The following is a 144,179-nucleotide window of genomic DNA, read 5'->3' on the forward strand; positions in this document are numbered from 1 at the left end:
CCTGTGCGGGAAGGTCAATAGGCATAATCTCCGCTTTTGGGGATCTGAAAATCCTCATGCCGTATTGGAACATGTAAGGGATTCGCCGAAGGTAAACGTTTTCTGTGCAATAACCAACCGTCACGTGTTTGGCCCATTCTTTTTCGCGGAGAAAACCGTAACAGGCATAGTGTACGCTGACATGTTGTCTGAATGGTTGATGCCACAGTTAGAAGAGAAAGTGCCCGATTTCGTATTCCAACAGGACGGTGCCCCTCCGCATTGGCACAACAGTGTACGCGAGTACCTCAACGAACACCTTCCCAGACGTTGGATTGGCCGTGCTGGAGTGACTGATCTTCCATTCCTCCTGTGGCCCCCCAGGTCCCCCGACCTCACACCATGCGACTTTTCTCTCTGGGGGTATGTGAAAGACACTGTGTTCCGACCTCCATTACCGCTGACCTTGGACGACTTAAAACAGCGCATATGTGCTGCATTCGATGCCATTACGTCGGATGTGCTGCAACGGATGTGGAATGAACTGGACTATCGCTTGGACGTCTGCCGTGTCACACGGGGCGCCCATATCGAACATCTCTGAAGGTGAGACAAAACTTTGATAATTTATCTGTCGATACGTAGCTGTAGTTTGGTTACAATAAACATACATTCGTCTAAAATTAATTTTCTTATTGGCCTATTCATTTTGACTAACCCTGTATATTAACGTTGAGTATATCTTAGGATGTTATCAGCCCCCCACCCACCCTCGAGCTCATCCCACAACATGCCTGCATCTGTCATAAATCATTACAGAAGTTCTTGTGGGTTTTTTCGGGCTATATGGCCATGTTCTAGAGACATTTCTCCTGATGTTTCGCCTGCATCTCTGAGAGGAAACAACCAGGCACATCTTAACACCTCTCAACAAAAGATTTTCCCAGGTTCAGCCAGGCCTTCAAATGCTAATGAAGGTGGTCAGTTGAAACATTCACACCCAGCTCCAGCAGAGAAGAGTCCTTTGTCCCACCCTGGTCATTCCACAGATATATAAACCCATTTTCCTAGTTCCAACAGACCTCACTACCTCTGAGGATGCTTGCCATAGATGCAGGCGAAACGTCAGGAGAGAATGTCTCTAGGCCATGGCCCAATAGCCCGAAAAAACCCACAAGAACTTAGTGATTCCAGCCATGAAAGCCTTCGACAAAAGGCTTTCATGGCTGGAATCACCTCTCAACAAAAGATTCCCCCAGGTTCAGCCAGGCCTTCAAATGCTAATGAAGGTGGTCAGTTGAAACATTCACACCCAGCTCCAGCAGAGAAGAGCTCTTTGTCCCACCCTGGTCATTCCACAGATATATAAACCCATTTTCCTAGTTCCAACAGACCTCACTACCTCTGAGGATGCTTGCCATAGATGCAGGCGAAACGTCAGGGAAATGCCTCTAGACCATGGCCATATAGCCCGAAAAAAACCCACAAGAACTTAGTGATTCCAGCCATGAAAGCCTTCGACAATACATCATTACAGAAGTGTTTCTTAAGTGTCAGGAAATTTATGTATTTATTTATTACCATATTTATATACCACCAATTCTCAGCCTGAGAGCGACTCAGGGCGGTTTGCAAACGGCGCAATTTGATGCCCACAATAACATAAAAACAATTAAAACATTTGACCTCAGCAAAATTCAATAAATAATAAAGCCGATAAAAATATAGATCCTCCATCCACGTCACTTTATTAAAATCATTATTTTAATAAACATTCCAGCTTGTCAATATCTCACCACGCTTGAAGAGAGATATTGACTCTTAAGCTGGAATGTGTCCAGAGGAGGACAACTAAAATGATTAAGGTTCTGGAGAACAAGCCCTATGAGGAGCGGCTTAAGGAGCTGGGCATGTTTAGCCTGAAGAAGAGAAGGCTGAGAGGAGATATGATGAGGGCCATGACTGTGAGAGCCGTTCAGCAGTGGAACTCTCTGCCCCGGAGTGTGGTGGAGGCTCCTTCTTTGGAAGCTTTTAAGCAGAGGCTGGATGGCCATCTGTCAGGGGTGATTTGAATGCAATATTCCTGCTTCTTGGCAGAATGGGGTTGGACTGGATGGCCCAGGAGGTCTCTTCCAACTCTAGGATTCTAGGATTCTATGATTCTAAAGGCTGGCTTTTAAAGTTTCGGACTTCCGCAACAGAGAGTAATGCGATTGGCGCAAAAAGCCCAGAATGCCCAAAGGTTTTTTGTCCCAAAGGTTTTCTTTTTTAAAAGAGTAAATTGAGTGGGCGGGAGGGGATTGCACTTGCTCGTGTGGTAAGTCTGAAAATGGATGATTTCGGGAGAAAAAGGCAAGAAAGAAGAACGTGTGATGGGATCTGAGAAACAATACTGTTTGCTTTGTAATGCAACGGGACATAACACCACAATGATATGATGCTCCACACCTCCCCAAAGCTGGAATGTGTCCAGAGGAGAGCGACTAAAATGATAAAAGGTCTGGAGAACAAGCCCTATGAGGAGCGGCTTAAGGAGCTGGGCATGTTTAGCCTGAAGAAGAGAAGGCTGAGAGGGGATATGATAGCCATGTATAAATATGTGAGAGGAAGTCATAGAGAGGAGGGAGCAAGCTTCCTTTCTGCTTCCCTGGAGACGAGGACGCAATGGAGCAATGGCTTCAAACTACAAGAGAGGAGATTCCACCTGAACATGAGGAAGAACTTCCTGACGGTGAGAGCCGTTCAGCAGTGGAACTCTCTGCCCCGGAGGGAGTGTGGTGGAGGCTCCTTCTTTGGAAGCTTTGAAAGAGAGGCTGGGTGGCCATCTGTCAGGGGTGATTTGAATGCAACATTCCTGCTTCTTGGCAGAATGGGGTTGGACTGGATGATGGCCCATGAGGTCTCTTCCAAGTCTTTGATTCTATGACTCTATGATAACATCGAGTCATAGACCACGGAACAACAGACTGGTTCAAGATTGGGAAAGGCGTCCGGCAAGGCTGCATCCTCTCACCCAACCTTTTTAACTTGTATGCAGAACACATCATGCGAGGATGTGCGGGGATGGATGAATGCAAAGCTGGGGTGAAAATGGCTGGAAGAAACATTAACAACCTCAGATATGCAGATGACACCACTCTGATGGCCGAAAGCGAGGAGGAGCTGAGGAGCCTTCTAATCAAGGTGAAAGAAGAAAGCGCAAAAGCCGGGTTGCAGCTAAACGTCAAAAAAACCAAGATTATGGCAACAAGAATGATTGACAACTGGGAAACAGAGGGAGAAACCGTGGAGGCCGTGACAGGGTTTGTATTTCTAGGCGCAAAGATGAGTGCAGATGCAGACTGTGGCCAGGAAATCAGAAGACGCTTCCTTCTTGGGAGGAGAGCAATGTCCAGTCTCGATAAAATAGTCAAGAGTAGAGACATCAGACTGGCAACCAAGATCCATTGCCTAGTCCAAGCCATGGTCTTCCCTGTAGTAACCTCCGGATGTGAGAGCTGGACCTTTGGGAAGGCTGAGCGAAGGAAGAGAGATGCTTTTGAGCTGTGGTGCTGGAGGAAAGTGCTGAGAGTGCTTTGGACTGCGAGAAGATCCAACCAGTCCATCCTCCAGGAAAGAAAGCCTGGCTGCTCACTGGAGGGAAAGATACTAGAGACAAAGTGGAAGTCCTTTGGCCACATCAGGAGGAGACAGGAAAGCCTAGAGAAGACAATTATGCTGGGGAATGTGGAAGGCAAAAGGAAGAGGGGCCGACCAAGGGCAAGATGGATGGATGGCATCCTTGACGTGACTGGACTGACCTTGAGGGAGCTGGGGGTGGTAACGGCTGACAGGGAGCTCTGGCGTGGGCTGGTCCATGAGGTCACAAAGAGTCGGAGACGACTGAACGAATGAACAACAACATGATAACATCCTTGACCTTAAATATATTTGTCCATATTTAGCAGACATTGATGCAAGTAGTGGGATAATGGTGTGGCCTCTTTGGGGAGGGCTTGGATTGTATCTGACAGAATGGGGTTGGACTGGATGACCTTTGGAGGTCTCTTCTAGCTCTTTGATCAGGTAGCTCCCTACCCTATTGACCATGAGTCTCTCCCCACAGGTGGCCGACGATGGCTATGGAGTCTCCTACATCATTGCAGGGGAGAACCTCATCACTTTCCACGTCTCCAGCAAGTTCTCCAGCCCTGAAACGGTGAGTGTGTCAGAGAGTAGGATCTATATAGCAATATTAAATAACCACTCACAAGCTGGTTTTGCTTTGAAATGAATATATTGCTTGTATCTCTGCAGCAAAGAAAGACACTACTGCCTTTTTCCCACCACCACTTCCTTTTAGACACCTTTCCTGCCCATCTCCTCTCTCTTCTCAGTTTCCTTATGAGAGCTTGTTGCTTCACAAGTTCCAATACAAAGCTTCCAGCGCCCTCTGCCAGATTCAAAATGTCCCAGAGAGAGAATTGAGTAAGCCAGGATGATTCAGTCAGGATGTCACGGAGGGAATTTGCGATGTCTTCATGCCGTCAGAAATTGACTCCTGACAGAGTGTCCGCAAGAGAGCCAGCCATGGCTGGACTGGGCTGGCGACAGAAGGGTGGGCTCTTGACCAACCCAGGCCAAAGGAAGGGCCATTTTGGCCCACTCAGGAACAGGTGTCCATTGCAAGCCCACAGAACATGGTAGAGGCGTCTCACCCACCTGGTTTTAACTGTCAGGTATTTCTTCAACCTGAAGCAGAGTTTGTCAGCTCAAACCTCCAAGCAAAATATTGAAGGACTCTCTGTAGTATGTGAGCAATACTTGCAATACACAGCAAACGCGGGAGCATCTTTCCACAAGAATGCTTTATCTTGCAGTTTCCCTGTGTGGTCAGCTGTGAGTATGTACATATAGAATCATAGAATCATAGAATCCTAGAATCCTAGAGTTGGAAGAGACCTCCTGGGTCATCATCCAGTCCAACCCCATTCTGCCAAGAAGCAGGAATATTGCATTCAAATCACCCCCGACAGATGGCCATCCAGCCGTTTAAAAGCTTCCAAAGGAGGAGCCTCCACCACACTCCCTTCGGGGCAGAGAGTTCCACTGTTGAACGGCTCTCACAGTCAGGAAGTTCTTCCTCATGTTCAGATGGAATCTCCTCTCTTGTAGTTTGAAGCCATGGTTCCATTGCGTCCTAGTCTCCAGGGAAGCAGAAAACAAGCTTGCTCCCTCCTCCTCCCTGTGGCTTCCTCTCACATATTTATACTTGGCTATCATATCTCCTCTCAGCCTATGGTACTTCTGCGCCTGCGCAGCACAGCTCCGGCATCTTCTGTTAAATTTTAAAAGGAATGGTGGTTGGCCCCGCCCACTCTCCCCTCGAGAGCATATATAGCTCGTGGGCTGGCTAACCGCCTCCAGTTCTCTTCATCCGCGCTAGACAGCAGCTCAAAATCTCTTATTAAACCAACTTTGATCTGCTTAATTGAGTGGATGAAATTGAACTCTCACAAATTAAATTAAAGGATTTAGTAAACAAAATAAAGGACCTGAGGATGTCGCATACATACAGCTTCAAGCGCTGTAACGCCTGTCAGGGGAATTATCCGGACAACGATGCATATTTTCTATTAGGCTTGGGCAGTTTCGTTCGTTAATTTCGTAATTTGTTATTAATTCGTATTTAAATTTAAATATTGAACCATGCAGGACTACTGTGAGGAGTAATTAAAAATCGAAACAATTTTTCCAATTTATTTCATATTGTTTCGTAATTGTTTCGTAATTGGTTCAAAATTGTTTCGAAATTGTTTCGTAATTGTTTCGTAATTATTTCCGTATGTCTGGTGCAAGTTTTATAGTTGTTTGTTTTATCAGTGATAAAAAATAAATTATCACACCAACAGTCAACAACAGAGGGAGAGGGAAGCTTCAGAAGTTCCCCCTGTCCCATTGGGAGGGTTTTTTAGCATATTGCGCAATCGCGTCCGCCATTAACGAATCGATTCGTAATTTTATGAAATTTTGTATATTTTAAACTTTTTTAAAGGAAAATTTCGGAATTCTTTAAAAAACGAAACGCAAGGGTCCCCTAAAAACGAAACGAGTTTAGAACCAAATTTTTCCGTGGTTACACAAGCCTATTCTCTATGCATCGTCTGCTTGGATGAAGGACATTTACTACAAGCTTGCTCTATTTGTCAGTCCTTCACCCCACAAACTAGAAAAAACAGGGAGATTTGTTTAAAAGCAGCCCTGTATGAACAGACACTTCTCCCTCCTGTGCCAAAGCGGCAAAATGGCAACTCAAATCAAACAATGGAGTCAAACTTACCTGTATTAACAAATCTCCCAAAGACGCTCAAGAAAACCAAAAATTGTTGAGTAAAGGGGCAATTTCCCCTCTTGATCCTTCTAAGTTTCATGAATGCTTCCTTGGAGACTAGGACACAGAACAATGGCTTCAAACTACAAGAGAGGAGATTCCATCTGAACATGAGGAAGAACTTCCTGACTGGGAGAGCCGTTCAGCAGTGGAACTCTCTGCCCCAGAGGGAGTGTGGTGGAGGCTCCTTCTTTGGAAGCTTTTAAGCAGAGGCTGGATGGCCATCTGTCAGGGGTGATTTGAATGCAATATTCCTGCTTCTTGGCAGAATGGGGTTGGACTGGATGGCCCATGAGGTCTCTTCCAACTCTTTGATTCTATGATTCTATGAATGTTTTTTCTCACATTATTTTTTGGTATCCAAATGGGGAGGAGGTCAGCATCCTATCTTGGACCTAAGGGGAGTAAACATGTATATCTATTCAAGAAAGTTCCATATGGTTTCTCTTTCTTTGATTCTCCCTTTACTCAATAAAGATGTTTGGTTTGCAACCATCGATTTGAAGGATGCTTATTTTCATATTAGTGTTCACAGCTCTCTCCAGAATCCTCCAATTCACCATACATCATTGTATCACCTGAACCCAACTTACTCCATTGGGGTTCTTATATACACTTGCATAATGCCCTCAATCACAATATTATTACAGTTCCTTTCTCTTTCTCTTTCCTCCTCAAACCCCTTTCCCCCTTTTTGCAGAACTCCAAGCGTTTCGGGAGGAACATCCACCGGGCCATGCTGGACATTGCAGCCTTGTTCGAGGTGTCTGCCAAGAAAATGGCAAATTGAGCTTGTGGGCAGTGGCTGGACTCATGGGCCGGAGACAAGCCGGAAGGGACTCTCCCCAGCAGCAGAATGGGCCGACTCCTCTGAGAGGGGTTTGGGGGTCCTGGATGAGCCCCCAGCAGCAACGGCGACACATTCGGGCCCTTCCTTCCTTCTTAGAGGAGCCCCATTGAGGACTCAAGGGACGGACTGTGGGGCTGGAAAGAGGGAGGGCTACAGAATGGGGCAACGGTATGCCTCACCCATAAAGAAGTATCACTTTTGGAAGGGACTGGTGTGCATTCTTGTTTGGGATCTGCTTTTTGGTGGCAGGAAGAAGGGAAAAGAAAGAAAGAAAGGAAGGAAGGAAGGAAGGAAGGAGCTCTTGGGGGAAAATAGACCTTGACATATGCGAGTTGTAGTTACTGGGATGTATAGTTCACCTACAATCAAAGAGCATTCTGAACTCCACCAAGGATGGAATTGAACCAAATATGGCACACAGAACTCCCACAACGAACAGAAAATATATCTCAGTGATTGGTTGGGGGAGGGGGAATACTGTTTGCTTACCATTGAAAATTACCTAGGGCCGCCTCTGCGCATGAGGTCTCTTCCAACTCAAGGATTTTATGAATGAATGAATGAGGTGGTGTTTGTTCTGGCTCCTACTCAGGGGCGGCTCATCCATTACGCGAAGTAAGCGGTTGCAGAACACTTTTTTTGCCAGGGGCACAGAGGTGCCTCTGTAAATGCCCCTCGAACGCTACTTGAGGAGCGCCCCCTCAGCTCACAATCGGGGTGGAGCCTTGGCTTTCTTGCCTCGCTGCCGGGCGATCCTCTTCCCTCTTCTCTCATTCCTGCTCCACCCGGCCACCAGGTGCGCGAGCAGAGCCGGCGCTCAATTGTTCTCCGCGTTTGTTCCCTTCCCCATGACTGGCTCCCTTTCCTGATTCCCCCGGCCTTCTCTCCTCTCCCCAATCCGCGGGTGGGCCAAGGGGCGGAGCCACCACGCCTGGCCCGCTTCAGGTCCGGAGGCGTGTTTGAAGACCCCAGCATGCGCACCAGAAGTTGCCTCTTCTCCTGACTTTCTCTTCAGCCATTGGGACCAAGAGAGAGAGAGAGAGAGAGAGAGAGAGAGCCCCTCCGGCTGGAGGTATCTCCCACCTCCGCTCCCTCCTTTGTTTTTGTGCCTACCTTCAGGAAAGGTGGGCATCTCCACCTCTCTCTCTCTCTCTCTCTCTCTTCAGCCATTGGGACCAAGAGAGAGAGAGAGAGAGCCCCTCCGGCTGGAGGTATCTCCCACCTCCGCTCCCTCCTTTGTTTTTTATGCCTACCTTCAGGAAAGGTGGGCATCTCCACCTCTCTCTCTCTCTCTCTCTCTCTCTCTCTCTTGGTCCCAATGGCTGAAGAGAAAGTCAGGAGAAGAGGTGACTTTTGGTGCACACGCCGGGGTCTTCAGGCACGCCTCCAGACCCAAAGCGGCCCAGGCAAGGGAGCAAGTGCTGCAAGTGTAGTTACTGGGATATATAGTTCACCTACAATCAAAGAGCATTCTGAACTCCACCAATGATGGAATTGAACCAAATATGGCACACAGAACTCCCACAACGAAAGAAAATATATATCAATGATTGGTTGGGGGGTGGGGCGCCAAAATACTGTTTGCTTACCGTTGAAAATTATCTAGGGTCGCCTATGCTCCTACTTGCAGCTTTGGCCCCGCCCACCACTGGCAATGTTTGCCCCAAAGGAATGCAAAGTGATATGAAGCAAGATGATGGATGTACAACACACACACATGTTTGCACTTAAGTGCCGCCACATTGCAATAGCTAACTATGGACTGAAACCCCATCAATGAAGTTTCCTGAAGACTTCCACCAGTGGAAAGGATGGGAAATGATCCATTTGTTGGGGGGATTTTGCCCAAGAAGACCCCCAAATCCCCAAGTGCAATGCCCTCTCCTTCCCCTCCCCAAAAAAGATGAAATGGATCACATGTGCTATGTGCTCAGAAGCCACTTTATTTTGGATCCCACAAGACTGGGACACGATGTGGAAAGGGAGGGTAACGTGTTGGATGGGAGACGGAGCAGGAAGTGGGGAAGGCAGACATGCAAGAGGGCAAGGGTCACGCCAGGTCACCAGGGCACGGCCTTTGTGGGAACAGCCCTAGACTTTGCAGAGGAAGGGGTTGCGGTCAAAGCAGGACTCGTTGTCCCACTGCAGGAACCCTGTGGAAAGAGAAGAAAGATGGGAAGATGAGTCACTTTGGGGGGTCCCTTGTTCAGCAAATGGCCATCTGTTGGGGGTGCTTTGATTGCGTGGACCAGGTTGTGGTGCAGCTGGTTGGGAAGCACAACAAATGTCCCACTTTTACAGAAAACAGACAATAATAGAATTCAGCATATAATTGTATACACTTGTTGTTATACTGTTCAATTTCACTGTAATCACAAACAATATTGTGTGCGTGGTTGGGAGTCAACTGCATTAAAATCACTACTGACTGAAAGGTCATGAGTTCAAAGCCAGCCCGGGTCGGCGTAAGCTCCTGACCATTTGTCTAGCTTGCTGTCGACCTCTGCGGCCTGAAAGACAGTTGCATCTGTCAAGTTGGAAATTTAGGTACCACTTTTTGCCCAAGAAGACCCCCAAATCCCCAAGTGCAATGCCCTCTCCTCCCTCCAAAAAAAGAAAAGAAAAGAAGATGAGTCATGAGTTCAAAGCCAGGCCGGGTCGGAATAAGCTCCTGACCATTTGTCTAGCTCGCTGTCGACCTCTGCAGCTTGAAAGACAGTTGCATCTATCAAGTAGGAAATTTGGGTACTGCTTATGTGAGGAAGCTAATTTAACTAATTTACGACACCATATAACTCATCTGTGTCCCAAGTGGATGGTGAAGTAACTGCTCCCCCGGTGGCCTGAATTCAAAAAGCATACTACTCTCATGAAGCTGGAAAGTTATATAGCCTCTGTGTTTGTCCACATATGTTGTGTGTCTACGGCATTGAATGTTTGCCATATATAGGTGCATTGTGATCCCCCAAGTCCCCTGTGGGGGTGAGAAGGGTGGAATAGAAATAGTCAATAAATAAATTAATAAATCTTCCTGCCAAAATAGAAGGAGGTTGGACTGGATGGCCTTTGGGGTTCCCTTTTGGAAGACCTCAAAGGACCAAAGCTGGCATCCCTCTCTATCCAGAGGAATGTTTTTGTGCCGTTATGTGTACATGGGATTTTAGAGGGGCCTCATGCAATGCCCCGCAAAGCCTCATGCTTCTCTACCAAACCCGCCCTTCACTTCCCTCTCTGAACCATTTCTCTTCCTGCCATCAAGGATATTTCACTTAGCAGGACTCTTGATATAAACATATCCCAAGGAGTGCTCAGTTCCACTCAAATCCAGCCATTAATTCTTCTTACAGAAAGTTGGGAAACTTACTCTGGCATATATTGCATACAATAGCACAATGCCATATCTATATGGAAGGGTAATATGTGGTAGCTTACTTGATGGTGCATTACTTTGGGTAGAGAAAGAGCCCATCTTTAAAAATTGCCTAATTTTGGTGGAGCTGGACAGAGAGGAATTCTTCCAAAAAGTAGGGAGGGAATCTCTCATATGTCTCAATTTCTGACAGCATGAAGACATCACAAATTCCCTCCGTGATAGCCTGACTGAATCACCCTGGCTGACTCAATTCTCTCTCAGTTCTTGTGGGTTTTTTCGCCTCTCTCTTTGACATTTTGAAGCCAGCAGAGCGCACTGCAGACCTTGTTTTGGAACTTGTGAAGCAACAAGCTCTAATAAGGAAACTGAGAAGAGGGGGAGATGGGCAGGAAAGGTGTATAAAAGGAAGTGGTGGTGGGAAAAAGTCAGTAGTGTCTTTCTTTGCTGCAGAGGAACAAGCAATAGATCAATTCCAAAGCAAGAACGACTTGTGAGTGGTTATTTAATATTGCTATACAGATCCTACAGTCTTACACTCTTGCAATGAAAAGGTAGTGGCTTTAGATCATTTTATTGTGTGAAAGGAACAATGCTTGGCCTTCTGGATCTGGAGAAGCCCTATGAGGAGCGGCTTAAGGAGCTGGGCATGTTTAGCCTGAAGAAGAGAAGGCTGAGAGGAGATATGATGAAGGCCATGTATAAATATGTGAGAGGAAGCCACAGGGAGGAGGAGGGAGCAAGCTTCCTTTCTGCTTCCCTGGAGACTAGGACTCAATGGAACAATGGCTTCAAACTACAAGAGAGGAGATTCCACCTGAACATGAGGAAGAACTTCCTGACTGTGAGAGCCGTTCAGCAGTGGAACTCTCTGCCCCGGAGTGTGGTGGAGGCTCATTCTTTGGAAGCTTTTAAACAGAGGCTGGATGGCCATCTGTCAGGGGTGATTTGAATGCAATATTCCTGCTTCTTGGCAGAATGGGGCTGGACTGGATGATGGCCCAGGAGGTCTCTTCCAACTCTAGGATTCTAGGATTCTAGGATTCTAGGATTCTATGATTCTAAACACATTAGTCTCCAAAGCTGTGTTCCAGCACAATTAACTTGCGGAACTCTCTGCCATATGATATGACAGCTGCCAACTTAGAGATATTCAAAGGGAACTGTAATACTATTAGCAGTTTTCATATAATACATCTTCCAAATCATTAGCTGCCGGCTAAAGACTTGGGAAAACTACAGCTTCCAGGATCCCATAGCATTGAGTCAGGGCAGTTAAAGTGGTATCAAAGCCTCCAGCCGAGAGCAAGCTTCCTTTCTGCTGCCCTGGAGACTAGGACACAAAGGAGCCATTGCTTCAAACTACAGGAAAGGAGATTCCACCTGAACCTGAGGAAGAACTTCCTGACTGTGAGAGCTGTTCAGCAGTGGTACTCTCTGCCGCAGGGTGTGATGGAGGCTCCTTCTTTGGAGGCTTTTAAACAGAGGCTGTATGGCCATCTGTCAGGGGTGCTTTGAATGCAATTTCCCCGCTTCTTGGCAGAATGGGGTTGGACTGGATGATGGCCCAGGAGGTCTCTTCCAACTCTTTGATTCTATGAAAGTGCATTAATTCTATAGTGTAGATGCACCTTCTCTATTACTACGTAACACAATTTTTGTTCCTGATTTATAAATGTCATATCTTAATTTGCACTACCATAAAAACATGAGAAAAGTATATTAAGCTGCCAAAACTTTGTCTTTGCGGGAGGGACATCATCCTTCTATAGAACATTTTGCGATAGTCTTCCAATAAATATCTCATCATTGAGTCTCAACCAATTTAACACAGTTTGTGCCACAAAAATGAAGTTCCTGGAGGATAACAACTACTTTCAAAGTAAGACTGCACAATTAATAATACTTTGGAATCAGGAACAGAAAATATTTCAATTTTTGTTACATAGTGTTGTTGTTGTTGTGCCCTGCATTTGTCTCTTGACTGAGATGCAAGGCCACTCACAACATTGAGAAATGGTGCAAGCCAACATCTTCAAGGCAGAAATATTAAAACAGAGTTAAACATACTAATGACTTCCAAAAATGAAAGGCACTCTTAATGTGATTTCCCCTGGAACTCACCGGAAGACTCCTCCAGGAGCGCGCAGTGCTCCCCTTTCAGGGCGAAGTAGCTCTTGTTCTTCTCCCAAGCAGCGTAGTCCAACTGGCTCCCATCAGCCCAGGTCCAGACCCGGCTCTGAGGGAAGCAAAGGGGACCCTTTTAGCAAGACTACCGCCATCATCCTCACGCTGAATGTTAATGATCTCAGGTGCTAAGGAGGGTCTGCCCTAGTTTGTCTTTGAATGGGAGGTCACCAGAGTAAATGTGGATCCTGGGCATCTCCAGGGAGGGAAACAAAGAAACCCAGGTGAGCCGCATCTGCCAATCAAAGCTGGCTATCGTGGCTCTGAGTTCGAATCCACCTTCTGCTTTCTCTGCAGAAGTCCCATTTCACAGTCTATTAAGGCTAGCACTATTTCTCCATGAGCCAGCAAATGTAACTGAGGCCGGATGGCCCTCTATCAGGAGGGATTGGATTGCATCTCCTTGCCTGGAATGAATAAGGTTGGGGGTCCCTTCCAACTCGAAGAGGCTTTGATTCTATAGCCCTATTTCTCCATGAACTACAACGCTTAAAGCCCGTAGTGTGAGACATTATTCAAGCCGGGAAACTCACAATTAGGCTCTATTAAATAGATCATTGAATGATATTAAAAGTAAACGAGTCTCAATGTCCAGCTGCCTGATCTTTGTGGCGGTTTTAAAGAACTGACCGTTAGCTCTGGTGGGGGCTATTTATGTGGTCGGAGGGGGGCGTGGCTTAGCTAACGGTTTTTTAGGGTCTCGAGAATGTCCGATGCTGCCTGCGCGCGCGCGCAGAATTACCATAGGTGCAAATCCACAGGTGGTCACTCGGGAAACCATGTTTACAGGTAAGCAACCTACACTTCTCCATGAACTAGTGAATGCCTATGAAGCTGAATGGCCCTCTGTTGGGAAGGATCAGATTGTGCTTTTCCTTCATGTCAGAAGGGGGTTGGGTTGGATGATCCTTGGGAGTTCCTTCCAACTCTAGCTCCAGTTTTCCATGAACCAGTAAATGTCTATGATGCTGGATAGCCTTCTGTTGGGAGGGATCAGATTTTATATTCCTGCCTGGCATGAGTAGGGTTGGACTGGATGGCCCTTGAGGGTCCCTTCCAACTTAAGGAGTCTGATTCTATAGCCCTGTTTCTCCATGAACATGCAAATGCTGATGTGATTAAATGGCCGCATGCAGGGAGGGCTTAGATTGTGTCTTCCTGCATGGAGGAATGGGATTGGACTGGATCGCCTTTACTACACAGTGACATTTGTGGATCTATCAAAGTGAGTTTATTTGGTGCAAACATTCTTACATGGAGTGATAACGGAAGAGATATACATAAAACAACCACCAGGTTTTATAGACAAGAAGCGATCTCATCTTGTTTGTAAACTTTAAAAAGGACTGTATGGGCCTAAACAAGCTGCCAAAGCTTGGAATGACAAACTTGATGCAATGAGGGATCAGATTGTGCCTTTCCTTTATGTCAGAAGGAGGTTAGTCTGGATGGCTCTTGGGGGTCCCTTCCAACTCTAGCCCTATTTCTCCATGAACCTGTGAATGTCTATGAGGCTGGATGGTCCTCTGTCAGGAGGGATCGAATGGTGCTTTTCCTTCATGGCAGAAGGGCATTGGACTGGATGGCCCTTGGGGGCCTCTTCCCACTCCACAATTCCCCCCTCACTCCTCACAGCCTCACCCTGCTGGGGATGGAGAGCCCAATCCAAACATCCTCATCATCCCACCGCTGGGCCTGCCTCAGATACGTGGCCACGGCCTCATGCTCGTTCTCGTCCAGGATGGAGGCCAGGTTCCCCCCATTACGCTTGCACTGTACCTGCACCAGGGAAAGAGAGTGAGATAGAGAGAGAGATGGGTCAGGGGTGTGGTGTATTTTCTGGGCTGTGCAGCCAATGTGTTCTAACGAAGAGAAGCCCAACTCAAGGAAAATAGCAGAGGTCTCTGGTTGGGTACGACACCACCATTAGATCTGGGCAATTACAACTGTTCTTTGTGTTGAAGTTTTAGAATATTCTAACCTGTCTTGAAGATAAAATGCTGGGTTACTTTAAGTGTTGTAAGTGCTGAGTCACAATTTAAGTGATTAAGCAGGAGGAGGAGGAAACCCTGAAGTGAGGTTTGCATCAGGTGTGTAAGATCATGAAAGCTTGACTGGAACATTGCATCATGCAAGTGTATCTAAGAACAGCAACAGAATAAGTTGGTGTTGGGTGACGTGATGATGTATGGAGACTTGGAGGATTCTGGAGAGAGCCGAGAATACTGTAAATAGCTGCAAGAAAAGGCAAAGCCTTTCCGTGGAAAGAAGCTCCTGCAATTGCTGTTTATTGCAAGCATTGTACACATACTATAGAGAGTACTTTAATGTTGCTTGGAACTTTGAGCTGACAAACTCTGCTTCAGGCTGAAGAAATATCTGATACTTTGCCGCTAAGAAAGCTGGGGAGGAGCTGATGGGGGGAAAGGTGCAGCTCCCCTTGCTTGCCGAAGGCACCCCAGAGCCCATCCATTCCACCCCTTCCGCTGCCCCTCACCTGGGCCCTCTGCCAGTTCAGCTCCTGGGGGAAGTAGCCGTAGCAGTGGCTGTCGTAGGAGAGCCAGTTCTTGGGGCAGTCGGCCGCTTGGACGCCTGGAAGGACAGAGAAAGTGTCATGGACGAATATGAGGTTTGCTTTGAATGGAATTGTATGAAAGATGTATGGTTGAGACCTATAGAGGCTAGAGATACCATCCTAAGATTCAAAGCTGGAAAACTACAAAAGGAAAATTCATGAACTGTAATTAAAAGTTGCTGAACTGCTGACACTGATGACCAGAGGAAAATGAATCATAGAGTCATAGTTGGAAGACACCTCATGGGCCATCCAGCCCAGCCCCATTCTGCCAAGAAGCAGGAATATTGCATTAATTCCAAAACTCCTGTCTTCCCTTTTTCTTTTTTACCCAACCTTTACACCTTTCCCCCTTGTATGTTTATTTATTTATTTATTTATTACTTGCACTTATTAACCGCCGCTCTCAGCCCTAGGGCGATTCGTGGCGGTGTACAACAACATAGAAAAAGACAATTTACAATAAATCAAGACAGTAACCAACATTCTACTACTACAAACATCTACTTATACTAAAAATCCGCTTCGTCATATCATGGGGACATAATCATTCTCATAGTCGTAGTCCATTCCGGTCGTCATTTCCAATAACATAGCACTCAGTTGAAGGCCATCTCGAAAAGCCATGTTTTCAGGCCCTTATGAAAGGCCAAAAGGGAGGGCGCCTGTCTAACTTCAGCAGGGAGGGAGTTCCACAGCCGGGGGGCCACCACCGAGAAGGCCCGCTCTCTCGTCCCCGCCAGGCGTGCCTGTGAGGCAGGCGGGACCGAGAGAAGGGCCTCCCCAGATGATCTCAAGGTCCTCGTGGGCTCGTAGGCCAAGATGCGGTCTGCAAGGTATTTTGGGCCGGAACCGTTTAGGGCTTTGTAGGATAACACCAGCACCTGTGTTAATTTTTTTTAAGAAATGTGTGTTAATTTTTTTTAAGAAATGTCCTACATCTCAGCCTAATGTTGAACCTTGATGTTGAGTGATTTCAGCTCCACTAAAACCATGAATTCAGAAGCCCGGCATGTCTCGCTTCCTAATAGGCCAGCTCAGATATAGACGGGTAGAAGGCAAAAGCAGAGGTTAATTCTCAATGGCCAGAGAGGATGTCAGCAGGGAGAAAGCGCTCCAAAGTACTGACAGAAGTTGTACCTCATCTGAGTAAACAAGTTGAATTGAAAGAACTAGGAAAAATTTCACATTACTTTCCAGCTCTAACCCTATTTCTCCATGAACCACAATTACAGAGCATTTTTACTTCATTTGACCTGCTGACCTGCTCCTGAGTGGCTAAAAACTACCCAGCTAGGATCCATGTCCTGATTGGATCAGGACTCTGTTGGGCATCTTTGCTGCTTTGCTCATTGTATGGTGAGAAATTCAACAAACTGTCATTGGAGCATTTGAAGTCTCAGTATGTTAATTGGCCTGCCTCCAAGAGAGTCATGATCCCTCTACTGGCTGTTAGGAATTGTGGGAGTTGAAGTCCAAAACACCTGGAGGGCCCAAGTTGGCCCAAGAGTCTCAACCTAGAACTGCACAATTAAACAGGAAATTACACTTTTAAACCAGGAACAGAAGGTCCATCAAATGTCATTCCATAGTGTTCTATATCTGACACAAGGGAGTGTTTTCCAAGGCAGGGCTCTCACCCTGAGGCTATCCATCTAAAACACAGACATGTGCCTTTCATCTCAAGAACAGAGAAGCATCCCGAGCTCTGAGGATTACCTGGGAAGGAATCCCACTGGAGCATTGCAGCGCACCCAAATCCCCGGGAGTCACTGTGGACCGTGCTCTGACCTACAAGAAGCACTGCCTGAACATCAAGCAAAAAGTGGGTGCTAGAAACAATATCATACGAAAGCTGACTGGCACAACCTGGGGATCACAACCAGACACAGTGAAGACATCTGCCCTTGCACTATGCTACTCTGCTGCTGAGTGCACATGCCCAGTGTGGAACACATCTCACCACGCTCAAACAGTGGATGTGGCTCTTAATGAGACATGCTGCATTATCAGGGGGTGCCTGCGCCCTACACCACTGGAGAAACTACACTGCTTAGCCGGTATTGCACCACCTGACATCCGCCGGGAAGTAGCAGCCAATAGTGAAAGGACCAAGGCAGAGACATCTCAAGCTCATCCCCTGTTTGGGTATCAGGTAGCACGCCAACAACTTAAATCTAGAAATAGTTTTCTAAGATCTACAGAGACACTCGCTGGAACACCTCAGCAAGCGAGAGTCCAAAAGTGGCAGGCTCAAACCCATGGCTGATACCTAATGAGAGACTCCCCCCTGGGCACACAGAAGACGGGGCGACTTGGAAGGCGTGAGCAGACTGCGCTCTGGCACCATGAGATGCAGAGGCAACCTCAAGAAATGGGGCCACAAAGTGGAATCCTCGACATGCGAGTGTGGAGAGGAGCAAACCTTTGACCACCTGCTGCAATGCACGCTGAGCCCTGCCACATGATGCACAAGGGAGGACCTCCTTGCGGCAACACCAGAGGCACTCCACAGGAACAGATACTGGTCAAAGGACATCTAATCAACTACCAAGCGTGCAAATTTTGTTTTGTGTCTGTTTGTTTTTGCTGTGTTAGAAATGCAATGCAATTGTCTGGCTGCCCCTGACACAATAAATAAATATAAATACCCTGGCATGACATGACAGAGTTCCTGTTCTTGGCAGTGGGGGGCTTGAAGGGAATAGGGGGACTCACCTCCGCTGAGCAGGCAGCCCAAGAGGCCGAGGCTGAAGAAGGAGAAGGCAGCGGTCGAAGGCATCCTCGGGTTCTGCAGATCTGGAGAAAGAGACACAGCCTTGGTTTTGGAGGCATTTGCATTTGCATCCGAATGCAAATGCAAACCGAAACAGATTTTAATTAATTAAATGTGATTTAATGTTTTAAATGTATGTCAATATTGGATTTTATTATGTACTAGCCGTCCCCTGCCATGCATTGTTGTGGCCCAGTCTGTGTATATGTGTTTTGTGTGTGTGTGTATTTGTGTATATGTATTTGTGTATATGTGTGTGTGAGAGAGAGCATTGTTATGTATTTTTGTTTTTTGGCTTTTTAAGTCTGTTCTGCTGTGTTTTTCAGTGTTTTTTATGAGTGATGGCCACTCGTTGGCCTAATAAGTGTCTTGTGTCCAAATTTGGTGTCAATTCGTCCAGTGTGTTGTTGTAGGTTTTTTTGTGCTATATGGCCATAGTCTAGAGGCATTTTCTCCTGACGTTTCACCTGCATTTATGGCAAGCATCCTCAGAGGTAGTGAGGTCTGTTGGGACTAGGAAAATGGGTTTATATATCTGTGGAATGATGTCCAGGGTGGGACAAAGGACTCTTAGGTTCTTGTGTGTTTTTTTTGGGCTATATGGCCATGTTCTAGAGGCATTTTCTCCTGACATTTCGCCTGCATCTATGGCAAGCATCCCCAGAGGGAGTGAGGTCTGTTGGAACTAGGAAAAAGGGTCTATATATCTGTGGAATGACCAGGGTGGGACAAAGGACTATTGTCTGCTGGAGCTAGGGGTGAATGTTTCAACTGACCACCTTGATTAGCATTTGATGGCCTGGCAGTGCCTGGAGCAATCTTTTGTTGAGAGGTGATTAGATGTCCTTGTAGTTTTTTTCAGGCTATATGGCCATGTTCTAAAGGCATTCTCTCCTGACGTTTCGCCTGCATCTATGGCAAGCATCCTCAGAGGTAGCGAGGTCTGTTGGAAATAGGAAAAAGGGTTTATATATCTGTGGAAAGATGACCAGGGTGGGACAAAGGACTCTTGTCTGCTGGAGCCAGGTGTGAATGTTTCAACGGACCACCTTGATTAGCATATAATGGCCTGGCAGTGCCTGGGGCAATCCTTTTGTTGAGAGGTGATTAGATGTCCCTGTTTGTTTCCTCTCTGTTGTTGTGCTGTTGTAATTTCAGAGTTTTTTTTAATACTGGTAGCCAGATTTTGTTCATTTTCACTGAGATTGCTCGCCATAGATGCAGGTGAAACGTCAGGAGAAAATGCCTCTAGAACATGGCCATATAGCCCGGAAAAAAGCCTACAACAACCCAGTGATTCCGGCCATGAAAGCCTTTGACAATAATTCGTCCAGTGGTTTTTGAGTTATGTTAATCCCACAAACAAAATTTACATTTTTATTTCTATAGATTTTATTATGTGTACATTGGAGATATCGAATTGTTGCCGGTTGGAAGCCACACCGAGACCCCCCACCCTGGGGTTTGAGAATATCATAAATAAATAAATAAATCAACAACATCTCAGTCCTTCCTATTCTCAGGTAGCCCAAGGCCAGGTAGGCAACCCTAGAATGCGCCATCGGAGTGTATTAGTATAACAGAATCCTAGAGATGGGTGAGACCCCCAAAGGTCATCTAATCCAGCCTCCTCCCTCCAGGCAGGAAGGCACCATCCAATCCCTCCTGACAGTATTGAGTATCACAACTGGAGAAGTATAGCAGCAGGTTGGTAGAGTGATCCAAATGGTTGAGTCATGAACTCCTCTGAGGAGTGGAAGTCTTTAAGCAGAACCTGGAAGGCCATCTGTCGAGAGTGTTTTGATTGCACCCTCCTGCCTGTCAGAAAGGGATTGGACTGAATGGCCTTTGGGGGTGAAATATACACCTAGGAGTCCAACGCAATCTCTTTCTCTGAAGCTGGATGGCCATCTGTCAAGAGTGTTTTGATTGCACCCTCCTGCATGGCGGAAAGGGGTTGGATTGGATATCTTTTGGGGGTCCCTTCCAACTTGAGTGAAATATATGCCTAGGAGTGCAACGCAATCTCCTTCTCTGAAGCTGGATGGCCATCTGTTGAGAGTGTTTTGATTGCACCCTCCTGTCTGGCGGAAAGTGGTTGGACTGGATGGCCTTTGGGGGCGAAATATACGCCTAGGAGTGCAACGCAATCTCCTTCTCTGAAGCTGAATGGCCATCTGTCGAGAGTGTTTTGATTGCACCTTCCTGCCCAGCAGAAAGGGGTTGGACTGGATGGCCTTTGGGGGTCCCTTCCAACTCGAGTGAAATATATGCCTAGGAGTCCAACGCAATCTCCTTCTCTGAAACTGATGGCCATCTGTCAAGAGTGTATTGATTGCACCTTCCTTCCTGGCAGAAAGGGGTTGGACTGGATGGCCTTTGGGGCTCCCTCCCAACTCAAGTAAAATATATGTGAAGGAGTGCAATGCAATCTTCTCTGAAGCTGGATGGACATCTGTCAAGAGTGTTTTGATGGCACCCTCCTGCCTGGCGGAAAGGAGTTGGACTGGATGGCCTTTGGGGGTCCCTTCCAACTCGAGTGAAATATACGCTTAGGAGTCCAACGCAATTTCCTTCTCCGAAGCTGGATGGACATCTGTCAAGAGTGTTTTGATGGCACCCTCCTGCCTGGCGAAAAGGGGTTGGACTGGATGGCCTTTGGGGGTCCCTTCCAACTCGAGTGAAATATATGCCTATGAGTCTAACACTATATCCTTCTCTGAAGCTGAATGGCCATCTGTCGAGAGTGTTTTGATTGCACCTTCCTGCCTGGCAGAAGGGGGTTGGATTGGATGGCCTTTGGGGGTCCCTTCCAACTCGAGTGAAATATATGGCTAGGAGTGCAACGCAATCTCCTTCTCTGGAGCTGGATGGACATCTGTCAAGGTGGTTTATCAAGTGCTCTGCTATGGCTGACTTCTCTGGTTGAATTAGTCTGCACTGCCTTGATTGCATAGGGAAGCCAATGAAGAAGCACAACTCCCAAACCATCTACAAGCCCACCAAGGAAACCCAACCAATGCTCCGTTCAGCAAAGGACAGCAGGGATCTTGGAAGCACTGCAAGAGTCTATTGCATAATGTGTAGATGTGGGCAAGAAGTCTCTATAGGGACCCCCAAACACAGCAGCATTGCCCAGGCACGAATCAAGGAATAATAATAATAATAACAATAATAATAATAATAACAATAATAATAATAATAATACTTTATATATATTCTGCCCTCCTCACCCCGAAGGGGACTCCAGCTGGATCACAGTACACATACGCGGCAAACATTCAATGCCACTTTGTATAGACAATACACAGACAGACAGAACAGAAGGAGGTGCCATAGAAGGTTGGGCTCGACTGCAGGGGGTGCTCTTGCTCTTTCCTCAATGATGAAGAGCCATCAAGACTTCCTCCTTCCTTTGGGTCACCCAGCATTTTCTGATCTTCTTCCTTTATGGCGTTGTAAAACACCTCCCCCACATCCGCCAGGAAGAAGCAGCCAATAGCGAAAGGACCAAGGCAGAGACATCTCCAGCTCATCCCTTGTTTGGGTATCAGCCAGCACGTCAACGACTTAAATCAAGACATAGTTTTCTAAGATCTACAGAGACACTCGCTGGAACACCCCAGCAAGTGAGAGTCCAAAAGTGGCAGGCTCAAACCCAGAACTTCAATCCATGGGTGATACCAGATGAGAGACTCTCCCCTGGGCACACAGAAGCAGAGCCAACCTTCAGAAATGGGGCTACAAAGTGGAATCCACAACATGCGAGTACGGAGAGGAGCAAACCACTGACCACCTGCTGCAATGCAACCTGAGCCCTTCTTCCACATGATGCACAAGGGGAGGACCTCCTTTTGGCAACACCAGAGGCACTCCAAGGGGCCAGGTACTGCTCAAAGGACATTTAATCAACTACCAAGCTTGCAAATTTTGTATTTTGTCTGTTTGTTTGCTTTGTTCTGTTAGAAATGTAATATAATTGACTGGTTGCCCTGACATGACAAATAAATAACCAGTACCTAATTTGTCTAATCACAACTAAAGCTGTTTTCGAATTGCTTAGGTAAACAATGAGCTAGGCTGACAGTTGGCAGCTCACGCCAACCCGGGGTTTCGAACTTGCAACCTTTTGGTTGACAAATCTTATAATTGCTGATTATTTACCAGCTGTGTTAAACCTCCAGCATAACATGAATGGCACTGCAGACTAATCCAACTAGAGAAGTCAGCCATAGGAACCAACCTGGACACAGGATACTATTATTGGAGGACACAGGCATGCTGGACCACTCTCACAACCACCATGTCAGGCGACACAAAGAAGTCATTGAAATCCACAAGAAGCATGTGGACAATGTCAACAGAAAGGAAGAAACCATGAAAATGACCCAAGCCTGGTGAAAAACGCCGGAACCAAGACAGTAAAAAAAGGAAAACCACTCAGAAAAATGGGAATTCCAGACAGCAAACAATCAAGTGCCAGTTAACACTGCCTAACACAGAGGATACCTGCAGGCAGCAACAGCCAGGCTTTGAACCAACCTGGACACAGCATATTGTTTGAGAAGATAGACATGCTGGACCGCTCTCACCACCACCATGTCAGACTACACAGGGAAGCCATTGAAATCCACAAGAAGCATGTGGACAATTTCAACAGAAAGGAGGAAACCATGAAAATGAACAAAATCTGTCTACCAGTATTAAAAAAAAACCTCTAAAATTACAACAGCACAACAACAGAGAGGAAACAAATAAGGACATCTAATCACCTCTCAACAAAAGATTGCCCCAGGCACTGCCAGGCCATCAAATGCTAATCAAGGTGATCGGTTGAAACATTTACACCTAGCTCCAGCAGACAAGAGTCCTTTGTCCCACCCTGGTCACTCCACAGATATATAAACCTATTTTCCTAGTTCCAACAGGCCTCACTACCTCTGGGGATGCTTGCCATAGATGCAGGTGAAATGTCAGGAGAGAATGCTTCTAGAACATGGCCATATAGCCTGGAAAAACCTACAACAACCCAGTGATTCCGGCCATGAAAGCCTTCAACAATACATATCCAATGCTGTTCAAGCTTGCTAATTGCAACATTCAAGTGCCAGTTAACACTGCCTAACAGAGGATACCTGCAGGCAGCAACAGCCAGGCTTTGAAGCTGCAAGGATATCCAATGCTGTTCAAGCTTGCTAATTGCAACATTCACACTTGCTTCAAACAGATCAGCGTTCTTCCTTTCTCCCACCTTGGACATTATTCCACAGGTATATACAGACCCCACGGCGTCATTTCTCACAGACCTCACAACCTTTGAGGATGCTTGCCAAAGATGCAGGCGTAACGTCAGGAGAGAATGCTGCTGGAACATGGGAAGAGCCAGGAAAAGGTCACAGCAACCCAGCGATCCCCTAAGTAAGTATCCCATATTGCCCAGTCTGCAGGTGTGCCTGTTTAGCCAAGGATGCAGGTGAGAAGCTTACCTGTCTGTGTTTCTCTGGGATGCGGCTCTGGGTTTGCTGGGCAAAATGTCAGGAGAGAATGCTGCTGGAACATGGGAAGAGCCAGGAAAAGGTCACAGCAACCCAGCTATCCCCAAAGTAAGTTTCCCATATTGCCCAGTCCGCAGGTGAGCCCGTTTAGCCAAGGATGCAGGTGAGAAGCTTACCTGTCTGTGTTTCTCAGGGATGCAGCTCTGGGTTTGCTGGGCAAAATGTCATAGAATCATAGAATCATAGAATCATAGAATCATAGAATCATAGAATCATAGAATCGAAGAGTTGGAAGAGACCTCCTGGGCCATCATCCAGTCCAACCCCATTCTGCCAAGAAGCAGGAATATTGCATTCAAAGCACCCCTGACAGATGGCCATCCAGCCTCTGTTCAAAAGCCTCCAAAGAAGGAGCCTCCACCACACTCCCTCCGGGGCAGAGAGTTCCACTGCTGAACGGTCAGGAGAGAATGCTGCTGGAACATGGGCAGACAGCCTGGAAAACCTCACAGCAACCCAGCTATCCCCAAAGTAAGTTTCCCATATTGCCCAGTCTGCAGGTGAGCCCGTTTAGCCAAGGATGCAGGTGAGAAGCTTACCTGTCTGTGTTTTGCAGAGATGTGGCTTTCGGTTTGCTGGACACTGTTTGCCTTGTGCGGCATTTATAGGCATGCTCCCTCCCCAGAGTGTGGGGCAGATCCTGGATTAGGAAGAGGGAGGGGCCTTTGGAGCAAGCCAGGTGGCCAATGGGGCCCCTTCTTCTTCTTCTTCTGCCCCCCCCCCCCTCCTTCCCAGCAAACAAGGATTAAGGGGGTTTTGGAGCAGATCAAAGGCAAGGCTTGGGGATCAAAGGAGAGGAAAGGGTCCACATCTGGGACATGGGCCACAGCAGCAGCCTTGCAAACACATTCTGCACCCTCCCTGCCCTGCTCTCTGATACCTCCCCCCCCCCAAAAAAAAAGAAAAAAGAAAGAAAAAGGGGGGCAGAACCCATTATTCCTAAAACAACAACCCCGGTCCCATTAGGGCAACACAGTTCGCAACCCTTATGTAAACTCTTGCGCATGACTTACATTGAAAGCACAGAGAAAATTATGGATACGAAAGTGATGATGATGGGCACAAAGAAGTGTGGAACATCGCAAGGGGTGATAATAAATAGACATGTGGAATAAAATTAATCTATTTTTCCATTGTGCATTGGAGTCTAGTGTCTAGGTCCAGGGAAGTCCTGCTCCCCATGCTCTATTCTGCTCCCCATGCTCTACAACACACAACAACAGAGAGGAAACAAACAAGGACATCTAATCTCCTCTCAACAAAAGATTGCTCCAGGCATTGCCAGGCCATTATATGCTAATCAAGGTGGTCAGTTGAAACATTCCCACCTAGCTCCAGCAGACAAGAGTCCTTTGTCCCACCCTGGTCATTCCACAGATATATAAACCCATTTTCCTAGTTCCAACACACCTCACTTCCTCTGAGGATGCTTGCCATAGATGCAGGCCAAACGTCAGGAGAGAATGCCTCTAGAACATGGCCATGTAGCCCAAAAAAACCTACAACAACCCAGTGATTCCGGCCATGAAAGCCTCCGACAATACAAGGCTCACAATGTTTTCTGCGTTTGCAATTGCAAAGCTTATTGAACTTACTATTTGTTTGGTTTCTCTGCAAAGTCATAAACGTTTTATGGCTGACAGGACAGGCGTACTTTTCCACTTGGGAGGGTGCAATAATCGGTCGTCCCTCCGTCAAGGGGTCCGACTGCAATATGTTTTATGGGGAAGACGGCCTTGGCACAAAGCGTTTGGGCCGAGAGGAGAGCAGATGCTCAGCCGACCAGATGCGCCTTTGATCTAATCGTCCCATCGCAAGAAGACTTCGTGATCATCACGAAGAGAGATATTGACTCTAAGCTGGAATGTGTCCAGAGGAGGGCGACTAAAATGATCAAGGGTCTGGAGAACAAGCCCTATGAGGAGCGGCTTAGGGAACTGGGCATGTTTAGCCTGAAGAAGAGAAGGCTGAGAGGAGACATGATAGCCAGGTATAAATATGTGAGAGGAAGCCACAGGGAGGAGGAGGGAGCAAGCTTGTTTTCTGCTTCCCTGGAGACTAGGACGCAAGGGAACAATGGCTTCAAACTACAAGAGAGGAGATTCCACCTGAACATGAGAAAGAGCTTCCTGACTATGAGAGCCGTTCAGCAGTGGAACTCTCTGCCCCAGAGGGAGTGTGGTGGAGGTTCCTTCTTTGGAGGCTTTTAAACAGAGGCTGGATGGCCATCTGTCAGGGGTGATTTGAATGCAATATTCCTGCTTCTTGGCAGAATGGGGTTGGACTGGATGGCCCATGAGGTCTCTTCCAACTCTAGGATTCTATGATTCTAAGAACTTCCTGACTGTGAGAGCTGTTCAGGAGTGGAACTCTCTGCCCCGGAGGGAGTGTGGTGGAGGCTCCTTCTTTGGAAGCTTTTAAACAGAGGCTGGATGGCCATCTGTCAGGGGTGATTTGAATGCAATATTCCTGCTTCTTGGCAGAATGGGGTTGGGCTGGATGGCCCATGAGGTCTCTTACAACTCTAGGATTCTATGATTCTAAGAACTTCCTGACTGTGAGAGCTGTTCAGCAGTGGAACTCTCTGCCCCGGAGTGTGGTGGAGGCTCCTTCTTTGGAAGCTTTTAAACAGAGGCTGGATGGCCATCTGTCAGGGGTGCTTTGAATGCAATATTCCTGCTTCTTGGCAGAATGGGGTTGGGCTGGATGGCCCATGAGGTCTCTTCCAACTCTAGGATTCTATGATTCTACGATTCTATCACACTCCACGATCAAAGCTTTATGATGGCGGTTTGGATCAAAGGCAACAACAGAGTCATAGAAATAGGCCACAACCCCCCCCCCCCCACTCCAACCCCATTGGGATTCGGGGTGCATCTATACTGTGGGAGTCATGCAGTCTGGCACCACTTCAATGCCCATGGCTCAGGGATAAGGCGTAATGCCCGTCAGGTTCACTTTACTATTCATTTTCATTTCCTATCTTTGACTTCCCATTAATTTGCTGCTGTAGTTTTGCAAGGTATTTCGCCTTCTCTGCCAAGAGTGCCTTCCCAAACTACAGCTCCCAGGGTTCCATAGCATTGAGCCAAGGCAGTGAAAGTGGTGCCAAACTGCATTAATTCCACAGTGTGGATGCACCCTAAGCAACTGCTTAGCTGAAACAGTATTTGCAGTACTAGGATGTTAATGATAGCATTATGATGTCTATTTGTAATGTCTCTCCACAAGGAGACCCCAAGCGGCTTACATTAAAAGCATCTCAATACCATTTGAAATCTACCAATGTGCAAACATTAAACCAGAATCAAATACCAATATTATTGCATTGTACTGTTATGGTAGAAATCATAGAATCATAGAATCAAAGAGTTGGAAGAGACCTCCTGGGCCTTCATCCAGTCCAACCCCATTCTGCCAAGAAGCAGGAATATTGCATTCAAAGCACCCCTGACAGATGGCCATCCAGCCTCTGCTTCAAAGCTTCCAAAGAAGGAAGGAGCCTCCACCACACTCCTCAAGGGGCAGAGAGTTCCACTGCTGAACATAGAATCCTAGAATCCTAGAGTGGGAAGAGACCTCCTGGGCCTTCATCCAGTCCAACCCCATTCTGCCAAGAAGCAGGAATATTGCATTCAAAGCACCCCTGACAGATAGCCATCCAGCCTCTGCTTCAAAGCTTCCAAAGAAGGAAGGAGCCTCCACCACACTCCTCAAGGGGCAGAGAGTTCCACTGCTGAACATAGAATCCTAGAATCCTAGAGTGGGAAGAGACCTCCTGGGCCTTCATCCAGTCCAACCCCATTCTGCCAAGAAGCAGGAATATTGCATTCAAAGCACCCCTGACAGATGGCCATCCAGCCTCTGCTTCAAAGCTTCCAAAGAAGGAAGGAGCCTCCACCACACTCCTCAAGGGGCAGAGAGTTCCACTGCTGAACATAGAATCCTAGAATCCTAGAGTGGGAAGAGACCTCCTGGGCCTTCATCCAGTCCAACCCCATTCTGCCAAGAAGCAGGAATATTGCATTCAAAGCACCCCTGACAGATGGCCATCCAGCCTCTGCTTCAAAGCTTCCAAAGAAGGAAGGAGCCTCCACCACACTCCTCAAGGGGCAGAGAGTTCCACTGCTGAACATAGAATCCTAGAATCCTAGAGTGGGAAGAGACCTCCTGGGCCTTCATCCAGTCCAACCCCATTCTGCCAAGAAGCAGGAATATTGCATTCAAAGCACCCCTGACAGATGGCCATTCAGCTTCTGTTTCAAAGCTTCCAAAGAAGGAGCCTCCACCACACTCCCTCCGGGGCAGAGAGTTCCACTGCTGAACGGCTCTCACAGTCAGGAAATTCTTCCTCATGTTCAGATGGAATCTCCTCTCTTGTAGTTTGAAGCCATTGTTCCACGTCCTAATCTCCATGGAAGCGGAAAACAAGCTTGCTCCCTCCTCCTCCCTGTGGCTTCCTCTCACATATTTATACATGGCTCTCATCATGGCCAACTAGATCTGGCCTCAGCTCCAACCTTTCTTGTCAGTGAAGACAGCAGATACCTTGCCTCCCCTATGGCATATTTAACATACTTAGAGGTTCCTATTCATCGGAGGGCTTTCACCCTGGCCTGATGCCACGCTCTCCCATCAGCTGTACTCGAAGGAAGGCCGCTACCGGAAGATCCCTTTCCCAGAGAGACTCTGCCCCTGTGACTCGGGTCATGTAGAAACAATAGAACATGTGCTCCTTCAGTGTCCGTTCTACAGGGATACCCGTGCCAGGCTTATCTTACCCCTGATAGACAAGCACCCAGGCCATTCAGGGCCATTCTATACCTCCCTGCTACTTGCGGATACTAATTCAGCTACAACCTACAATGTCGCAAAGTTTTGTGCAGCAGCATACACAATCCGCCAGGGAATGACTAGTTCCAAAAGTCAACTGTGTGTCCAGTAATCGTCTTCCCTGAATCTACAATTTGGTGATGGATCTGGACATTGTATGTTTTTACCCTGTTTCCCCTTCTGCTCCCTCACCCATATTGTGTTTTTAGTAGTTGTATTTATATTTTTAATGTACCAAACATGCCAGGTTTGTAAGGAAACGTGACACTATTTCCTGTGCTGGTCAATGACCGAAATAAATGTTTTGATGGCTATCATCATATCTCCTCTCAGCCTTCTCTTCTTCAGGCTAAACATGCCCAGTTCCCTAAGCCGCTCCTCATAGGGCTTGTTCTCCAGATGCTTGATCATTTGAGTCGCCCTCTTCCTCTGGACACATTCCAGCTTAGAGTCAATATCCCTCTTGAATTGTGGTGCCCAGAATTGGACACAATATTCCAGGTGTGGTCTAACCAAAGCAGAATAGAGAATGGGGAACATTACTTCCTTAGATCTAGACACTATGCTCCTCTTGATGCAGGCCAAAATCCCATTGGCTTTTTTTGCCGCAACATCACATTCCTGGCTCATGTTTAACTTGTTGTCCACGAGGACTCCAAGATCTTTTCCACACGTCCTGCTCTCGAGCCAGGCATTGTCCCCCATTCTGTCTCTTTGCATTTCATTTTTTCTGCCAAAGTGGAGTATCTTGCATTTGTCCCTGTTGAACTTCATTTTGTTAGTTTTGGCCATTCATCTCTCTAATCTGTCAAGATTGTTTTGATGCATTAAGATGGATGTTTAGAGGAAGTAGATCTATGTGTGTTACAGTATAAGCACCAGTCGTGAAATTGCAAGGTCCCTGCCAAATAGTTTCCAAATAATCACTACAATTGAGGATGAACAACCCAGAACTCCCTGCCTTCAAGCAGCAGGGAGTTCCGCAGTTCTCCTTTGCCCGCTTGAGCCAGTTTCCATGGAATCTGGCCACAGCAGCAGCTTAAACTAAAATATTCTCCTTCTGTTTTGCTTTCTTTCCCCCTTCCTAACATTGTAACATTGTAACAAATTCCCCCAATAAAGTATCAAATTAATTGCAACTTTTCCCTCTCTGTGGTGTTACTTTGTGTCCTTCACTACCTCCAAACTATTCCTTGCATGAACTTTCCCTCTCCCCGGCTGCAGATCGCTGCCAGCCTGCCCGGGAACCGCGGTCCTCTGAACCGCGGATACGGAAACCCATTGGGTCACCGTATCCGCAAGTCAATGGGTTGCTCAAAAATTGGTGCCATTCTTCTCTGGTTCTAAGACTAATGGCTATCTCACTTTCACTCCGCTAACTCCTCTGCCCCGGGAATAACCCTTTTTGCCCCCAAAAACTCAACATGGAGCCCAGCTGGCTCCCCACTGCCGTCGCATTGCTGCTGCCATTTCCTTGATGCCCGAAGTTCCCGTTGACCTGGGGAACCTGTTGTGGTCATCCCTTGGGACCTCCAGGAAGCTGACGGACCATCCCGGTCCTTGACGAAATGGGAGCTATAGTTTTCTCCATTTTCCAATGTGGATCTTGACCTCCAGCGCTGGCAATCACTTCCCAAAGACCCTATGGACTCTAGGAAACCTTCCCCATTTTGCTCTCATGGATTCAGCAACTTTCCTTGAACTTTGATCAACTTTTAGAACTTTTGGAAACTTTTTAAAACATTTTTCTCCCCAAACCTCATGAATTTCCTTAGTGATTTTAGACCTTAAATGAACTCTGGTGGGTCTGATTGTTCTCTGCCTCCTGGCAAAGATCCCCAAATTCTTGCTCAACATCACAATTCCCGGGATCCCATCACTTTGAGTTATGGCAGTTAAAGAGGTACCAAACCACATTAATTCTGCAATGTAGATGCACCCCTACATTATGGGGAGAAGGAAAGAAGGAAAGGGAAGGAAGGAAGGAAAGAAGGAGCGAAGTAAGGAGGGAAAGACGGAAAGAAAGAGGGAGGGAAGGAGGGAGGGAAGGGGCGAAAGAAAGAGAAAGAGGGAGTGAAAGAAAGAAGGAAAGAGCAAAGGAAGGAAGGAAGGAAAGAGGAAGAGAAGGAAAAAAAGGAGAGAAAGCTGAAGGAAAAGGGAAAGAAGGAGAGACATAGAGAAGGGAGGAAGGAAGGAAGGAAGGAGATAAGGAAAGTAGGAAAGGGAAGGAAGGAAGGAAAGAAGGAGCGAAGTAAGGAGGGAAAGACGGAAAGAAAGAGGGAGGGAAGGAGGGAGGGAAGGGGCGAAAGAAAGAGAAAGAGGGAGTGAAAGAAAGAAGGAAAGAGCAAAGGAAGGAAGGAAGGAAAGAGGAAGAGAAGGAAAAAAAGGAGAGAAAGCTGAAGGAAAAGGGAAAGAAGGAGAGACATAGAGAAGGGAGGAAGGAAGGAAGGAGAGAAGGAAAGTAGGAAAGGGAAGGAAGGAAGGAAAGAAGGAGCGAAGTAAGGAGGGAAAGACGGAAAGAAAGAGGGAGGGAAGGAGGGAGGGAAGGGGCGAAAGAAAGAGAAAGAGGGAGTGAAAGAAAGAAGGAAAGAGCAAAGGAAGGAAGGAAGGAAAGAGGAAGAGAAGGAAAAAAAGGAGAGAAAGCTGAAGGAAAAGGGAAAGAAGGAGAGACATAGAGAAGGGAGGAAGGAAGGAAGGAGAGAAGGAAAGTAGGAAAGGGAAGGAAGGAAGGAAAGAAGGAGCGAAGTAAGGAGGGAAAGACGGAAAGAAAGAGGGAGGGAAGGAGGGAGGGAAGGGGCGAAAGAAAGAGAAAGAGGGAGTGAAAGAAAGAAGGAAAGAGCAAAGGAAGGAAGGAAGGAAAGAGGAAGAGAAGGAAAAAAAGGAGAGAAAGCTGAAGGAAAAGGGAAAGAAGGAGAGACATAGAGAAGGGAGGAAGGAAGGAAGGAGAGAAGGAAAGTAGGAAAGGGAAGGAAGGAAGGAAAGAAGGAGCGAAGTAAGGAGGGAAAGACGGAAAGAAAGAGGGAGGGAAGGAGGGAGGGAAGGGGCGAAAGAAAGAGAAAGAGGGAGTGAAAGAAAGAAGGAAAGAGCAAAGGAAGGAAGGAAGGAAAGAGGAAGAGAAGGAAAAAAAGGAGAGAAAGCTGAAGGAAAAGGGAAAGAAGGAGAGACATAGAGAAGGGAGGAAGGAAGGAAGGAGAGAAGGAAAGTAGGAAAGGGAAGGAAGGAAGGAAAGAAGGAGCGAAGTAAGGAGGGAAAGACGGAAAGAAAGAGGGAGGGAAGGAGGGAGGGAAGGGGCGAAAGAAAGAGAAAGAGGGAGTGAAAGAAAGAAGGAAAGAGCAAAGGAAGGAAGGAAGGAAAGAGGAAGAGAAGGAAAAAAAGGAGAGAAAGCTGAAGGAAAAGGGAAAGAAGGAGAGACATAGAGAAGGGAGGAAGGAAGGAAGGAAGGAGAGAAGGAAAGTAGGAAAGGGAAGGAAGGAAGGAAAGAAGGAGCGAAGTAAGGAGGGAAAGACGGAAAGAAAGAGGGAGGGAAGGAGGGAGGGAAGGGGCGAAAGAAAGAGAAAGAGGGAGTGAAAGAAAGAAGGAAAGAGCAAAGGAAGGAAGGAAGGAAAGAGGAAGAGAAGGAAAAAAAGGAGAGAAAGCTGAAGGAAAAGGGAAAGAAGGAGAGACATAGAGAAGGGAGGAAGGAAGGAAGGAGAGAAGGAAAGTAGGAAAGGGAAGGAAGGAAGGAAAGAAGGAGCGAAGTAAGGAGGGAAAGACGGAAAGAAAGAGGGAGAGAAGGAGGGAGGGAAGGGGCGAAAGAAAGAGAAAGAGGGAGTGAAAGAAAGAAGGAAAGAGCAAAGGAAGGAAGGAAGGAAAGAGGAAGAGAAGGAAAAAAAGGAGAGAAAGCTGAAGGAAAAGGGAAAGAAGGAAAGACGTAGAGAAGGGAGGAAGGAAGGAAGGAAGGAGAGAAGGAAAGTAGGAAAGGGAAGGAAGGAAGGAAAGAAGGAGCGAAGTAAGGAGGGAAAGACGGAAAGAAAGAGGGAGGGAAGGAGGGAGGGAAGGGGCGAAAGAAAGAGAAAGAGGGAGTGAAAGAAAGAAGGAAAGAGCAAAGGAAGGAAGGAAGGAAAGAGGAAGAGAAGGAAAAAAAGGAGAGAAAGCTGAAGGAAAAGGGAAAGAAGGAGAGACATAGAGAAGGGAGGAAGGAAGGAAGGAAGGAGAGAAGGAAAGTAGGAAAGGGAAGGAAGGAAGGAAAGAAGGAGCGAAGTAAGGAGGGAAAGACGGAAAGAAAGAGGGAGGGAAGGAGGGAGGGAAGGGGCGAAAGAAAGAGAAAGAGGGAGTGAAAGAAAGAAGGAAAGAGCAAAGGAAGGAAGGAAGGAAAGAGGAAGAGAAGGAAAAAAAGGAGAGAAAGCTGAAGGAAAAGGGAAAGAAGGAGAGACATAGAGAAGGGAGGAAGGAAGGAAGGAGAGAAGGAAAGTAGGAAAGGGAAGGAAGGAAGGAAAGAAGGAGCGAAGTAAGGAGGGAAAGACGGAAAGAAAGAGGGAGAGAAGGAGGGAGGGAAGGGGCGAAAGAAAGAGAAAGAGGGAGTGAAAGAAAGAAGGAAAGAGCAAAGGAAGGAAGGAAGGAAAGAGGAAGAGAAGGAAAAAAAGGAGAGAAAGCTGAAGGAAAAGGGAAAGAAGGAAAGACGTAGAGAAGGGAGGAAGGAAGGAAGGAGAGAAGGAAAGTAGGAAAGGGAAGGAAGGAAGGAAAGAAGGAGCGAAGTAAGGAGGGAAAGACGGAAAGAAAGAGGGAGGGAAGGAGGGAGGGAAGGGGCGAAAGAAAGAGAAAGAGGGAGTGAAAGAAAGAAGGAAAGAGCAAAGGAAGGAAGGAAGGAAAGAGGAAGAGAAGGAAAAAAAGGAGAGAAAGCTGAAGGAAAAGGGAAAGAAGGAGAGACATAGAGAAGGGAGGAAGGAAGGAAGGAAGGAGAGAAGGAAAGTAGGAAAGGGAAGGAAGGAAGGAAAGAAGGAGCGAAGTAAGGAGGGAAAGACGGAAAGAAAGAGGGAGGGAAGGAGGGAGGGAAGGGGCGAAAGAAAGAGAAAGAGGGAGTGAAAGAAAGAAGGAAAGAGCAAAGGAAGGAAGGAAGGAAAGAGGAAGAGAAGGAAAAAAAGGAGAGAAAGCTGAAGGAAAAGGGAAAGAAGGAGAGACATAGAGAAGGGAGGAAGGAAGGAAGGAGAGAAGGAAAGTAGGAAAGGGAAGGAAGGAAGGAAAGAAGGAGCGAAGTAAGGAGGGAAAGACGGAAAGAAAGAGGGAGAGAAGGAGGGAGGGAAGGGGCGAAAGAAAGAGAAAGAGGGAGTGAAAGAAAGAAGGAAAGAGCAAAGGAAGGAAGGAAGGAAAGAGGAAGAGAAGGAAAAAAAGGAGAGAAAGCTGAAGGAAAAGGGAAAGAAGGAAAGACGTAGAGAAGGGAGGAAGGAAGGAAGGAGAGAAGGAAAGTAGGAAAGGGAAGGAAGGAAGGAAAGAAGGAGCGAAGTAAGGAGGGAAAGACGGAAAGAAAGAGGGAGGGAAGGAGGGAGGGAAGGGGCGAAAGAAAGAGAAAGAGGGAGTGAAAGAAAGAAGGAAAGAGCAAAGGAAGGAAGGAAGGAAAGAGGAAGAGAAGGAAAAAAAGGAGAGAAAGCTGAAGGAAAAGGGAAAGAAGGAGAGACATAGAGAAGGGAGGAAGGAAGGAAGGAAGGAAGGAAGGAAGGAAGGAAGGAAGGAAGGAAGGAAGGAAGGAAGGAAGGAAGGAAGGAGAGAAGGAAAGTAGGAAAGGGAAGGAAAGAAGGAAAAAAGGAGCGAAGGAAGGAGGGAAAGAAGGAAAGAAAGAGGGAGGGAAGGTTGCCCACAGCAACATGTGGCGGGTAAAGCTAATGATGATGATGATGATGATGATGATGATGATGATGATAATGAGCCTTTCCCTTCCTGACTGTGAGTGCATCTTAGTCCAAAGCAAGCTGCACAAAAGGAAAAACAGATCCGTCTGGGCGTTATCTCTTGGAGATCCCTTGGGATAAAGAGATGATGGCCGGCTCTGCCTTGAAGTTCAAAAGAGCCGCTGACCAGGCGCCCCAAGGGAGGTGGACAGAGGCCTCCACACTAAGCCCTTCCTTGGCTTTGGCATCTTTCCATCTCCAGGGACAGTGTCTCGGGCCTCGAGTGACCCCCTTGGCTGTCCTTCAGGGTCCAGAGGGTGCGTCCGGAGTGACCCAGAGGGACCATTTCAACGGGCATCATGCGCCTTCTAAGGCCATTGACCTATTTCAGGTGGAAGGGCTCTTATGGCTCACAATGGAGTCATAGAATCCTAAAGTTGGAAGGGACCCCCAAAGGCCATCTAGTCCAACCCCCCTTCTTTCTGCCAAGACACAATCCAATCCCTCCCTACAGATGGCCATCCAGCCTCTGCTTGAAAACCTCCAGAGGAGATTCTGTTGGACTCCCAAGTAATGTATACCCACAAGAGTTAGAACGGTACTCCAAAGGCCATTCAGTCCAACCCCCTTCTTTCTGCCAGGCAGGAAGACACAATCCAATCCCTCCCCACAGATGGCCATTCAGCCTCTGCTTGAAAGCCTCCAGAGAAGGAGAGTCTGTAGGACTCCCAAGTAATGTATGTCCCACAAGAGTTAGAACGGTACCCCAAAGGCCATCCAGTCCAACCCCCTTCTTTCTGCCAGGCAGGAAGACACAATCCAATCCCTCTCCACAGATGGCCATCCAGCTTCTGCTTCAAAACCTCCAGAGAAGGAGAGTCTGTAGGACTCCCAAGTAATGTATATCCCATAAGAGTTGGAACAGCCCCCAAAGGCCATGCAGTCCAACCCCCTTCTTTCTGCCAAGACATGACAACACAATCCAAACCCTCCTGACAGATGGCCATCCAGCCTCTGCTTGAAAAACCCCAGAGAAGGAGATTCTGTTGGACTCCCAAATAATGTATATCCCACAAGAGTTCAAATGGTACCCCAAAGGCCATCCAGTCCAACCCCCTTCTTTCTGCCAGTCAGGAAGACACAATCCAATCCCTCCAAACAGATGACCACTCAGTCATAGATATGACAGATAGATATAAAATAGAACGTAGTGCATCAATCATTAAGTCATAGATTTGAAAGGGACCCCCAAAGGCCACCCAGTCCAACCCCCTTCTTTCTGCCAAGACACAATCCAATCCCTCCCAACAGATGGCCATCCAGCCTCTGCTTGAAAACTTCCAGAGAAGGATATTCTGTTGGAAATAATGTATATCCCACAAGAGTTGGAACGGCCCCCAAAGGCCATCCAGTCCAACCCCCTTCTTTCTGCCAGGCACGAAGACACAATCCAATCCCTCCGAACAGATGTTCACTCAGTCATAGATATGACAGATAGATACACTATGTTCTATGATATATCTATCATTAAATCATAGATTTGGAAGGGACCCCCAAAGGCCACCAAGTCCAACACCCCTTCTGCCATAAAGGAAACACAATCCAATCACTCCCAACAGATGCCCATCCAGACCCTGCTTTAAAAAACCTTTGGGGAAGGAAGCGATGCCGCCAACTCCAAGGCCATAGTTTTTGCAGGAGGGACATCATTCTGCAGCACTGAAATGATCCAGGGTCTGGAGAACAAGCCCTATGAGGAGCGGCTTAAAGAGCTGGATATGTTTAACCTGCAGAAGAGAAGGCGGAGAGGAGACATGAGGAGGGCCATGGATAAATATGTGAGGGGAAGTCCTAGGGAGGAGGGAGCAAGCTTCCTTTCCGCTGCCCTAAGCAACCCAATGGCATCCCAGGTCTGATCAATGATACGAACCCCAGGCATCAGGAGCCCAAACCTCACAATCCGACCTGGCTTGCAGTGTCAATTGTGGCTGGTATTTATCTTTCATCGTGCATGCAATAAAGCCAGGCCATTTGGAGCAGGTGAGCTCAAGCCCTCTCAGGTGCATCTCCCCAACGACAGGTAATAAACCCCAGCAAGAGGCACAGGTATGCAAACCCCTTTGGCAAATCCTGGAATAACAGCCAGGACATTGTCCGAAGCAGGATCTTCCTGGACACCCCGTCCCCATCCAGGGTTTGCCGGAATCAATGCTCCTCTTTGTGCAAAGCTGTCTGGCCGTCTTCGGGGTTCCTCCGTCTGATCCTGGCGCTATCGCTCCATCTTATTCCAGAACAAAGGCCCCCTTTCAGGGCCCCGCCTGGCAGGTGGGGCAGAGCCCAAAGGTCAAGGCTGCACGTCGGATCATGTCTCAACCCCAGGTGCAAGGCCCCAGGTAGGAAACATCCCTGAATTGCACCATAAAGAACATCGAGGGCAAACTTTGGCCTTCCAAGGCAAAAGCTGCACATCACAAGTGCTGAAAATGGTCTTGAAAGGCAGCAGATTACAACCACTGTCTTCATAGACCTGTCAGCAGCTTATGACACTGTAAATCATCACCATCTCCTGAGAAAAACCTATAATATCACAAAGGATGACCCCCTCACCTGCCTCATAGGAATCCTGCTACAAAACAGGAGCTTTTTTGTTGAGTTCCAGGGCCAGAGAAGAAGATGGCTATCTTCATAGACCTGTCAGCGGCTTATGAGACTGTGAACCACCGCTGCCTCCTCCTGAGAAAAATGTATAGTATCACAAAGGACGACCACCTCACCCGCCTCATAGGAAACCTGATACAAAACAGGAGCTTTTTTGTTGAGTTCCAGGGCCAGAGAAGCAGATGGCGGAAACAGAAGAACGGCCTGCCTCAGGGGAGCGTGCTCACTCCATCCATGTTCAACATCTACACAAATGACCAGCCACTGCCAGAAGAGACAGAGAACTTCATCTATGCTGATGATCGTGCCATCACCACCCAAGTAGGGAGCTTTGAGATGGTAGAACAGAAGCTCTCCAAAGCTCTAGGTGCTCTTACTGCCTATTCCAGGGAAAACTAGCTGATTCCTAATCCATCTAAAATGCAGACATGTGCCTTTCACCTTAAGAACAGACAAACATCCCGAGCTCTGAGGATGACTTGGGAAGGAAGGAATCCCACTGGAGCATTGCAGCGCACCCAAATACCTGGGAGGAGTCACTCTGGACCGTGCTCTGACCTACAAGAAGCACTGCCTGAATATCAAGCAAAAAGTGGGTGCTAGAAACAATAGCATACGAAAGCTGACTGGCACAACCTGGGGATCACAACCAGACACAGTGAAGACATCTGCCCTTGTGCTGTGCTACTCTGCTGCTGAGTACGCATGCCCAGTGTGGAACACATCTCACCACGCTAAAACAGTAGATGTGGCTCTTAATGAGATATGCCGCATTATCACAGGGTGTCTGCGCCCTACACCACTGGAGAAATTACACTGCTGCCGGTATTGCACCACCTGACATCCGCCGGGAAGTATCAGCCAACAGTGAAAGGACCAAGGCAGAGACATCTCCAGCTCATCCCTTGTTTGGGTATCAGCCAGTACGTCAATGACTTAAATCAAGAAATAGTTTTCTAAGATCTACAGAGACACTCGCTGGAACACCTCAGCAAGCCAGAGTCCAAAAGTGGCAGGCTCAAACCCAGAACCTCAACCAATGGCTGATACCCAATGAGAGACTCCCCCCTGGGCACATAGAAGACGGGGCGTCTTGGAAGGTTCTGAACAGACTGCGCTCTGGCACCACGAGATGCAGAGCCAACCTTCAGAAAGTGGAATCCACGACATGCGAGTGCGGAGAGGAGCAAACCACTGACCACCTGCTGCAATGCAATCCGAGTCCTGACATATACACAATGGAGGTCGTTCTTATAGCAACATCAGAGGCACTCCACTACACCTTTTTCTGGCAGGGACTGCCCGAAGAAGATCAAAGAATGTATGGAGTTGGCTTTGCTATCAGAAACGATCTGGTGAAACATCTGTCCGAAGCACCCACTGGCATCAACAAACGACTCTCAACCCTCCGAACTGATCTTGCCAAAAACCAACAGGCAACCATCCTAAGTGCCTATGCACCAACATTAGATGCTGATGAAGACATCAAGGCAAACTTCTACCATCCTATCGAGGATACCTAAGGAGGACAAAATCATCCTCCTGGGGGACTTCAATGCAAGAGTCGGGCGAGACTTCGACCTGTGGCCAGGGACCGTTGGAAAAGACGAGGTTGGAAACAGCAACCCAAATGGCATCCTGCTTCTCGCCATAGAATGTATGGAACACAACATAACAGACATGTGTGCGCACCTTTATGTCACCTTACGGGGACATCATGGATTTCACTCATAGGGCTTTCTTGGGTGAGGAAAATAACCCAGGTCCTTCCTCCAAAATAGAGCCCTGGGATTTGTTGCATATCTCAGAAGGTGTTCCTTGGAGACACCTGTTCGACCCCACAACCATTGTCTTGTGGGGTTCCTCAGGGCTCAATATTGTCTCCCATGTTGTTTAACATCTACATGAAGCCGCTGGGCGAGATCATCCAGAGTTTCGAGGTGCGGTGTCATCTGTATGCGGATGATGTCCAAATCTGTCACTCCTTCTCACCTGTCACCAAGGAGGCTGTCCAAACAGCGTGGTCGCTGTGTCGGACTGGATGAGAGCTAACAAATTGAAACTGAATCCAGACAAGACAGAGGTCCTCCTGGTCAGTCGTAAGGCCAAACAGGGCATAGGGTTACTGCCTGTGCTGGATGGGGTCACACTCCCCCTGAAGACGCAGGTTTTCAGTTTGGGAGTGATCCTGGACTCATCGCTGAGCCTGGAACCCCAGGTTTCGGCGGTGGCCAGGGGAGCATTCGCACAATTAAAACTTGTGCGCCAGCTGCGCCTGTACCTTGGGAAGTCTGACTTGGCCATGGTAGTCCATGCTCTGGTTACATCCCAAATAGTCTACTGCAACGCGCTCTACGTGGGGCTGCCTTTGAAGAGTGCCCAGAAGCTTCAAATGGTCCAAAGGATGGCAGCCAGGTTATGAACAGGAGCGGCGCTCAGGGAGCATACAACCAGAGGCAGCCCTAGGTAATTTTCAACGGTAAGCAAACAGTATTTTGGCGCCCCCCAACCCCCAACCAATCATTGATATATATTTTCTGTTCATCGTGGGAGTTCTGTGTGCCATATTTGGTTCAATTCCATCATTGGTGGAGTTCAGAATCCTCTTTGATTGTAGGTGAAGTATACATCCCAGTAATAGTTCACCTTGCCGCACTTGCTCCCTTGCTTGGCCCGCTTTGGTTCCGGAGGCGTGCCTGAAGACCCCGGCGTGTGCACCAAAAGTCACCTCTTCTCCTGACTTTCTCCTCAGCCATTGGGACCAAGAGAGAGAGAGAGAGAGAGAGAGAGAGGTGGAGATGCCCACCTTTCCTGAAGGTAGGCGCAAAAACAAAGGAGGGAGCGGAGGTGGGAGATACCTCCAGCCAGAGGGGCTCTCTCTCTCTCTCTCTCTCTCTTGGTCCCAATGGCTGAAGAGAAAGTCAGGAGAAGAGGCGACTTTTGGTGCGCACACTGGGGTCTTCAGACACGCCTCCGGACCCGAAGCAGGCCAGGCGTGGCGGCTCCACCCCTTGGCCCACCCACAGATTGGGGAGAGGAGGCGGGTGGAGTGCCGAGGGATCGGGAAAGGGAGCCGGTCATGGGGAAGGGATCGAACGCGGAGAACGATTGAGCGCCGGTTCTGCTTGCGCACCCGGTGGCCGGGTGGAGCAGGAACAAGAGGGGCTAGGCGAGGCTCAAGGACCCGGCCCCTTTGGGAAGAGGATCGCCCGGCAGCGAGGGAAGAAAGCCGAGGCTCCCCCCGGACTGCTAGGGCTGTTGTGAGCTGAGGGGGGCTCCTCGAATGGCGGTCGAGGGGCATTTACAGAGGCACCTCTGCACCCCTGGCAAAAAAAAGTGTTCTGCGACCGCTTACTTCGCGTAATGGACGAGCCGCCCCTGCATACAACGCCTCTGTTGTGCCAACTCCACTGGCTGCCGGTGTGCTACTGGGTACAATTTAAAGTGCTGGCTTTAGCCTATAAAGCCCTAAATGGTTCTGGCTCAACTTACCTATCAGAACGCACCTTCTCTTATGAACCTGCTAGGACTTTAAGATCATCTGGGAAGGCCCTGCTCTCGATTCCACCTTCCTCGCAAGCACGCCTGGCAGACAGGGTCTTCTCAGTGGTGGCCCCTCGGCTATGGAACACCCTTCCTCGGGACATTAGATCGGCCCCTTCCCTTTTAACATTCTGAAAAAAAGTCAAAACTTCGCCTTTTGAGCAAGCGCTTGAAAATGCAAGGGAAACGACTGGACGACGAGATGGGACAATGTTTGTATTAAGAGACGCAAATGATGTCTGCTTTTAGTAATCTTGTTATGGTTTTATATTATGTGTTAATGTTTTTAAAATGTTTTATGGTGTTTTGGGGCATCGAATTGTTGCCATTGTAAACTGCCCTGAGTCGCCTGAAGGCTGAGAAGGGCGGTATACCAATATAGTAAATAATAAATAGTAAATAATAAATCTCCCACCCGAATCTTAACCAGGATCGGCCCTGCTTTGCCTCCAAGGTCAGCTCGGATCTGGGGGCACCTTTAGGTGTGTGTGCATGCCTGTTTGTGCGGCTCTGTTTTCTCCCTCTCGCGGAGAAGACGGTTCGGTGTGAGTGATCCCCTGCAAAAGGAATCTGCAAACCCAGACTTCAAGATACGGCAAAGCCTCTGGCCTTAGATTCTCCAAGACAAGGGAGGCATTTTAATCCTCTGCGCTTGTCTAGACGCCAGCTAAGCCGATGCCAATTGTGTGCATCTAAGACACACACACCCCTCGCCCCCGCCTCTAATTACACCAGGGAGCAGGATCTCTTTCTTTCGCAATAACCAGACTGCGATGGAATTCTCCCAGGCGGTGATCAGTTGTACTGATGGATGGAGTCATCGAACCCTACGGTGGAAAGGGTCCCCCAAAGGCCATCTAGTCTCCTCCCTTTTGCCCTTCAGGAAACCACAACTGAAGCGACCCCAAAAGGCCTCCAAAGTTTTGCAATAAAACTAGTCTAAACGTCGCATTTTAAATAAATATGGGTCAATCGTATTATTATTATATGCAGGAATGCCACATTTTAAATAAATATGGGCCAATCGTATTATTATTATTTGTTTTCTTCTGGAAGACAATCAAACTGGATCATATGGAGGGATCTCAGGATGTAATGAACACTTGGTGTGGCCTGCCCCCTCCTGGCTGTTTGAGGCATTGACACGAATCCAGGAGAACAATTGGGGTCCCCACAAGAGTACTATTAGGGGCACACGAAACCCCTTGGGTTAGTAGGTGTCTTGTGGCCAAATTTGGCGGCAATTCGTCCAGCAGATTTTGATTTATGATGTCACTCTAAATGAACAGTATGTGTGTGTGTGTGTAATGTATATAGATCAGGCATGGGAGGGCTTTCGAGCAATTTTAACATAAACTTAACAGTATTTCAGTGGAAGAATATGCCAATATGCCAATGACAACGTCGTCTGTGCGCATTCAGAAGAAGACCTACAAGTCACTCTAAACACCTTCGCAGAAGCATACGAGAAGCTCAGCCTGTCATTGAACATCGAGAAAACCAAAGTGCTCTTCCAGCAGTCACCAGCCAATCCCTCTCCAATGCCAGAAATACAGCTTAATGGCGTAACATTAGAATATGTTGACCATTTCCGCTCCCTTGGTAGCCACCTCCCCACAAAAGTCAACATTGACGCCGAAATACAACACCACCTGAGCTCTGCAAGTGTAGCATTCTTCCGAATGAAGCACAGAGTGTTTGAGGACTGGGACATCCGGGGAAAATTTGTGAACATCCTGCAGCTCCTCCATGATGACAACAGTCTTGGACAGAAATGACTCCCAGTGACCCATTTAAGGTGGAATCGGGTGTCAAACAGGGATGTGTTATTATTGCCCCAACTCTATTCTCCATCTTCATCGCTATGATACTTCATCTTGTTGATGGGAAGCTTCCCACCCGAGTGGAAATCATCCATTGGACAGATGGCAAGCTATTCAACCTCAGCAGACTGAAAGCCAAAACCAAGGTTACAACAACATCTGTTATAGAACTCCAGTATGCTGATGACAATGTCGTCTGTGCGCATTCAGAAGAAGACCTACAAGCCACTCTAAACATCTTTGCAGAAGCAGACGAGAAGCTCGGCCTCTCATTGAACATCGAAAAAACCAAGGTGCTGTTCCAGCAGTCACCAGCCAATCCCTCTCCAATGCCAGAGATAGAGCTGAATGGTGTAACTTTAGAAAACGTGGACAATTTCCGCTCCGTTGGCAGCCACCTCTCCACCAAAGTCAACATCAACACTGAAAGACAACATTGCCTGAGCTCTGCGAGTGCAGCATTTTTCCAAATGAAGCAGAGAGTGTTTGAGGACCGGGACATCCGTAGGGAGACCAAGGGGCTTGTCTATAAAGCTATTCCCCTCCCAACCCTGCTCTATGCCTGCGAAACGTGGACTGTCTACAGACATCACATGCAACTCCTGGAACGATTCCATCAGCGCTGCCTCCTGCAAATCTCTTGGGAAGACAAGTGAACAAATGTCAGCATGCTGAAAGAAGCAAAGACCTCCAGCATTGAAGCGATGGTCCTCCGTCATCAACTCCGCTGGGCCGGCCACGTTGTCCGGATGTCCGACCACCGTCTCCCAAAGCAGTTGCTCTACTCCGAACTCAAGAACAATTCCATCAGCGCTGCCTCCAAAAAATCCTGCCTAGAAAAGGGTTGGGAGAACAATGGCTTTATAAACAAGCCCCTTGGTCTCCCTACAGATGTCCTGATCCTCAAACACTTCAATCAGAAAAATGTTGCACTCGCAGAGCTCAGGCGGTGTTGTATTTCAGCATCAATGTTGACTTTTGTGGAGAGGTGGCTGCCGAGTGTTGTAGTGCAGCAAGCATCTGAAGATTTGCCAGAGGATGAGGGTGATAATAGGTTTCAAAATGAGGAGTCTGTGATTGGAGAGAATTGCAGGCCTTGGATAAGAGAGAACTGCTGGCAGATACGGCCAAAGCAGATGATTTTTTGTATTTTTACACTGGTTCCCAGGCAACAGCGGAAAATGAAAGTCCTTGGACTAATGGGGAGTTTTCCCGAGAAACTGGATTACGCCTGAGTGGAGGGAGTAAAATACAAATTAGGTATTCTCACAGAAACCGTGAGAAGACCTTGAGGTCCAGGTGTGTTCGGCATGATGTCATGGGTGCTTTGGCAGACTTAATTTAAGGAGTCTCTCAGAGGAGACAATGTTGCTAGAGGATGGTTTTCCTGTCTCAAATCTCAAGTTCATGATTCAAGTTTCTGGTTCATATCTTTGTTCCTGGAAGGGTTTGCCTTGGATGAAGCTCCTTTTTTCTGGTTTTATGGATTTATGTTTGACTATCTGCTGTGGCTTCTGTCAGGATTAATTTAGTTATGTATGTGTTATAAATGTGCTTCTATGTATTTCCAAGATGGATTCCACTGTGTATTAGAAATGCTGTGCAGAATGATTATTCCATGAGGCTGTGATTATGTAACCTTGAGAGAAGTAAGATAAGGTTTGCTCTTGCTGGGAACAGAAGGGAGTAGCCAGTCTCAGCAAGAAGAAGATAAGCAGATGTGAAGAGACTTTAGTTTTGACTACTTCCTGAAGTGTAGCTCGCTGTAGTAAGACGTGTCTATTGAATGTGCTTAGTAAAACTTAGTTTCTTTTCTAACTCAAAGTCTGCAGAGTCCTTATTTTGCAACACAGTGTCTGCTGATCTAGCAATCCTTCTGCTGTGCACCGCCAAACTCTGACAGATTCTGGTTCTCTTGATTTTATGTCCTTTGCCATTTTTGAATTATAGCTATTTTGTATTTTCTATTCTACGGACCCTTTTGGAATTGCCCTTTTCTCCTTTTGTTGCTTTCATAAACAACAAATACTATTACTGGACTCTGGTGTGGTGCTGGGCGAGAAGGTGTTTCAGTGTTGGAGTGCAACACCCGGCAGACCGACTTTTGGGGACCCCTCCTTTCTGCATCATTAACATTTTGCAAATTACGTTCGGGAGCAAAAACTTTTTTGGAGTGTAGGGAGCTTTGAAAATTGAGGTATTCAGAGGCTATTTAACTTTTTCTGGCCACTAGGGGAGTTGTCGCTTTCATCGTCCATCTGCGACACTGATGAAGCACTTCCGCATTCCCCGCATGCTTCCCCAGTGGAATGCTTTGCTGGAGTCTTCTTTATGGCCTCATAAATCAGTTAATTTAGCCTCCCCACACTTTAAGGTGGTACCTAATTTTCCTACTTGACAGATGCAACTGTCATTTGGCTTGCAAAGGTCGACAACAGGCTACACACAATTGGTTGGAAACCCACTCCAACCCGGGCTGGCTTCGAACTCATGACCTTTTGGTCAGAGTGATCTTAATGCAGTTGACACTCAGCCAGCTGCGCCACAATCCCGGTGCAGGTATGTGTTTGATTTGATGGTGCATGAGACTCGAGTCAATGCATTCCTTCTGGGCGGGGGCGCGTGGAGCAAGGAAGGGATCAGCCTTGGAAAGAAGAATGCTCTGCAGCCTTTTTATTATGGAATATATTACACAGAGACACGACATCGCTGGCCCTAACATGCTCCAGAGAAAGGTTACAGCCTCGGAGGCAGAAGGGGGTGCGAGGGGGGCAACGAGGGGCACACCGCTCCGCTCTGCAGCGCTTGCCTGGGCCACCCACCCCTCGGCCCACCCCTCCCTCTCTCCCTCCCCATTCATTCCTCCTGCTAATAAAGGGGAAAGGAAGGGACCCTAAGGTCCGGAGGCTGGCCAGAGGGCCTGGGCATGACCTCTCGACCCTGAGTGACCGTTGCCCCTGGTCAAGGGCCCCCGGAGAGGCAGGCAACGCTCACTCGCTCTGCAACTGCAAAGGGGGGGGGGCTTCTCCTATCTTTCCCTCCAATGGCTACAAAGCATCACCCAAAAGGAAGGGGAAGCGTCTCCGGCCGAACTGAGAAATGGTGTGATGACCGTTTTATTGGGAGGGAGGGCACAGGAGGGGCCGGCACATTCGCCCGAATATAGACCTTGAGAAACGTAATTTGGGGGGGAGGGGGGATTTGGACCCAAGAAAACTATCAGCAGCCGGCCCCCTAAGGAAGCTTACTACTAAGTCCATTCGCTGCCAGAGAAAAAGGTCAAAGGGCATGATGGGGTTCATGGGTGACCCCTCCCTCACCCCTAGGGACCCCTCCCCACAAAGTCTCTGAGTCCAACGCGGAGGGAGGGAGGGGGCAGGAGGGGGTCCGCTGCCCAAATTGGAGCCCCTTTCTGGAAGGGGACGCAGGGTTTTCTTCCCCTAGTGCAAGTCTTTGGCCGCCCGGTGGGTTGGTCAGTCAGGTCCGGCGGTGGCCGCTGCGCCCGTTGGCTGCGGGGAGGGGGACGGTGGGAATCCGCTGGCCACTGCCCACCCGGAGGCCCTCCTCAGTACAGCCGCTTCTCGTAACTGCAGGACAGCGGAAATATTAGGGGGGGGGGGCAGAGAGAGAAAATAGGGTCAGGGGTCAGTATCCCCTCGCTCGGCCGGTCAGCTTCGAGACCCTGGGAGGATTTTGCAAAGAGGTTATCACACAATGATTTCTGCTCCTAGGATATCAATGTCGCTTCCTAATGGGTTCTATCATAAAATACATGGGAAAGAGCAGCCCCCACCCTCACATCCACCCACTCACCCACCCACCCACGACCCTCTCATCTTTTAGGAAAGACCTGAAAACCTTCCTGTGTGGGCTAACAGAAGCCTACTGTTGTGGCTGAGATGTTCTCTGACGATGAGGATGATGGGATTCAGATTCCTGGCTCTTTTTCTGTGCCTCAGATCTCTGGGCCTGCTTCTAGGTCTTTTTCTGAGGCTCCCACAGACAGTGCAGAGTCAACACAGCGGTTCTCAGAAGAAAAGAATTTTAACGAAGGAGATTGCGAACAAGTGGGGAGGCTTTTGTCTCCTTCCCACGCTGATACTGAAAGTGCAGAAAGCCTTGATAGTGAGCTGACCCAGCAGGCTCATCTTGATTTGCGGGTCAGGCGGAGTTCTCGCCTGGCCAGCAGACGAGAAGCCAGCTCGGGCCAAGGTCATTGCAATGCTTTCATGTTGGTGAGAGCATAATGTTTTCATGTTAGAAAGTAGGGCTGGGCGGTTTCATTTCGTTAATTTGTAATTCGTTAATAGTTCGTTAATTTTTTCAATTACAAAACGATAACGAACCATTCTGGAGCAATTATTAAAAAAAACGAATTTTCAAAAACGTTTTGTAAATGCTTCGTATTTCGATATTGTATTCGTTTCGTTATTGTTCTGAGGTCGTTTCGTTATTATTTCCGCATGTCTGGGCCAGTTTTATGGTTTAATTAGTGAAAAAAAATTATAATATCACACCAACAGTCAACAACAGAGGGAGAGGGAAGCTTCAGAAGGTTTTGGAGGTTTTTTAGCGTATTTCGCGGTCGCGTCCGCCATTAACGAATCGATTCGTTATTGTTTCGGAAATCGATTCGTTAATTTTTTACCATTTACGAAATTTCGTAAATATCGAACTTTTTAAAAGGAAAATTTTGTAATTATTTTAAATATCGAAACAAAAAAAAACTCCAAATACAAATCGATTTTAGAAACAAATTTTTCCGTTGTTACCCAGGCCTAGTATTTAGGCTTCTTGTAAACTAAGGGAAAGTGTCAGTTCAACGTAGCTTATTAGCCTGGAAGCTCCATGGAATAATCTCAGCTGGAAAGCAGCACGCTTGGGATTTCTTGCATTGTGATTCTTGGGGCAATTGTTTCATTGCTTGTATCATGGACTCTGGTTTGAACTTTGCCTATAAGGTTGTGCCTCTTGTTTGTACCTGAAGATCTTTGGAACTATATTCTGCATTTAACCTTAATCTTTGGAACTTTGCAATGCTTATTCTTTATTTTGACTTGGATTTTTTCCTCAATAAATTATAAAACTACAGCTCTTGTGTGGTGGTGTTTGGAAGCAAGGTGAAACTTACTCTGAGTTGCAACACCTATGAGCTGAACTGTAATCATATCTTATCTTCATATTTTATTTATTTAAATATTAATAATAACAATATAGTGTTTTCTCGCTACTTTGCGGTTCGCTTTTCGCGGATTTGCTGTTTCGCGTTTTTAAAAAATATCAATTTAAGTAGTGAGGGAACGCTGTGAAGGCAAAATAAGTAGCGGCGGAGGTGTTGTGGAGTGTCAACAGGTCCAGGCGGTGATGAGGAGGAGGAAGAGGAAGGTAAAGAGGGCGAGGAGGGAAGAGGAGTCCCTACATCACGGAATTTCAATCATCGCAGGGGGGGGGGTGTCCTGGAACGTAACCCCCGCATAAGTGAGGGACCACTGTGATAATAAGTGGCTGTCAGTCCACTTCTGATCACAATTCAAAGTGCTGGTCTTGACCTATAAAGCTCTATACCAGCGGTTCTCAACCTGGGGGTCGCGACCCCCAAGGGGGTCGTTTGGCTATTTAGGAGGGATCGCGAGGCTGCCTCCTTTGGCCCCGCCCCCAAGTCTTTGGCCCACCCCCCAAGGCTTTGCGCGAGGCCAGGCCTCACGTGAAGGAGCCCTCACCTGCCTCGCACTCTCGTTGGCCAGCAAGGGCACGGGCTCATTCGCGCGAGGCCTGACCTTGCGCAAAGCCTGCCTCACCTGCTTTGCACTGTCGAAAATAATTTTATGGTTGGGGGTCACGACAACATGAGGAACCATATTTAGAGGTCACAGTGTTAGAAAGGTTGAGAACCACTGCTCTATACGGTTCTGGCCCAGCTTACCTGTCCGAATGTATCTCCCTCCATATCCCACCTCTTAGCTTATGATCATCCAGGGAGGCCCTGCTCTCGGTCCCACCAGCTTACTTGTCTGACCGTATCTCCCTCTACATCCCACCTCGTAGCTTATGATCGTACGGGGAGGCCCTGATCTCGGTCCCGCCAGCTTACTTGTCTGAACGTATCTCCCTCTACATCCCACCTCTTAGCTTACGATCGTCCGAGGAGGCCCTGCTCTCGGTCCCACCAGCTTACTTGTTCAAAAATATCTCCCCCTACATCCCACCTCGCAGCTTACAATCGTCCGGGGAAGCCAGGCTTTCTGTCCCGTCAGCTTACTTGTCCGAACGTATCTCCCTCTACATCCCACTTCATAGCTTACAATCGTCCGGGGAGGCCCTGCTCTTGGTCCCGCCACCTTACTTGTCGGAATGTATCTCCCTCTACATCCCACATCGTAGCTTATGATTGTCCGGGGAGGCCCTGCTCTCGGTCCCGCCAGCTTACTTGTCTGAACGTATCTCCCTCTACATCCCACCTCATAGCTTACTATCGTCTGGGGAGGTCCTGCTCTCGGTCCCACAAGCTTGTCTGAACGTATCTCCCTCTACATCCCACCTCGTAGCTTATGATTGTCCGGGGGGCTCTGCTCTTGTTCCCGCCAGTTTACTTGTCTGAACGTATCTCCCTCTACATCAAACAACGTAGCTTACGATCGTCCGGGGAGGCCCTGCTCTTGGTCCTGCCAGCTTACTTGTCGGAACATATCTCCCTCTACATCTCACCTCGTAGCTTACGATCGTCTGGGGAGGCCTTGTTCTCGGTCCTGCCAACTTACTTGTCCGAATGTATCTCCCTCTACATCCCACCTTGTAGCTTACAATCGTCCGGGGAGGCCCTGCTCTCAGTCCCACCACCTTGTCTGAATGTATCTCCCTCTACATCCCACCTCGTAGCTTATGATCGTACGGGGAGGCCCTGCTCTCGGTCCCGCCAGCTTACTTGTCTGAACATATCTCCCTCTACATCCCACCTCGTAGCTTATGATCGTACGGGGAGGCCCTGCTCTCGGTCCCGCCAGCTTACTTGTCTGAACATATCTCCCTCTACATCCCACCTCTTAGCTTATGATCGTCCGGGGAGGCCCTGCTCTCGGTCCCACCAGCTTACTTGTCTCAACATTTCTCCCTCTACATCCCACCTCGTAGCTTATGATTGTCCGGGGAGGCCCTGCTCTCAGTCCCACCACCTTGTCTGAATATATCTCCCTCTACATCCCACCTCGTAGCTTATGATTGTCCGGGGAGGCCCTGTTCTCGGTCCCGCCAGCTTGTTTGTCCGAACGTATCTCCCTCTACATCCCACCTCGTAGCTTATGATCGTACGGGGAGGCCCTGATCTCGGTCCCGCCAGCTTACTTGTCGGAACGTATCTCCCTCTACATCCCACCCAGAACAAGAAAATGGGGAGGCGGTATAGATGACGTCCAAGTGCCCCTTCCACAACAAGGCTTCGATGTCTCCTTCCTTGCACTTTACTCTCTTGTAGACCCATAATGGACACCTAGAGATAGCAAGGCACAGTGGGAGGGATGCTTGGGCTGGTGGGTGGGCTAGATGGCCTCTGGGTGCCCCTTCCTCATTCCCGTCCCTTTCTGCAGACCCAGAATGGACACCCAGAGCTTACATTGCATAGTGAGGTATAGTAGTGAGAAGCAAGGCGGGGGGGGGGGGGCAGAAGCAGTGGGCCGGTGGTGGGGCGAGTGGGTGGGAAGGACGCAATGGGGGGGGGGAGGACGGAAGAGGCTGGACCCGCACCCGGGACACGCAGCAGCGGGGAGAAGGAGTGGGAGGAAATCTGCGTGGACCCCCTTGGTTTACTTACATGGCAGAAACGTAAAGCTAGAGACAGGAAGGCCGAGGCAACGTGGGCAGGAGAGAGAGAGAAGGTTACAAGGTCAACGTGTTCCTCTCCAGGACCCAATAACACCGCCACCGCCAAGCCCACTCGCCAGCCCCTGACCCTTCCGGCCACCAAGCGGATGGTCAAGCAGCACTACGGCCAAGCGCCACCAGGTCACTACTAAGGCTACCATTGCGTCAGGGGGCAGCTACAGGGTGGGTGTGCAGGTGCGTAAATGGGGGCATTGCCCCTGCAAGGAAATCCCCCTTCAGTCCCCCAATTCCAGGCCATCTAACACTATGATTTGTGTTCCTGAGTTATAAATATAATTATTTCCTAATTGGTTCTATCATAAAAACATGGGAAAAGTTGGTTAAACTGCAAAAAGCTTTGTCTTTGCAATACATCCTGCAGCACATTATATTATTATATAATATTATTATTGTATTATATTATTATAATTACATTATTTTATATAAAAATATTAATGTTATTATTTCCTAATTGGAAATAATAATAATAATAATAACATTTATTATGTATTACTTTATATTATTATTATTATTATATTATTATTATTATTATTATTATTATATAAAATTATTAATGTTATTATTTCCTAATTGGTTCTATCATAAAAACATGGGGAAAATTGGTTAAACTGCAAAAAGCTTTGTCTTTGCAATACATCCTGCAGCACATTATATTAATATATTATTATAATATTATATTATTATAATTACATTATTTTATATAAAATTATTAATGTTATTATTTCCTAATTGGTTCTATATATGAGAAAAGCTTGTTAAATTGCAAAAAGCTTTGTCTTTGCAGGACATCCTGCAGCACATTATATTATAATATTATTATTATAATTACATTATTTTATATAAAAATTATTAATGTTATTTATTATTATTATTATTATTATTATTATTATTTTGTCGTGTCAGGAGCAACTTGAGAAAATATTATATTATGATTGTATTATATTATTATAATTGTATTATTATTATATATTATTAATGTTATTATTTCCTAATTGGTTCTATCATAAAAACATGGGGAAAGTTGGTTAAACTGCAAAAAGCTTTGTCTTTGCAATAAATCCTGCAGCACATTATATTATTATATAATATTATTATTGTATTATATTATTATAATTACATTATTTTATATAAAAATATTAATGTTATTATTTCCTAATTGGAAATAATAATAATAATATTTATTATTTATTACTTTATTATTATTATTATTATTATTATTATGTCGTGTCAGGAGCGACTTGAGAAAATATTATATTATGATTGTATTGTATTATATTATGATTGTACATCCTGCAGCACATTATATTATAATATTATTATTATAATTACATTATTTTATATAAAAATATTAATGTTATTATTTCCTAACTGGAAATAATAATAATAATAATTTTTATTATTTATTATTTTATTATTATTATTATTATTATTATTATTATTATTATTATTATGTTGTGTCAGGAGCGACTTGAGAAAATATTATATCATGATTGTATTATATTATTATAATTATATTATTATTATTATTATATAAACAATTATTAATGTTCTTATTTCCTAATTGGTTCTATCATAAAATATGGGAAAAGCTCGTTAAACTGCAAAAAGCTTTGTCTTTGCAATACATCCTGCAGCACATTATATTATTATATAATATTATGATTGTATTATATTATTATCATTACATTATTATATATAAAAATATTAATGTTATTATTTCCTAATTGTAAATAATAATAATAATATTTATTATTTATTTTATTATTATTATTATTATTATTATTATTATTTTGTCGTGTCAGGAGCGACTTGAGAAAATATTATATTATGATTGTATTATATTATTATAATTATATTATTATTATTATATATAATTATTAATGTTATTATTTCCTAATTGGTTCTGTCATAAAAACATGGGAAAAGCTCATTAAACTGCAAAAAGCTTTGTCTTTGCAATACATCCTGCAGCATATTATATTATTATATAATACTATTATAATATTATGATTGTATTATATTACTATAATTACATTACTATATATATAAAAATTATTAATGCTATTATTTCCTAATTGGTTCTATCATAAAATATGGGAAAAGTTGGTTAAACTGCAAAAAGCTTTGTCTTTGCAATACATCCTGCAGCACATTATGTTATTATATAATATTATTATTGTATTATATTATTATAATTACATTATTTTATATAAAAATTATTAATGTTATTATTTCCTAATTGGAAATAATAATAATAATAATAATAATTATTATTATTATTATTTATTTTATTATTATTATTTTGTCGTGTCAGGAGCAACTTGAGAAAATATATTATGATTGTATTATATTATTATAATTACATTATTTTATATAAAAATTATTAATGTTATTATTTCCTAATTGGAAATAATAATAATAATAATAATAACATTTATTATTTATTACATTATTATTATTATTATTATTATTATTATTATTATTTTGTCGTGTCAGGAGCAACTTGAGAAAATATTATATTATGATTGTATTATATTATTATAATTATATTATTATTATATAAAATTATTAATGTTATTATTTCCTAATTGGGTCTATCATAAAAACATGGGGAAAATTGGTTAAACTGCAAAAAAGTTTGTCTTTGCAATACATCTTGCAGCACATTATAGTATTATATAATATTATGATTGTATTATATATATATATATAATTGTATTATATATATATCACACACATTAATGTTATTATTTCATAATTTCAGCACATTGTATTATTATATAATATTATGATTGTATTATATTATTATAATTACATTATTTTATATAAAATTATTAATGTTATTATTTCCTAATTGGTTCTATCATAAAAACATGGGAAAAGTTGGTGAAACTGCAAAAAGCTTTGTCTTTGCAATACATCTTGCAGCACATTATATTATTATATAATATTATGATTGTATTATATTACTATAATTGTATATTATATATATATATATATATATAATTATTAATGTTATTATTTCCTAATTGATTCTATCTTAAAAACATGGGAAAAGTTGGTGAAACTGCAAAAAGCTTTGTCTTTGCAATATATCCTGCAGCACATTATATTATTATATAATATTAGTATAATATTATGATATTATTATAATATTATAATTACATGTGCTGCTGTGGCCCAGTCTGTGTATATGTGTTTTGTGTGTGTATATATGTTTGCCTTTGAAGACGGCTCGGAAGCTCCAACTAGTCCAACGCTCGGCAGCCATGATTTTAACAGGAGCGGAGCGCAGGGAGCACACAACCCCCCTGTTGCGCCAACTCCACTGGCTACCGATCTGCTACCGGGCTGAATTCAAAGTGCTGGCGTTGGCCTTTAAAGCCCTAAACGGTTCCGGCCCAAGCTACCTATCTGACCGCGTCTCTGCCTATGAACCCACCAGGACTTTGAGATCTTCCGGGGAGACCCTGCTCTCGATCCCGCCTGCTTCTCAAGCTCGGCTGGCGGGGACGAGAGATAGGGCCTTCTCGGTGGTGGCTCCTCGGCTGTGGAACGCCCTTCCTACCGACATTAGGCTAGCACCATCTCTAATGGTATTCCGCAAAAAGGTGAAGACCTGGATGTTTGTGCAGGCGTTTGAGTAATTTAGTGCAATCTGGTAATGGAAGATAGGAATGGAACAATGGACGACGAACCTGGACTACGCTTGGATGAGGAGAAGATTGGGTACGGTTGTTGTTTTTTTGTAATAATTGTGCATTGTAATTGCTTATTGGTAATTTATGGATAATGTGTTAAGTCAATTGTTCTATGTTGTATGGAACCACTGCTGTTTCTACTGTTTTTACTGTTTGTGAACCGCTGTGAGTCGCCTTCGGGCTTGAGATACAGCGGGATAGAAGCAAAGTCAATAAATAAATAAATATATATATATTTGTGTATAGGTGTATATATGTGTGTTTGCATATATACATATATATTTGATTTTGCGCATGCTTTGTAATGTAATTTTTGTATTTTTATGTCTTATTATTATTACATTTATTATTTTACTTTATTATTGTTATTATTACATTTCCACTATTTTACTCTGTGTATTTGTGTTTGTATATATTTGTGTATATATGTATATTTGCATATGCGTTGCAATGTAATTTTTATTTTTGGCTTTTTAAGTCCCTTCCGCTGTGTTTTTCCGTGTTTTTATGAGTGATGGTCACTCATTGGCCTGAGAGGTGTCTTGTGTCCAAATTTGGTGTCAATTCATTCAATGGTTTTTGAGTTATGTTAATCCCACAAACAAACATGACATTTTTAATTATATAGATTAAGCAGAGGCTGGATAGCCATCTGTCGGGAGGGCTTTAATGGTGCTTTCCCTGCATGGTAGAAAGGGTGGGACTGGATGGCCTTGGGGTGGGAGGGGGGGGGGGCTTCTACCTCTAGGATTCATTACTGCTGTTGTTGTTCTTCTTGTTTTTACTGCTGCTGCTGCTGTTGTTGTTGTTGTTGTTATTATTATTATTATTATTATTATTATTATTATTATGGTCTCTTCCATCTCTAGGATTTATTGTTGCTGTTGAATTATTATATTGTTGTTGTTGTTGTTGTTGTTGTTAGGGTCTCTTCCAGCTCTATGACTTATTGTTGCTGTTATTATAAAAAATAATATAAATAAAACTTTATTTATATACCACTCTATCTCCCGGGGGCGGGCTCAGAGCGATTTCCAAGTAAAATAATCAAGATATACAAAATAAACAACATAACCATAAGGTTAACAAGATTATTATACTGTTATTATTTTATATTATTATTATTATCATCATCTCTTCCAGCTCTAGGATTCATTATTGGTGTTGTATTATTATATGATGATGATGATAAAGACGATGAAGACCTCTTCTAGCTCTAGGATTAATTGTTGTTGTTGTACATTATTATTATTATTATTATTATTATTATTATTATTATTATTAGGGTCTCCTCCAGTTCTAGGATTTGTTGTTGCTGTTATTGTTGTCATCGTTGTTGTTGTTATTAATTAAAATGATATTATTGTTGTTGTTATTAGGGTCTCTTCCAGCTCTAGATTCATTGTTGCTGTTGTATTATCATATTGTTGTTGTTCTTGTTATTAAGATCTCTTCCAGCTCTAGGACTTATTGTTGCTGTTATTGTACTATTATTATTTTTAGTTATTATCGTTATTGTTGCTATCTCTTCCAGCTCTAGGATTTATTATTGCTGTTGTGTTATTATATGATGACAATGATAACGATGATGATGATGAAGGACTCTCCTAACTCTAGGATTTAATGTTGTTATTGTACATCATCATCATCATCATCATCATCATCATTTGGGTCTCTTCCAGTTCTAGGATTTATTATTGCTGTTGTGTTATTATATGATGATGATGATAATGATGATGATGAAGGGCTCTTCTAACTCTAGGATTTAATGTTGTTGTTGATCATCATCATCATCATCAAAAATGATGTGGGACAGTGGTGATGATGATGATGATGGTCTCTTTGAAGGGCTCTTCTAACTCTAGGATTTAATGTTGTTGTTGATCATCATCATCATCATCATCATCATCATCATCATCACTTGGGTCTCTTCCAGTTCTACGATTTGTTGTTGCTGTTATTATTGTCGTTGTTGTAATAATAATAATAATAATAATTATTATTATTATTATTATTATTATTATTAGGGTCTCTTCCAGTTCTAGTATTTGTTGTTTCTGTCCTTATGGAGATTATTACTCCTACTAACAAGAGTAAACACCCTTCAGCTGGGTGGGCTTCGTCTTCTCAGAGACGTCAGAAGGGCTGGGTGGCCAAGAAATGGGTGGGTGGTCTTGAGGGCAGGAAGGAAGGAATTAAGGAAGGGCCAAGAGGAGGAGAGGTCTTCTGGGGCAAGGGGGGAGGCATTTTGGGAAGCAGGGGGTGGGGTGGGAGGAGCTATGATGGGGGGCATGGACGAGAACACACTTACGAATGGAGCCCATGGACGCCCCCCTCGATCTGGGCCGACATCGTCCGCTTCTCGAACTTCAGCTCCCCCGAGTACATCATGGACCTGGCCAGAGAGAGAGAAACAGGCACCAAAGTTGGGGGGCTCTTCCTCTGTGGTGCCCCAAAACCGCCCACAAAAGGAGGCCGTCCTCAGAGCCACGCCACTGTATTGTTAGTAAACACTGACGAACCCTTGCACGAGACACTCATGGTCACACCTTCTGGGGTTGCAGAATGCATAGGTGGCACAGGACACGTATTGGGAAGCCAATGACTTTACCAATTGCATATTGATAGGTTGTCAAAGGTTTCCAGGGCTGGAATCGCTGTGTTGTTGTGAGTTTTCAGGCCCTGTTCCAGTAGCATTCTTTCCTGACATTTCTTCTGAATCTGTGGCTAATGGAATCTTCAGGCAGCCCAAAAAACTCACAGCAACCCTGTGTATTGATTCTTATAGTGCTAATCTATATAAATAAAAATGTAATGTTCATTTGTGGGATGAACGTAACTCAAAAACCACTGGATGAATTGACACCAGATTTGGACACAAGACACCTCTGAGGCCAACGAGTGACCATCACTCATAAAAACACGGAAAAAATGAAGAAGAAGGGACTTAAACAGGCAAAAAACAAAAATTACAACGAATGCACAAAACCACATAGATAGGCAAACACACATATACACACACATATATGTGCGCGCACACACAAACACATACACAGAAAGGGGGGAGGAAGAAAGAGGGAGAGAATGAGGGAGAGAAGGAGGGGAAAGAAGGAAGGAAGGAGAGAAGAAGGGAAGGAGAGAAGGAGAGAAGGAAGGAAAGAAAGATGGGTAGAGAAGGAAGTAGAGAAGGAGGGGGAGAAAGAGGTAGAGAAGGAGGGGAAAGAAAGAAGGAAAGAAAAAAGGGTAGAGAAGGATGGAGGAAAGGAGGGAGAGAAAGAAGAAGGGAAGGAGATAAGGAAGGAAAGAAAGAAGGATAGAGAAGGAAGGAAGGAGAGAAGGAGGGGGTGAAAGAGGGAGATGAGAAAAAGGAGGAGGGAAGGAGAGAATGAAGGAAAGAAGGGTAGAGAAGGAAGGAAGGAGAGAAGGAGGGAGAGAAGGAGAGAAGAAGATAAGGAAGGAAAGAAAGAAGGGTAGAGAAGGAAGGAAGGAGAGAAGGAGGGAGAGAAGGAGGGAAGGAGAGAAGGAAAGGTAGAGAAGGAAGGAGAGAAGGAGGGGGAGAAAGAGGGAGAGAAGAGAAAGGAGGAGGGAAGGAGAGAAGGAAGGAAAGAAGGGTAGAGAAGGAAGGAAGGAGAGAAGGAGGAAAGGAAAGGTAGAGAAGGAAGGAGAGAAGGAAATAAAAAAGTGAAAGGATGGAAGGAGGGAGGGAAGGAGAGAAAGAACGAAAGAGAGAAAGAGGGAGGGAGGGAAGGAAGGAAAGAGACAAGGAAGGATGGAACCAAAGAGCAAAGGAAGTGAGGAAAGAAACAGGTAGAGAAGGAAGAAAGAAGAAGGGAAAGAAAAAGAGGGAAGGAAAGAGGGAGGGAAGGAGAGAAGGAACGAAAGAGAGAAAGAGGGAGGGAAGGAAAGAAAGAAGGAAGGAAGGAAGGAAGGAAGGAAGAAAGGAAAGAGACAAGGAGGGATGGAACCAAAGAGCAAAGGAAGTGAGGAAAGAAACAGTTGGAGAAGGAAGGAAGAAGAAGAGAAAGAAAAAGAGGGAAGGAAGGAAAGAGGGAGGGAAGGAGAGAAGGAACGAAAGAGAGAAAGAGGGAGGGAAGGAAGGAAAGAAGGAAGGAAGGAGACAAGGAGGGATGGAACCAAAGAGCAAAGGAAGTGAGGAAAGAAACAGGTAGAGAAGGAAGAAAGAAGAAGGGAAAGAAAAAGAGGGAAGGAAGAGGGAGGGAATGAGAGAAGGAACGAAAGAGAGAAAGAGGGAAGGAAGGAAGGAAGGAAAGAAGGAAGGAAGGAAGGAGACAAGGAGGGATGGAACCAAAGAGCAAAGGAAGTGAGGAAAGAAACAGGTAGAGAAGGAAGAAAGAAGAAGGGAAAGAAAAAGAGGGAAGGAAGGAAAGAGGGAGGGAAGGAAAGGTAGGAAAAAAGGAGAGAAAGAGGGAGGCTGGCCACAGCAGAGCGTGGTGGGTACAGCTAGTACATATAGAGGTTTCACTCCAACCCATGATTAAGAGGGAGGGAAGAAGGGAAGGGAGGGAGGGAGGGAGGGAGGGAGGAAGGAAAGAAGGAAGGAAGGAAGGAAAGAAGGAAGGAAGGAAGGACAGAAGGAAGGAAGGAAGGAAGGAAGGAAGGAAGGAAGGAAGGAAGGACAGAAGGAAGGAAGGAAGGAAGGAAGGACAGAAGGAAGGAAGGAAGGAAGGAAGGAAGGAAGGAAGGAGAGAAGGAAGGAAGGAAGGAAGGAAGGAAGGAAGGAAGGAAGGAAGGAGAGTCACACCTGGAGGAACAATAAGGATTTCCAATATTGGGAGAGGGCCTTGCAAATCTCATCCGCGTCCAATGCGTGGGATGCTTTCCAGGGAAGAGGAAGGTGCGCGATGCAAACGAGCTCCCTCCCTTCCTTCCTCTCTTCCTTCCTTGCTTTCATTCATTCCTTCATTCATTATTCCTCCCACGGGAACCCACTCCTCTCCTTGGATGAGTCACACCACGAAAGTGACGTCAAGCCAAGCGTGGGGACGACAGGCAAGAAAAAGGCTGTGTCCCCCCCCCCTCCATTTCGCCCATGCATTCCCACCCCCGCGTATATATAGATCTGCCTTCTCCCCATCTCTAAGCAAAAAAACACTGATTCCAAAGCAAGATTTCCAGCCAGTTATCATGTCTGAATAGCGTGCAAAACTGGCCTTTCCCTGGATGGAGGAAGGACACAGGGACATAGAGTTCACCCCTTGTTTACTCATTTAGAATACTCCATATCCTCCTAGACTGGCACCTCAGGTCATCATACCAAATAGGATTTTTAACAGAATACCTATATTTCAATTTTATATATTTATATATTTTATATATTTACTAGCCATCCCCTGCTGTGGTGCAGCTGTCTGAGTGCCAGCTGCATTAAGATCACTTCTGACCACAAGGTCATGAGTTCGAAGCCAGCCCGGGTTGGAGTGAGCTTCCAACCAATTGTGTAGCTTGTTGTCAACCTTTGCAACCCGAAAGACAGTTGCATCTGTCAAGTAGGAAAATTAAGGTAAAGGTAGTCCCCTGACATGAAGTCCAGTCATGTCTGACTCTGGGGTGTGGTGCTCATCTCCATTTCTAAGCCGAAGAGCCAGCATTGTCCGTAGACACCTCCAAGGTCATGTGGCTGGCATGACTGCATGGAGTACCGTTACCTTCCCGCCGGAGCGGTACCTATTGATCTACTCACATTTGCATGTTTTCGAACTGCTAGGTTGGCAGAAGCTAGGGCTGACAGAGGAAAATTAGGTACTACTTATATGTGGGGAGGCTAATTTAACTAATTTACAAGGCCATAAAAAGACTCCAGCAAAAGCATGCAGGGAATGCAGAAGTACTTTCATCAGCGTCGCAGATGGACGATGAAAGTGACAGCTTTCCTGGCGGCCAGAAAAAGTTAAATAGCCTCTGACTGTTTGTCTATATGTTTTGTGTGTCTTTGGCATTGAATGTTTGCCATGTATGTGGACATTGTAATCCGCCCTGAGTCCCCTGCGGGGTGAGAAGGGAGGAATATAAATACTGTAAATAAAATAAAAATAAATAAATATATATTTAGTGTGTGTATATATGTGTGTGAATATTTGTGTACATGTGTGGTTGCTTATATATATATATATACATATATACATATACATATACATATATATATATATATGCAACCACACATGTACACAAATATATATATGTACGCAAACCTATATATATAACCTATATATATATATATATGCAACCACACATGTACACAAATATATATATGTACACAAACCTATATATATAACCTATATATATATATGCAACCACACATGTACACAAATATATATATATGTACGCAAACCTATATATATAACCTATATATATATATGCAACCACACATGTACACAAATATATATATGTACACAAACCTATATATATAACCTATATATATATATGCAACCACACATGTACACAAATATATATATGTACACAAACCTATATATATAACCTATATATATATATATATATATATATATAGGTTTATGCATGCGTTGTAATGTAAATTTTGGGGTTTTTTTGGCTTTATAACTCTCTTCTGCTGTGTTTTCCAGTGTTTTCATGAGTGATGGTCACTCGTTGGCCTGACCGGTCTATTGCGTCCAAATTTGGCGTCAATTCGTCCAGTGGTTTTTGAGTTATGTTTACTCCGCAAACGAACATTACGTTTTTATTTGTCGAAGCGGTCATAAAACTTGGATGGATTGCAGCCATAAAGTAATAGGAGTTTTATTTACATTATCTATACACAGACTAACACAGCACAAAGCAAGTGCGTCTCTTCCGGCAGAGACATCTCAGAAAAATGGCCATGGTTGTCTCTTTTTTTTTTCAATTGGATTTACCTATTCCCTTAAAGTGTTTTCTACTTGGCTGCTTTTACTTACCTTCAATAAAAAAGGATTGCTTTCCTACTCAACGTGTGGTGTGCAACAGTCCATTAGAACTGCGTTTTCCAACCCATTTTGCACAACACGGTTACAACCAATGCATTCCTACCTAAGAGTGAATTACCTATCTAACAGAAGAGTACCCCCCACCTCCCGAATACCTGTCTTTCCACTCACCGCAAGATGGAGAGGCTCTTTGCGCCAATGTCCTGGCAGCCGTGCTGGATGCCGGCGATCAGGTAGGGCACGAACTTCTGGATGGAGCCCTTGTCCTGGATGGACCCCGAGACCCCCTGCGCCACCTTCACCTTGTCCCCTTCGCTGCAAGGAGAGGGACACGTTGGGTGAGTGGGCTTATTAACAGAAGACCCTCCTCATAAATGCACAGCACAGTGAATTATGAGCAGCAGCGTGACCCAGGACACCAGTGGACACCCAAAGTGATAAAAATGAACAAAAACACAGAGACCAATGTTCTCTCTTCCACAGAAGGCTTTTCTTGATAGCAAAATAATATGGTTGCACTATTTACAAGAACTAGGTTTCCATAATACAAATAAACTGCTTTACATGCAGAAGCCTTCACATTGGAGCTTTCTCACACAACGCTTCACTCACACAGAGGTTGATCTCACACTCCTCAAAAGGCACTAGCTTTGGTCCACGATCTCACACAGAGGTTGATCTCACACTCCTCAAAAGACACTAGCTTTGGTTCACGATCTCACACAGAGGTTGATCTCACACTCCTCAAAAGACACCAGCTTTGGTTCACGATCTCACACAGAGGTTGATCTCACACTCCTCAAAAGACACTAGCTTTGGTCCACGATCTCACACAGAGGTTGATCTCACACTCCTCAAAAGACACTAGCTTTGGTCCACGATCTCACACAGAGGTTGATCTCACACTCCTCAAAAGACACTAGCTTTGGTCCACGATCTCACACAGAGGTTGATCTCACACTCCTCAAAAGACACTAGCTTCGGTCCACAATCTCACACAGAGGTTGATCTCACACTCCTCAAAAGACACTAGCTTTGGTCCACGATCTCACACAGAGGTTGATCTCACACTCCTCAAAAGACACTAGCTTTGGTCCACAATCTCACACAGAGATTGATCTCACACTCCTCAAAAGACACTAGCTTTGGTCCATGATCTCTAATAGGCTTCGGCCTATTCACTCTCTTCAGACACTAGCTTTATTATTTTTTTCAATTTAATACATTTTATTATGTATTATACTATACATTTCCCCTTCTCTTATTTACATTCACCTCTGTGCTCCCCTTATCCAGGGCTATCTCTTCTCCTAAGGTTTTTAGGTTTTCCCCTGACATTAAGTCCAGTCGTGTCCGACTCTGGGGTGTCGGACATCTCCATTTCTAAGCCGAAGAGCTGGTGTTGTATGTAGACATCTCCAAGGCCATGTGGCCACTGGCATGATTGCATAGGGCACTGTTAAATTCCCACCAAAAGTTCAGTTCTTCATTTGGAGGTAAATGAAAATTACCTCCAAATTCTAGAAATTTTCTCCAAGTACTTTCACACAGAAGTTTACCTCACTCTCCTCAGGACAACACTAGATTTGGTACACTAACTCTTAACAGGCTTCGGCCTACTCATTCTCCTCAGGACAGCACTAGATATGGTACACTAACTCTAACAGGCTTCAGCCTACTCACTCTCCTCAGGATGACACTAGATTTGGCCCACTAACTCTAACAGGCTTTGGCCTACTCACTCTCCTCAGGATGGCACTAGATTTGGTACGCTAACTCTAACAGGCTTCAGTCTACTCACTCTCCTCAGGATGACACTAGATTTGCCCCACTAACTCTAACAGGCTTTGGCCTACTAATTCTCCTCAGGACAGCACTAGATTTGGTACGCTAACTCTAACAGGCTTCAGCCTACTCACTCTCCTCAGGATGACATTAGCTTTGGTCCACTAACTCTAACAGGCTTCGGCCTACTAATTCTCCTCAGGACAACACTAGATTTGGTACGCTAACTCTAACAGGCTTCAGCCTACTCACTGTTTTAGTGTGATGAGATGTGTTCCACACTGGGCATGCATACTCAGCAGCAGAGTAGCATAGCGCAAGGGCAGATGTCTTCACTGTGTCTGGTTGTGATCCCCAGGTTGTGCCAGTCAGCTTTCGTATGATGTTGTTTCTAGCACCCACTTTTTGTTTGATGTTCAGGCAGTGCTTCTTGTAGGTCAGAGCACGGTCCAAAGTGACTCCCAGGTATTTGGGTGCGCTGCAATGCTCCAGTGGGATTCCTTCCCAGGTAATAATCCTCAGGGCTCGAGATGCTTGTCTGTTCTTAAGGTGAAAGGCGCATGTCTGTGTTTTAGATGGATTAGGGATCAGCTGGTTTTCCCTGTAATAGGCAGTAAGAGCACCTAGAGCTTCGGAGAGGTTCTGTTCTACCATCTCAAAGCTCCCTGCTTGAGCAGTAATGGCACGATCATCAGCATAGATGAAACTCTCTGTCCCTTCTGGCAGTGGCTGGTCATTTGTGTAGATGTTGAACATGGATGGAGCAAGCACGCTCCCCTGAGGCAGGCCGTTCTTCTGTTTCCGCCATCTGCTTCTCTGGCCCTGGAACTCAACAAAAAAGCTCCTGTTTTGTAGCAGGTTTCCTATGAGGCAGGTGAGGTGGTAGTCCTTTGTGATATTATACATTTTTCTCAGGAGGAGGCGGTGGTTCACAGTATCATAGGCTGCTGACAGGTCTCTGAAGACAGCTCCTGTGATCTGTTGCCTTTCAAAGCCATCTTCTATGTGCTGGGTCAGGTTCAGCACTTGCGATGTGCAGCTTTTGCCTTTTCTGAAGCCAGCTTGCTGTGGGATCAGACAGGGGTCTATATTTTCCATAATTCTATGCAAAATAAGTCTCTCCAGAACTTTGTAGAGGTGGCACAACAGGGAGATTGGTCTGTAGCTTTTTGGGTCATTACGGTCTTTGCCTGGCTTCAAGATGGCGATGACTCTTGCTTTCCTCCAGATTTTGGGGATCTGACAGGATGCAGTGGATGTGGATGTGGCTCTTAATGAGACATGCCGCATTATCACGGGGTGTCTGCGCCCCACACCACTGGAGAAATTACACTGCTTAGCCGGTATTGCACCACCTGACATCCGCCGGGAAGTAGCAGCCAATAGTGAAAGGACCAAGGCAGAGACATCTCCAGCTCATCCCCTGTTTGGGTATCAGCCAGCACGTCAACGACTTAAATCAAGACATAGTTTTCTTAGATCTACAGAGACACTCGCTGGAACACCCCAGCAAGCGAGAGTCCAAAAGTGGCAGGACCAAACCCAGCACCTCAATTCATGGGTGATACCAGATGAGAGACTCCCCCCTGGGCACTCAGAAGACTGGGCAACTTGGAAGGCGCTGAACAGATTGCGCTCTGGCACCACGAGATGCAGAGCCAATCTTAAGAAATGGGGCTACAGGGTGGAATCCTCGGCATGCGAGTGCGGAGAAGAACAAACCACTGACCACCTGCTGCAATGCACCCTGAGCCCTGCCACATGCACGATGGAGGACCTTCTTGCGGCAACCCCAGAGGCACTCCAAGTGGCCAGATACTGGTCAAAGGACATTTAACCAAATACCAAATTTACAAAATCTGTGTGGTTTTTTTTTCTTTTTTCTTTTTCTTTTTAATCTCTGTGTTTGTTTTGCTCTGTTAGAATTGTAATACAATGGTTGCTGATGACACGATAAATAAAAATAGCCTACTCACTCTCCTCAGGATGACATTAGCTTTGGTCCACTAACTCTAACAGGCTTCGGCCTACTAATTCTCCTCAGCACAGCACTAGATTTGGTACGCTAACTTTAACCCTAACAGGCTTCGGCCTACTAATTCTCCTCAGGACAGCACTAGATTTGGTACGCTAACTCTAACAGGCTTCAGCCTACTCACTCTCCTGAGGACGACACTAGCTTGTGGCTCACTGAGTCTAACAGGCTTCGGCCTAATAATTCTCAGGATGACACTAGCTTTGGTCCACTGTATCTAACAGGCTTCGGCCTACTAATTCTCCTCAGGACAGCACTAGATTTGGTACGCTAACTCTAACAGGCTTCGGCCTACTAATTCTCCTCAGGACAACACTAGATTTGGTACGCTAACACTAACAGGCTTCAGCCTACTAATTCTCCTCAGGACAGCACTAGATTTGGTACGCTAACTCCTCAGGACAGCACTAGATTTGGTACGCTTCAGCCTACTCACTCTCCTCAGGATGACATTAGCTTTGGTCCACTAACTCTAACAGGCTTTGGCCTACTAATTCTCCTCAGGACAACACTAGATTTGGTACGCTAACCCTAACAGGCTTCGGCCTACTAATTCTCCTCAGGACAGCACTAGATTTGGTACGCTAACTCTAACAGGCTTCAGCCTACTCACTCTCCTGAGGACGACACTAGCTTGTGGCTCACTGAGTCTAACAGGCTTCGGCCTAATAATTCTCAGGATGACACTAGCTTTGGTCCACTGTATCTAACAGGCTTCGGCCTACTAATTCTCCTCAGGACAGCACTAGATTTGGTACGCTAACTCTAACAGGCTTCGGCCTACTAATTCTCCTCAGGACAACACTAGATTTGGTACGCTAACACTAACAGGCTTCAGCCTACTAATTCTCCTCAGGACAGCACTAGATTTGGTACGCTAACTCCTCAGGACAGCACTAGATTTGGTACGCTTCAGCCTACTCACTCTCCTCAGGATGACATTAGCTTTGGTCCACTAACTCTAACAGGCTTTGGCCTACTAATTCTCCTCAGGACAACACTAGATTTGGTACGCTAACCCTAACAGGCTTCGGCCTACTAATTCTCCTCAGGACAGCACTAGATTTGGTACGCTAACTCTAACAGGCTTCAGCCTACTCACTCTCCTCAGGATGACATTAGCTTTGGTCCACTAACTCTAACAGGCTTCGGCCTACTAATTCTCCTCAGGACAGCACTAGATTTGGTACGCTAACTTTAACAGGCTTCAGCCTACTCACTCTCCTCAGGATGACATTAGCTTTGGTCCACTAACTCTAACAGGCTTCGGCCTACTCACTCTCCTCAGGACGACACTTGATTTTGTACACTAACTCTAACAGGCGTCGGCCTACTCACTCTCCTCAGGATGGCACTAGCTTTGGTACACTAACTCTAACAGGCTTCGACCTACTAATTCTCCTCAGAACGACACTAGTTTTGGTCCAATGACTCTAACAGGCTTCGGCCTACTAATTATCCTTAGGACGACACTAGCTTGTGGCTCACTGAGTCTAACAGGCTTCGGCCTAATAATTCTCCTCAGGACGACACTAGCTTTGGTCCACTGTATCTAACAGGCTTCGTCCTACTCAATCTCCTCAGGACGACACTAGCTTTGCCCCACTAACTATAACATGTTTCGGCCTAGTCACTCTCCTCAGGATGACATTAGCTTTGGTCCACTAACTCTAACAGGCTTCGGCCTACTAATTCTCCTCAGGATGACACTAGCTTTGGTCCAAAGGCCTCTCTTCAAGCTCCGCCTGGAAATGGTCAGTGCAAATGCTCTCTCCCTCTATCCTGAAAACACAACGAGTGGCCTACCTTACAGGGGTGTGATCCACACACGCCTAACACCCCCCCCCCCCCAAATCCTTTGGATGGAGGGTCCCTTCTGCGAAATCTGTGCGGCCCACCTGAAGTACCGCTTCTGGCTGCTGCTGTTCTTCTCCATGGCGTCCAGGGAGCCCATCCCGCGGTACTTCTTGAGCCGCACGCCGTCCGAGAAGAAGTACTCGCCCGGAGCTTCCGTGGTGGCCGCCAGCAGGGAGCCCATCATCACTGACCGGAGGAGGAAGAGGGAAGGGTTAGTTAGCGGGGTGGACGGTACACCAGAATCTCAGGGTTTGAAGGGACCTCCAGGCGCCATCCAGTCCATCCTCTTCTTTCGGCCATCAGGAAGGAAACATTTTTGGAAATGGAAATCTCCATAACCTTTTGGAAAATGGGATTCGTAACCTTTTGGGAAAACCGGGGACCTTTGGGAAAGGCCCGACCTTGTAAGAGACCGTAACCTTTTGTAAAGTATGATCTTCCCGAGAAGAGTTAAAAACTCGCTTGAGTCAACCTTCTCCTTAGTGGTCAATATGCATTAGTACTCATGCAAGGCAATTAGGTTCCTCAGCTGTTAGACTGATATACTGTATATACTCAAGTATAAGCCTAGTTTTTCAGCCCTTTTTTCAGGCTGAAAAAGTCCCCCTCGGCTTATACCCAAGTCAAGGTTGTTATTTTACTGTTATTATATTATTTTATTACATTTATTATTTTACTCTATTATTATCATTATTACATTTATCATTTTATTCTATTACTATTACATTTATTATTTTACTCCATTTATTATTGTTATTATTACATTTATTATTTTACTCTATTATTACTGTTCTTATTCCATTTTCATTATTTTACTGTTATTTTATTTTATTTTATTACATTTATTATTTTATTCTATTATTATCATTATTACATTTATCATTTTCCTCTACTACTATTACATTTATTATTTTACTCTATTTGTTATTGTTATTACATTTATTATTTTACTCTATTATTACCGTTATTATTCCATTTTCATTATTTTACTGTTATTATATTATTTTATTACATTTATCATTTTACACTATTATCATTATTACATTTATCATTTTACTCTATTCATTATTGTTATTATTATATTTATTATTTTACTCTATTATTACTGTTATTATTCCATTTTCATTATTTTACTCTGTTGTTATATTATTTTATTACATTTATTACTCTATTATTATTATAATTATAATTATTCCATTTATCATTTTACTCTATTTATTATTGTTATTATTATATTTATTATTTTACTTTATTATTACTGTTATTATTCCATTTTCATTATTTACTGTGTTATTATATTATTTTATTACATTTATTATTTTCCTCTATTATTATCATTATTACATGTATCATTTTACTCTATTACTATTACATTTATTCTTTTACTCTATTTATTATTGTTATTATTATATTTATTATTTTACTTTATTATTACTGTTATTATTCCATTTTCATTATTTTACTTTGTTATTATATTATTTTATTACATATATCATTTTACACTATTATCATTATTACATTTATCATTTTACTCTATTACTATTACATTTATTATTTTACTCCATTTATTATTGTTATTATTATATTTATTATTTTACTTTATTATTACTGTTATTATTCCATTTTCATTATTTTACTCTGTTATTATATTATTTTATTACGTTTATCATTTACATTATTATTATTATTATCATTATTACAGTTATCATTTTACTCTATTACTATTACATTTATAATTTTACTATATTTATTATTGTTATTATTATATTTATTATTTTACTCTATTATTACTGTTATTATTCCATTTTCATTATTTTACTGTTATTATATTATTTTATTACATTTATCATTTTACTATATTATTACCATTATTACATTTATCATTTTACTCTATTATTATTATCAGTATTACATCTATCATTTTACACTATTACTATTACATTTATTATTTTACTCTATTTATCATTGTTATTATTATATTTATTATTACTGTTATTATTCCATTTTCATTATTTTACTGTGTTATTATATTATTTTATTACATTTATTATTTTACTCAATTACTATTACATTTATTATTTTACTCTATTTATTATTGTTACATTTATTACATTTATCATTTTACTCTATTACAATTACATTTATTATTTTACTCTATTTATTATTATTATCATTATATTTAATATTTTACTCTATTATTACTGATTATTACATTTCCATTATTTTACGCCTTTATTATTATTATTGTTACATTTATTTATTTTTTATTTTATTATTATTGGAAGGATACGTAAGCATATTTACACTGAAGAAAGTTAAAATAATGGTTTAATCCAGATTTGGGCAGTCTTATATTAAAAATTACAGTTTTATGTACATATTCAGAAACATTTAACGTATTGACGCCTCAATTAATGTAATTGGATTGCTGTCTATTTTTATTTTGAAATTTACCTATAGCTGCTGCATTTCTCACCCTTGGCTTATACTCGAGTCAATCCATTTTCCCAGTTTTTTGGGGTAAAATTAAGTGCCTCGGCTTATATTCGAGTATATACGGTACCTAGATATCTCTTTGAACTGTCAGGGACAAAGATATGCCAATGCACAAAAAACATATAGCAGAGTTTCAGAAGTGTTCTTTTCAGTTTCCCAAGAATATCTACTCTCACTTAAAACAACTTGGTTTAAATCATGCTCCCAAGAGACCAAAAATAAGTAGACTTCTTTAAAAGTAACATAGTTGGTTTACTCACAAACTTCATGTATTCAGCATATAGGTAGTTTGCATATCAATCTAGTTACAGATAGGATTTGAAGCAGTTTCTCTGTGCAAGTAACACAGCACGTCTTCTTATAATCTTAACAGTCCATCGTCTAAAGCAACTTTCTGTTCTGAGAGTCTAATAGAGTCTCTGTCTAGTCTGATACCTCAAATGGAGTCTGAGTCCTGAACAGTCCCAGATCTGATCACATGATCTGCAGCCCCTCCCACAACTTATAATTAAGGAAAACTGCAAACCAATACACACATATACAATAGGGTAAGCAATCTGAATTGTATACAAACAAATTACTAGTGGAGGCTTGAGGAAGGTTGCCATTTTCAACAAAAAGCATCATCCAAGCCCTCCTGACAGATGACCAACCAGCAGAGAAGGAGACTCCCAAGGTTCCTCTGAGGAACAGCTCTTCTTACAGTCCTCGTGATGCAGCCTGGAATTGCATTGTCCTTATGGGCTCCTGCATCACACTCTTGGCTCATGGTTAGCTTCTGGTTTGCTAAGACACAATAGCTGTATTTGTTGGAGCTGTTTGAATTGTGTAATGTAGGTTTCAAAGTATGTATGTTTAAAATCCAGTAGCTTTGTGCCGAGAGTATTCCTGTGTGGAAAGAGTTAACTGTACCATGGAGGGAACGGCATTCCTAGAGAGGTCATAAATCAAAGTTTATAGAGCGTCATGCAGGAGGTGTGGACTAGTACTGATAACAGCGTGTTCTTTGTGTTCGCGATGTAGCTACCGGACTAAGATGAAGCAGTTTTATAATGTGCTTAGAGTTAACTAGCTTCTGATGTTTATAGTTGTAAATAAAGTAGTTTATAGCCTAAAGGTGGCTGTGATGATTGTATTCCTTGCCTTGCTGTGTGGCTGATGCCACTGACAGTATTGACTCGAGTCTAATGCGCCACCAAATCTAATGCGCATCCCAATTTTCAAAACCCTGAAAAAGAAGGAATTAGGTCGCAGAGGCAAAAAGGGGCACTCTTTGTCATTTAGCCAAAAAGGATGAGCATACGACTTGTGTAGGTTCGAGTAAATACAGTATTAGGTTTGAATAAATGCACTATTATTCCAGGTGGGTCCTGGCCAAAGCAGAAGGGGCCAAGATTTCCCTCGATACGGACATGAGCCTTCCCTAGATGCAGCCTAGAAAGGCCTGGTTAGGTGTGCATACTCACCGGTGGAGGCCCCCAGGGACAGGGCCTTGACCACGTGGCCCACCGTCTGGATGCCACCATCCGCAATGACCGGGACCCCGAACCGGCGGGCATATTCTGCCACTTTGTACACGGCGGTGCCCTGAGGCCTCCCGCACGCCATCACTAGAGACACGGAAAGAAAGGGCAAGTAGTCAGTTGGCCACATCCGACCGCAAGGAGCGTGCCCACCACAGACTCCCTTGCCTGGAAGAAATTTATTAAACATTGTTATTGAGGGGCATCTTTCACCACATCTTGCTCTAGTTTCTCAATGGATTTCCCATCATTGAACCTGATCCAATTCAACATCGTTTGTGTCAGAATTATTGAAGGTATGCATGTATGTTTTTTCAATGTGTTTCAATATGCTTAACAATGGTGTTCATATGCATTCAAGATGGATTCAGTTATGTTCAATTGTATGCTGGAATTGTTGTTTTAAGAGGCAGAGAGGCAGAGAAGAAAAGACCTTGACAGAAGTAAGATAACAAGTTCTCTCTGTTTGGGAAGAATTAGGGAGTTGCCGGCTTACAGCCAAAGTGAAACTGATAAGCAGATGTTCTGAATACTGTTTTGTGCTGTGCTTTGTAGTTCATGATGTAGCTCGCTGAGAAGTAGATGTATTGAAATGTACTAAGTAAACTTGAAGTTATTTCTGAAACTGGCAGACTGCAGTGTCCTCACTCCGACAGTTTGTGCTATGAAACAACGTTTTGGGAGTAGAATAACTACTTTCAAAGTCAGGACAGGACAATTAAACAGGAAATCACTCTTTCAAACCAAGAAAAGGAAATTTTTCAAACAACATAGTGTTGGGTTGCTGCGAGTTTTCTGGACTGCCTGACCATGTTCCAGGAGCATTCTCTCCTGATGTTTCACCCACATCTATGGCAGGCATCCTCAGAGCTGCAGGGTATTCAGTGCTAACCAAGGTGGCCAATGGCAACATTCACCCTTGCCTCTAACAGCCAAGAGTTCCTCCTCCCACCCTGGACATCATTCCACAGGGATGTAAACCACACTTGCCTAGTTTCCAACTTGCCTAGTTTGGGAGTTGTACTTGCTGGGATTTATAGTTCACCTACAATCACAGAGCATTCTGAACCCCACCAATGATAGAATTGGGACAAACCTCCCACACAGAACCTCCATGTGGGCCACAGCAACACGTGGCAGGGAACGGCTAGTCTATATAAATAAAAATGTAATGTGTGTTTGTGGGATTAACAGAACTCAAAAATCTCACAACCTAAAGTCAGGACAGTAACTAATTCTAATCTAATTCTAAAATCTGGACAGTAAATAAAGAGGTACACTCAAAAAAAAGAAAGGAATTCAAGACAGGAATCAATCAGGGTCAGCTAACACCTCCCAACAAAGGATTCCCCCGGGCAGGAAGCAGCCAGACTTTGACACTGCAAGTCCATTAAATGCTAATCAGTGTGGCCAATTGAAAAACTCACACTGGCCTCAAACAGAGAAGAGTTCTTTCTCTCACCCTGAACATCATTCCACAGATTATACATATATAAACCTCCCTTGCCTAGTTTTCCAAGAGACCTCACAACCTCTGAGGATGCCTGTAGATGTGGGCAGAATGTCAGGAGAGAATGCTACTGAAACATGGCCACACAAACTCACAGCAACCCAGCGATTCCGGCCATGAATGCCTTCGACAACACATCGAACAGAGTGTTGTTGTGATTAATTTTATTTCTACCCCACCTTTCTCCCCATAAACACACCTAATAACATTCAAAAGAAGGCAATAAAAAGGTGAGGCTGAAAGGGATCCCAAGGGTCATCCAGACCATCCCAGAGTGGAGGAACCATGGGATGCTTCTCTCTCTTCGAGGGAGAAAAGAGAGGCTGGGGTGTGTGCAAAATAGCAAAATACTTATCTAGATGACCACCTTCCCTTTGCAAAGTGTGTGTTTACATATGAAAGACAGAGAGAGAGTGTGTGCGCATGTGCGTGTCCTTACCTTCCTGGGTGATGCAGATGGACCCGCAGCCCATGCCCACGCGCAAGGCGTCCACGCCGGCGTCGATGAGGTTCTTGGCCTGTGCCGCTGTCACCACTGTGCATCCCATAGGAGAGAAAGCAAGGCCCCCGTGAAATACCCGGCCGGAAGAGGGGAACCTCGCAAGGGGAGCGGGGACTCCACTCGGATTCACAGAATCCTTGAAGAGTTGGAAGAGACCTCAAGGACCATCATGCAATCCAACCCCATTCTGCCTTCAAAGCACCCCCGACAGATGGACATCCAGCCTCTGCTTCAAAGCTTCCAAAGAAGGAGCCTCCACCACATTTCGGAGCAGAGAGTTCCACTGCTGAACGGCTCTCACACTCAGGAAGTTCTTCCTAACGTTCAGGTGGAATCACCTTTCCTGTAGTGTGAAGCCATGGCTCCATAGAATCCTAGTTGGAAGAGACCTGGTGGGCCATCATCCAGTCCAACCCCATTCTGCCTAAAAGAAGGAGAATTGCATTCAAAGCACTCCCAACAGATGGCCATCCAGCCTCTGCTTAAAAGCCTCCATAGAAATATCCTCAACCACACTCTGGGGCAAAGAGTTCCACTCTCTCTCACAGTCAGGAAGTTCTTCCAAACGTTCAGGTGGAATATCCTTTCCTGTAGTGTGAAGCCATGGCTCCATTGCGTCCTAGAATCCTAGTTGGAAGAGACCTGGTGGGCCATCATCCAGTCCAACCCCATTCCAATTGCATTCAAAGTACTCCCAACAGATGGCCATCCAGCCTCTGCTTCAAAGCCTCCATAGAAATATCCTCTACCACACCTTGGGGCAGAGAGTTCCACTGCTGAACAGCTCTCTCTCACAGCCAGGAAGTTCTTCCTTATGTTCACATGGGATCCCCTTTCCTATAGTTTGAAGCACAATATTCCAGGTGTGGTCTAACCAAGGCAGAATAGAGCATGGGGAGCAGGACTTCCCTAGATCTAGTCTAGTGTCTACCCCTTGGTTAGACCACACTTGGAATATTGTGTCCAGTCCTGGGCACCACAACTGAAGAGATATTGACAAGCTGGAATATGTCCAGAGGAGGGTGCCCAAAATGATCCAGGGTCTGGAGAACAAGCCCTATGAGGAGCGGCTGAAAGAGCTGGGCATGTTTAGCCTGAAGTAGAGAAGGCTGAGAGGAGACATGATGAGCGCCATGTATCAATATGTGAGAGGAAGACACAGGGAGGAGGGAGCAAGCTTGTTTTCTGCTTCCCTGGAGACTAGGACGCAATGGAACAATGGCTTCAAACTACAAGAGAGGAGATTCCACCTGAACATGAGGAAGAACTTCCTGACTGTGAGAGCCGTTCAGCAGTGGAACTCTCTGCCCCGGAGGGAGTGTGGTGGAGGCTCCTTCTTTGGAGGCTTTTAAGCAGAGGCTGGATGGCCATCTGTCAGGGGTGTTTTGAATGCGATTTTCCTGCTTCTTGACTTCAAACTACAAGAGAGGAGATTCCATCTGAACATGAGGAAGAACTTCCTGACTGTGAGAGCCATTCAGCAGTGGAACTCTCTGCCCCAGAGTGTGGTGGAGGCTCCTTCTTTGGAAGCTTTTAAACAGAGGCTGGATGGCCATCTGTCAGGGGTGATTTGAATGCAATATTCCTGCTTCTTGGCAGAAAGGGGTTGGACTGGATGGTGGCCCAGGAGGTCTCTCCCAACTCTAGGATTCTAGGATTCTATTTATTCCCTCTGCAAGGAGACTCAAGGTGGTTGGAGGAAATGGGTCCCTTTGGAGGAGAAGGGGGCTCTAGTAATGAAGTCAACTCAAAGGATGAAAGGTCTGGAGACCATCAATAATCCCTATGAGGAGAGGCTTAAAGAACTGGGCCTCTTTAGCCTCAGAAGGGAACATTGAGACAAGGAGACAGGAGAGGAGCTGTGTTTCCGCATGTGAAAGAGTGTCCTAAGGAAGAGGGAGGAGGCTTGCTTTTGGCTTCCCTGGAGACCCAGGAAAGGAGACTCCATTGAACATTGTAATGAAGTTCCTGACTCTAAGAAGAGCTGTTCAGCAGTGGAACTCTCTGCCTCAGAGTCCAGTGGACGCACCTTCCTTGGAGGCCTTGAAACGGGGGGGGGGGGGGGGAGGAAGGGGCTTGAGGCTGTTAGGAATTGCCAGAGTTGAAGTTCAAAGCACCTGGAGGGAGGGCCAAAGCTTGCCCAGGCCTGCTATAGACAGGATTTGGCTGTTGCTTGGAGGTGTGAGCAAAGAAGCTCTGCTCCAGGTGGAAGAAACACCTGTCTCGTGACGTGGGAGGGGGAGCGGGGTGGGTGGGGAAAGGGTCCCGCCGAGGCTCACCATTGCCCCCAATGACTTGCAGCTCCGGGTACTTGTGCTTGATGTAGTGGATCATGCTGATCTGATAGACCGAGTTCCCTTGCGAAGAGTCCTTTTGGCACCGCAGGAAAGGGAAGGAAGGGGCGAGAGGGGCTCGTTAGCATGAAACTCTAGACAAAAAGGGGCACCCCCAAAAGCCCTGCCCCACCAACACTCACACACACACACACACAATTCTTTCAAGGAGGAGAAATGAAGGGAAGTTGGCCCCACAAGAGGAACAACAATATCCTTCTTTGTTTTGTCGTGTCAGGAGCAACTTGAGAAACTGCAAGCCATTTCTGGTGTGCATTGCAACCATTGCAACTGGAGGAAAACAAGAGAAGCCCCCGGTCCGGATGGGAAGGCTCGGGCTCAGCCTCAGGGATTGCTTTCCAACAATGAGCGTAGGGCACACTATGTCACACTATGATTTTTGTTCCTGGCTTATCAATGCCACTATTTCCTAATTGGTTCTATACTAAAAACATGGGGAAAGTATACTAAACTGCAATTTGTTTTTGTCTTTGCAAAAGAGACATCATCCTGCAGCAGCACAACTGGCAATAATTTCCCCACGAATCTCTCGTCATTGAGTCACAACCCATTCAACATACATTTTTGCCAGAAAAACAAAGTTTTTGGAGCAATAATAATAATAATAATAATAAACTTTATTTATACCCCGCCACCATCTCCCCCATGGACAACAACAACGAATGAACAACAACAACAACAACAACAACATCTCCCCAATGGACAACAACAACGAATGAACAACAACAACAACAACACCATCTCCCCAATGGACAACAACAACGAATGAACAACAACAACACCATCTCCGCAATGGACAACAACAACAAATGAACAACAGCAACAACACCATCTCCCCAATGGACGACAGCAACGAATGAACAAGAACAACAACACCATCTCCCCAATGGACAACAGCAACGAATGAACAACAACAACACCATCTCCCCAATGGACAACAACAACGAATGAACAACAACAACACCATCTCCCCAATGGACAACAACAACGAATGAACAACAACAACAACACCATCTCCCCAATGGACAACAACAACGAATGAACAACAACAACAACACCATCTCCCCAATGGACAACAACAACGAATGAACAACAACAACAACACCATCTCCCCAATGGACAACAACAATGAATGAACAACAACAACAACAACATCTCCCCAATGGACAACAACAACGAATGAACAACAACAACAACACCATCTCCCCAATGGACAACAACAACGAATGAACAACAGCAAAAACACCATCTCCCCAATGGACAACAACAACGAATGAACAACAGCAAAAACACCATCTCCCCAATGGACAACAACAACGAATGAACAACAACAACAACACCATCTCCCCAATGGACAACAACAACAAATGAACAACAACAACACCATCTCCCCAATGGACAACAACAACGAATGAACAACAACAACAACACCATCTCCCCAATGGACAACAACAATGAATGAACAACAACACCATCTCCCCAATGGACAACAACAACAAATGAACAAAAACACCATCTCCCCAATGGACAACAACAACAAATGAACAACAACATGGGGCTAAGCACGGACAACATATTACAGCAAAATAAAACCAAAACATAAACAACAAACAACATCATCAAAATTACATTAAAAAATAGGAATACAGTAACAAAATAACAACTACTTTCGAAGTATGGATCACCACAACTGAACAGGAAATACCTCTATCAAACCAGGGGTGTAAATAGACATACTAAACGTAAACATAATGATAGTAAAGATAATAAACAACAACAATAATATTACAAATAATGACTATTATCCTAGGCAACGTCCCTGCAGACAGCCAATTTTCTCACACCAGAAGCGACATGCAGTCTATTCTTAAGTCGCTTCTAACATAATAAATAAGCAAACAAACCAGGAACAGGTTTAATAATAATCATAATAATATAATATTACAAATAATGACTATTATCCTAGGCAACGTCCCTGCAGACAGCCAATTCCCTCACACCAGAAGCGATGTGGAATACGTTCCCAAGTCGCTTCCAACATGATAAAAAAGCAAACAAACCAGGAACAGGTTTAATAATCAGAATAATATAATAATACAAATAATGACTATTATCCTAGGCAACATCCCTGCAGACAGCCAATTTTCTCACACCAGAAGCGATGTGGAATATATTCTCAAGTCACTTCTAACGTGATAAAAAAGCAAACAACCAGGAACAGGTTTAATAATAATAATAATAATATATTACAAATAATGACTATTATTCTAGGCAACGTCACTGCAGACAGCCAATTTTCTCATACCAGAAGCGACGTGCAGTATATTCTCAAGTCGCTTCTAACATGATAAAAAAGCAAACAAACCAGGAACAGGTTTAATAATAAGAATCATAATAATATAATATTACAAATAATGACTATTATTCTAGGCAACGTCCCTGCAGACAGCCAATTTTCTCACACCAGAAGCAACATGCAGTATATTCTTAAGTCGCTTCTAATATGATAAATAAGCAAACAAACCAGGAACAGGTTTAATAATAATCATAATAATATAATATTACAAATAATGTCTATTATCCTAGGCAACGTCCCTGCAGACAGCCAATTTTCTCACACCAGAAGCGATGTGGAATATATTCTCAAGTCACTTCTAATGTGATAAAAAAGCAAACAACCAGGAACAGGTTTAATAATAATCATAATAATATAATATTACAAATAATGACTATTATCCTAGGCAACGTCCCTGCAGACAGCCAATTTTCTCACACCAGAAGCGATGTGGAATATATTCTCAAGTCACTTCTAACGTGATAAAAAAGCAAACAACCAGGAACAGGTTTATTAACAATCATAATAATATAATATTACAAATAATGACTATTATTCTAGGCAACGTCCCTTCAGACAGCCAATTCTCTCACACCAGAATCGACGTGCAGTATATTCTTAAGTCACTTCTAACATGATAAAAAAAGCAAACAAACCAGGAACAGGTTTAATAGTAATAATAATAATAATATTACAAATAATGACTATTATCCTAGGCAACGTCCCTTCAGACAGCCAATTCTCTCACACCAGAAGTGATGTGCAATATATTCTCAAGTCGCTTTTAACATGATAAAAAAGCAAACAAACCAGGACCAGGTTTAATTATAATCATAATAATATAATATTACAAATAATGACTATTATCCTAGGCAACGTCCCTGCAGACAGCCAATTCTCTTACACCAGAATCGACGTGCAGTATATTCTTAAGTCACTTCTAACATGATAAAAAAAAGCAAACAAACCAGGAATAGGTTTAATAATAATCATAACAATATAATATTACAAATAATGACTATTATCCTAGGCAACATCCCTGCAGACAGCCAATTTTCTCACACCAGAAGTGAGGTGCAGTATATTCTCAAGTCGCTCCTAACACGATAAAAAAGCAAACAAACCAGGAACAGGTTTAATAATAATCATAATAATATAATATTACAAATAATGACTATTATTCTAGGCAACGTCCCTGCAGACAGCCAATTCTCTCACACCAGAAGCGACGTGCTGTATATTCTCAAGTTGCTTCTAACATGATAAATAAGCAAACAAACCAGGAACAGGTTTAACAATAAACATAATAATACAAATAGTGAAAATAGTAATAAAATGTCTCCTTTGTGGAAAGAAAAAGTGGGAAGTAAATAACTGTAATAAACGTGAACATAATAAACATAAACATAATAAACACAATTAAACAGGAAATAACACCGTCTACTGTGTATTTAATTTTATAATGGAGAGTTTTTGTCTTGTTACATGTTTTGTATTGTTCTATAATCCTTGATGTGAGCCGCTCCGAGTCCCTTTGAGGAGATGGGGCGAGGTACAAATAAAAAATTATTATTATTATTATTATTATTACACACGCACACTCCACTTGCCTCATTTCCAACAGACTTCACAAAACTCTGAGCCACAGATGCAGGTGAAACATCAGGAGAGAATACTACGAAAACATGGACATGCAGCCTGGAAAAACTCACAGCAACCCAGTTATTATTACTGTTGTTGTCACTGTTATTGTTGTTATTATTATGATTTGTGGCCACAGAAGGGCAATTCCAGCACAGAAGTGGCAAATATGAGCCATGGCAGCCTGACAGAAGAGGAGGGTGTGCATGGACATGGACATCTCTTCTGGCTCTAGGAAACTCTTGGTGGCTCTTCTGGGGTCACCTGACTCTCAGGGGTTGGGGGCGGCCACTCACCAGGACCACGACGTCGACCCCGGCCTGCGTGAGGAGGTCCAGGCGGTACTTGTCGTCCTCCCGTGTGCCGATGGCGGCGCCGCAGAGCAGCTGCTTCCGGGGGTCCTTGGAGGCCAGCGGGTAGTCCCGGTTCTTCTTGAGGTCCGTGCGGGCGATGATGGCCACCAGCTCATCCGCGTCGTTCACGATTGGAAGCTTCCCTGCAAAAAGAGGAAGAGGCTCAACGACTGGTCAACAGGGACAGTGTTACACGAGAGACCTAGAACACCTTTTCACCACAAGCCACACTCTGTCCAGGTAATCCAGTCAGTAGAAGTTTATTGAAAGAAGATTCCAAAAAGAGGATAAAAGTTCAAAAGGTGATTTCCAAAAACAGCCGAGAGTCCAAAATCCTTTCAAATACAGTCTCCAGAGTAAATCCACAAATATATTCTGTTTTGGTTAGACCACACCTGGAATATTGTGTCCAGTTCTGGGCACCACAATTCAAGAGAGATATTGACAAGCTGGAATGTGTCCAGAGGAGGGCGACTAAAATGATCAAGGGTCTGGAGAACAAGCCCTATGAGGAGCGGCTTAAGGAGCTGGGCATGTTTAGCCTGAAGAAGAGAAGGCTGAGAGGGGATATGATAGCCATGTATAAATATGTGAGAGGAAGCCAAAGGGAGGAGGAGGGAGCAAGCTTGTTTTCTGCTTCCTTGGAGACTAGGACACAATGGAACAATGGCTTCAAACTACAAGAGAGGAGATTCCATCTGAACATGAGGAAGAACTTCCTGACTGTGAGAGCCGTTCAGCAGTGGAACTCTCTGCCCCAGGGGGAGTGTGATGGAGGCTCCTTTTTTGGAAGCTTTTAAACAGAGGCTGGATGGCCATCTGTCAGGGCTGATTTGAATGCAATATTCCTGCTTCTTGGCAGAATGGGGTTGGACTGGATGGCCCAGGAGGTCTCTTCCAACTCTTTGATTCTATGATTCTATATCCACAAACCAGATAGCATGAATCCAAGGCAGGCAACCTTGAACTAGAAGCAAGAAGAAACTTAGACGCTTGAATACATGAATTCCAAGAATAGAGGATCAAAAACCGAGAGCCGTTCACCTGAATGCAACATTGCTCTCACAAGGATTTTACTCGCAGGAACCACTTTAAAAGGCCTCAATTCCTCCCATAACATCATTCCTCACGCACCTGCTTTTCCGCTCCTTATCTCTAGGCCTCTGGGAAAAGCGAGTCTGTTTCTGTTGTGCACTCTGCCTCCAGAGTTCCAAGTGCCTTGACCTGGACAAATATTCATCTCCTGCATTTCTCTCAGCCAGAACTTCAGTTCTCATGAGAACTGATATCGTTTTCTCCAATCTCGTAGGAAATGCTAAGAGATTCCAAAACAACTCTCTCCAAGCATCATCCTCTGGGACCTCTGAATCTATCCCAGCACCTCCTTCCTCATCTTCTGACCACATTGTGTGGCCCAGGACTGGACGCAGGGCTATCATTCCAGGTAAGAAGGTCTGACCAAAGCAGAAAAAGGAGAGGGGCCCCCAAAGGCCATCCAGTCCAGCCCCCTTCTTTCTTCCACAAGGAAAAGCAATATCCCTTTCATCACCTTTTTTGCTCCGCTGCAGGATCTCGTTGGCTTCCTTTAAGGTGACGCCGGCGGGGGCCACCACCAGGTCGCTGCGCTTGGTCATCACCTGCATTTGGGGTCCGAAGGGAGACCATAACATAGGTTAGCCATAAGGTGATAGATAGCCCTTTCCTCCCCACTATTATCATCATTATTTGCACTATTATTGTTATTATTATAACAACTACTAGCCGTGCCCGGCCACGCATTGCTGTGGCCCTCAGAAAACAGAAGATTTCCAGAGATGGAACAATCTGGGCTAGGGAACTCCTCCCACCAAAGCTTTCCTGCTGGCTTTAAGGTGCAAGGCTATTCAAAGGTAATCCAGGTGGGCAATTGCAACATTCACAATTGGCTCAAGTAGAAATTGAGCGGGGCGGGGCCAACGAGTCATATTCATGCATGCGCTATAATGTCTTTTTGTTTTTTGGGGTTTTGAAGTCCCTTCTGTGTTTTTGTTTGCATGAGTGATGGTCACTTGTTGGTCTGATAGATGTCTTGTGTCCAAATTTGGTGTCAATTCATCCAGTGTTTTTTGAGTTATGTTAATCCCACAAATGAACATTACTGTTGGGAATCAGCCTGTGTTTGTGTTCCAGGATCATGATGCTTATGATGTGAGTAATGATGTTGCCGAGGCTGAGGTGCAAGATGGAGATGGTTTGGTCAATGATTTTCAGGCAGACAATGACAGAGAGGCCCCAGTGCAAAGGGCAGTTTCTCATGAGAATATCCCTGCTGGGCCTCGCAATGATAATTCACTCCCTCTCTCTGTGAGCTCTCAAGATTTAGTAATAATAATAATAATAATAAAAAACCTTTATTTATACCCTGCTACCATCTCCCGAAGGACTTGGTGCGGCTTACAAGAGGCCGAGCCCAAATACATCAGTAAAACCCAACAACAACAGTACAATAATTTATTTATTTTTTGCCGTGTCAGGACTGACTCCTGGTGTGAGAGAATTGGCCATCTGCAAGGACGTTGCCCAGAGGACGCTCAGATGATTTGATGTTTTTATCATCCTTGTGGGAGGCTTCTCTCATGTCCCCGCATGAGGAGCTGGAGCTAATAGAGGGAGCTCATTCGCCTCTCCCCGGATTCGAACCTGCGACCTGTCGGTCTTCAGTCCTGCCGGAACAGGGGTTTAACCCACTGCGCCACTGGGGGCTCCAGTCCCTTTATTATTATTTTTATAATAATAATAATAATATTTTTATAATAATAATTAAAAAAAACCTCATAAACAAAGCAAAAAACATAAACAATAACACCGTGGCACATTAAAGCCTGTGGCAGGGCCAAATGTAGTACTTAAGATCTTTAAAATGTTGGGCATGATCAGCACATAGGGAGTTGAAGGATAGGCAGCTGGAGATCAACTCTGTGTTTACGAAAAACTCTGTGTTTACGTCGCTCCGAAAGACTTCGTCAGATAAGGGGCAAGTGTGGGGGAAAGCAAAACCAGTTTCTGGGTTTGGGGATATAAGGTTTGCTTCAAGGGGAAACCTGTTAGATCAGGCATCGTTTGGAAATCAAATTCATGTGCTATGGAAATCCTGTTCATGGGGTCTTGTTCATGTGGAGAATTTTAGCCTTGTGGATTGTCTTTGCTTCCTGTTGATTCCTGCCTGGGTAAACACTGCCTTGGAACTGCTTTTTTATATATCTAAGCAATATATAAGCAATATATAAGCAATGTGTGGACATTGCTTTGTGTTATTGCATTTTACTGACATTACTTTTTGAGACCTTCTTACTTCCTTACAAGCATTTATTTTTACTGGCTATTTACTAAGTTTCAATAAAAGAGGATTTGTTTCTTCACTCATCGTGTGGTGTGTTTTCAAGTCAGAGGGCTTTTTCCTGACCTGGAGTGCAACAGTTACATTTTTATTTATATAGATTATTATGGTTTCAATTATTATTACATTTATTATTATTCCACTGGCACAAAAACACAGTATGTCACAGCAAATGAGATCTATATGCTGAATTTCATATCACAAAATCACAAGTCGAAACTTTTATTATTATTATTATTATTATTGCGCCTCAGATTAAGCTTCACCTTGCTCTCAAACACCACCAGACCACGGCTGTAAGAATTATAGTTTATTGTAAGGTTTCCAAAAGAAGGCAAAGGTTAAGTCAGTACAAAGTTACAAAGTTCAGGTAAAATGCCCGGTACAGTTCCAGAAATCCTTACGAGAAAATCAAGATAAACAAGAGTCATGAAGCAGGAAGCACAAACCCTGTGCCAATCAACTTAGTCCAAAAGCAGCACAAAGAAACCCAGGCTCCAAGCCTCCTGTCTCCCAATGCAGGAGCATGAAACTGCTAGCAGAAAGCCACGTTGAAACTGACAGCTGTGAATTGCCAGTGAAAGCCTTAAATACTTTTACACATCAAAACAATCTACTTTCCCACTGCTCCCTTGACCCGTCGCTGACCTAACTTGGCAGCGATCCGCGAGCTCCTTCTCACAGTTTTGTTATCCCTTTGAAGCAGCACCTGGACCTCATCCTTATCAGCTGCATTCCTGTCCTGTGAGAACTGCTTCTCCAACTCTACTGAGAAAACTGTGGCTGAGAAAACTGAAACCCATCAGGCTGCTCAGGAGACTGTTGAACCACAACAATTATTATCATTAGGTTTATTATTGACAGCATTGCACCTAATTCCGCAAATATAGTCCAAGCCACACATGGTGACATTTCCATTCATGCTATCATGACCGTACCCTTTTGGGGCCGTCGGGCTTTCCTTGGTGCTTACCTCGCTCAAGGGGGTGCCGTAGTCCTTCTCGGAGAGGAAGTCGATGTCGCGGGAGGTGACGATGCCCACCAGCGTGCTGCCCATCTTGCCGGCCTCGGTGACCGGGATCCCCGAGAAGCCGTGCCGCACCTTGGCCTCGAAGACGTCGCCCACCGTGTGTGAGGGGCTCAACACCACCGGGTCCGTGATGAAGCCCTGCTCAAACTTCTGCACCCAAGAGAAGGCACACAACAATGCATCAAAGGGTGTCGTCGGTGGTGGAGCACCTTCTTGGTCAAACGTCATGGTTAGGAATTCTCCCAAAAACAACAGCAGAGCATCTATCATATATTCTGCAGTTATTGGTGATGGAAGGGTTAATGTGAGTATTAGTTCTAGAGGGTTTGGTAATCTGTAAGTGGGAATTCATGGGTGAAAGCAATTAGGGGTGGAGGTGTACATGAGACGGGTTGCAGCTGGGTGTTACTGGACTTAAGGAGCTAACCTTGAGACTGATATTGGGAGAAAAGTATCTGTTGTATTTTGGTGGTGGATGCTGCTGGTTTTCCCCCCAGGTCTGTTGGATTTTTTTTTTTGGTATCCTGACCTGTCTCCTGTAATCTTGGAATCCTGGAACCTTGAATCTTTGGACTGGCTTTTGACTACGGTATAGACTCTTGCTCCCTGGACTCTGTTATTGAACTCTCGGCGTTTGACCCCTGGACTGGACCCTTTTGGCTACAAAGTTATTTTTGCTATCATTTTTTGTTTTTTCTGTGTCTGAGTGCTATCTTTGTGTTTTATATTTTGGTCTATTCAAACAGCCAGACAGTAAGTGCTGTTTTAATTAAACTGTTTGATAAAACTGGGAGTTTGGTTCATCTCTACCTAAATAAGGCAGAGCCCTGGCAACGTGAGAGCATCCAAAAAGGCAAACAGGATACTTTTTGCATTTTTGGATGATGCAAAAATGGCTAGTTTCACAGATTTTATCTCGTGTCACAATGCTGACAGCAATAGCACATTTGGTTCAGACGGCAATTCCTGTCTCACGCCTTGGATTTACATTCATGCTGATATTCCTGTAACTTTTCATGACTTTGATTTAATGCTCAAGTTTTGTTCCTGTATTTTCATGTGTCTTTGGTTTTGTGGTCCTGGATTATTTTGGAATCACAGACTCTTTTTCCCTTTGAATCTTGTCATGGTTTTGGACACTGAAGTTTGGATTCTTGTTTTCCATGTTTAAGTGACTTTTTTTATGGAAAATACTTTATACTTCTCTTGATCATTTTTTCTCCTTTTGCTGAAGCTATTTTTTCTTCTTCAATAAACTGCTTGCTTAGACAGAGCTCTGGTGTGTGACATTGGTTCAGAGGTGCTTTCCCAGCCCTGGTGTGCGACATATTGTTTTGTTTTGGGTTGCTGCGAGTTTTCCGGGCTGTATGGCCATGTTCCAGCAGCAAATGTGTCCAAATGGATGGTGACTATGTGTCCAAACGGTATGTTGAATGGTAGTTTTGTGCAGAGGACAGTTCAGGCTAGGATCTGGAGCAACTTCTGCTGTTATAGGTTCATTCGTAACGTTTTTATGACACAGGAGGCAAACCTTTTTGCCCCACCTGGGTGTGTGTGTATATACACAAATGGCTGCCCACCACAGAATGGAGGGAGATGCTCACCTTCACCTTTCGGACCTCGTTGGCCTGGAACTCGGGGGTGCAGTTGTGGTGGATGATGCCAATGCCGCCCATCAGCTGCAAAGGGAGCAGAAGTCAGAAGGAAGGAAGGGTCAACGGAGATTACCACTCTCAAATCCATGGGACCAGCCTGTTGGGACTCAGCCTGTGCTTGAACCTGTGCTTGTGTTTCAGTCTCCTGATGTTTCTGTGTCTGATGGGGGGTAATGAGGAGGGAAGTCAGTCCCCTGTTGAGTCTCATGTGGGGGATGCTGGGACTGACTCTGAGGTGCAAGATGGAGACACTTGGTCAATGAGTTTCATGAAGACACTGACAGAGAGGCTTTGGTGCAAAGGGCAGATTCTCATGAGAATGTTCCTGTCAGGCCTTGGGAGAAAGGTTTATTCTCTCCGTCTGTGAGCTCTCCAGATTCTAGTTTGGAAAACAGTCTGACGCCTGGTAAAGTTAATAAGGAGTCAGATAAGCAGAGTCGGCGGCTGGAGATTAGCCAGAATCGACGAGAGGCCCAATGTTTATGTCAATTAAAATTCAAATACTGGGGGGAAACGAAACCAGTTCTTGGGATTTAAGGTTTTCCGGTAGAAAATCTTGTCAGATCAGGCATCGTTTGGAAACCTGGCATAAGCCTCATGGAATTCCTGTTCAGGTGGTCTCGTCTTCATGGTTTTTTCTAACCTTTCAACTTGACAAGCAGCGTCTGCTCTGTTCTTGCTCCTTGGTTGATTCCTGTCTGGATTATCAGTGTCTTGGATTATATTTTATGCTTTTTGAATATTGCTTTTGACTGCACCTGGAATATTGTGTCCAATTCTGGGCACCACAATTCAAGAGAGATATTGACTCTAAGCTGGAATGTGTCCAGAGGAGGGCGACTAAAATGATCCAGGGTCTGGAGAACAAGCCCTATGAGGAGCGGCTTAAGGAGCAAAGGATGTTTAGCCTGAAGAAGAGAAGGCTGAGAGGAGATATGATGAGGGCCATGGATAAATATGTGAGAGGAAGCCACAGGGAGGAGGAGGAGGGAGCAAGCTTGTTTTCTGCTTCCTTGGAGACTAGGACGCAATGGAAGAATGGCTTCAAACTACAAGAGAGGAGATTCCATCTGAACATGAGGAAGAACTTCCTGACTGTGAGAGCCGTTCAGCAGTGGAACTCTCTGCCCCAGAGGGAGTGTGGTGGAGGCTCCTTCTTTGGAAGCTTTTAAACAGAGGCTGGATGGCCATCTGTCAGGGGTGATTTGAATGCAATATTCCTGCTTCTTGGCAGAATGGGGTTGGACTGGATGATGGCCCAGGAGGTCTCTTCCAACTCTAGGATTCTATGATTCTATGCTACGTTTGGACACTGTGTCTTCTTGCTGCCTTTACATGCTTTATTGCTTTTTGGAACCTTATCTATCTTTACAAGCATTTATTTCTACTGACTTTTTTGCAAAGCTTTAATAAAAAGGTTTGTTCCTTCACTCAACGTGTGGTGTGTTTATAGTCAGAGGGGCCATTTCCTGTTCTGGAGTGCAACACAGCCAGCCCTTTGGGTCTAGTGCAGCCCACCCACCCAACAGGGTCCAGCCTCACAGGGATTAGCATCACAGAATCGTAGACCTGGAAGGGACCTCTAAAGGCCATCTAGTCCATCCTTTTCTGCCATGGAAGAAAAGCACAATCAAAGCTCCCCAACAGATGGCCCTCCAACTTTTGGTTCAAACCCTCCAAAGAAGGAGTTTCCAACAGATTCTGAGGCAGAGAGTTCCACTGCTGAACAGCTTTTAAGGTCTTCCTAATGTTCAGACGGAATATCCTTTCCTGTTATTTGAACCTATTGCGTCGAGTCCTAGTCTCCAGGGCAGAGAAAACAAGCCTGCTCCCTCTTCCTTACGGCACCTTTTCACATTTTTAAACATGGCTCTCATGGCTCTCTTCTCTCAACCTTCTCTTTGCAGGCTAAACAGACCCTGATCTTTAAGACGCTCCTCAGAGGGGTTCATGGTCTCCATAGTTTGCCGGTCCACCTGACTACAAGGAAGACCTTTCTGTAGACACCAGGAAAGCCTGAAGGCTTCACATGATTGGGTTCAAATGACAGGAGATTCCACCTGAACATTAGGAAGACCTTCCTGACCACACAACCTGTTCAACAGTGGAATTGTCTGCCTTGAATCTGCTATCAGTTTCTCCTGCAATCTGGCAGAGCGCCTGAGACCTTGGTTTGCTTTCCTTTGCTGACTGAAAGCACTTCTCCTATCTACTGGCTCATTGATTTCTGCAGCTGGTCCAGGTGGCGAGCCTTTCTCAGGCTCAAAGCCCTGGGAATTCTCTGGTAGCAATTCAGGCCATCATCCCCAAACCCTTCAGGAACATTCCCCTCAGAAAGGACACTTTGAACAGGAATCCTATTGTCATTCTTTGCATCTAGAGCAACCTCATCATTAGACACATGAACCTCATTGTCACTTCCAGATCATTAGACACAATCACAGGCTGGATTCCAACAGGCCCCTCCATACTCCCCCCCCCCCCAATTCAGGGGTCTCACCGCCATGGCGATGGCCATGTCCGACTCTGTGACCGTATCCATCGGGGACGAGATGAGGGGGGTCTTCAGGGTGATCTTCCGGGTCAGTGCCGAGGTCAGGTCCTGCGCAGGACAGGAGGAAGAGCATCATGCCCATCAATCTATAACATCCTACTTTATTTACATCAGGCATAGGTAAACTTCGGCCCTCCAGGTATTCTGGACTTCAATTCCCACAATTCCTAACAGCCAGTAGGACCCTAATTCTCTTGGGGATACAATGCCACACTGGTCACGTATAATCAACATCAGGAAAACCAATACCCTAAGCCGCTCCGAGCCCTAGGGGAGTGGCGGCATATACGTTTGAATAACAAATAAATAAATTAATAAAATTATTTTGGTTCCTGGATTTTATTTATTTGTCGTGTCAGAGCAATCAGTCCATTATATTACATTTCTAACAGAACAAAGCAAACAAACAGTGGATTAAATGTCCTGTGACCAGCATCTGGCCACTTGGAGTGCCTCTGGTGTTGCCTCAAGAAGGTCCTCCATTGTGCATCATGTGGCAGGGCTCAGGGTGCATTGCAGCAGGTGGTCAGTGGTTTGCTCTTCTCCACACTCGCATGTCGTGGACTCCACTTGGTGCCCCCATTTCTTGAGGTTGGCTCTGCATCTCGTGGTGCCAGAGCGCAGTCTGTTCAGTGCCTTCCAAGTCGCCCAGTCTTCTTTGTGCCCAGGAGGGAGTCTCTCATTGGGTATCAGCCAATTCTGGGTTTGAGCCTGCCACTTTTGGACTCTCGCTTGCTGAGGTGTTCCAGCGAGTGTCTCTGTAGATCTTAGAAAACTATTTCTTGATTTAAGTCATTGACGTGCTGGCTGATACCCAAACAGCGGATGAGCTGGAGATGTCTCTGCCTTGGTCCTTTCACTATTGGCTGCTACTTCCCGGCAGATGTCAGGTGGTGCGATACCGGCTAAGCAGTGTAATTTCTCCAGTGGTGTAGGGCGCAGACACCCCGTGATAATGCGGCATGTCTCATTAAGAGCCACGTCCACTGTTCTAGCGTGGTGAGATGTGTTCCACACTGGGCATGCGTACTCAGCAGCAGAGTAGCAAAGCGCAAGGGCAGATGTCTTCATTGTGTCTGGTTGTGATCCCCAGGTTGTGCCAGTCAGCTTTCGTATGGTATTGTTTCTAGCGTCCACTTTTTGCTTTATATTCAGGCAGTGCTTCTTGTAGGTAAGAGCACGGTCCAGAGTGACTCCCAGGGATTTGTTTGCGCTGCAATGCTCCAGTGGGATTCCTTCCCAGGTGATCTTCAGAGCTCGGGATGCTTGTCTGTTCTTGAGATGAAAGGCACATGTCTGTGTTTTAGATGGATTAGGAATCAGCTAGTTTTCCCTGTAATAGGCAGTAAGAGCACCTAGAGCTTCGGAGAGCTTCTGTTCAACCCTCTCAAAACTCCCTGCTTGAGCAGTGATGGCATGATCATCAGCATAGATGAAGCTCTCTGTCCCTTGTGGCAGTGGCTGGTCATTTGTGTAAATGTTGAACATGGATGGAGCAAGCACGCTCCCCTGCGGCAGGCCGTTCTTCTGTTTCCGCCATCTGCTTCTTTGGCCCTGGAACTCAACAAAAAAGCTCCTGTTCTGTAGCAGGTTTCCTATGAGGCGGGTGAGGTGGTCGTCCTTTGTGATATTCTACATTTTTCTCAGGAGGAGGCATTGGTGGTTCACAGTCTCATAGGCTGCTGACAGGTCTATGAAGACAGCTCCTGTGATCTGCTGCCTTTCAAAGCCATCTTCTATGTAATGTAATGTAATGTGTTAACTACTTCATGTGCTGTATTTACTTTTATTTTATTTATTTACCATATATATATATATATATATATATATATATATATAAGGGGTGTGTGTGTGTGTGTGTGTGTGTGTGTGTGTGTGTGTGTGTGTATATATATATATATATATATATATATATAAGGTAAAGGTAAAGGTAAAGGTAGTCCCCTGACATTAAGTCCAGTCATGTCTGACTCTGGGGTGTGGTGCTCATCTCCATTTCTAAGCCAAAGAGCCAGCATTGTCCGTAGACACCTCCAAGGTCATGTGGCCACGGGCATGACTGCATGGAGCGCCATTACCTTCCCGCCGGAGCGGTACCTATTGATCTACTCACATTTGCATGTTTTCGAACTGCTAGGTTGGCAGAAGCTAGGGCTGACAGCGGAAGCTCACGCCGCTCCCCGGGATCGAACCTGCGACCTTTCGATCAACAAGCTCAGCAGTGCTTTAACCCACTGCGCCACCGGGGGCTCCACACACACACACACACACACACACACACATATATATCGCCTTTCTCAGCCCTGAATCTCTACCCTGCGTTTTCTCTCTTAATAGATGATTCATATTGCATTTTAATATGTCGCCGTTCCCCATCTTCAATCCATGGAGAGAGGCCCGTAATAAGAAACAACAACACAACAACAACAGTGTGTGCTCACTGCAAATAGCAGACAACGATGGCTAATAATTCATTGACCCTGTTTGTATCCGAAAGGGATCCCGGCATCCCTCCCTGGCCTGACCTTCACCCGCACAGATCCCAGATTATCCAACAAGTGCGTTTGGACTAATTAGCGCTGACGAACTTACTCCCGCCACCCAAACCCTAAAGAGAAGGTTGTTAAAAATAACACTGTGCCACACAATTTCAGTTCCTGAGTGGGAGCCCTTGGTGGCGCAGTGGGGTTTTTTCCCCTATGTAACTTTTATGAAGTTGATTGTTGTTTATGTTTTGGTTTTATTTTGTTGTAATGTGTTGTCCAGGCTTGGACCCATGTAAGCCGCTCCGAGTCTCCATCGGGAAGATGGTGGCGGGGTATAAATAAAGATTATTATTATTATTATTATTAAACCCTTGTGCCGGCAGGACTGAAGATTGACAGTTTAGTAAACTTTTCCCATGTTTTTATGATGGACCCAATTAGAAGATGACATTGATAACCCAGGAAAGGAAATCAGAGTGTGTGCCGTAGAGACTCGAACTCACCACCTCGTCCGCCGTGAAGTCAATGAAGCCGGGAAGGATCAGGAAGTCGCTGCGGAAAGGAAGGGAGAAAACGGCGTTACCTCTCATCCAACGGACATGGAGACAAAGCCAACCAGGAAAAGGAAAAATGCTTATTTATCTATTTACTAGCCATCCCCTGCCACATGTTGCTGTAGCCCACATGGGGGTTCTGTCTGGGTGGTTTGGCCCAATTCTATTGTTGGTGGGGTTCAGAATGCTCTGTGATTGTAGTGAACTATAAATCCCAGCAACTACAAATCCCAAATGTCAAGGTCTATTTCCTCCAAACTCCATCTGTCTTCATATTTAGGCATATGGAATTTTTGTGTCAAGTTTGGTCCAGATCCATCATTGTTTGAGTCCACAGTGATCTCTGGATGTGGGTGAACTACAACTCCAAAACCCAAGGACACTGCCCACCAAACCCTTCTAGTGTTTTCTGTTGGTCATGGGAGAACTGTGTGCCAAGACTGGTTCAATTCCATCATTGGTGGAGTTCAGAAAGCTCTGTGATTGTAGGTGAACTATAAATCCCAGCAACTACAACTCCCAAATGTCAAGATTCTATTTCCCTGAAACTCCACCAGTGAACATTTGGGCATATTGAGTATTCATGTAGAGTTTGGTCCAGATCCATCATTGTTTGAGTCCACAGTGATCTCTGTATGTAGGTGAACTACAACTCCCAAACTCAAGGTCAATGCCCACCAAACCCTTCTGGTGTTTACTGTTGGTCATGGAAGTCCTGTATGCCATGTTTGGTTCAATTCCATCATTGGTGGAGTTCACAATGCTCTTTGATTGTAGGTGAGCTATAAATCCCAAAAACTTCAACTCCCAAATGACGAAATCATTTTTTTGAGTGAAGGACATACATTGGGTTGTTAGGAGTATTGTGTCCAAATTTGGTGTCAATTCGTCCAGTGGTTTTTGAGTTCTATGAATCCCACGAACGAACATTACGTTTTTATTTATATAGATTTATCAATTCTGGCCCAACTTACCTGTCCGAACACACCTCCCCTTACGAACCTGCCAGGACTTTATGATCGTCTGGGGAGGCCCCGCTCTTGGTCCCGCCTTCGTCACAAGTACGCCTGGCGGGGACGAGAGACAGGGCCTTCTCAGTGGTGGCCCCTTGGCTATGGAACGCCCTCCCAAGGGAGATCAGATCGGCTTCTTCGCTCCCAACATTTTGGAAAAAACTCAGGACATGGCTATTCAAGCAAGCATTTGCAAATATTGAGTAATGGACATAGGAATTGGAACAACTACACGATGAGACTGGACAATGTTTGTGTAATGAGAACTGATTGATTTACTAGCTGTACCCGCCGCGTGTTGCTGTGGCCAACCTTTCCTCCCTCTTTCTTTCCTTCCATCCTTCCCTTTTCTTCTTTTCCTCTCTCCTTCCTTCCTTCCTTCCTTCCTTTCTTCCTTCTCTGCCTCTTTCCTTCCTTCCCTTTTTCTTTTCCTCTCCTTTCTTCCTTCTCTACCTCTTTCCTTCCTTCCTTTGCTTTTTGCTTCCATCCTTCTTTCTCTCTTTCATTCCCTCCCTCTTTCTCTCCTTCTTTTCCTGTTTCCTTTGCTCCCCCTTTCTTTCATTCCCTTTTCTTCTTTCCCTCTCTTTCTTCCTTCTCTACCTCTTTCCTTCCTTCCCCTTTTATATTTTCCTTTCTTCCTTCACTCCTTCACTTTTTTCTTCCATCCTTCTTTCTCTCTTTCTTTCCCTCCCTCTTTTTGTCCTTTTTCCTTCTCTACCTCTTCCCTTCCTTCCTTTGCTTTTTGCTTCCATCCTTCCTTCCCTCCCTCTTTCTCTCCTTCTTTTCCTGTTTTCTTTGCTCCCTCTTTCTTTCCTTACCCTTTCTTCTTTCCCTCTCTTTCTTCCTTCTCTACCTCTTTCCTTCCTTCCCCCTTTTTCTTTTCCTTCTCCTTTCTCTCCTTTATTTATTTCAATAGATTATTATTATTATGATTATTATTATGTGTTGCATTACAAATATTATTATGTGTCACATTGCAAAGATATTATTATTATTATGTGTTGCATTGCATTGCAAAGATTATTATTATTATTATTATTATTATTATTATGTGTTGCATTGCAAAGATATTGTTATTATTATGTGTTCCATTGCAAAGATTATAATAATAATAATTATTATTATTATTTGTTGCATTGCAAAGACATTGTTGTTATTATTATGTGTTGCATTGCAAAGATATTGTTGTTATTATTGTTATTATGTGTTGCATTACAAATATTATGTGTTGCATTGCAAAGATTATTATTATGTGTTGCATTGCAAAGATATTATTATTATTATGTGTTGCGTTGCATTGCAAAGATTATTATTATGTGTTGCATTGCAAAGATATTATTATTATTATTATTATGTGTTCCATTGCAAGATATTATTATTATTATGTTTCATTGCAAAGATTACTATTATTATTATTGTTTGTTGCATTGCAAAGACATTGTTATTATTATTATTATGTGTTGCATTGCAAATACATTATTATTATTATTATTATTATTATGTGTAGCATTACAAAGATTATATTATTATTATTATGTGTTGCATTGCAAAGATTATTATTATTATGTGTTGCATTACAAAGATTATATTATAATTATTATTACTATTACATGTTGCAAAGCTGAGGGGTGGGCTGGATGACCTCTGGGTACCCCTTCTTGCCATGATAAGATTGCCTTAAGATCACCATAGGTCAGAAAACAACTCAAAAGCCCACACCAAAAAAAGGATATAAAGTAAATAAATCCACCATTCCAAAGACTAATAATAATAATAATAATAATCTTCCAAGGTCCAACTTGCTAGTACCGGCTGCCGCCTTAGCATCCGTATTATGCTGGTTTGTCTCTAAAATGTCTACGCGATTTAGAAAATCTCCAAACCTTGCACAGGATGCCTTGACAGGAGTGCAAAGAAGCCACATCACAAAGCAATATTTCCTTTCAATCTGATGCATGCAAAGCCTTGCTTTGCATGCATCAGATTGAAAGGAAATATTGCTTTGTGATGTGGCTTCTTTGCACTCCTGTCAAGGCATCCTGTGCAAGGTTTGGAGATTTTCTATGCTTTGCATGCGCAGGCATTTGTTTTGCAAAGAGTTTCCTGGTTGCTTTTGGACCAGCTGCTTGGGCCCTTAATGCAAAACATCCCATTTCCCAAAGGGGTTTGTTGCAAAAAATTACGCCATAATGAAATAAATTTATGATGAATGGAATCTGCATTTGAGAAAAATTTATGTCCTTTCTAAAGTTTGAAGGGACGGCAATGCACGAGCGCTGCATGCAAGATAGGGCTCCCGTTTCCTGCCATCGATCAAGAAGTGCATTTTGATGGGCAGCACCATGCTGACCCTGAGCTGAACGTCAGCCAGCAGCGTGACGATGCAGCAAAGAAGGCCAATGCTGTTTTGATTTATGAACTGCATTAATCGAACTGCAGCAATAGTATCTGCTAACAAAGCCTCATATCTCCAAAACTGCCTTATTGCACTAATTGCAAACTTAAATTGAGCCTTTAGAAATGGTAGTGGATGCATCCCCAAAAAGACAAGAAAATGCAATTACAGCAAATAACATGCATAATTTTTATTATCTCCCCCTCCCAAATGTTAGAGGTTTGGAACCAAAGGAAGAATTAATTGGGGGGGGGGGGGGGGGCAGCATGAAAAAATGTGTATTATGTGTTGTATTGCAGAGATATTATTATTATTATTATTATTATTATTATTATTATGTGTTGCATTGCAAAGATATTATTATGTGTTGCGTTGCATTGCAAAGATATTATTATTTTTATGTGTTGCATTACAAATATTATTATTATTATTATTATTATTATGTGTTGCATTGCAAAGATATTATTATTATTATATGTTGCATTGCAAAAATTATTATTATTATTATTATTATTATTATGTGTTGCATTGCAAAGATATTATTATGTGTTGCATTGCATAGCAAAGATATTATTATTATGTGTTGCATTACAATTATTATTATTATTATTATTATTATTATTATGTGTTGCATTGCAAAGATATTATTATGTGTTGCATTGCATAGCAAAGATATTATTATTATGTGTTGCATTACAATTATTATTATTATTATTATTATTATTATGTGTTGCATTGCAAAGATATTATTATTATTATATGTTGCATTGCAAAAATTATTATTATTATTATTATTATTATGTGTTGCATTGCAAAAATTATTATTATTATTATTATTATTATTATTATTATGTGTTGCATTGCAAAGATATTATTATTATTATGTGTTGCTTTGCAAAGATATCATTATTATTATTATGTGTTGCGTTGCATTGCAAAGATTATTATTATTATGTGTTGCATTGCAAAGATATTATTATTATTATTATGTGTTGCTTTGCAAAGATATCATTATTATTATTATGTGTTGCGTTGCACTGCAAAGGTTATTATTATTATGTGTTGCATTGCAAAGATATTATTGTGTTGTATTACAAAGATTATTATTGTTATTATTATGTGTTGCATTGCAAAGATATCATTATTATTATTGTGTTGCATTGCAAAGATATTATTATTATTATTATGTGTTGCATTGCAAAGATATTATTATTATTATGTGTTGCATTGCAAAGATATTATTATTATTATGTGTTGCTTTGCAAAGATATCATTATTATTATTATGTGTTGCATTGCAAAGATATTATTATGTGTTGTATTACAAAGATTATTATTGTTATTATTATATGTTGCATTGCAAAGATATTATTATTATTATTATTTTATTATTATTATTATTATTATTATTATTATTATTATTTTATAAATAACTAAGGGAGAGGCAGAAATATGTCCAATATTTTGCATTGTGCATGCTGACCTGAAACCCGGGCTGCAAGCCATGAATCGGATGAGGAAGTTGGGGAAGTTCGGCCGGAGAAGAGGAGCGAAGCCGACGGCCAGGATTCAATGTATGTATATTTCATCATATATCTGAGAGGAGGTCCCAATTAGGAGGAGGAGGAGGAGGGGCAAGGGTCGCTTCCTGCTGCTCCAGGGACTGGGATGCAAAGGAGTCAGGGCATCCCAGGACTTCCTGAGGGCTAAGAGCTGCTTATAGCAATGGTTGGACTAGATGGCCTTGGGGGTCCCTTTCCCAACGTATTATTCTACGACAGATATATCATAGAACACTACGTGTCTGCCTATCTATCGATATCTATGGCTGGGTGACCATCTGTTGGGGGTGATTTGATTGTGCTTTTCCTGCCAAGCAGAAGGGGGGTTGGACTGGATGGCCTTTGGGGGTCCCTTCCCAATTTATTATTACTATATCTATGGCTGGGTGACCATCTTTTGGGGATGATTTGATTGTGCCTCCCTGCCAAGCAGAAGGGGGTTGGACTAGATGCTCTTTGGGGGTACCTTTCAAATTTATTATTCTATGACAGATATGTCATAGAACAATATATGCCTGCCTATCTATCGATATCTATGGCTGAGTGACCATCTGTCGGGGATGATTTGATTGTGCCTCCCTGCCTAGCAGAAGGGGGTTGGACTAGATGGCCTTTGGGAGTCCCTTCCCAATTTATTATTCTATGACAGATATATCATAGAACAATATGTCTGCCTATCTATATCAATCAATCAATTAATCAATCAATCACAGATATACTATTCTATGACAGATATATTTTAGAAAAGTGTGTGTCTGCCTATCTATCGATATCTAAGGCTGGGTGGCCATCTGTTGGGGGTGATTTGATTGTGCTTTTCCTGCCTAGTAGAAGGGGGTTGGACTAGATGGCCTTTGGGGGTCCCTTCCCAAGTTATTATTTTACAACAGAGACATGTCAATTATATTATCTGCCCATATCTATTGCTGGATGGGCATCTGTCGGGAGGGCTCACGTGGCGTGTTCCTGCCTGGCAGAAAGAAGAGGGTTGGACTAGATGGCCTTTGGGGGTCCCTTCCAAATTTATTATTCTACGACAGATATATAACAGAACAGTGTCTGTCTTCCTATCCATCTATATCTACAGCTGAGTGACCATCTGTCGGGGATGATTTGATTGTGTCACCCTGCCAAGCAGAAGGGGGTTGGACTAGATGGCCTTTGGGGGTCCCTTCCCAATGTATTATTCTACGACAGACTTTCCTTCTTTCCACAGAGGTTGGAGATGGAATAACAACAACAACAACAACAATTTATTTATTTGCAACCCACCCAATCTCATCCTTAGGGAGGGGTTTATTATTATTGTGTCCCAGCTTTGGGTGTGTGTGGTCCGACTACATGTCCTTTGGGGGACCCTTTTGGTCATGTGACTCGAGATATCCCTTCCTTCCTGTTGTTGTTGGTGTTGTTGTTGTGTATTTACTTACTTGTAGGTGAGCCCGTCGGAGGTGGCAAAGAGCTGCTGGGCGGTGAGTCCATCCTCGGGGACGTATCCGGTCCCGCCGCTGATCAGGTATTCCGCCAGGCTGCAGGTATAATGGGGGGGGGGGGGGCAGGAAGTGGGGGAGGAAGTAGAGAGGGAGGGAGATCCCCAAGGAGGAAGCAAAAGGGGGGGGGGGGCAGAGAGGAAGAAGAGAGGATGTTAGCCCAGCAAGAGAACCCTGCATCGCCCCAAAAGGCCCCCTACCCATAAGATCCTACCCCTCCTTCCTCCTCTCCTTCCTTCTCTTCCTCCCTGCCACGTTTCCCTCTTTCCATCTTTTCCTTCCTCTTTCCCTTCCTCCCATCCTTCCTTCCCTCCTCCTACGTTTTCTTCCCTCCATCCAACTTCTTTTCCGCCTTCCATCTTTTCCTTCCTTCTCTTCCATTGCTCTTCCTCCACATTTTCCTTCCTTCCTTGCTACATTCTTTTCCTCCTTTTCCTTTACTTCCTCTTTCCCTTCCTCTCATCCTTCCTTTCCTCCTCCGTTTTCTTCCCTCCATCCAACTTCTTTTCCGCTTTCCATCTTTTCCTTCCTCCTCCTACGTTTTCTTCCCTCCATCCGACTTTTTTTCTGCTTTCCATCTTTTCCTTCTCTTCCATTGCTCTTCCTCCATGTTTTCCTTCCTTCCATGCTACATTCATTTCCTCCTTTTCCTTTACTCCCTCTTTCCATCTTTTCCTTCTGTCTCTTTCTCTCCCCCACCCAGTTTTCCCCCTTCCCACTTCCTCCTCTATCCTTTCCTTCTTCCTCCTACTTCTTTTCCTCTTTCCATCTTTTCCTCCCTTCCATTCCCCTTCCCTCACTTCCTTTCCTTCCCTTTCTCCTTCCCTCCCACCCACCCTTCCTCTTTCCTTCCTTCCTTCCCACTCTTGCTTCCTTTCCATCCTTCTTTCCTTCTCTCTTCACCCACGATTTCCTCTCCTCCTTCCATGCTTCATTCCTTCCCTCCTTTTCCTTCCTTCCTATTTCCATCTGTTCCTCCCTCTCACTTCCTCCTCTCACTTTTCCTCTTTCCACATTTTTCTTCCTTCTCTTCCATTCCTCCTCCTCCTCCACCACCATGTTTTCCTCCCTCCCTCCCATGCTTAGTTCCTTCCCTCCTTTTCCTTCCTATTTCCCTCCCACTTCCTCCTCTTTCCTTCCTTCTCTTCCTCCCTCCCACCCTTCCTTCTCTTACTTCTCTTCTCCTCTGTTTCCTTCCCTTCCACTTCCTTCCTTCCCTTCCCTTCGTCTCTCCCCCTTCTTTTGTTCCATCTTCCTCCTCTTTCCTTTCCTTCCTTCTCTTCCTCCTTCCCTCTCTCCCCATCTCTCCCACTTCCTCCCTTCCCCTTTCTTTCTTTCATTCTCTTCCTCTCTCCCCTTCCTTCTTTCCATCTTTTCTTCCCTTCTCTCTCCTCTACCTTTCCCTCCCTCCCATGCTTAATTCCTTCCCTCCTTTTCCTTCCTTCCTATTTCCATGTGTTCCTCCCACTTCCTTCTCTTTCGCTCTTCCTCTTTCCATATTTTCCTTCTCTTCCACTCCTCTTCCTCATCCACATTTTCTCCCTCCCTTCCATGTTTAATTTCTTCCCACCTTCCTTCCTCTTTCCTTCCTTCACTTCCCTCCCCTCCTTCCCGATTTCCCTCCCACTTCCTCACTTCCCTTCTTTTCCTTCCTATTTCCATCTTTCCCTCCTTCCCTCTTCCTTTGCTTTCCTCTTTCCATATTTTCCTTCCTTCTCTTCCATTCTGCTTCCACGTTTCCCCTTCCCTCCCATGCTTCCTTCCTTCCCTCCTTTTCCTTCCTTCTCTTCCCCTCCCTCCCTTCCCCTTCCTTCCTTCCTTTCCCTTCCTCCTTTCCTTCCTTCCCTTCCCTTTCCCTCACATGCTTCATTCCTTCCCTCCTTTCCCTTCCTTCCTTCCTATTTCCATCTTTTCCTCCCTCCCTCTTTCCTCTTTCCATATTTCCCTTCCTTCCCTTCCCTTCCTCTCCCTCCTCCACGTTTTCCCCATTTCCCTCCCCCTTCCTTCCTTCCCTTCTCTTCCTCCTTTCCTCCCTTCCCTTCCCTCTCCCTCCCATGCTTCCTTCCTTCCCATGCTTCATTCCTTCCCTCCTTTCCCTTCCTTCCTTCCTATTTCCATCTTTTCCTCCCTCCCTCTTTCCTCTTTCCATATTTCCCTTCCTTCCCTTCCTCTTCCTCCTCCACGTTTCCCCATTTCCCTACCCCTTCCTCCCTTCCCCTTCCTTCCTTTCCTCCTTTTCCTTCCTCCCTTCTTCTTTCCATATGTCCCTTCCTTCCCTTCCTCTTCCTCCTCCACGTTTTCCCCATTTCCCTCCCCCTTCCTCCCTTCCCCTTTCTTCCTTCCCTTCTCTTCCTTCTTTCCTCCCTTCCCTCTCCCTCCCATGCTTCCTTCCTTCCCTCCTTTTCCTCCCTTCCTCTTTCCATATGTCCCTTCCTCTTCCCCTCCCACTTCCTCCTCTTTCCTTTCCTTTCCTCCCTCCCACCCTTCCCTTGCATCCCCTCCCTCTTCCTTCCTCCCTCCTTCCACTCTTTCCCTTCCTCCTCTTCCCTTCCTTTTCCTTCCTCTTCCCTACCTGGGCGGCTCCCCTTCGCCCATGGCGGTGCCTGCACCAGGACCAGGACCAGGGGGCTCTCCTTCCTCCAGGCCGGGCCTCCTCTTCCCCTTCCTCTCCTTCCCTTCCTCCTTCCCTTCCCTTTTCCCTCCCAGCTCCGGGTCTTTCTCGTGCGCCACGCACGGGGGCGGGGCCAAAACAGGCCACGCCCTCCGCGCCCACCGCGCACATTCTCCCCTTTTCTCCTGAAAGCGAGTCAGGGCGGGGACTAGCCCAAGCCACGCCCCTTTGTGGGCGGGGCGTGCGGGCAGCAGCACCACCACCCAAGGCAGGCTCGCCCTCTCCTTTGTTTTGAACTACAACTCCCAGCGTTCCTAGCTGCCTCGCGAGCTTAGAGGGGCTTCTGGGAGTTGGAGTCCCAAACCTCTTGCCAGGAGAGCAATCACTGCCTTGCTTTCCTTGCCTTCTTTTCCTTCCATTCGCTTTCCTTCTTTTCCCTTCTTTCCTTCCTTCCTCCTTCCTTCCTTCCTTCCTTTCTTTCTTTCCTCACGCCTTTTCCTCTTTTCTTTCTCTCCTTCCTCCTTCCTTCCTTCCTTCCTTCCTTCCTTCCTTCCTTCCTTCCTTCCTTCCTTCCTCTTCTCCTTCCTCTCCTTCCATTCAGTAACCTTTGTCTGTTTTCCCTTCTTTCTTTCTTTCCTTCTTTCTTTCCTTCCTTCCTTCCTCTTCTTCTCCTCTCTTTGCTTTCCTTCTTTTCCTTCCATTCAGTAACCTTCTTTGTCTGTTTTCCCTTCTTTCCTTCCTTCTTTCTTTCCTCACGCCTTTTCCCCTTTTCTTTCTCTCCTTTCTCCTTCCTTCCTTCCTCTTCTTCTTCTCTCTTTGCTTTCTTTCTCTTCCTTCCATTCAGTAACCTTTGTATGTTTTCCTTTCTTTCTTTCTTTCTTTCTTTCTTTCTTTCCTTCCTTCTTTCTTTCCTCACGCCTTTTCCCCTTTTCTTTCTCTCCTTTCTCCTTCCTTCCTTCCTTCCTTCCTCTTCTTCTCCTCTCTTTGCTTTCCTTCTTTTCCTTCCATTCAGTAACCTTTGTCTGTTTTCCCTTCTTTCTTTCTTTTTTCTTTCTTTCTTTCTTTCCTTCTTTCTTTCCTCACGCGTTTTCCTCTTTTCTTTCTCTCCTTCCTCCTTCCTCCTTCCTTCCTTCCTTCCTTCCTCTTCTTCTCCTCTCTTTGCTTTCCTTCTTTTCCTTCCATTCAGTAACCTTTTTTGTCTGTTTTCTTTCTTTCCTTCCTTCTTTTTTTCCTCACGCGTTTTCCCCTTTTCTTTCTCTCCTTTCTCCTTCCTTCCTTCCCTCCCTCCCTTCCTCTTATTTTCCTCTCTTTGCTTTCCTTCTCTTCCATCCATTCACTAATCGTTCCTTCCTTCTTTGTTTTATTTTCCTCCTGCCTTTTCCCCTTTCCTTTCTCTCTCTCTCTCTCCCTTCCTCCTTCTTTTTCTTCCTTCCTTCCTTTTCTCTTTTCCTCCTTTCCCCCTCCCTCTTTCCTTTCCTTGTCTTCCTTTTCCTCTCCTCATGCTTTCCCTCCTTTCCTGTCTCTCCTTTTCTCTTTTTCTTCCTTCCTTTTCTCCTTCCCTCATACACCTTTCCCTTCTCTCTTTCCTTCTCTTCCTTTCATTCAATAACCTTCTTTGTCTGTTTTCTCTTCTTTCCTCCTTCTCTCCTCTCCTCATACTTTCCTCCCTTTCCTTTCTGTCTCTCTCCTTTCCTTCTCTTCCTTCCATTCACTAACCTTCATTCTCTGTTTTCCTTTCTTTCCTTCCTTCTTTCATTTCCTCCCCTCATGCTTTTTTCTTTCCTTTCCCTCCTTTCCCCTCCTTCCTTCCTCTTCTTTTCCTCTCTTTGCTTTCCTTCCCTTCCATCCATTCACTAATCTTTTCCTCCTTTCCTTCCTTCTTTGATTTCATTTCCTCATGCCTTCTCTCTCTCCTTTCCTTCCTCTGCTTTCTCTTCCTGCCTTCCTTCCTTTTCTCTTTTTTCCCTTTCCCTTTTCTCCCTCGTCTTTCCTTCCCCTTCTTTTTCTTCCTTCCATTTCTCTTTCCCTCATACACCTTTTTTTTCTCTCTTTCCTATCCTTCTCTTCCTTTCATTCACTAACCTTTTTTCTTTCCTTCCTTCTTTCATTTCCTCGCCTCATGCTTTTACCCTTTCCTTTCTCTCTCTCCCTTTTTCTTTCCTTTCTCCTTTTCCTTTCCTTCTCTTCCTTCCATTCACTAACCTTCTTTATCTCTTTTTCTTCTTTCTATCTTTCTTTCCTTCCTTCTTTCCTCATACTTTCCTCCCTTTCCTTTCTGTCTCACCTTTTCTTTTCCTTCCTTCCTTCCTTTTCTCTTTCCCTCCTACACCTTTCCCTTCTCTCTCTCCTTTCCTTCTCTTCCTTTCATTCACTAACCTTCTTTATCTCTTTTTCTTCTTTCTTTCATTCTTTCCTTCCTTCCTTCTTTCCTCATACTTTCCTCCCTTTCATTTCCTTCTTTTCCTTCTTTTCTTCCTTTTTCTCTTTCCCTCCTACACCTTTCCCTTCTCTCTCTCCTTTCCTTCTCTTCCTTCCATTCACTAACCTTCATTCTGTTTTCCTTCCTTTCCTTCCTTCTTTGATTTCATTTCCTCTTGCCTTTCCCCTTTTCCTTTCCCTCTCTCTCCCTTCCTCCTTCTTTTTCTTCCTTCCTTCCTTTTCTCTTTTCCTCCTTTCCCCCTCTCTCTTTCCTTTCCTTGTCTTCCTTCCTTCTTTCCTCTCTGTCTCTCCTTTTCTCTTTTTCTTCCTTCCTTTTCTCCTTCCCTCATATACCTTTCCCTTCTCTCTTTCCTTTCCTTCTCTTCTTTCCATTCAGTAACCTTCTTTGTCTGTTTTCTCTTCTTTCCTTCCTTCTTTCCTCTACTCATACTTTCCTCCCTTTCCTTTCTGTCTCTCCCTTTCTCTTCTTTTTCTTCCTTCCTTCCTTTTCTCTTTCCCTCACACACCTTTCCCTTTTCTCTCTCTCCTTTCCTTCTCTTCCTTCCATTCCCTAACCTTCATTCTCTGTTTTCCTTTCTTTCCTTCCTTCCTTCTTTCCTCTCCTCATACTTTCCTCTCTTTGAAAATTACAATCAAAGCACCCACAACAGATAGCCACTCAGCCTTTGTAATAATAATAATAACAATAATAATAGGAGCAACCCCAAAGGCCATCCGGTCCAACCCCATTCTTTCTGTCAGGCAGAAAAGGCCCAGCCCTTGCAATAATGATAACAAGAACAAACTCCAATATGCTGATGACAATGTCATCTGTGCACATCCAGAAGAAGACCTACAAGCCACTCTAAACACCTTCGCAGAATCATACGAGAAGCTCGGCCTGTCATTGAACATCGAGAAAAGCAAAGTGCTCTTCCAGCAGACATCAGCCCATCCCTCTCCAATGCCAGAAATACAGTTTAATGGTTGAACATTAGAAAATGTGGACCATTTCCGCTCCCTTGGCAGCCACTTCTCCACCAAAGTCAACATTGACACTGAAATACAACACTGCCTGAGCTCTGCGAGTGCAGCATTTTTCCGAATGAAGCAGAGAGTGTTTGAGGACCAGGACATCCATAGGGAGACCAAGGGGCTTGTTTATAAAGCCATTGTCTTCCCAACCCTGCTATACGCCTGCGAGACATGGACTGTCTACAGACATCAACATTGACACTGAAATACAACACCGCCTGAGCTCTGCGAGTGCAGCATTCTTCCGAATGAAGCAGAGAGTGTTTGAGGACTGGGACATCCGTAGGGAGACCAAGGGCTTGTTTATAAAGCCATTGTCTTCCCAACCCTGCTATACGCCTGCGAGACATGGACTGTCTACAGACATCAACATTGACACTGAAATACAACACTGCCTGAGCTCTGCGAGTGCAGCATTCTTCCGAATGAAGCAGAGAGTGTTTGAGGACCAGGACATCCATAGGGAGACCAAGGGGCTTGTTTATAAAGCCATTGTCTTCCCAACTCTGCTATACGCCTGCGAGATGTGGACTGTCTACAGACATCAGCATTGACACTGAAATACAACACTGCCTGAGCTCTGCGAGTGCAGCATTCTTCCGAATGAAGCACAGAGTGTTTGAGGACCAGGACATCCGTAGGGAGACCAAGGGGCTTGTTTATAAAGCCAGGGTCCTCCCAACTCTACTATATGCCTGTGAAACGTGGACTGTCTACAGATGTCATATGCCACTCCAGGAATGATTCCATCAGAGCCTGAGCTCTGCGAGTGCAGCATTCTTCCAAATGAAGCAGAGAGTGTTTGAGAACCGGGACATCCGTAGGGATACCAAGGTGCTTGTTTATAAAGCTATTGTCCTCCCAACCTTGCTATATGCCTGTGAAACGTGGACTGTCTACAGACGTCACATGCAACTCCTGGAATGATTCCATCAGCGCTGCCTCTGGAAAATCCTGCAAATCTCTTGGGAAGACAGGCGGGGAAACGTCAGCGTGCTGGAAGGAGAAGCAAAGACCACCAGCATTGAAGCGATGGTCCTCCAACATCAACTCCACTGGACCAGCGACGTTATCCAGATGCCCGACCACCGTCTCTCAAAGCAGTTGCTCCACTCTGAACTCAAGAACGGAAAATGGAATGTTGGTGGGCAGGAAAAGAGATTGAAAGATGGGCTCAAAGCCAACCTTAAAAACTCTGGCATAGACACTGAGAACTGGAAGCTCTGGCCCTTGAGCGCTCCAGCTGGAGGTCAGCTGTGACCAGCAGTGCTGCAGAATTTGAAGAGGCACGAATGGAGGGCGAAAAAGAGAAACGTTCCAAGAGGAAGAAGGCGCGTCAAGCCAATCCCGACCGGGACCACCTTCCACCTGGAAACCGATGCCCTCACTGCGGAAGGGAGAACATATGGGTCAAGATTCGGGGTCCACAGTCACCTATGGACCCACCGCCAGGACATAGAATCACAGAATCAAAGAGTTGGAAGAGACCTCCTGGGCCATCCAGTCCAACCCCATTCTGCCAAGAAGCAGGAATATTGCATTCAAAGCACCCCTGACAAATGGCCATCCAGCCTCTGCTTAAAAGCTTCCAAAGAAGGAGCCTCCACCACACTCCCTCCGGGGCAGAGAGTTCCACTGCTGAACGGCTCTCACATCTTGGAAGACTTTCCCTATCAGACGAGGGATCGCCTAAGTATGTAAGTAAGTAAGTAAGTAAGTAAGTAAGAAGAACAATAGCGGAAACCCTAGCTCAACACCATTCTGCCCTACAGGAAAAGCACCATCAAAGCACCCCCAACAGATGACCATCCCGCCTTTGTAATAGTACTACTAATAATGGCAGAAACTCCAGGGGCCACCCATTTTTTTTATGATAGATCTAATTAGGAAATTGCATTCATAACATCATAGTGTGACAAAGTGTAATGGGGTCGGCCAGGGTGTATCATCCATGTATATACTGATTTAAGAAATATACAAGGTATTATTTCTATGATTGTGAGTGTGTGTGCCCCCCCCCCCCCCACCTGCTGACCAACAGTATGCATCATGTGTTTGGAGTGAGACCGGATCTCATTCTGGCCAACTGGACACGAGATGCACTTATGAGGTTATTTAATTACACGCTTGCTTCCTTTGCTTTCCTCTTCCTCACGTGACTTCCAAACTCGAGACCCTCTGCCCAGCTTCTTCTGAATGGAATGATAGAACAACAGAGAAAGAGACCCCAAAGGCCATCCAGTCCATCCCCTTCTGCCATGCAAGGAGGCACCATCAAAGCCCTCCTGACAGATGGCCACCCAGCCTCCATAATAATAATAATAATAATAATAATAATAATTGATGATGATGATGATGAGGAAGAACTTCCTGACTGTGAGAGCCGTTCAGCAGTGGAACTCTCTGCCCTGGAGTGTGGTGGAGGCTCCTTCTTTGGAAGCTTTGAAACAGTGGCTGGATGGCCATCTGTCAGGGGTGATTTGAATGCAATATTCCTGCTTCTTGGCAGAATGGGGTTGGACTGGATGGCCCATGAGGTCTCTTCCAACTCTTTGATTCTATGATTCTATGATGATGATGATGATGATGATGATGATTATATACTAGCTATCCCTTGCCACGCATTGCTGTGGCCCACTCTGGTGGTCATGGGGGTTCTGTGTGGGAGGTTTGGCCCAATTCCATCGTTGGTGGGGTTCAGAATGCTCTGTCATTGTAGGTGAACTACAAATCCCAGCAACTACAACTCCCAAATGTCAAGATTCTATTTTCCCCAAACTCCACCAGTGTTCACATCTGGGCATATTGAGTATTCATGTAGAGTTTGGTCCAGATCCATCATTGTTTGTGTCCACAGTGATCTTTGGATGTAGGTGAACTACAACTCCAAAACCAAAGGACACTGCCCACCAAACCCTTCCAGTATTTTCTGTTGGTCATGGGAGAACTGTGTACCAAGTTTGGTTCAATTCCATCGTTGGTGGGGTTCAGAATGCTCTTTGATTGTAGGTGAACTATAAATCCCAGCAACTATAACTCCCAAATGACAAAATCAATTTTTTTTTAGTGAAGGACATACATTGGGTTGTTAGGTGTCTTGTGTCCAAATTTGGTGTCAATTCGTCCAGTGGTTTTTGAGTTCTGTTCATCCCACAAATGAACATGACATTGTATTGTCGAAGGCTTTCATAGCTGGAATCATTCAGTTCTTGTGGGTTTTTTCGGGCTATATGGCCATGTTCTAGAGGCATTCTCTCCTGACGTTTCGCCTGCATCTATGGCAAGCATCCTCAGAGGTAGTGAGGTCTGTTGGAACTAGGAAAGTGGGTTTATATATCTGTGGAATGACCAGGGTGGGACAAAGGGCTTTTGCAAAAACAGCAGAGAGAAAAACAGGCAAGGACATCTAATCACCTTTCAAGAAGAGTTTGCTCCAGGCACAGTCAGCCCATTGTATGCTAATCAAGGTGGTCAGTTGAAAGATCCACACCCAGCCCAACTTACAAAAGCCTTTTGTCTCACCCTGGTCATTCCACAGATAGATAAACCCCTTTTCCCCAGCTCCAGCAGACCTCACCTCTGAGGATGCTTGCCATAGATGCAGGCGAAACGTCAGGAGAAATGCCTCTAGAACATGGCCATATAGCCCGAAAAAAACCCACAAGAACTGAACATGACATTTTTATTTATATAGATGTCTGGCACAAGCCAGTCAAGGTGGTCCCAGTGGTGATGGGCACATTGGGTGCAGTGCCTCAAGACCTTGGCCTGCACTTAAACACAATTGGGGCTGACAAGATTACCACCTGCCAGCTGCAGAAGGCCACCCTACTGGGATCTTCACGCATTATTATATACATCACATAGTCCTAGACACTTGGGAACAGTACGACGAGTGACCTTGTTTGCCGTGGACTCGTCTTGTTGTGTTTCAAATAATAATAATAATAATAATAATAATAATAATAATTCCATCTGAACATGAGGAAGAACTTCCTGACTGTGAGAGCTGTTCAGCAGTGGAACTCTCTGCCCCGGAGGGAGTGTGGTGGAGGCTCCTTCTTTGGAAGCTTTGAAACAGAGGCTGGATGGCCATCTGTCAGGGGTGATTTGAATGCAATATTCCTGCTTCTTGGCAGAATGGGGTTGGACTGGATGATGGCCCAGATGATGGTCTCTTCCAACTCTTTGATTCTAGGATTCTAATAATAATAATAATAATAATAATAGGAGTTGGAAGAGACCTCAAGGGCCATCTAGTCCAACCCCCTTCTTCCAAGCAGGAAAAGCACAATCAAAGCACCCCCGACAGATAGCCATCCAGCCTCTGTTTAATAATGGTGATGATGATAGATCCAAGCACAATATGTAAACAATCCAACCCTTTCTGCCATGGCTGGAGTTACACTTAAAAATGTCCCTGTTCCGACTTACAAACAACTTCAACTTAAGAAAAGTCATCCAATCTGACCCCTTTCTGCTGATCCAGGAGGACACAACTGAAGCCCTCTCAACAGATGGCCATCCAGTCTCAGTTTAGAAACCTCCAGAGAAGGAGACTCTAAAGCAGCCTGTGCAGACACCTCTGAAGTCATGCTGGAAACATCCACATGGGCCACAAAACACTGTGGACACTTCTTTCTAGTTAAGATGAGCCTGGGAGGAAAAGCCTTTTCAACATCATAATAACAACAACTACAACAACAACAACAAATGGAAGAAGAAGAGAAACATGGACTGGCAGATGATGGGAAAGGCAGTCAAGACCTAACATTGATGGATCATCAAGTTTGCAGACGACACCAAATTGGGAGGGAGAGCCAATATTCCAAAGGACAGAAGCAGGACTCAAAGGGATCTTGACAGATTAGAAAGATGATGGGCCAAAACTAACAAAATGAAGTTCAACAGTGACAAATGCAAGACACTCCACTTTGGCAGAAAAAAAGAAATGCAAAGAGACAGAATGGGGGACGATGAGGCTTGACTCGAGAGCAGTGCGTGTGGAAAAGATCTCGGAGTCCTCGTGGACAACAAGTTAAACATGAGCCAACAATGTGATGCGGTGGCAAAAAAAGCCAATGGGATTGTGGCCTGCATCAAGAGGAGCCTAGTGTGTAGATCTAGGGAAGTCATGCTCCCCATGCTCTATTCTGCTTTGGTTAGACCACTTTACCTAGAATATTGTGTCCAATTCTGGGCATCACAATTCAAGAGAGATGTTGACTCTAAGCTGGAATGTGTCCAGAGGAGGGCGACTAAAATGATCAAGGATCTGGAGAACAAGCCCTACGAGGAGCGGCTTAAGGAGCTGAGCATGTTTAGCCTGAAGAAGAGAAGGCTGAGAGGAGATATGATGAGGGTCATGGGCTCCTTGGTTCACTGAGGAGCTGGCAGCGTTGAAGCGAAAGAAGAGGGAACTAGAGAGCGTGTGGCGTTCGAATCCGAGTGAGCCAAATCGAACACGGTTTATGTCCTTCTTAAGGGCATATGCCGCGGCAATAAAAGCCGCAAAGAAGACCTTCTTTGCGGCCACTATTGCGTCTGCAAAGAACCGTCCGGCCGAACTGTTCCGAGTTGTCAGAGGCCTGTTAAAACCCACCATTCAGGATGGGTGCCCTGATGACTCGGCAGCTCGCTGTGAAGCCTTTGCTCAGTTCTTTGCAGACAAAGTCGCTTTGATCCGCTCTGGTCTGGACACCATATTAACGGCAGTCTCTGAGGATGTAACACGAGCATCTGCTTGTCCGGTTTTGATGGATTCATTTCAATTGGTTCAATCCGAGGATGTGGACAAGGTGCTTGGAGGAATGAGAGCTACCACATGCATCCTAGACCCCTGCCCATCCTGGCTTCTGAAGGAGGCCAGAGGGGGATTGGCCGAGTGGGTGAAGGTGGTGGTTAATGCAAGCTGTGATAAAACCGCTGTTGAAGAAACCATCACTGGACCCCACTCAATTCGTCAACTTCCGGCCTGTTTCCAATCTCCCCTTTTTGGGCAAAGTCCTGGAACGTGTGGTGGCCTCACAACTCCAGGCATTCTTGGTAGACACGGATTATCTGGATCCGGCACAGTCTGGCTTCAGGCCGGGGCACGGTACTGAGACAGCCTTGGTCGCCTTAGTGGATGATCTGCGCCGGGAGCTCGACAGGGGGAGTGTGTCCCTGTTGGTGCTTCTGGACCTCTCAGCGGCCTTCGATACTGTCGACCACGGTATCCTTCTGAGACGCCTCGCGGGAATGGGTCTTGGAGGAACTGTTTTACAGTGGCTCCGCTCATTCCTCGAGGGTCGGTCTCAGAAGGTGTTACTGGGAGACTCCTGTTCAACCCCACAACCTTTGTCTTGTGGGGTTCCTCAGGGCTCAATATTGTCTCCCATGTTGTTTAACATCTACATGAAGCCGCTGGGTGAGATCATCCGGAGTTTCGGAGTGCGATGTCATCTGTACGCGGATGATGTCCAACTCTGTCACTCCTTCCCACCTGCTACTAAGGAGGCTGTCGAGGTCCTGAACCGGTGCTTGGCCGCTGTGACGGTCTGGATGGGGGCGAACAAATTGAAATTGAATCCAGACAAGACAGAGGTACTCCTGGTCAGTCGCAAGGCCAAACAGGGTATAGGGTACAGCCTGTGCTGGATGGGGTCGCACTCCCCCTGAAGACGCAGGTTCGCAGTTTGGGTGTGACCCTGGACTCATCGCTGAGCCTGGATCCCCAGGTTTCGGCGGTGACCAGGGGAGCATTCGCACAGTTAAAACTCGTGCGCCAACTGCGCCCGTACCTTGGGAAGTCTGACTTGGCCACGGTAGTCCACGCTCTGGTTACATCCCGTTTGGACTACTGCAACGCTCTCTACGTGGGGTTGCCTTTGAAGACGGCCCGGAAGCTCCAACTAGTCCAACGTTCGGCAGCAATGATACTAACGGGAGCAGAGCGCAGGGAGCATACAACTCCTCTGCTGCACCAGCTCCACTGGCTGCCGATCTGCTACCGGGCTCAATTCAAAGTGCTGGCGTTGGCCTTTAAAGCCCTAAACGATTCTGGCCCAACTTACCTATCCGAACGTATCTCGGCCTATCAGCCCGCCAGGACCCTAAGATCTTCTGGGGAGGCCCTGCTCTCTATCCCGCCTGCTTCACAGGTGCGGCTGGCGGGTACGAGAGACAGGGCCTTTTCTGTGGTGGCCCCGCGGCTATGGAACGCCCTGCCCTTGGAGGTAAGATCAGCCCCTTCATTGATGATATTCCGAAGAAGATTGAAGACCTGGATGTTTAAGCAGGCATTTGGTTAACCCAATGCAACGAATGGTAACTGACTAAAGGACTGGCAACATGGATGACGAACTGGATCACGTTTTTAGTTAAGAGTCGAACTGGATTGGTATTGATGTATGAATTGTGTTTTTATGTTTTTTATGTTTTTTATGCTTTTAACTTTTTTACTGTTGATTGTTATATTATGTTGTAAACCGCGTTGAGTCGCCGGCTAGGCTGAGAAACGGCGGTATATAAATATAGCAAATAAATAAATAAATAAATAAAATAAATACATGAGGGGAAGTCCTAGCGAGGAGGAGGGAGCAAGCTTCCTTCCTGCTTCCTTGGAGAGACTAGGACGCAATGGAGCCATGGCTTCAAACTACAAGAGAGGAGATTCCATCTGAACATTAGGAAGAACTTCTTGAATGTGGGAGCTGTTCAGCAGTGGAACTCTCTGCCCCGGAGTGTGGTGGAGGCTCCTCCTTTGGAGGCTTTTAAGCAGAGGCTGGATGGCTATCTCTTGGGGGTGCTTTGAATGCAATTTTCCTGCTTCTTGACAGAATGAGGTTGGACTGGATGATGGTCCATGAGGTCTCTTCCAACTCTAGGAGTCTATGATTCTATGATCAAGGGTCTGAAGAACAAGCCCTATGAGGAGTGGCTGAAAGAGCTGGGCATGTTTATCCTGCAGAAGAGAAGACTGAGAGGAGACAGTATGAGGGCCATGGATCAAGAAGTGAGAGGAAGTCCTAGGGAGGGGGGAGAAGGCTTCCTTTCTGCTTCCCTGGAGACTAGGACGCAATGGAGCCATGGCTTCAAACTACAAGAGAGGAGATTCCATCTGAACATGAGGAAGAACTTCCTGACTGTGTGAGAGAGAGAGAGAGCTTTTCAGCAGTGGAACTCTCTGCCCTGGAGAAAGCTGGAGGCTTCTTTGGAGGCTTTGAAGCAGAGTCTGGCTGGCCATCTGTCGGGAGGGTTTGAAGGCAATTGTCCTGCTTCTTGGCAGAATGGGGTTGGACTGGATGATGGCCCAGGAGGTCTCTTCCAACTCAACATTATAACCAAGGAAAAGGACATTATCCTGGCAAGGAAATGAAACCCAAATGGTTTGCCAATACGTTTCCATTAAATGTTCTGCTGCAAGTAAACAATGGCTGCCATTGATCTGGGGGGGGGGGGGGGGTGTCCTGGTCAGCAAACAAGGCTCCTCCAATGTATGTCCGGAACGGAAAAGGAAAGCACATGGGCCGGAGCTCAGCTGACCACAGATAACCACAACCCCATGACTTCCCCATGGATGCAATGGGAGGGGATTTGGCCCATCCAAATGAATGTCCAGACCCTGCATGAGTTTTCGTCCCCCAACCCAAATGCATTCCTTGGACATCTAGCATTGCAACGGAAGAAGATCTCAGCCAACTATTTGCAGAACACAGCACAGCATGCATCTACATGGGCAAACTCTGGGTGTTATGGATTTCAACTCCCACAATTCCTAACAGCGAGGAGTTGGAGTCCCAAACACCCGGAGGGCCAAAGTTTGCCCATGCCTGATCAATACTGTAGAAGGAATGCAATCCGGGGATACTAGAACAGCATGGCTCAAGGTGAGGGGCATGCACAGATACAGGATGGGAGACAACAGTCCTTGTGAGGAGGATCTTGGAGTCTTGGACTCATAAAATCCTCGAATCCTAGAGTTGGGAGAGACCTGATGGGACATCCAGTCCAACCCCATTCTGCCAAGAAGCAGGACAATCACATTCAAAGCCCTCCCGACAGATGGGGAATAAGTAAACATGAGCCGAGGGTGTGATGCAGCAGCTCAAAAAGCCAACAGGATTCAGGGCTGCATCCAAAGGAGTCAAGTGTCCAGATTGAAGGAAGTCCTGGTGCTTCTGTCTTCTGCTTTGGTCAGACTCCTTTACCTGGAATCAAACTGTGTCTATTTCTGGGCAAAGAGGGATATTGACTCTAAGCTGGATGGTGTCAAGAGGAGACTCAAGGTCTGGAGACCTTGAAAGGGTGTCAGAAGAAGTGTTGTCGAGCAATTTAGAGTGGCTGTGGATACCGAGATCCAAGCCACTGTGGGTTGCCTGGTGAGAAAAGAAGCCAGTATTCCAGAATAAATCTCTCCAGAATAAATCTCACCCTTTCAAGGGTCTGGAGAACAAGCCCTATGAGGAGCGGCTTAAGGAGCTGGGCATGTTTAGCCTGAAGAAGAGAAGGCTGAGAGGAGATATGATGAGGGCCAGGTATAAATATGTGAGAGGAAGCCACAGGGAGGAGGAGGGAGCAAGCTTCCTTTCTGCTTCCCTGGAGACTAGGACGCAATGGAAGAATGGCTTCAAACTACAAGAGAAGAGATTCCATCTGAATACGAGGAAGAACTTCCTGACTGTGAGAGCCGTTCAGCAGTGGAACTCTCTGCCCCAGAGGGAGTGTGGTGGAGGCTCCTTCTTTGGAAGCTTTGAAACAGAGGCTGGATGGCCGTCTGTCAGGGGTGCTTTGAATGCAATATTCCTGCTTCTTGAGTAAACAGGGGTGCGTTTTGCAGGCTTGCAGGTGCAACAAGCCCAGCCTGTAGTCAAGAATGCAACTGAACATTTGGACAACAGCTGCTGCTGCCCTCTTGTGGCCTGATGGGGAATTGATGGCGCAATAGATTGCTAATTGCTGGCTAATTGGGATTTCTGTTCTCTGTGCTTCTAAAATCCCGACTTGCAAAACCAAAGAGCATCTCTCCATAAGGAATTGCCTTCTCACCAAGTGTTTTTAGACTTTTAATCTCTGCAATTGGCCCTGCCCTCTCTCTGTGTTCAACTTCCTGTGTTCAAATATTGTGATTTTATAAATATTGTGATTTTTCCTTGCCTTTTCCACTTGAGCAACTGAAGGGGAAAAGGGAAAGAACCTGAGGCTGTGAGGAATGGTGGGAGTTGAAGTCCAAAACACCTGGAGAGAGGGCCAAAGTTCTGATGTGTTTATTTATACTTTTTCTTGTATTTTTTTTTCTTATTTTCTTATATTTTATTGTTGAATTTTTATGTTGTATATCTGCATTGTTGTATTCCTGGGCTTGGCCTCATGTAAGCCATCCCGAGACCCCTTGGGGAGATGGTATAAATAAATAAATATATTATTATTATTATTATTATTATTATTATTATTATTTCCCCATTGGGGCCAATGGTTCTTGGACGAGAGTCTCTTTAGGACCTTTTCAGCATCCTTGGGCTACTAGCTGCCTCCTAGAATCATAGAATCCTAGAATCCAAGAGTTGGGAGAGACCTCCTGGGCCATCATCCAGTCCAACCCCATTCTGCCAAGAAGCAGGAATATTGCATTCAAAGCACCCCTGACAGATGGCCATCCAGCCTCTGCTTAAAAGCTTCCAAAGAAGGAGCCTCCACCACACTCCCTCCGGGGCAGAGAGTTCCACTGCTGAACAGCTCTCACAGCCAGGAAGTTCTTTCTTGGAGTTTGAAGCCATGGCTCCATTGCATCCTGGTCTCCAAGGAAGCAGAAAGGAAGCTTGCTCCCTCCTCCTCCCTGTGGCTTCCTCTCACATATGTACACATGGCTCTCATCATATCCCCTCTCAGCCTTCTCTTCTTCAGGCTAAACATGCCCAGCTCCTTAAGCCACTCCTCATAGGGCTTGTTCTCCAGACCCTTGATCACTTTAGTTGCCCTCCTCTGGACACATTCCAGCTTGTCAATGTCTCTCTTGAATTGTGGTGCCCAGAATTGGACACAATATTCCAGATGTGGTCTAACCAAAGCAGAATAGAGGGGTAGCATGACTTCCTTAGATCTAGACACGATGCTCCTATTGATGCCTGAGGCCAAAATCCCATTGGCTTTTTTTGCCGCCACATCACATTCCTGGCTCATGTTTAACTTGTTGTCCACGAGGACTCCAAGATCTTTTTCACACGTCCTGAGCAGAACAGCTCAGGGTCGGTGCTGCTTGTGTTATTGGATCTCACAGCACCATTGGACACAGTCGACCACAATCTCTTGACCCACTGCCTCACTGCTGTTGGAGTGAGTCGGGGGAGAGCTTTGAACCGGCTCCCCTCCTTCCTTCACAACTGTGGACAGCGAGTGGAGAGGGGAGGCCTGGTCTCTGAGAGGTCCCCCCCCTCTCTCTCTCTTGTGGGGTTCCTCCTCAGGGGGCCATTCTCTCCCCTCTCTTGTTTAACATCTTTATGCGCCCACTTGCTCAGCTGGTTCAAGGTTTTGGGCTGGAGTGTGACCAGTACGCGGATGACACTCAGCTGGTGCTGAAGATGGAAGGCCGACCGGACTCTGCACCCGATTGTTTCCATCAGTGCCTCATTGAGGCCGTGACTGGATGTCTGCGTGCCAGCAGGTTGAGGGTGAATCCAGCAAAGACGGAGATCCTATGGCTGGGTCAACTGGGCAGTGGGGACATCCAGCTGCCTACCCTGGATGGCGAGGCGCTACGCCTGTCCTCGTTGGTCAAGAGTCTGGGAGTCCTCTTGGACCCTCTGCTGACGATGGAGGCCCAGGTCTCTCTCAGCCGTGAGCAGAACCGCCTTTCTTTCTTTCCCCTGCGGCAGGCTGGACGGCTGGCCCCCTCCCTGTCCAGGAATGACCTGGCTATGGTGATCCAGGCCACGGTCATCTCAAGACTGGACTACTGCAACGCCCTCTACATTGGCCTTCCTCTGTCGGTGATCCGGAAGCTCAAGCTGGTACAAAATGCAGCTGCTCGGCTTCTTGCGGGAATTCCGATGAGATGCCACATCACCCCAATCTTACCAATTGAGCACCGGATCACTTTCCAAGGGATGGTACTCACCTTGAAGGCCTTGCATGGTCTGGGGCCGATGTACCTGAGGGACCGCCTCACCCCCTCCCAACCCCAGAGATCCCTCCGCTCTGAGGACCAAGATCTATTGGAAATTCCCAGTGTCAAGACCTTGCGTCTAACAGCAACCAGACGCAGAGCCTTCACAGCAGTGGCACCATCACTCTGGAACGCTCTGCCACCTGAAGTCTGAGCCTTGCGGGACTGATCAGCTTTCCGCAGGGCATGTCACACATACCTGTTTCGACAGGCCTTTGATCTTTGATATTGCTGTTTTTAAATTGTTTTATATTGTTTTTAAATTGTGTTAGATTTTAGTCATTCTTGTAAGCCGCTCCGAGCCCCAGGGGAGTGGCCGCATAGACATTTGAATCATAAACTCACAAAATGAAGTTCAACAGTGACAAATGCAAGATACTCCACTTTGGCAGAAAAAATGAAATGCAAAGATACAGAATGGGGGACAATGCCTGGCTCGAGAGCAGTACGTGTGAAAAAGATCTTGGAGTCCTCGTGGACAACAAGTTAAACATGAGCCAGGAATGTGATGTGGCGGCAAAAAAAGCCAATGGGATTTTGGCCTGCATCAAGAGGAGCCTAGTGCCTAGATCTAGGGAAGTAATGCTACCCCTCTATTCTGCTTTGGTTAGACCACATCTGGAATATTGTGTCCAATTCTGGGCACCACAATTCAAGAGAGATATTGACTCTAAGCTGGAATGTGTCCAGAGAAAGAGGGTGACTCAAAGGATCAAGGGTCTGGAGAACAAGCCCTATGAGGAGCGGCTTAGGGAACTGGGCATGTTTAGCCTGAAGAAGAGAAGGATGAGAGGGGATATGATAGCCATGTATAAATATGTGAGAGGAAGCCACAGGGAGGAGGAGGGAGCAAGCTTCCTTTCTGCTTCCCTGGAGACTAGGACGCAATGGAACAATGGCTTCAAACTACAAGAGAGGAGATTCCATCTGAACGTGAGGAAGAACTTCCTGACTGTGAGAGCCGTTCAGCAGTGGAACTCTCTGCCCCGGAGGGAGTGTGATGGAGGCTCCTTCTTTGGAAGCTTTTAAGCAGAGGCTGGATGGCCATCTGTCGGGGGTGCTTTGAATGCAATTTTCCTGCTTCTTGGCAGAATGGGGTTGGACTGGATGATTGCCCATGAGGTCTCTTCCAACTCGAGGATTCTATGATTCTAAATAAATAAATAAATAATAAATGAATAAACAACTCCCAGGGATCCATAGCCTGGAGTCTTGGCAGTCCCAGTGGTGCCAATCTGCATTTGTCCTGCCGTGCGGATGCCACCTTGGAACGTGCAAACGCAGGGCGATGGGCTGCGCGGTGTCCCTCCTGCCTGGGGACGGATTGAGGGCGAGGGGAGGGACCGGCCCAATTAGCCCGGCCGCAGCAGCAGCATCATCAGGGATTAGAGAGCCACCTCCATCCGTCCGTCCGGCTCAAGGCTCTCTTTCCAGGAGCAGAAATAGCCCTCCTCCTCTCCGCTCTCCATCTCTCTCTCTGCAGGAGACGCTTTGCGGGCCAAGGTTGTGCCCCAGGAAGGGCCTTCGCGTGCTGCCTTCCCAGACCTTTGCACACAAGATTCCCTTGCACACATGCACGTCGCACAAACAGGGAGTGTTGCCACACAGCGTTGCATTTGGTTCCCGTGCTTTGGAAGCTCCAACCTGAAGCACTGGAGCCAAAGGCACCACGGTTATATTACACGATGCAACACCATGATTTTTGTTCCTGGGCTGTCAACGTCATTTCCTAATTGGTTCTACCATAAAAAACATGGCAAAAGCAGAACATTATATTATTATATTATATTATATTATATTATATTACACTAAGTAGCATGATTTTTGTGCCTAGGTTATCAGTGACATTTCCTAATTGGTTCTATCCTAAAAACATGGGAAAAGCAGCACATTACATTACATATTATTATTATTATTATTATTATTATTATTATTATTATGGAGGAAAGGAAGGAAGGAAGGAAAGAAGGAGTGAAGGAAGGAAGGAGAGAAGGAAAGAAGGAGAGAAGGAAAGAGGGAAAGAAGGATGGAAGGATGGAAGCAAAAAGCGAAAAGGAAGGAAAGAGGTAGAGAAGGAAGGAAGGAAAGAGGAAGGAAAAGCAAAAGAGGGAAGCAGGGAAAGAGGTAGAGAAGGAAGGAGAGAAGGAAGGAAACAAGGGAAGGAAGGAAGGAAGGAAGGAAGGAAGGAAGGAAGGAAGGAAGGAAGGAAGGAAGGAGAGAGGGAAGGAGGGAAAGAAGGGAAGAGAGAAGGAAGGATTGAAGCAAAAAGCGAAGGAAGGAAGGAAGGAAGGAGGTAGGGAAGGAAGAAAGGAGTGAAAGAGGAAGGAAAAGAAAAAGAGGGAAGCAAGGAAAGAGGTAGAGAAGGAAGGAAGGAGAGAAGGAAAGAAACAAGGGAAGGAAGAAAGGAGAGAGAGGGAAGGAGGGAAAGAAGGGAAGAGAGGAGGAAGGATTGAAGCAAAAAGCGAAGGAAGGAAAGAAGTAGGGAAGGAAGAAAGGAGTGAAAGAGGAAGGAAAAGAAAAAGGGGGAAGCAAGGAAAGAAGTAGAGAAGGAAGGAAGGAGAGAAGGAAAGAAACAAGGGAAGGAAGGTAGGAAGGAAGGAAGGAAAGAAGGAAGGAAAGAAGTAGGGAAGGAAGAAAGGAGTGAAAGAGGAAGAAAAAACAAAAGAGGGAAGCAAGGAAAGAGGTAGAGAAGGAAGGAAGGAGAGAGAGGGAAGGAGGGAAAGAAGGGAAGAGAGAAGGAAGGATTGAAGCAAAAAGCGAAGGAAGGAAGGAAGGAAGGAAGGAAGGAAAGAGGTAGGGAAGGAAGAAAGGAGTGAAAGAGGAAGGAAAAGAAAAAGAGGGAAGCAAGGAAAGAGGTAGAGAAGGAAGGAAGGAGAGAAGGAAAGAAACAAGGGAAGGAAGAAAGGAGAGAGAGGGAAGGAGGGAAAGAAGGGAAGAGAGAAAGAAGGAGTGAAGCAAAAAGCGAAGGAAGAAAGGAAAATGGTAGGGAAGGAAGAAAGGAGTGAAAGAGGAAGGAAAAGAAAAAGGGGGAAGCAAGGAAAGAAGTAGAGAAGGAAGGAAGGAGAGAAGGAAAGAAACAAGGGAAGGAAGGTAGGAAGGAAGGAAGGAAAGAAGGAAGGAAAGAAGGAAGGAAAGAAGGAAGGAAAGAAGTAGGGAAGGAAGAAAGGAGTGAAAGAGGAAGGAAAAACAAAAGAGGGAAGCAAGGAAAGAGGTAGAGAAGGAAGGAAGGAGAGAGAGGGAAGGAGGGAAAGAAGGGAAGAGAGAAGGAAGGATTGAAGCAAAAAGCGAAGGAAGGAAGGAAGGAAGGAAGGAAGGAGGTAGGGAAGGAAGAAAGGAGTGAAAGAGGAAGGAAAAGAAAAAGAGGGAAGCAAGGAAAGAGGTAGAGAAGGAAGGAAGGAGAGAAGGAAAGAAACAAGGGAAGGAAGAAAGGAGAGAGAGGGAAGGAGGGAAAGAAGGAAAGAGAGAAGGAAGGGTTGAAGCAAAAAGCGAAGAAAGGAAGGAAAGAGGTAGGGAAGGAAGAAAAGAGTGAAAGAGGAAGGAAAAGAAAAAGAGGGAAACAAGGAAAGAAGTAGAGAAGGAAGGAAGGAGAGAAGGAAAGAAACAAGGGAAGGAAGGTAGGTAGGAAGGAAGGAAGAAAAGAAGGAGTGAAGGAAGGAGGTAAAGAAGGAGAGAAGGAAAGAGGGAAGGAAAGATGGAAGCAAAAAGTGAAGGAAGGAAGGAAAGTGGTAGAGAAGGAAGAAAAGAGAAAGAATAGAGAGAAAGGGGGGCAAGGAAGGAAAGAGGTAGAGAAGGAAGGAAGGAGAGAAGGAAAGAAACAAGGGAAGGAAGATAGGTAGGAAGGAAAGAAGAAAAGAAGGAGTGAAGGAAGGAGGTAAAGAAGGAGAGAAGGAAAGAGGGAAGCAAAAAGTGAAGGAAGGAAGGAAAGAGGTAGAGAAGGAAGAAAAGAGAAAGAAGAATAAAGAGAGAAAATGGGGAAAGAAGGAAAGAGACAGAGAAGGAAGGAAGGAGAGAAGGAAAGAAGAAAAGGGAAGGAAGGAAGGAAGGAAGGAAGGAAGGAAGGAAGGAAGGAAGGAAGGAAGGGAGGAAGGAAGAGAGGGAGCGAAGGAAGGAGGGAAAGAAGGAGAGAAAGAGGGAGGGAAGGTTGGCCACAGCAACACATGGCGAGTACAGCTAGTAATAATATAATTATGCAATATTGTTATATTATTGTAATATACTACACTATGCAACACAATTTTTGTTCATGAGTTATAAATGTTCTAATTGGGTCTGTCATAAAAACATGGAAACAGTCATATTCATTGGAAAACTATTGCAAAATGGAAAAAATTGTAATAGTTTTCCAATGAATATCTCATCATTGAGTCTCAACTGATTTAACAAAGTTTGTGCCACAAAAGTGAAGTTTCTGGAGTAGAACAACGACTTTCAAAGGAAGGACCGCACAACTGAACAGGAAATAACACTTTCGAACCAGGAACAGAAGATTTTTCCATGGCGTTAGGAGATGCCAGGATCCCCTCTGCACAAACGCGACCCATGCCAAGGTAAATCCCTGGGCAGAGAAGGGTAAGACCCTGGCCAAACTGCAACTCCCATTACTCCCAGCCTTGAGAGTGCTCCCAATCTGCATTCCTCCTGCAGTGTGGACAGAGGCTCCCTGAGTGTCTCTGGACTTTGCCTGCAACGTGTGGAGGTTTTGTTTATATATTTATTATCCAAATCCAGGCGTGACCTCAATCGGAGGGTCTCTGGCCAATTTCCCTCCAGCATCTGCCACATGTGGGGATGGCTCCACGCCCACCAAATGCCCGGTAAGCCTTTAAAAGGCCTTACGTAAGGAAGGAAGGAAGGAGTAAGTAGGAAGCCTTTGGGCACACAGGGCTAAGTAGCCATCGCAAATGGATGGGCGCAATGGGAGGGGGGGTGGACATTGTGTTCCGGATGCATCTGCCAACAGATGGAGGATCCAATGCCAATTAAGGAAGGGGCAGCGACACCCTCCCCGGGCATGGCCACTTTGAGTCAACGGCTACTCACTGCTCCGGCCACTTCTCCCTTGACCGCAGGAGTCTCTCTTGTGGGGTCCAGCAAAGGAACTTGCCTCTGGACCCCCTCCCTCTTTGCCACCCCCCACAGACAGACAGTTAGATAGACTGATAGATAGACTGATGGATAGATAGATAGACTGATGGATGGATGGGTGGATGGTAGATAGATAGACAAATAGACAGATGGATAGATGGATGGATATAAAAAAAGAAAGAATGATGGATAGACGGATAGATAGATAGACAGATAGACATAGATAGATAGACTGATAGACATAGATAGATAGACTGATAGACAAGACAGACAAATAGACAGATGGATAGAAGGATGGATGGATAGAAAGAAAGAAAGAGAGAAAGAAAGAAAGAAAGAAAGAAAGAAAGAAAGATGGATAGATGGACAGACGGATAGACGGACAGATGGATTGATAGATAGATAGATAGATAGATAGATAGACAGACAGATAGAGATAGATAGACAAATAGATGGACAGATAGATAGACAGACAGATACATAGATAGATGATACATAGACAGACTAGACAGATAGATAGATAGACAGAGAGATAGAAGGATGGATATAAAAAAGAAAGAAAGATGGATAGATGGACAGATGGATAAATAGACAGACAGATAGACAGACAGACAGAAGGATAGACATAGATCGACAAACAGATAGATAGATACATAGATAGATAGATGATAGATAGATAGATAGATAGATAGATAGATAGATAGATAGATAGATGTATAGGACAGACTGTTAGACAGATAAATAAATAGACAGATTGACTGAGACAGGTTGATAGATCGATCAATCAATTGATAGATAGATAGATAGATAGATAGATAGATAGATAGATAAACAAGAATGATAGCTAGCTAGGTACATAAAGAAATAGATGATAGAAGCGAATCAGAGATAGATGATGAGAGGGACGGAGATAGAAGATGATAAGATATAGATAGATGAGAGAGATGGACTGGAGATGGCTGACAGATAAAAGAGAGAGAGAGAGAGAGAGATGGATCATGGATATGCACTGGAAAGAGATGATAGATAGATGGATGGATGGACGGATGGACGGACGGACAGACAGATAGATAGGAATAATCGCCGGTTTTAGGTCCGGAATGGGGACAGCTTTTGGTTGCCTTGGTGGGTGACCTCTGCAGAGAGCAGGACAGGGCAAGTGTGTCCCTGCTAGTTCTCTTGGATCTCTCGGTGGCTTTTGATACCATCGGTCATGGTCTCCTTCTGGGTTGGCTCTCTGGAATGGCTATTGATCTATCGTGTCCCCCATGCTTTTGAACATCTACATGAAACTGCTGGGTGAGGTCAGCTGGAGGGCTGCAGTTTGAGGTCCTCCTGGGATGCCTTGCAGGAATGGGCCTTGGGGGCAATGTCCTACAGTAGCTCTGGTCCTTCCTGGATGGACGGTCCCAGAAGGTGTTGTTGGGGGACTCCTGCTCAGCCCCACAGCCTTTGTCCTGTCCCGCAGGGCTCAGTATTATCCCCCATGTTGTTTAACATCTGCATGAAGCTGTTGGGAGAGATCATCTGGAGTTTTGGAGTTGGATGCCATCTGTACGCAGATGATGTCCAACTCTTATTATTCCTTTCCACCTGCTGCTAAGAAGGCTGTCCAGTCCTGAACCGGTGCTTGGCAGCTGTGATGGTCTGGATGAGGACGAACAAATGGAAATTGAATCCAGGCGAGGTGGATGACCACCTGTTGGGAAGGATCAGGTGGTGCCTTCCTTTACAGCAGATGGGGTCAGACTGGATAGCCTTTGGGGGTCCCTCACAACTCTGCTGGAAGACAGATTCCCTTCCAACTCTAGGATTCTATGATTTGGGAGCTGGGTGACCTGGTCAGTTGAAAGGCTGAACAGGGCATATGTTGGATGGGGTTACACTCCCCCCTTGAAGACACAGGTTCGTAGCTTGGGAGTGATCCTGGACTCATCGCTGAGCCTGGAACGCCAGGTTTCAGTGGTGGCAAGGGGAGCTTTTGCACAGTTACATGTGTGCCAGTTGCGCCTGTACCTTGGGAAGACAGATTTGGCCACAGTGGTCTATGCTCTGGTTTCATCCCATATATTTATCTATTAGTAGGTTGTTGTAGGTTTTTCCGGGCTATATGGCCATGTTCTAAAGGCATTCTCTCCTGACGTTTCGCCTGCATCTGTGGCAAGCATCCTCAGAGGTAGTGAGGTCTGTTGGAACTAGGAAAAAGGGTTTATATATCTGTGGAATGACCAGGGTGGGACAAAGGACTCTTGTCTGCTGGAGCTAGGTGTGAATGTTTCAGCTGATCACCTTGATTAGTGGGTTGTTGTAGGTTTTTTGGGCTGTATGGCCATGTTCTAGAGGCATTCTCTCCTGACGTTTCACCTGCATCTCTGGCAAGCATCCTCAGAGGTAGTGAGGTCTGTTGGAAGTAGGAAAAAGGGTTTATATATCTGTGGAATGACCAGGGTGGGACAAAGGACTCTTGTCTGCTGGAGCTAGGTGTGAATGTTTCAGCTGATCACCTTGATTAGTGGGTTGTTGTAGGTTTTTTGGGCTGTATGGCCATGTTCTAGAGGCATTCTCTCCTGACGTTTTGCCTGCATCTATGGCAAGCATCCCCAGAGGTAGTGAGGTCTGTTGGAACTAGGAAAATGGGTTTATATATCTGTGGAATGACCAGGGTGGGACAAAGGACTCTTGTCTGCTGGAGCTAGGTGTGAATGTTTCAGCTGATCACCTTGATTAGTGGGTTGTTGTAGGTTTTTTTGGGCTATATGGCCATGTTCTAGAGGCATTCTCTCCTGACGTTTCACCTGCATCTCTGGCAAGCATCCTCAGAGGTAGTGAGGTCTGTTGGAAGTAGGAAAAAGGGTTTATATATCTGTGGAATGACCAGGGTGGGACAAAGGACTCTTGTCTGCTGGAGCTAGGTGTGAATGTTTCAGCTGACCACCTTGATTAGCATTTGATGGTCTGACAGTGCCTGTGGCAATCTTTTGTTGAGAGGTGATTAGATGTCCTTGTTTGTTTCCTCTCTGTTGTTTTGCTGTTGTAATTTTAGAGTTTTTTAATACTGGTAGCCAGATTTTGTTCCTTTTCATGGTTTCCTCCTTTCTGTTGAAATTGTCCACATGCTTCTTGTGGATTTCAATGGCTTCTCTGTGTCATCTGACATGGTGGTTGTTAGAAACAAAAAAGGACATCTAATCACCTCTCAACAAAAGATTGCCCCAGGCACTGCCAGGCCATCAAATGCTCATCAAGGTGGTCAGTTGAAACATTCACCCCTAGCTCCAGCAGACAAGAGTCCTTTGTCCCACCCTGGTCATTCCACAGATATATAAACCTTTTTTCCTAGTTCCAACAGACCTCACTACCTCTGAGGATGCTTGCCATAGATGCAGGCGAAATGTCAGGAGAAAATGCCTTTAGAACATGGCCATATAGCCCAAAAAAACCTACAAAAACCCAGTGATTCCGGCCATGAAAGCCTTCAACAATACATATTTATTATTATTATTATTATTTACTATACTTGTATGCCGCCTTTCTCTGCCTTATCGGTGTCACAACTCAGGATAGGTTCACCTTGCTCAAAGCACCACACCACACCACACCAAGGTTGAAGGTTTTGTAGTTTATTGAAGAAAGAGCAAAGTCTTTAACATAAAAGCAAGGTGTCAGAAGTTCAATGGCAAAAGCAGAGTCTTAAATGCAAAGGCAAAGTTTCCAAACTTCAATGGCAGCATGACAGAGTCCCAAGGAGCCAAGAACACGTCAAAGTCCCAAGGAGCCAAAAGCATTGCCCAAAAGCCAAGGCAATCCGGAGAAGTTACCAGGGTGTTTGCAAAGTTGCACTGACCAAGAGTTGACGTCAAACAGCTCGTTTAATATGCTTTCCCAGCATGAACGCATTCCTTTGAACTCTAACCTCTCTCTTAGAATCATAGAATCAAAGAGTTGGAAGAGACCTCCTGGGCCATCCAGTCCAACCCCATTCTGCCAAGAAGCAGGAATACTGCATTCAAATCACCCCTGACAGATGGCCATCCAACCTCTGTTTCAAAGCTTCCAAAGAAGGAGTCATGTGGCTGGCATGACTGCATGGAGCGCCGTTACCTTCCCGCCAGTGGTACCTATTGATCTACTCACATTTGCATGTTTTCGAACTGCTAGGTTGGCAGAAGCTAGGGCTGACAGCGGAAGCTTACGCCGCTCCCCGGAATCGAACCTGCAACCTTTCGATCAACAAGCTCAGCAGCTCAGTGCTTTAACCCACTGCGCCACCGGGGGCTCCTTGGGAGTTGTAGTTGCTGGGATTTATAGTTCACCTACAATCAAAGACCATTCTGAACTCCACCAACGATGGAATTGAACTCAACTTGGCAGACAGAGTTCCCACGACCAACAGGAAATACTGGAAGAGACCTTGACATTGAGTTTGGGAGTTGTAGTTCACCTACATCCAGAGAGCACAGTGAACTCAAACAATGATGAATCTGGACCAAACTTGTCACGGATACTCAATATGCCCAAATGTGAACACTGGTGGAGTTTGGGGAAAATAGAGCTTGACATTTGGGAGTTGTAGTTGCTGGGATTTATAGTTCACCTACAATCAAAGAGCATTCTGAACCCCACCAACGATGGAATTGAACCCAACTTGTCAGACAGAGTTCCCACGACCAACAGGAAATACTGAAAGGGACCTTGACCATGAGTTTGGGAGTTGTAGTTCACCTACAACCAGAGAGCACAGTGGACTCAAACAATGATGAATCTGGACCAAACTTGTCACGGATACTCAGTATGCCCAAATGTGACCACTGGTGGAGTTTGGGGAAAATAGAGCTTGACATTTGGGAGTTGTAGTTGCTGGGATTTATAGTTAACCTAGAATAAAAGAACACTCTGAACCCAGTCCATGATGAATCTGCATCAAACTTGGCACACTACCTACATGGCCAACATTGAATACTGGTGGGGTTGGAGGGTGTTTTTGAATTCTGGGAGTTGTAGTTCACCAACAGCAAAAAGGAAGAGAAGGGCAGGCGGAGAGATCTTCAGCCTTCTCTGCCAAAGGGTTCCTAAGACCATCAGAAATATGTGTTTTCTGATGGTCTTTGGTGACCCCTCTGAAACCCCCCTCGCGACCTCTCCAGGGGTCCCGACCCCTAGGTTGAGAAACTGTTCTAAATCAACATCCCTTGCCATGGGGAACTGAAACTCCTCGTCTTCAGTATCAACATCGTCTGAATCAACTACAGGAACATGTTCAGGAATCTGAAACCCATCATCCTCTTCTTGAGACTCCAAGGCGGTTTGCAACAAGTCAGTACACATAACAACAAAATACAAATTACACATTAGAACAGTAAAACCACAAGAGAAGGAATAAAAACAATATAAACCAACCTCATTACCATCAGCGTCTCCTAGTTAAATAATGTTAACTAGTATAGACTACTGCAATATGCTGTACGTGGGGTTGCCTTTGAATCCTAGAATCCTAGAGTGGGAAGAGACCTCATGGGCCATCCAGTCCAACCCCATTCTGCCAAGAAGCAGGAATATTGCATTCAAATCACCCCTGACAGATGGCCATCAAGCCTCTGTTTAAAAGCCTCCAAAGAAGGAGCCTCCACCACACTCCCTCTGGGGCAGAGAGTTCCACTGCTGAACGGCTCTCATAGTCAGGAAGTTCTTCCTCATGTTCAGATGGAATCTCCTCTCTTGTAGTTTGAAGCCATGGCTCCATTGTGTCCTAATCTCCAGGGAAGCAGAAAACAAGCTTGCTCCCTCCTCCCTGTGGCTTCCTCTCACATATTCATACATGGCTATCATATCTCCTCTCAGCCTTCTCTTCTTCAGGCTAAACATGCCCAACTCCTTAAGCCGCTCCTCATAGGGTTGTTCTCCAGACCCTTGATCTGCTCCCTCCTCCCTGTGGCTTCCTCTCACATATTTATACATGGCCCTCATCATATCCCCTCTCAGCCTTCTCTTCTTCAGGCTAAACATGCCCAGCTCCTTAAGCCGCTCCTCATAGGGCTTGTTCTCCAGACCCTTGATCATTTGAGTCGCCCTCTTCCTCTGGACACATTCCAGCTTGTCAATATCTCTCTTGAATTGTGGTGCCCAGAATTGGACACAATATTCCAGGTGTGATCTAACCAAAGCGGAAAAGAGGGATAACATTACTTCCCTAGATCTAGACACTAGGCTCCTCTTGATGGAGGCCACAATCCCATTGGCTTTTTTTGCCGCCACATCACATTGTTGGCTCATGTTTAACTTGCTGTCCACGAGGACTCCAAGATGTTTTTCACATGTACTGCTCTCGAGCCAGGCATTGTCCCCCATTCTGTATCTTTGCATTTCGTTTTTTCTGCCTAAGTGGAGCATCTTGCATTTGTCCCTGTTGAACTTCATTTTGTTAGTTTTGGCCCATCTCTCTAATCTGTCAAGATCACTTTGAATCCTGCTCCTGTCCTCTGGAGTATTGGCTCTCCCTCCCAATTTGGTGTCGTCTGCAAACTTGATGATCCTGCCTTCTAGCCCTTCATCTAAGTCATTAATAAAGATGTTGAACAGGACCGGGCCCAGGACGGAACCCTGCGGCACTCCGCTCGTCACTTCTTTCCAGGACGAAGAGGAAGCCTTGGGGAGAATCACCCTCTGGGTTCGTCCATTTCACCAATTCCAGATCCACCTCACCGCAGTTTTGCCTCGCCCACATTGGACTAGTTTCCTTGCTAGAAGATCATGGGGGACCTTGTCAAAGAAGGCCTTCCTGAAATCCAGGTACGCCACATCCACGGCATCATTCCCCGCATCTATCTTTAGCCTATCAAGCCCTAAATGGTTCTGGCCCAGTTTAGCTGTCCAAACCATATCTCCCCCTATGAACCAGGACGGATGTTAAGATCATCCGGGGAGGCCCTGCGCTCCACTGCAGGTGAGTCTGGTGGCGACAAGAGACAGGGCCTTCCTTCTCAGTGGTGGCCCCTCGCCTGCGGAACTTCCTCCCTAGTGAAATTAGAGCAAACCCCACCCCCAAACCTTTAGAAAAAAAAAGTAATAAGGTAGTTATGGGAGCAAGCTTTTGGAGAGTAACTGCACTGCAATGAAGAAATACAAAATAGTGCAATGGCAATTGGAACGGCTTCGGATTGTGATTTTGGATGATGTGATTTTTTTAACTAGTTGGTTTTTTTTGGTTTTAATGTTGAGATGTTTTTGTTTGTTTTAATGTAGGTTTAATGGATTTGTTTATTTTATTGTATGTTTGTGTGTAGCATCAAATTGTTGCCTTTTTGTAAAGCCGCTCTGTGTCCTCAATGGGGTGAGAAGGGCAGGGTATCAAAGTGGTAAGTAAATAAATAAATTCTCCATCAGCCCACTCAGGTCTATGAGGTTGGATGACCATCTGTTGGGAGGGATCAGGTGGTGCCTTCCTTTATGGCAGATGGGGTCAAACTGGATGGTCTTTGGAGGTCCCTCCCAACTCTGCTGGAAGACAGATTCCCTTCCAACTCAAGGATTCTATGATTCAGGAGCTGGATGACCATCTGTTGGGAAGGATCAGGTGGTACCTTCCTTTATGGCAGATGGGGTCAGACTGGATAACCTTTCAGTGCTTGATTCTGGAGCCCGACTTCTCCATGAGCCCACTCATGTCTAAGGGGCTGGATGGCCACCTGTCTGGAGGGCTTGGGTGGTGTCTTCCTTTATGGCAGAGAGGGTCAGACTGGATGACCTTTAGGGGTCCCTCCCTGCTGAAAGAGAGACTGCCTGGGGGTCTCTTCCAACTCTAGGATGCCGATTCAAGACCTGGATAGCTACCTGTTGGGAGGGATTGGGTGGCCCTTTCCTTCCCAACACAAGGGGGTCAGGCTGGGTGGCCTTGTGGGGTCCCTCCCAACTCTGATGGAAGACAGACTGCTTGGGCATCCCTTCTTACTCTAGGATACAAGGATTCAGGAGCTGGATAGCTCCCTGTTGGAAGGGATCGCGTGACTCCTTCCTTTATTGCAGAATGGGGGGTAGACTAGATGGCCTTTAGGGGCTCCTCCCAACTGTAGAACACTATGATTCATGAGCTGGATGGCCACCTGTTAGGAGAGATCGGGTGTCACCTTCGTTTCTGGCAGACACAGGACAGACTGGATCACCTTTGGGGGTCCCTTCTGACTCTTGCAGTGCTGTAGCCCTACTTCTCCATGAACCTGTTAATGTCTACGAGGCTGGACGGCCATCTCTTGGGAGGGATTAGATCGTGTCTTCCTGGCAGAAGTGGTTTGGCTTGAATGATCTCTAGGAGTCCCTTCCAACCATAGTCCTTGCAGTCCAGGAGAGTCCCTCACTTCTGGGAGTGTGTTTACGCATTTGGGAGGGGTCTCCAAAGGAAAGCTTTGAGATACGAGGTCTCCATAGGAAAGCATAAGAAAGGGTCTCCATTAGAAAATGTTGGGAAAGGTCTCCATAGGAAAGTACTGAGAGAGATCTCCATTGGGAAGCATTGGGAAGAGTCTCCATAGGAAAGTACTGAGGGAAGTCTCCACAGGAAAGTATTGGGAAAGGACTTCATAGGAAAGCATTGAGATACGAGGTCTCCATAAGAATGTACTCCATAAGAAAGTATTGGAAAGAGTCTCCATAGGAAAACATTGGGAAGAGTCTCCAGAGGAAACCATGGGGGGGGGGGGGGGGAGCAATGGGAGGACTCTCCATAGGAAAGTAAGGGAAAGGACTTCATAGTTAAACATTGAGGTGGGTCTCCATAGGAAAGCACTGAGATACGAGATCCTCATAGGAAAGCATAAGAAAGGGTTTCCATAGGAAATCATTAGGGGGAAAGCATTGAGAGAAGTCTCCATAGGGAAGCATTGGGAAGAGTTGCCAAAGGAAAGTTTTGAGAGCAGTCTCCATAAGAAAGCATTGGGAAAGGACTCCATTGGGAAGCATTGGGAGGGGTCTCCATAGGAAAGCATTGAGATACGAGGTCTCCATAGGAAAACGTTGGGAAGAGTCTCCAAAGGAAAGTATTGGGAAAGGACTTCATAGGAAAGCATTGGGAAAGGACTCCATTGGGAAGCATTGAGAAGAGTCTCCAAAGGAAAGTACTGAGAGAGGAAGCATTGGGAGAGGTCTTCATAGGAAAACATTAAGAGAAGTATCCATAAGAAAGTATTGGGGGGAAAGCATTGAGGGGGGTCTCCATAGGAAAGCATTGGGGGGGGGGGTCTCCATAGGGAAGCTTGGGGAGGGTGCCTACAGAAAAGCCTTGGCAGAAGAGGGTCAGGCTGGGTGGCCTTCGGGGGCCCCTCCCAACTCTAGGACGCTGGGATTCATGAGCTGGGCGCCCCCCCCCCACCTGTTGGGAGGGCTCGGGGGTGGCCTTGCTCCCTTTCTGGCCGAAGCGGGACAGACTGGATGGCCTTTGAGGGTCCCTTTCGATTAGGGATTCCCCTTCGGGGGTTCAGGGGGGTGGGGTCTCACCTCTCGCTCTCGAACCCGGCCTGGAGGAGCCTGGCGGCGTGCCTCTGGACGGCGGTCTCGTGCCCGGCGTGGGGGGGCGGGCCCCACCCCCCTCCCCCGCCCCCTCCGCCTCCGAGGAGGGGTCCCCACGGGGGCGGGGCCCATGGGGGGCAGGGGGCGGGTCCCAGGGGCCCCACGATGCGGCTGTAGTCGTAGCCCCCTCCTCCTCCCGGGGAGGGGCAGGGCGAGGGGGGCGGCGAGGGGGGCGGCGGGGAGGACGGGGAGCGGGGACCCTCCATGGGCCCCCCACAAACCGCCTCCTCCTCCTCCTCCTCCGCCCGGGACCCGCTGGGCGCGCTCTTCCTCAGCCTGGAGGCAGCACAGGTGAAGGGGGCTCCTCCCTCAGCCACGCCCCGCCCCTCCCCACCCCTCCCCTCCCTGGGCCCAAGGCCAGACAGCAGGATCCCGGGCGAGGCTTCCCTAGAGTCATATCATCATAGGCTTGGGCCATCTCGGGCAGGCCTGGTCAAACTCCGGCCCTCCAGGTGTGGTGGACTTTTGACCAGGGCCCTCTCTTCTGCCTTGCTCAGACCACTTGACCTGGAATCCCAATGTGTCCAGTTCTGGGCACCACAATTCAAGAGTGATATTGACTCTAAGAATGTGTCCAGAGGAGGGCGACTCAAATGATCAACGGTCTGGAGAACAAGCCCTATGAGGAGCGGCTTAGGGAACTGGGCATGTTTAGCCCGAAGAAGAGAAGGCTGAGAGGAGATGTGATGAGAGCCATGTATCAATATGAGAAGGGAATATGTCGTAGGGAGGGCGACTCAAATGATCAAGGGTCTGGAGAACAAGCCCTATGAGGAGCGGCTTAAGGAGCTGGGCATGTTTAGCCTGAAGAAGAGAAGGCTGAGAGGAGATATGATGATAGCCATGTATAAATATGTGAGAGGAAGCCACAGGGAAGAGGGAGCAGATCAAGGGTCTGGAGAACAAACCCTATGAGGAGCGGCTTAAGGAGCTGGGCATGTTTAGCCTGAAGAAGAGAAGGATGAGAGGGGACATGATGAGAGCCATGTATAAATATGTGAGAGGAAGCCACAGGGAGGAGGGAGCAGATCAAGGGTCTGGAGAACAAGCCCTATGAGGAGCGGCTTAAGGAGCTGGGCATGTTTAGCCTGAAGAAGAGAAGGCTGAGAGGAGACATGATGATAGACATGTATAAATATGTGAGAGGAAGCCACAGGGAGGAAGGAGCGAACTTGGAGACTAGGACGCAATGGATCAATGGCTTCAAACTACAAGAGAGGAGATTCCACCTGAACATGAGGAAGAACTTCCTGACTGTGAGAGCCGTTCAGCAGTGGAACTCTCTGCCCCGGAGGGAGTGTGGTGGAAGCTCCTTCTTTGGAAGCTTTGAAACAGGGGCTGGATGGCCATCTGTCCACTAAGACTCCCAGAGGACTAATGGGTCTAAATAGGGACTCTGTGGCCACCTGATCAGGAAGCTGAGCTTCAGTCAGGCTCCTGTTGTGGGCAATGCATCTCCTGAACCATCAGGGGTTGGGCTGGATGCCCTTTGGGGTCCCCTTACAGCTTGGTAGTTCTCTGATCCTGTCACCCAGTGCTGCAAAATCCACAGCACTGGCCATTGCTGACCTTTCTGTGGCCAGGAGTGAGGAGGCAAATATTTGCTTGACCGGTGGCCTCCCATCTGGGTCCAGCTGACCTCTCCTTGTCCGGCTTGACCAGAGCAGGTAGCATGTCCTCAGGTGGCCTCTCAGGCTTGAAAAGGGTATAGCTGAGCAGAAGGGCACAGAAAGGGCAAGCCAACTCCCATTATGTTTTGAGCATTGGACTTTGATGATGCTGGAGACCTGGGTTCAAATAATCCCTTGCTTTGCATTGAAACCTATTGGTTGACCTGGGCCAACTTTGACCCTCTCTCCAGGTATTTTGGACTCTAACTCCCACAATTCCTAACAGCCTGCCAGCTGTTAGGAATTATGGGAATTGGAGTCCAAAACACCTGGAGGGAGGGCTGAATTTGGCCCAGGCCTGTGATAGATAGAGAGATGATCAGATCTAATTTGTCAAATAGTCACTGTTGTGTGTTTTTATGTTGAATGTTTTTATATTGTGTAAATGCTAGTGAAGTGAAGTGAAGATGAAAAGATAGATAGATAGATAGATAGATAGATAGATAGATAGCAGATGACAGATAGGACAGAGATATGGAATATATATATATATATATATATGTGTGTGTGTGTGTGTGTGTGTGTGTGTGTATGTATACACACACACACATATATATACATACATATACATATAGAGAGAAAGAGAGGAAAAGATAGACTGGAGAGAGACTAGACAGGTAGATGGGTAGATGGAAAAATGATAAATAAGACAGATATATGGATTTTAGAGAGAGAGAGAGAGAGAGAGAGATTGTAGACTATAGATATACAGATTGATAGATAGATTGATAGACGGATAGATTGATAGATAGGTGGATGGCTAGATTGCTGACTGGCCAGGTGGATGAATGGACAGATGGATGGATAGATGGATAGATAGATGGATAGGTGGATGGCAGGTTGACTGGATAGATAGATAGATAGATAGATAGATAGATAGATAGATAGATAGACAGACAGACAGACAGATGGTAGATAGACGGATAGATGGTAGATAGATAGACAGACAGATAGATAGATAGACAGATGGATAGATAGATCAATAGATGGATAGATTGATAGATAGTTGGATGGATGGTTAGAATGTTGGCTGGCCAGGTGGATGGATGGATGGATGGACAGATGGATGGATAGATGGATGGATAGATGGATAGATAAATGGATAGGTGGATGGCTGGTTGACTGGATAGATATATAGATAGATAGATAGATAGATAGATAGATAGACAGACAGACAGACAGATGGCAGATAGACACATAGATGGATAGATGGTAGATAGATAGACAGGATAGATAGACAAATGGATAGACAGATAGATAAACGGATAGATTGATAGATAGGTGGATGGCTAGATTGCTGACTGGCCAGGTGGATGAATGGACAGATGGATGGATAGATGGATAGATAGATGGATAGGTGGATGGCAGGTTGACTGGATAGATAGATAGATAGATAGATAGATAGACAGACAGACAGATGGTAGATAGACGGATAGATGGTAGATAGATAGACAGACAGATAGATAGATAGACAGATGGATAGATAGATCAATAGACGGATAGATTGATAGATAGTTGGATGGATGGTTAGAATGCTGGCTGGCCAGGTGGATGGATGGATGGACAGATGGATGGATAGATGGATGGATAGATGGATAGATAGGTGGATGGCTGGTTGACTGGATAGATAGATAGATAGATAGATAGATAGATAGATAGACAGACAGATGGCAGATAGACAGATAGATGGATAGATGGTAGATAGATAGATAGACAGGCAGATAGATAGATAGATAGATAGATAGATAGATAGATAGATAGATAGACAGATGGATAGATAGATCGATAGATGGATAGATTGATAGATAGGTGGATGTCTAGATTGCTGACTGGCCAGGTGGATGAATGGACAGATGGATGGATGGATGGATAGATAGGATGGATAGGTGGATGGCTGGTTGACTAGATAGATAGATAGATAGATAGATAGATAGATAGATAGATAGACAGATGATAGATAGATAGACAGACAGACAGACAGATGGATGGTAGATAGATAGATAGATAGACAGAGATAGATAGATGATAGATAGATAGATAGATAGATAGATAGATAGATAGACAGATAGATGGTAGATAGATAGACAGACAGATAGACAGATAAACAGATGGATGGATGGATAGATAGATAGACAGACAGACAGATAGATAGATGAAAAGATGGATGAATGGATGGATAGACAGATAAATAGATGTGATATCAAGCAAGAATTTGGAGGGGCTCGTCTTGAAGACAGAGGCCGGCCAGATCCACCAAAGAGGACCCTTTTACCCTGGTGAGAAAGAAGCACGCAAAAGAAATTTTCCAGAATTTTCCCAAATAAATCTCACCAAAGTTGAAAAAACATGGAGCCAGCAAAAGGGGAGGGGGGGGCGGGAGTGGGAAATTTGAATCTGCCACCGAGTTCTTTTATTTCATTTCAGCTGGAGTGGATGTCAAACTGCAATCATTTCCCAAAGCCGACATGTTTTGCAAAGGGATATGTTACAGTTCTTATAGAAAATATAGGTTGTCAGATTCACATTTCCCGCTCCCGCCCCCCCCCTCGCTGGCTCCTCGTTGATTGGATGGAGTCATCAGCTGGCTGGGAGGCGCAGCTGGCTTAGCGGCACCTTAGCCAATCAGAGAGTCAGCGCCGCTTCAGCCTCTCAGCCAATGGGAAGGAAGGAGGTGGTCCGGGTGAGGAAACAATGAACTGGGAGAAAACATGAATGGATTAAATGACTAATGTTTGAATAATCATGGGCAATAACTTTTTTAAAGCATCTGAGCCCACTTGACTATTGTCCTGGGTTGCTGGAAATAGATTAGGAAGCCCATTTCTTTGTTTTCCTTGGGTCTGAAAGATGGGATTTCTTGATATCTTGAGTCAGTATCAGCCAATTTGTCACAAAGGAAGGAGATTGAGGTGACCAAACACCTTTTGTGAGAGATAATTAGAATGTCCATAGAACCCATTCCTCAGATGGGCAAGCCCTGGGCTTCTCTGAAGTCTGAGGAAGTAGAGTTATTTGTTTATCAGTCAGGTTTTTAGGATTTTACTATGTATTGATGTTTTAATTTAAGTGTTGAATTGTTATTTTTTGTATTACTTGTTGTGTGTTCGGGCATCTAATTGTGCCCTCCCCTGTAAGCCGCCCTGAGTCCCCCCCGGGGTGAGAAGGGCGGGGTATAAGTGAATGAAATAAATAAAAAATAAATAAATGCCAAATGTCTTTGGTGAGTCCTTTTGTCTAGGGATTCGCTGGCCCGGGATGTGAAAGAAGGTTTCCTGGGACCCTGAGGTGCCGGGTTCAGAAGAGGTGACATTTCATATTTCATATAGGGATATGGGGAAGGCATACAAGGGGATCGTAGGGGATACATTCATATAGAGGGGAAAGGAAATCATATCAGCCCTTCCCACCCACCAGAGTCCATTGAAAAGTTCATAAAGCATATTTAGAGTCCATTGGGTTTGGGGAGGAAAAGTTCCCAAAAAGTTCCAAAAGTTTTCCAAAAGTTCGCAAAATTTCAATAAGAGTCCAAAAGAGTTCATGAGAAAGGGGGAAATGTTCTTAAGAGTCAATTGAGTTCACACTGGGATCATTGTGAGTGCTGAGAATTGGGGTCCATTCATTTGGGAGAAGAAAACTATAAATCCCATCTAGTTAAAGGGCCAGGATGGCTTGTCCGCTGCCCGGGGATCCCAAGGGGTGACCGCAGCAGGTTCCCAAGGTCGACAGGCTTCTGGACATCAGCAAGGTGGTGGCAGGAACAGCGTTGAGGCATGGAGCCATGGATCACTATTAGTTGGTCTCTACATGAAGTTTTGGGGTGAAAAAGTTTATTCCTGTAGGGGTCCAGAATGCAAAAAAGCGAGATAGCAGTTACCCTTAGAATTAATATAGGAGAAGAATTACACGTCGACCCGTGGATACGGGGCCCCCAATAGGTTTCTGTATCCGCGGTTCAGAGAAATGCAGTTTCAGCCTCCCCGGGACACTGGAAAAGCATCCCAGGCGAGCCAGCAGTGATCTGCTGCTCAGGAGAAGGAAAGTTCATGCCAAATAGGAGCAGGTTATTTGCAGGGAGAAGAATGTCTAGGAGAAGAATGACACCGGTTTGGAAGTGATCCGTTGACCCACGGATATGGGGGCCCAATGGGTTTCCGTATCCGCGGTTCAGAGGAACACAGTTTCAGCCTCCCCGGGACACTGGAAAAGCATCCCAGGCGAGCCAGCAGTGATCTGCTGCTCAGGAGAAGGAAAGTTCATGCCAAATAGGAGCAGGTTATTTGCAGGGAGAAGAATGTCTAGGAGAAGAATGACACCGGTTTGGAAGTGATCCGTTGACCCACGGATATGGGGGCCCAATGGGTTTCCGTATCCGCGGTTCAGAGGAACACAGTTTCGGCCTCCCTGGGACACTGGAAAAGCATCCCAGGCGAGCCAGCAGTGATCTGCTGCTTGGGAGAGGGAAAGTTCATGCTGGAAGGTGTTAGAGGCAGTGAATGGACACAATGTATCACTACAGAGAGGAAAACGTTACAATTAGAAGATACTTTATTGGGGGATTTGTTACAATGTTAGGTCAAGGGGAAGAAAGCAAGGCAAGAAAATGGTTTTTAGTTGAGGTTGCTGCTGTGGCCACATTCCCAGCGATGCTGGCCCAATTGGACATCCAGGAACTGTGGAACTCCCTGCTGCAGTTCAGATCAGCTTGAAGGCAGGGGGTTGCCCGTTGTTCCCCATCAGATGTATGTATGGAAAAAAAAGCGAGATAGCAGTTAGCCTTAGAATTAGTCTAGGAGAAGAATGACACCGGTTTGGAAGCGATCCGTTGACCCACGGATATGGGGGCCCAATGGGTTTCCGTATCCGCGGTTCAGAGGAACACAGTTTCGGCCTCCCCGGGACACTGGAAAAGCATTCCAGGCGAGCCAGCAGTGATCTGGTTCATGCTGGAGAGTGGCAGGGGGTTGCCTGTTGTTCCCCATCAGATGGATGTATGGAAGGTTGGATGGGTAGATTACAGATAGGGAGAGGAAATGGCATCAAGGTAGATACAGACAGGGAAGTTGGATAGAGAGAGCAGGGGAGGCTGCAGAAGGCCATCTGTTTGTCCTTCTGGCTGTCCTTGGGGTTATTCCCAGAGCGTAGGGGTCCAGAACACAAAAAAAGCGAGATAGCAGTTAGCCTTAGAATTAGTCTAGGAGAAGAATGACACCGGTTTGGAAGTGATCCGTTGAACCACGGATATAGGGGCCCAATGGGTTTCCGTATCCGCGGTTCAGAGGAACACAGTTTCGGCCTCCCCGGGACACTGGAAAAGCATCCCAGGCGAGCCAGCAGTGATCTGCTGCTTGGGAGAGGGAAAGTTCATGCTGGAAGGTGTTAGAAGCAGTAAATGGACACAATGTATCACTACAGAGAGGAAAAAGTTACAATTAGAAGATACTTTATTGGGGGTGTGCAGAAGTCATTGATACTATGTATGTGTTTAACTGTTAGAGTATATATTTGTGTTTGTAACAGTAGCTAAAACTAGAGTTATCTGGTTTGAATCCACAGTGAGCGTTGCCAAGGAGACCAGGCAGGCTAGCTCAGGAGAGTGAGAAGTGGGCGGAGCCAAGCAGGAAAAGTTATAGGCGTCTTTGGAAAAGGGCCAGAGAGTGTGAGTGTGTGTGAGAGAGTGGAGGCTTGAAAAGCCTGGGAGAGGTGTGTGTGAGAGCAGCTGGAGGTTTTTCAGTCTAGAAGGGCTGAAGAGAGAAACCTGGCCAGTTTTCTTTAGTCAAGGAAGACTAAAGGAAGCCTGTTAGGATCCCTAGTCAAGGAAGGACTAGAGATCAGAGATTTGATCAAGGAAAGATCAAATTGGAAGGCTAGTTATAGTGGGAAACATTGTTCACTAAAGAGCTTCACCTCAGTAAAAGCTGGCCACGAGCTGTGCTATTTGAAAGAGTGTACTGTATTAAAACCAAGTGACGTTCAAAGTTCTATAAGTTATTTAACAGCCTGCAACCATATGCTTTGTACACAATAAACTTGTTATCTTTTGTTAAAAACCGTCTCATCTCATCTAACCTGCGTCTGTAGAGCCAGATCTCATTGGTGATACCTCAAATACCTCACGTTGGTGGCAGTTACCTTAATTTACAACTAATAATTGGCCTCCTCTATAATATATTCTTATACACAATTGAGGCTTGAGATTAATTCCCTCCATAATCATCCACATCTGCACAATTGGTTTGCACATCTTCTCAGGGGGATTGTTACAATGTTAGGTCAAGAGGAAGAAAGCAAGGCAAGAAAATGGTTTTTAGTTGAGGTTGCTGCTGTGGCCACATTCCCAGCACTTCTGGCCCAATTGGACATCCAGGAACTGCGGAACTCCCTGCTGCAGTTCAGATCAGCATGAAGGCAGGGGGTTGCCTGTTGTTCCCCATCAGATGGATGGATGGTTGGATGGGTAGATTACAGATAGGGAGAGGAAATGGCATCAAGGTAGATACAGACAGGGAAGTTGGATAGAGAGAGCAGGGGAGGCTGCAGAAGGCCATCTGTTTGTCCTTCTGGCTGTCCTTGGGGTTATTCCCAGAGTGTAGGGGTCCAGAACACAAAAAAAGCGAGATAGCAGTTAGCCTTAGAATTAGTCTAGGAGAAGAATGACACCGGTTTGGGAAGTGATCCGTTGACCCACGGATATGGGGGCCCAATGGGTTTCCGTATCCGCGGTTCAGAGGAACACAGTTTCGGCCTCCCCGGGACACTGGAAAAGCATCCCAGGTGAGCCAGCAGTGATCTGCTGCTCAGGAGAGGGAAAGTTCATGCTGGAGAGTGGCAGGGGGTTGCCTGTTGTTCCCCATCAGATGTATGTATGGATGGTCAGATGGGTAGATTACAGATAGGGAGAGGAAATGGCATCAAGATAGATACAGACAGACAGGAAAGTTGGATAGAGAGAGCGGGGAGAGGCTGCAGAAGGCCATCTGTTTGTCCTTCTGGCTGTCCTTGGGGTTATTCCCAGAGCATAGGGGTCCAGAACACAAAAAAAGCGAGATAGCAGTTAGCCTTAGAATTAGTCTAGGAGAAGAATGACACCGGTTTGGAAGCGATCCGTTGAACCACGGATATGGGGGCCCAATGGGTTTCCGTATCCGCGGTTCAGAGGAACGCAGTTTCAGCCTCCCCGGGACACTGGAAAAGCATCCCAGGCGACCCAGCAGTGATCTGTGGCTCAGTTGAGGGAAAGTTCATGCTGGAGAGTGTTAGAGGCAGTAAATGGACACAATGTATCACTACAGAGAGGAAAAAGTTACAATTAGAAGATACATTTTTGGGAGATTTGTTACAATGTTAGGTGAAGGGGAAGAAAGCAAGGCAAGAAAATGATTTTTAGTTGAGGCTGCTGCTGTGGCCACGTTCCCAGCGATGCTGGCCCAATTGGACATCCAGGAACTGTGGAACTCCCTGCTGCAGTTCAGATCAGCTTGAAGGCAGGGGGTTGCCCGTTGTTCCCCATCAGATGTATGTATGGAAAAAAAAGCGAGATAGCAGTTAGCCTTAGAATTAGTCTAGGAGAAGAATGACACCGGTTTGGAAGCGATCCGTTGACCCACGGATATGGGGGCCCAATGGGTTTCCGTATCCGCAGTTCAGAGGAACACAGTTTCGGCCTCGCCGGGACACTGGAAAAGCATCCCAGGCGAGCCAGCAGTGATCTGCTACTCGGGAGATGGAAAGTTCATGCTGGAGAGTGGCAGGGGGTTGCCTGTTGTTCCCCATCAGATGTATGTATGGATGGTCGGATGGGTAGATTACAGATCGGGAGAGGAAATGGCATCAAGGTAGATACAGACAGGGAAGTTGGATAGAGAGAGCAGGGGAGGCTGCAGAAGGCCATCTGTTTGTCCTTCTGGCTGTCCTTGAGGTTATTCCCAGAGCGTAGGGGTCCAGAAAACAAAAAAAGTGAGATAGCAGTTAGCCTTAGAATTGGTCTAGGAGAAGAATGACACCGGTTTGGAAGCGATCCGTTGACCCACGGATATGGGGGCCCAATGGGTTTCCGTATCCGCGGTTCAGAGGAACGCAGTTTCGGCCTCCCCGGGACACTGGAAAAGCATCCCAGGCGAGCCAGCAGTGATCTGGTTCATGCTGGAGAGTGGCAGGGGGTTGCCTGTTGTTCCCCATCAGATGTATGTATGGATGGTCGGATGGGTAGATTACAGATAGGGAGAGGAAATGGCATCAAGATAAACACAAACAGACAGGGAAGTTGGGTAGAGAGAGTGGGGAGAGGCTGCAGAAGGCCATCTGTTTGCACTTCTGTCTGTCCTTGGGGAGGTGGGCAGCCTGTAGGTCTCCCACGAAGCCCCCTCCTGCCCCGAAGGGCCCTTGGGCTCCTGGCAACCAGAGACGTGGCAAGGAGCTTCCTCTTCCCTTGGGCTTCGCTGGGGATGTTGTTGTTTCCAGGGCTGCTCCGCTTGGGATTAGCGACAAGTGTGTGTGTGTGTGTGAGAGAGAGAGAGAGGAAGCGGGCCCTGAGCCCAAGCCTCTTAGCCCAACAGCCACTTCCAGGCAGGCAGGCCAAGGGTGACTCATAATACGGAGGGGGGATTACGTAACAGAACCCCCCCATCTTTGAAACAGAGGCTGGCTGGCCATCTGTTGAGGGTGCTTTGATTGAGCTTTTCCTCCCTCCCTGGCAGAAAGAAAGGGGTTGGACTAGATGGCCTTAGGGGTCTCTTCCAACTCTAGTGGAATACAGACTGCCTTGGACTTTTGAGTCATAGAATCCTAGAATCCAAGAGTTGGAAGAGACCTCCTGGGCCACCATCCAGTCCAACCCCATTCTGCCAAGAAGCAGGAATATTGCATTCAAAGCACCCCTGACAGATGGCCATCCAGCCTCTGCTTAAAAGCTTCCAAAGAAGGAGCCTCCACCACACTCCCTCCGGAGCAGAGAGTTCCACTGCTGAACAGCTCTCACAGTCATAGAATCATAGAATCCTAGAATCCAAGAGTTGGAAGAGACCTCCTGGGCCATCATCCAATCCAACCCCATTCTACCAAGAAGCAGGAATATTGCATTCAAATCACCCCTGACAGATGGCCATCCAGCCTCTCTTTAAAAGCTTCCAAAGAAGGAGCCTCCACCACACTCCGGGGCAGGGAGTTCCACTGCTGAACGGCTCTCACAGTCAGGAAGTTCTTCCTCGTGTTCAAGTGGAATCTCCTCTCTTGTAGTTTGAAGCCATGGTTCCATTGCCTCCTAGTCTCCAGGGAAGCAGAAAACAAGCTTGCTCCCTCCTCCTCCCTGTGGCTTCCTCTCACATATTTATACATGGCTATCATGTCTCCTCTCAGCCTTCTCTTCTTCAGGCTAAACATGCCCAGTTCCCTAAGCCGCTCCTCATAGGGCTTGTTCTCCAGACCCTTGATCATTTTAATCACCCTCCTCTGGACACAGTATTCCAGCTTAGAGTCAATATCTCTCTTGAATTGTGGTGCCCAGAATTGGACACAATATTCCAGATGTGGTCTAACCAAAGCGGAATAGAGCATGGGGAACAGGACTTCCCTAGATCTAGACACTAGGCTCCTCTTGATGCAGGCCAAAATCCCATTGGCTTTTTTTGCCGCCACATCCAGTCTTTCTGGCCCTTTCTGCAAGGCCAACACACTGGGGAAAATAATAATAATAATAATAATAATAATAATAATAATAATAATAATAGACCCACCAGGGTAGGGGGACAACAGCCTTGCAAACACTACTTTACCCACTACTTTACCCAGGGAACCACCAGAAGGCTAATTATTATTATTATTATTATTATTATTATTATTATTATATTAGTAGTAGTAGTAGTAGCACTTACTTACTTAGGTGATCCCTCATTGTCTGAGTAGGATGGTCTTCAAGGATCAGTGTCCTGGCGGTGAGTCCATAGGTGACTGTGGAGTTCTATTCTTGATCTGCATCTTCTCCCTTCTGCAGTGAGGGCATCAGTTTCCAGGTGGAAGGCGGTCCTGGTCGGGGTTGGCTTGACGTGCCTTCCTCTTGGCACGTTTCTCGCTTTTGCCCTCCATACGTGCCTCTTCGAATTCTGCAGCACTGCTGGTCACAGCTGGCCTCCAACTGGAGCGCTCAATGGCCAGGGCTTCCCAGTTCTCAGTGTCTATGCCAGAGTTTTTAAGGTTGGCTTTGAGCCCATCTTTCAATCTCTTTTCCTGTCCAGCAACATTCCGTTTTCCGTTCTTGAGTTCGGAGTAGAGGAACTGCTTTGGGAGACGGAGGTTGGGCATCCGGACAACGTGGCCGGTCCAGCGGAGTTGATGGCGGAGGACCATCGCTTCAATGCTGGTGGTCTTTGCTTCTTCCAGCACGCTGACGTTTGTCCGCTTGTCTTCCCAAGAGATTTGCAGGTTTTTTCGGAGGCAGCGCTCATGGAATCGTTCCAGAAGTTGCATGTGACGTCTGTAGACAGTCCACGTTTTGCAGGCATATAGCAGTTTGGGGAGGACAATAGCTTTCTAAACAAGCACCTTGGTCTCCCTATGGATATCCCGGTCCTCAAACACTCTCTGCTTCATTTGGAAAAATGCTGCACTCACTGAGCTCAGGTGGTATTGTATTTCAGCCTCAATGTTGACGTCTGTAGACAGTCCACGTTTCACAGGCGTATAGCAGGATTGGGAGGACAATAGCTTTCTAAACAAGCCCCTTGGTCTCCCTACGGATGTCCCGTTCCTAAAACACTCTCTGCTTCATTCGGAAAAATGCTGCACTCACAGAGCTCAGGTGGTGTTGTATTTCAGTCTCAATGTTGACATCTGTAGACAGTCCACGTTTCACAGGAGTATAGCAGGGCTAGGAGGATAATAGCTTTCTAAACAAGCACTTTGGTCTCCCTACGGATGTCCCAGTCCTCAAACACTCTGTGCTTCATTTGGAAAAATGCTGCACTCACAGAGCTCAGGTGGTGTTGTATTTCAGTCTCAGTGTTGACGTCTGTAGACAGTCCATGTTTCACAGGCCTATAGCAGGGTTGGGAGGACAATAGCATTATAAACAAGCACCTTGGTCTCCCTACGGATGCTCCAGTCCTCAAACACTCTGTGCTTCATTTGGAAAAATGCTGCACTCACAGAGCTCAGGTGGTGTTGTATTTCAGTCTCAGTGTTGACGTCTGTAGACAGTCCATGTTTCACAGGCCTATAGCAGGGTTGGGAGGACAATAGCTTTATAAACAAGCACCTTGGTCTCCCTATGGATGTCCCGGTCCTCGAACACTCTCTGCTTCATTGGGAAGAATGCTGCACTCGCAGAGCTCAGGAGGTGTTGTATTTCAGTGTCAATGTTGACTTTTGTGGAGTGGTGGCTGGCAAGGGAGCTGAAAGGATCGACATTTTCTAATGTTACACCATTAAGCTGTATTTCTGGCATTGGAGAGGGATTGGCTGGTCACTGCTGGAAGTAGCAGTAGTAGTAGTGGTAGTAGTAGTAGTCTATGTCCCCAGGCTAAGGACTCCTGTGAGTCTCTGCTGCCACCAAGCGACTATAGATGGCACTGCAGCCTTTGATCATAGAATCAAAGAGTTGGAAGAGACCTCATGGGCCATCATCCAGTCCAACCCCATTCTGCCAAGAAGCAGGAATATTGCATTCAAAGCACCCCTGACAGATGGCCATCCAGCCTCTGCTTAAAAGCTTCCAAAGAAGGAGCCTCCACCACACTCCGGGGCAGAGAGTTCCACTGCTGAACGGCTCTCACAGTCAGGAAGTTCTTCCTCATGTTCAGATGGAATCTCCTCTCTTGTAGTTTGAAGCCATTCTTCCATTGCGTCCTAGTCTCCAAGGAAGCAGAAAACAAGCTTGCTCCCTCCTCCTCCCTGTGGCTTCCTCTCACATATTTACACCTGGCTATCATGTCCCCTCTCAGCCTTCTCTTCTTCAGGCTAAACCTGCCCAGCTCCTTAAGCCGCTCCTCATAGGGCTTGTCCTCCAGACCCCTGATCTGCTCCCTCCTCCCTGTGACTTCCTCTCACATATTTATACATGGCTCTCATCATATCTCCTCTCAGCCTTCTCTTCTTCAGGCTAAACATGCCCAGTTCCCTAAGCCGCTCCTCATAGGGCTTGTTCTCCAGACCCTTGATCATTTGAGTCGCCCTGGAACACGCACAGCAAACCAGTGATTCCAGCCATGAAAGCCTTCAACGATACAAGAATTATCTGTTTAAGGACCCCATTTCCTTCTCTGTCCATACAAT

At 45.6% G+C, this 144,179-nt stretch overlaps 3 protein-coding genes across 6 annotated transcripts in view; 1 reads left to right on the plus strand and 2 right to left on the minus strand.

Annotated features, from left to right (window-relative positions):
* The window catches only part of CPT1B (carnitine palmitoyltransferase 1B), a 69,758-nt gene extending 62,355 nt beyond the window's left edge, over window positions 1-7,403 (plus strand). For both annotated transcript variants that reach the window (XM_060776318.2, XM_067469421.1), the window contains exons 18-19: window positions 4,085-4,177; window positions 7,050-7,403. In XM_060776318.2, the coding sequence (XP_060632301.2) occupies window positions 4,085-4,177; window positions 7,050-7,139 (183 nt within the window). In that variant the 3' untranslated portion in view covers window positions 7,140-7,403. The remainder of the gene's footprint in view (window positions 1-4,084; window positions 4,178-7,049) is intronic.
* Window positions 7,404-9,131: 1,728 nt separating this feature from the next.
* Window positions 9,132-24,312, minus strand: LOC132777312 (dromaiocalcin-1-like). Of its 2 annotated transcripts, XM_067468418.1 has the most exons (7): window positions 24,202-24,312; window positions 23,594-23,629; window positions 18,050-18,130; window positions 15,254-15,348; window positions 14,398-14,535; window positions 12,694-12,808; window positions 9,132-9,352 (listed from the first exon to the last, which is right to left on the minus strand). In XM_067468418.1, exons 1-7 carry the CDS (start codon window positions 24,272-24,274, stop codon window positions 9,291-9,293), a joined length of 600 nt encoding a protein of 199 aa, XP_067324519.1. In that variant the 5' UTR covers window positions 24,275-24,312; the 3' UTR covers window positions 9,132-9,290. The 2 variants fall into 2 exon arrangements, with proteins under 2 accessions (XP_067324519.1, XP_067324520.1); XM_067468419.1 differs by lacking the exon at window positions 23,594-23,629.
* A 20,713-nt stretch (window positions 24,313-45,025) lies between these two features.
* IMPDH1 (inosine monophosphate dehydrogenase 1) lies at window positions 45,026-100,142 on the minus strand. 2 transcript variants are annotated; one of them, XM_067469422.1, is made up of 16 exons: window positions 99,975-100,142; window positions 97,343-97,441; window positions 90,893-90,941; window positions 87,850-87,951; window positions 85,299-85,373; window positions 83,638-83,844; window positions 80,838-80,925; window positions 79,232-79,431; window positions 74,885-74,975; window positions 72,543-72,638; window positions 70,537-70,680; window positions 66,616-66,760; window positions 61,069-61,212; window positions 56,268-56,351; window positions 50,185-50,201; window positions 45,026-45,967 (listed from the first exon to the last, which is right to left on the minus strand). In XM_067469422.1, the coding sequence occupies exons 1-16, from the start codon at window positions 99,995-99,997 to the stop codon at window positions 45,858-45,860; spliced, it is 1,674 nt and encodes a 557-aa protein (XP_067325523.1). In that variant the 5' UTR covers window positions 99,998-100,142; the 3' UTR covers window positions 45,026-45,857. The 2 variants fall into 2 exon arrangements, with proteins under 2 accessions (XP_067325523.1, XP_067325524.1); XM_067469423.1 differs by lacking the exon at window positions 50,185-50,201 and having other exon boundaries at window positions 45,832-45,967; window positions 99,975-100,139.
* Window positions 100,143-144,179: the final 44,037 nt, after the last annotated feature.

The sequence above is a fragment of the Anolis sagrei genome, chromosome 5, assembly GCF_037176765.1.
Source record: "Anolis sagrei isolate rAnoSag1 chromosome 5, rAnoSag1.mat, whole genome shotgun sequence".
In the NCBI taxonomy this organism is placed as follows: Eukaryota; Metazoa; Chordata; class Lepidosauria; order Squamata; family Dactyloidae; genus Anolis; species Anolis sagrei.

Bases quoted from the DNA above. Each gene is read 5' to 3' on its own strand.
- LOC132777312 (XM_067468418.1), bottom strand. From the start codon at position 24,274: ATGCCTATAAATGCCGCACAAGGCAAACAGTGTCCAGCAAACCGAAAG. The intron at 23,630-24,201 runs GTAAGCTTCTCA...CATTTTGCCCAG, and splicing joins TCTCTGCAAAACACAGACAG to CAAACCCAGAGCCGCATCCC. The intron at 15,349-18,049 runs GTGAGTCCCCCT...CTGTCCTTCCAG, and splicing joins GGGCTGCCTGCTCAGCGGAG to GCGTCCAAGCGGCCGACTGC.
- IMPDH1 (XM_067469422.1), bottom strand. From the start codon at position 99,997: ATGGGCGAAGGGGAGCCGCCCAG. The intron at 90,942-97,342 runs GTAAGTAAATAC...TCCTTTCCGCAG, and splicing joins TCCGACGGGCTCACCTACAA to CGACTTCCTGATCCTTCCCG. The intron at 56,352-61,068 runs GTGAGTGGAAAG...CTCTCTGGCCAG, and splicing joins AAGAGCCTCTCCATCTTGCG to GTCCATGATGTACTCGGGGG.